Genomic DNA, 144,179 nt, shown 5'->3' on the forward strand with positions numbered 1-144,179 from the left:
CGGTGAAATGGAAGTCTTTGACAGTTAGAGAGAGCTGGGAACTATGTTTTCTCCTCTACAATGTCCCTACGACTTGACTGCTAAAATGAAAATCAGTAATCACGTATGTTGTTTCTAAAACTCTATTTTATCACAGAGGTACCTTTTATTTACTGGCTTGTCACTGTTCCTTGACTTAACTTTCTAAATACTGTCATATTACTTGTGAGCCTACTGCATTGATCACTTTGTACAGTATTATATCACAATAGATCATCAAATTAGCTTTTGAATGATGAGACCTATGCAGTCCCATGTTACAGAGAACTTGGCATTGGCTGGGCAGAGGGCACAAGAGCTTATCTCTTCCCAAAACCTTCCCACTGAGAAAGAGAAAATGGAAGGTAGGTTCTGGAGGATTGTACTGAATACTCCAATGTGAGGAAACTGGAGAAAATATTTTACTATAAGAGATAGCTACTTACTCTATCTCATGGGTGGTGGTCAGGGTGGCAATGATCAGTTACGATTATATTTGCTTCACTCAAAAGGCCAGCAGCTTAAACAAAAGAAAGCACATTTCTCTCTCTCTTGCATAAGCAAAGACAGAAGATAAGAAGTAAGGAGCTTATATAATGTCATCATGAATATTAGATACCCAGTCTCTCTATTTTGTTATTATTCTATAACCATTATGTGGCTTCCACATATGTGGTTCAAAACTGCTTCTTGAATTATCACCACCACATGTACAGTTTAACCATCAGGGAGGAGAAACGAAAAGCAAATATATTCTTCTCTTTAGGAATACTGATTGAACACTCAGGGCATCTGGGTGGCTCAGTTGGTTAAGCATTGGACTCCTGATTTTGGCTCAGGTCATGATCATGGGGCTGCGAATTCGAGCCCTGCATCACACTCTGTGCTAAGTGTGCAGCCTGCTTAAGATTCTCTTTCTTGCTCTGCCCCTACTACCCTCTCCCTTGTTTAAAAAAAAAAAATGAAGAAGAAAAGAAAGAAAAAAACCTCACTGGACACTCACTGCACAATACACATTTGCTTATATGCTGCTACTGGCCAGAACTTAGTCACATGACTTTACCTACCTGCAAGGAATTTTGGGAAATGCACTTTTTATCCTGGGTGGTTCTATATTCAGTTGAAAATAATAATTTCTATTACTAAGTGAAAAATGGCAAATTAATGTTAATAGTTCCAGCTTCAAGAAGTGTTTTCTGTATTGCTTTAGGAACACTTAGGCTGAGGTACCCAACAGTTAGAAGTATCTAGATGAATGAAGGAAAGAAGGTAAACTGATGAACTAGCTAAGGTTCTTTTCTCTATGATGGAGTCGTGTTGTTCCTAGATCCCCCAAAAGTCTTTTGAAGTAACATGGCCAAGGGGAATAAACTCAACAATGACTACCCAGTAGTAGGTCTTCCTGCCAATCTCCAGGTGCATTTCTAAGGACAAGTTGTGTTGCTGTCATCTCTTCTTGCTTTGACTATTTCTGTACTTCTCCTATGCACCGTCTTCTGTTGGCGGTCCAAATGTCCTGAACTCTTTGTTGATAAAAGCTGCCTTTAGTGTTCATTTGAAGTATTTATTACTCCCAATAAATACTCTAGGATGTATAGAACTGAGCAGATGAACTAGAAATAACCTTAGGATATGTAAGAGGTTGGAGTATAATACAGGTGACATGATAAATTAAAAAAAAGAAGATTTATTAAATAACAATTTGATATTCAGTTTAAGAGAATATATAATCAATACAAGAGATTGAATTTAAAAAGTTAAATCCCACCATGTGTTATACATTTAAATAAATTCTAGGTGGAATGAAATGTTAAATGCTAAGAATGAAACCTTAAGAGAGTCAGAAGAAGATATACATCAATTTGGAAAGATTATTCTTATTATTTTTGAGACAGAGAGAGCACACTTACACATTTGGGAGTAAGGAGCAGAGGGAGAGAGAGAGAGAGTCTCAAGCAGGCTCCATGTTCAACGTAGAGACTGTCACTGTGTTCCATCTCACAATGATGAGATCATGACCTGAGCTGGAGTCAAGGGTTAGATGCTTAACCTACTGAGCCACCCAGGAGCCCCTAGAAAGATTACTTTTTAAAAATAACATTAAGAGTAGATGTCTGGTGGAAAAAAAATAAGAATTCCCATATGTACTTCCTTAGAGTGTAAACTGTCACAACTTTTACAGAAGAAAATTTGATAATACACATATAATCATAAAATATTTTAACTCCTTGTCCTAGTAATTGTACTTCTAGAAATGAACCTTAAAGAAATAATCTGAAATATGTGTATTTGTGCCTAGGGGTGCTGTATTAGCATTTCAGTGCTGTACCATGAACTTAGCACTTCAAAGCAACACCTGTTTCCTAACTCTGAGTTCTGTAGATCAGAAGTCTAGCACCAGCTGGCTGGATTCTCTGAAGGATATCACAAGGCTAAAGTCAAGTTGTATGTCATGATGAATTTTGGTCTGGAGACACGGGTGAAGGATGTACTCCCAAGCTCATTCAGCTTGTTGGCAAAATTTGAGTTCCCTGTGGCTATGGTACTATGGTCCTCTTTTCCTTGCCGACCATCTCTGTTCCTAGAGGCCACATTCCTTGCAGTGTGACTCCTTCCAGCAACAGACATTTCCTGTGTCAAATCCCCTTGTACTTTGAATCTCTGACGTCTTCTCTGACTTTTAGTCCCAGATTTAAAGGACTTACGTGATGAAGTCAGGCCCACTGGGATAATCTCCCCATCTTAAGGTCAACTGATAGGGCGCTTTAATGACGTCTGTAAAATTCCTGAACAGCAGTATCAAGATTACTGTTTGAATGACTGGGGCACAGTGTGTACACCCAGGGGCCGAAACTCTTGGAGGCCATCTTAGAGTTCTGCCTACCACATTTTATCCTGGTGTTAGAGTTTGCCCTGAAGAATAGAAATAGCCAACATTTCCAACAAAAATATACTGATTAAAGAAATTATGCTAATCCATATAATGAAAGATTATAGTGCTATACATAATTCTATAGTAAAATACTGATTATAACTTTAAATGAAAACATTTAACTAAGTATTTACAAAGAAAAAGACTGCAAAGAGAAGCAGGTAAACATTGACAATGGATAATGGGGTAAAAGATAATTAAACTTTTCTTTGTTTTCTCCATTCTGTTTTTTTTTTTTTTAAATAATGAGCGTGTATAAATTTGTAATCAGAATAGTTTCTTTGAAAAGCATTTTAACATTTTCATAGGTCATACCATATTTGCTATTTTAGTCTTCTCATCCCAAACCACGCCCCGGGCTGCCATCCAAACTGTCCTCACAATACTCTCACCTCCTCATCTTCAGTTGCCTTAACTTGCAGGTAGGATGTTGCTGCACCTTTCCCCCTCAGCTCAGGCTCAGCTTTGGTAACACTGAAATTTCTTATTACTATCCCCTTCTCCTTGCGCCTCTGGCAGATGATAGTAACTGAGACAGGGGCTCTTTCTTTTGACCTAGACACTCCTTCAGGTTATTTCAGTCAGCTAATGCTTGATTAGTTGGAACTGGCATGAAGGATAAAATCAGCAAAGCCTATAGAATCTGGGGATTATGAGAGTCTAGTCATGCTTGGAGAGCTCATGAGGCAAGCCAGCTGCGTTTCTATTTACACGGAGGAGCAAAGAGCATACTGGAAAGGAGTTCTTCCAAAAGTAAGAGGGGGTCAAGACACAAGAGCTTGATTGCAGGACAAGGGTTGTTGTTAAAGGCGAAGGTGATTTTGAGAGCAGGCTGGTGTTAGCTAGTCAGATTTCTCTTTGCCACAACCTGATGGCTGAGTCATGGGAAGCACAAGAAAACATCCCTTTAAGAATAAGTAGCACTTGGGGCGCCTGGGTGGCTCAGAGGGTTAAAGCCTCTGCCTTCAGCTCAGGTCATGATCTCAGGGTCCTGGGATTAAGCCCCCAATGGGGCTCTTTGCTCAGTGGAGAGCCTGCTTCCCCCTCTCTCTCTGCCTACTTGTGATCTCTCTCTCTCTCTGTCAAATAAAAAAATCTTTAAAAAATGTATATATTAGAAGTGCAAACCCAATTCAGCCCACTGAAATCTACAGATGGGATTTGATTTGTAAACTTCAACTGAGTCCATTTAGAATTCCAAGAACCATTATGTCAAGGATTGTATTTCCCAAGGGTGGATGATCTCCCAGGTTCATCTTCCAATGTGATATTGACATGCCTATATTGCGAGGTTGGGCAGTTCCTTTTTCTACCTTGAACAATAGAATGTGGAGAAAAGTTCCCTGTGTGACTTCTGGGGGCTGCTTATAGAATATAATATGGCTGAGGCACACACCCTTGTGTCCCTTGATGCTGTGTAAGAATCCTGGCCACAATGAAGCCACCATCCTGAGGAGACCATGAGGAGGGGCCACAAAATGAGAGAGAGAGATGCCCGATTTCTTCTAGACCTGTTTGGATCTTCCTAGCCCAGGTCCTAGACATGAGACAGAAGAAATCATCCCACACTCTGGTCTCAGCTGGCACCTGACAGCAGCCTCATGAGACCCCCCCAAGCCAGAAGCATTCCAGCTGCTCCCAAACTCCTAACTGACAGAAGCTGTGAAAGAAATTAATGCTGTTATTTTATGTGCCTAAGTTTAGGGGTGATTTGCTAGAGAGCAGTGTGTTAACTAATGCACACCGGGCAAGATGGTTGCTCTTCATGTTTTATAGACCTGAGGGACCCGAGGCGCTTTAATAGAAGGCAATTCTTTAGAAAACATAAAACTGACGAATACAGCCATTTGTACTTTATTGCACACACATTTATCTTTGGTTTGAGCGCTGTTTTCACTTCCGATATGCTTTTTGCATGTTCCTTTAATGAGAAACCATCTTCTATAGTTCTGTAAAGATGGTTGTGAAGATCCCAATTTACTGAATAATGACGTGCCCTGATTCCTTCTTTAGGGTGACAAGAAAAAGAAGAGGTGCGGGGCACGGGGAGTAGGAGCTGGGGAGGTCTGAGGGAAATGGTGAAAGCTGAACTGGAGAAGACGTATTTCAAGTCCTAACTCATGTGAAGATCGTTCAAATAAATTTATTAGACAAAGCCCTCATAAAGAAAGCAATCTCAGGTGTTTCAAATTCTTCCTCACTCTTCGGCATGGTAATACGTGGAGCAAGTAGTTTGGAAAATACCATATTATACCCATGAGCTAACCAAAAGAGCCCTTGCTCTGTCGAATTACCACCTCCCTCTCTTCAGCCCCCTCTTCCTCCTGAACTGAAACCTCCCTGGTCTGTATTTAACTCCTAAATCAACTGTTTGGACATGTAACTTAATCTCTCTAGCTCTCTTTTTATACAACTATAACACAGGGATAACAAGATCAGCCAGTTTTATTTGCTTAGTTTGTTACCGGGTCAGTAACAATAAGTTACAGAGACTTCAATAAGTTTCTGATATTGTATTATATCTTTTTATATCTGATATCTTATAGCTTATTATATTTTTTGGATTCAAACAGGTGACCGTGGGTTGATGGGGGATGGCTACTCTACGAGATAGGATGGTGTGGGCTCCAGAGTTGTAAAGCCAGAAGGACAACTCCGAGTCTTCTGAGGGCTGACAGCAGAAAGTGACTTGAGTGTCCTGAAAGCTAGCAGAGTGGCCTGTGTCCTCGGGTTTCTTCTTAACCTTAGCACTCTCCTCAGCATTTGCAAGGACGTTCATTTTTGTTCTGTTTGGTGCACAGCAGAGAATCAGGCTCATAATTTTCAGGAACTCCAGGGAGGACTTGCCTTCCAGTGAAAGGCAGAGTGGTGTGGGGTCACTTAAGGCCAATGTTTGTCTTCTTTGTTGAGGAAATTTGAGAATGCCATCCTTGGGGGAAATCAGGTGGAATAAGTTTTTTCATAGGAAAATAACTGGAAGTCCAGAGAAAGAGGGGACACGCACAATTATATATACTTTATATTGTTTAGGAAACTACATACAGCTCTTTTGCAGAGTCCCCCTATGACAGTGGATTTAAACTGTATTTCTCTCTATTATGCTGAAAATAATATAACTGGCAAAAAAAAAAAAAGAAGTGGCTAGTCAGTCAAATCTATTTTGTGGGCTGAAACACAGAAGGAATTTGCAAGAAGTAACTTTACAGAACATTTGATCAAGTATGGCCGTGCAGGCGTGAGTCCCGTGCTTTGGAATCTCAAGTTCTGGGTGGTACCTTGTCTCCGCCCCCGACCAGCTGAGTGACACGAGGGAGTCAAGTTGTTCAAAGCCTTGAGTTTGAATTGCATATAAAGGCAGGCATAAGACTTCCTGAGAAGTACCCGCGGAGGATCACAGGAGCTAAGATGTGAAAACACTTTATAGACTTCAATAGTCAAACAAATGTTAGTCACGATGTTGGCTGTGTTTCAGAATTATGTATCCTTTCTCTCAGACTGCAAGTTCCTTCAGGTAAAACTTTTGAGTTTCCCCTAGTTTATACCATAATCCTTGGCATAACAGATATTCCGACGTTTTTGAGGAAGGAATGCATAAATGAACAAATGAATGAATGAATAATTAATTAACTAATTAGTTGATAATTAACCCATTTGGAAGCTATTATATAACCCTGCTGCCTGAATGGCAGGAAAATTCAGAGGATTCGAAATTAAACTGTGGGCCTCTTTTGGGATAATCATTGCTTAGAAGTTTCTTTTAAAATCAGCACATATGACACCCTGTAGTCAGCTCTGTGGTCCAGGCCCCCTGGGATAGATTTATGACTGTGCACTGTTTCTCCTGATACGTTGCCCTGGACTTTGCTAACGTGCATGTGCAGATTTTAAAAAGTTTACAGAGTAATTTTGTAGGAACTGGGATGTAATGCAAATGTGTGGCATACTTGGAAATATGTCTGTCTCCTTTCCAGTGCTCCCTGTGAAGGATGGCCTGGGAAATTCAGTGTTATGTTTCATAGCAGTGTTTCTTGAAGTATGGCCACTGGACCCATGACATCAGCTTTTCCTGGAAACGTGTTAGAAATATCAGTTCTCAGAATCCACCTTAGATCTACCATATCAGAACCCTGGGTTGGGGCCTGGGAATATGCATTTTTAAGCATCTAATGCATGCTAAATATTGGGATGAGAATATTGAGATTAAGAAGGGAAAAAAGTAGAGAAGAAAAATAGCAATCGTCCTTTAGCTTTTGTGTTAGGTTTTGAAGTGTTTATTTATTTTTTTTTTAAGAGAGAAAGACAGAGGGTGGAAAGGGGGATGGGGAGGGGCAGAGGAAGAGGAAGGAAGAGAATCTTAAGCAGAGTCCCCGCTCAGTGCAGAGCCTGACATGGGACTTGATCTCAGGACTCTTGAGATCAAGACCTAAGCCGAAATCAAGAGTTGGATGCTTAACTGACAGAGCCACCCAGGTGCCCCAGGTTTTAAAGCATTTTAAATTGTTGCCAAATGATCCTGAAAGGATCCCTTCTTTCCAGATTAAGAAAGTAAGTCACAGATACGGTAAAAAACTGACTGTAACATAGGTCAGGATAAGAGGGCTGTGTCTGTCTGTGATGTGTCTCTCATGTCAGGCTTCTGGTGGGGACTGGCTCTCCCATTCTGTAAGCTCATTAGTGCTCACCTGTGGGATGTACTATGTCACCTCTCTTATGCAGCATCCTGGAAGTGCAGAGCAACTAACTGAAATGGGTCACTCTAATGGCGGGAATCTGAGGTCCTGTGGAGGGTTGCTTGAGGAGGCAGATTTGACTTGTTAGGGTTCTTCCCATCACACCATGGACAGAGTCATCTAATTCTAAAGGATGACATGATCTTGTCCTCAGTGAGGTCAGTCCATTGCAACTATTATTAAATCTGTGTTGTCTCCCTGGCAGTGGGAATTGAGCTGGCCCCAAGATTATGAGACTTAGAAAATCTCAGTCAGAAACTTGAGATAGGTCTATGAATCCATTTTACACTGAGCAAAAAGCTGTGGTTTAGCAAATACCCTATTCACAGCTAGGTCATCAAGGGGGTAAAAGGCAGAAGTGATAGAAATGAGGGACTTAATGACCGTTTCTGCTACCAGTGTGGCAAACAGAACTGTTACTTGATAAGAAATTGTGTGCCTCAGTGCCAAATAAAGTAACACACTTTGTTGCAAAAACGGGATCATTTCACTTTGTTCTTTTTCCACGCTTGAGTTCATGCTGCCCCAGTCAAAACATAACAGCACAATGTTCTTAGGCTGCTTTAAACGATAATTGCTCTTGTCTGTTTTCCCTGTAATTGTTTTATTGCCTGCCTCTTCTGTTCCTTACTTACAATATGCCATTGTTTCTGTTTTGAAAGGATACTAAGTACTAAAACCCTAAAGTAATATGTTTGATTTTTCTGTGTAAACTGACAGTACTAATGAAGCCCGGGAGCCTGGTCCCACATGCAGTCTGACTGCATTATTTATTATACTTGGAGGCAACAACTTCAGCCCTCCTCCTGCCTTCTGTTGACCTTTCTCCAACAACCTGCAAGTTACCCATATTTTCACATTTATCCTTACACCTCTACCCTCTCATTGAAAACAGAACCTGAAATTTGCTGGCCTGGAAAGCTTTTTCTAACTAGGGAGAAGACTGAGGAAGTTTTTGTATTTGACTGTTTTTCTTTCTTTCTTTTTTTTTTTTTTTTAAGATTTTATTTATTTATTTGACAGAGAGAGATCACAAGTAGGCAGAGAGGCAGACAGAGAGAGAGGAAGGGAAGCAGGCTCCCCTCTGAGCAGAGAGCCCAATGCAAGGCTCGATCCCAGGATCCCAGGATTATGACCTGAGCTGAAGGCAGAAGCTTTAACCCACTGAGCCACCCAGGCGCCCCTGACTGTTTTTCTAATAGAAAATAACCATCTGAGAGTTCAATGTCATGTCTTGTACATTTCCAGATCTCCCATCTCCTACCATGTCAGGTGTTTAGAAAGGGCAAGATATTATTTCTTGAATTAAGTTTCTCATGACATTAATCACCCAGAAAGAAAAGTGGAAGCAGCTAGAAAGAACAAACTCAGGGTAACGTCACCTCATCTTCTCTCCACCTGGTTGACTTTGGTTCACACAAACACACATATATGCACACGATACATAACACTGTAAACAGCTACAAGGCTGGGACATGAGACATGTATTTGGTAGAAACTGTACTGCATTTTGACTCTCCTTTGTGTGTGTGTCTGTGTGTGTACATACATGTGGACTATGTCCTACAAACAGAGCCCATTTGCACCTTCCACGTGGACTGCACAAATACCATACTACCAAGGAGCACATCTGGCTCTACTGGAAATCTTTAAGTCACTGCGATCTGGGGGAGTCCTGGGGCTACGTCACAACATTCCTATGTCACTGGGAGAAGTTCAAGGACTTCATGAGAAGACAGAATCAGATGTGGGCAATCATAGGAATGTAGTCTCAGTTGAAGATTAAGAGATGGCAGATTGATAGAGCAGACCCAGAAGAAGGAAAGAGATGATTGGGAAAATGGAACAATGAACAAGAGGATGAAACAGATCCCAGATCCAAGACAGAGAGTGTGTGAGTGCCTCCTAGCCTAGACCCTGACCCCATAATTGTATTAGTGAGCTATAAGGCTGCCTTCATTTCATCTGAATGGTCTTGAAATTATTGTCCATTGAAGGGGCAAGGGAGAAAGCTTGGAAATGGAAAGGAATCGAAGACAATAAAAAACCTCTATGGCCCTGGGGAAGGAGTGACTCAGAAGTCCCTTGGGGAAACAGAGTTGCACGTTCCAGAATCCTCCACTTCTCCTCCTTGTTCTCTCCCCTAACCTCTCTGAGAGGCGAATGACAGTCTGGTAGGAGGTAAGGATGGAAGAGTAGTTGAGGCAGTGATTTTATAAAGAAAGTAGAGAGTTAGGGCTAATGATCTACAGTACAGGTTCTAACAGAATAGAACAGGCCAACAAAGAAAGACAGAAGAAAGCTTTACCTTTCCAATTGACAACTGCTTACCATTCCGTATTAGCACTGAGGTAGCAGGTTTCTACATAAGCAAGGAATACAGCAGTCTCCGGGCAGTTTCTAGGAGTGCCAGTTAGGCCTCTTTGCCCAAGTATATTACCCCCTTGAATCCATCACAGCATCTGAAGTTTCACCATTCAAACCACCTGCCTTAGGGCTAAAGCATTATGCCTCAAGTACGGCTTTCCTTGTCTGTTTTTTGCTTTGTTTTGTTACTGTTGCTGTTGTTGTTGTTGTTTTTAAATTTCAGGACCAGCTTGAAGGAAAGCCCAGGAATTTGAAACCACCCCTGTGTGTGCATATATCCCCAGTTCACAGTCTCAGCTGATCTCCTCTCAAGGTGGGTAGGGGGGAGTCTTAAGAGAGCCTGTCTCCAGGCCATGGATGTCAGATGATGAGCTGGAGCTGGAGCCATCTGGCTGGCAGTCACAGAAAGAAGGAGGGAGGCAGAGGTGGGAATATATAGGATGTAACTGTCACATTCTCATGAACTAAATGGCTCTTTTACTAGAACTGGACCAAACCATTTCCCCATCAGCAACCCAGACAACACTGAACATACAACAGCACCATAGCGTCATGGTGGAAATTAATCTCGCAGTTCAGACTGCTATTTCAAGATTTATGGCTTGTATTGGGAGTTCACTTCTTCTTAGACTCAGGTTTTTATCATACCTTCTTGAATCCAATGTTAATTTTTGTTTCTGGACTTTTCCTTTCTGAGATTTCTCTTTATGTTCTTTTTTTTTTTTAATGACTTCGAATTTAACTCATGCACTACAAATTTTGTAACCTTAATTTTTATTCTGGCTTATGGTTCTTTAATGAAGTTGTTAAATAAGATTGCAGTGGTAACATATTAAAGTCCTCTTTGTAACTCAATGTATTTCCATTTCAGAATTCTTTTCCCCCAGTGCTTCAGGCTATCTTTGGTATTCAGGATCCTACTCACAACTGAGCTAATTTGAATTAATTTGATCATTCAGTTACCATGAGCTTTGTGATATGTAACAGCCTAATTCCTCCACCCCATAAAGTGAGAGCCACTGAAGCCTTGAGGAAGTGTTATCCACATAGTTGAAACTGCCTAGGGAGTTCAAGTGCCACAAAACTCCCACCTAATATGGAACAATCAAGTCCGATTGCTCCATTAACTTGACCTGTTGGTTTAATCACTATCACACACAGAATGTTTGTGGATCTTGCCTCAGAGTTGGTAGGCATTGAAGATTTCAGCCCTGCCTGCGACTTGCTGGGATATATCGACACCCTCCCTACTCGTGTCTTCTATTATAACAGGGGTAACATTCCCTTTCCCCCCTTTTTTAATTTAGAGTTTTGAGGAGTCATAGAATTATAAAAGAACTTGATTCTTAGATTAAAGATTAATGGTACGTATTATCTATGACAGGTATGTATAATTCTTGATGTTATTTTTTTAAAATATTCAAATTTAGGAAAGTTTTTAAAAAAATTAATTTATTTGACAGAGAGAGAGAGAGAGAGACAGAGAATGAGCAGGGAGGAGAGGGAGCAGCAAGATCCTCACTGAGAGGGAAGCACAACAACATTGGGCTCTATCCCAAGATTCTGGGATCATCTCTCTGATATGAGGAATTTGAGAAGCAGGGCAGGGGGTGTTGGGGGGTAGGGGAGGAAAAAAATGAAACAAGATGGGATTGGGAAGGGGAAAAAACATAAGAGACTCTTAATCTCACAAAGCAAACTGAGGGTTTCTGGGGGAGTGGGGGATAGGGAGAGGGTGGTTGGGTTATGGACATTGGGGAGGGTATGTGCTATAGTGAGTGCTGTGAAATATGTAAGTCTGATGATTCACAGACCCGTATCCCTGGGGCAAACAATACATTATATATTAATTAAAAAAAAAAAAAGATGCTGGGATCATGACCCGAGCCATGACCCAAGCCAAAGGCAGATGCTTAACAGACTGAGCCACCCAGGCACCCCAGGAACTTGCTGGCAGAGAAACCCACTCTGTTCCTTCTATTTGCTCTCTTGTCAGAGCACCTTGTTACACAACCCCAGAGGGCGCCCTCCTGTGGACAATGATAAGGCCCCCCGCCATTGCTCAGCACACTGCTCTGCTGTCTCTTGAGTTGCTTAGAATTTTTTCTTGTTGATCATTTTCCCCCCATTGTTGCTAGAGATGATATGACTGCCTTGGAAAATAATTCTATGGCCACGTTTTTATTTTAGAAAAAAAAAAAATCATGTAACATAGTTGTTTTTTTCCCCAAGTTGGTTGTCCTTGTCCATTTTTACCTCTTCCTTGATAATTGTATTTATTGTAATTTAGTCATGTATTCTATATTACTCTAGAACTTTTTAAAAAAAGATTTTATTTACTTATTTATTTATTTGACAGAGAGACACAGCAAGAGAGGGAACACAAGCAGGGGGAGTGGAGAGGGAGAAGGAGGCTTCCTGCTGAGAAGAGAGCCCGAAGCAGGGCTCAATCCCAGGACCTAGGGATCATGACCTGAGTGGAAGGCAGATGCTTAACAACTGAGCCACCCAGGCACTCCTACTATAGAACTTTTAGTTCTATTTTTATTTTTATTAAAAGCAATATGAAGTGCAGATTCTCTTCTTTTCCCCACTTCTTTCCTATTGATCAATAAAGATATGTTACTAGTGTTTGTTTCTTTTGAATATTTTATATATTTATTTGAGAGGGAGCAGGAGAGCACAAGCAGTGGGAGCAGCAGAGGAAGAGGGAGAAGCAGACTCTTTCTGATCAGGGAGTCTGACATGGGGCTCAATCTCAGGACCCCGAAATCATGACCTGAGCTGAAGGCAGCTGCTTAATTGAGCTACCCAGACACCTCTAGGTTACCAGTGTTAACGGTATTATTTTCCTTACAACCAGAATGCTATACTGGTATACTTATTCTTTTGGTCACCTTCTCATGGATAATGTGCACAAGTCCCACACCTGACACATCTGACCTTTCTGCTTCTTCATTACATTACATGGGGGTTGAACCTTCATCCTACGGGCAATTTTGATGGTATGTACAAGGTTAATTCATTGGATGGAGCTACTTGAGGCCTCTTTAGTCATGGTTTCTTTTGTAGATTGGTCTGTGGCTAAGAGCTAGAATGGAGAAAACACAAAGTTGAGTAAAGAGAACCTTATCCACTGCTTTTCCGCTTCTGCTAAGCCCTCTTAGCCTGATACAATGGAGAACTCACTTATATGGTTTGAAGAATGAGGCAAAAGGAAGGACAAAACAGATCCCGGTTAGTTATAGCAAACATCAGTTAGCTCCCCGTACCTAAATGCATGATGGCAGGGGAAGAACATAGTTCAAGGTAAGTTAGTTCCCTCTTAAAAATATATGGTTATAAAATACAGTAGTTTCAAGAGCATATAGTTCTTAAGATCTATGTGGTTCTAGATCAAGCAGCTTTACAGGGTTTTCTCACCCTAAATTATTGGACAATATTAATCAGAAGAAAAATTTCTTCTGCTAGAGGAGGGCAAATCATTAGACCTGGTCAGTGGAAATAGAATATGTTATTCTATTCAGTGAACTCGGGAACATGTATATTTTATTTATTTTGAAAGATTTTATTTATTCATGAGAGATAGAGAGAGGGAGGCAGATGCAGAGAGAGAAGCAGGCTCACCACAGAGCAGGGAGCACGATGCAGGACTGATATCTCACATCAGTCCTCATGTAAGCTCTGGACCACCTCTACTCAAAAAATGAATCATTGTGATTATGCATGTAATAGCAGTATGGTCAGTCCCGTGGTTACGTAGGCTCTGGAAATAAGCTAGGGCATTTTGGCTGGGAATTCTGATGTCCCTGATATCTGGAGACTGTATCTAGAGGCCAAAGGCTTATGCCATCTTCCGAACTGGTCCAGAGAATCATGACCAGAGGATGGCCAGAATGAGAGCTCTCTAAATTACGGGGCCTTGGGTGTAAGGTTGGTACCATTTGGTTTGTGAGACTCCAGGCACAGAAGGTTCAAGAGACAAGATTAAGCCTCTCTCAACTGTGCTTTCACCATTTCTGGTTGCTTTGGTTATGAGACCACATGTTAAATGAAGCACATTAGACTAAGTAAAGTCAGATGCAAATAAGGTGAATCATAATCAGGGGAAGAACAATTCACGAATCAACCGATGATTAATAAATGGCATCAAATAATAATGGCATTAACTGATGCCATGCCAGGGAAGGACTTGGGGAGTCGTTTGGAAGGGTGATGAACCATACACAAAGGGTGACATTATCAGGAGCTGAGGTCTCTAGGACTTCGGGGTGCTATGGACAATGTGTTTCCCCTGGATTGGATGGAGCTATAGAAGTAAGCTAGGTGGTTATGTATCCATATTGTATCACTTGTAGAGCCTAATTCTGTAAGTCTTTACATTATGCTCCTAGGATGTTTTTCATATTTGTTTTATCCTTCAGATTCTCCCAACTGTCACTCTATTTCAAGCTCTTATCAACCATTTTTTAAGACCAAGCCTAAAAGGATTGGTTTTATAATACCTTTCTCAGGTAAACTGAACTTGGATCCCTTATACCACGAATTATCAGGACACTCCACCTGGCCTTTGTCAATAACTGTTTTATAATATTTTTGACTATTATCCTTGCTTATTCATCACTTTTGCCCCCCCTAAACCTGGCTGGGAGAGGAGAAGTCACTTGTCCTAACTCCTTGGGGACTGCAGAATAGGTTGGAAGATACTGTAGATCAGAAATTGTGGAAGGAAAAGAAATTTGAAGAAGAGAGATCATAACACTAACAATCTTGCTTCTGTAACCTACACGTAAAATCCTCCAGACTCAAAAATAGAAGAAACCCAAAATGGCAGACACTAAGCAAGGGGAACTCATACAGATCGGGCAGCTTAGAATCCATGGATGCAAGCAGTTAATTTTTACCTATAGTGCATTTCCCATGGACATATTAAGAAGCTATTTCTTTGCAAAGATAGACAGTATTATCACTACTCAGCCACTGCTCAAAAATGTGCTGCTCAGAGCCAGTTCTTATTCAATGGTGCATAGTATACCAACACACGCTGTGGGAAACACAGGAGACATAATTCCCTACTAGATGTTTCTAAAGAGTGGTGTTGTTAAGCTAGTGTGTGTGTGTGTGTGTGTGTGTGTGTGTGTACCATTCCACAGGCGGGGGTGCAAAATAGAGAGGAAGTGTAGGAAGACACATTCCCACTTTATGCCTGAAACTGAGGAAGCCTCCCCTTTTTGTGTTTATACCACAGCCTGAAAGGCTGAATACAATGTAGTGTGTGATATCACTAAGGATTCTGAGCCAGAGACCAGAGGCATCATTGCATGGAGGAACTTGATGTTAGTTAAAGATGACAAAGTACTAAAAGCCTGAGGGACGAACTCCTTTACTCACTCGGAGAGGAGTAGGACAATTCATGGAGGTGTGAAAGCACCATCAATAACTATCTGTTACCCAGCTGAATTAATCTGCATTTAAAACTTAAGGGAGGTGGTCAAAACTGCCTCTGGGAAAACTGAATTTCAGTACCAAAGCTTGTAGTGTCTTCTGCATGTTGGAAAGTAGGATATCCATAAGCATAACGATCTTTGAGGAAAACAGTTCCGGTTTCTACTTAGAGAATAGAGTGAACTTGTGGCACTTTCTGCTTACCAGCCTACAATGTAACCATGAAGAAAAGTTTCCGGCTCCTAATATTTCTGCCGAGACTGCAAACTCTCTCCCTTGCCTTCTAGTCTAGTCTGGGATGGGAGGTAACCTGGTAGGAGATGGAGGGAGGGAGTGAGTTGCTTGGAAGGATAAGAGGCATGTGTCCCTTCAGATAGAACTAACTTGGTTCCCACATGAACTTAGAGAGCCGTCCCTCCCTTTCTTCCTTCCCCTTCCCTTGTATGGCTTATGTTAGTGAGTCGGGTTGAGTTGTCCCCTCAACGTGACGGGTGATGCTATCTTAACTTCTAGGATGGAGCTCCACTGTATACTTGTCCATACTGTTGGCTGGTGCTGTACGATCCTGCCTTGTTTTGGCTACTTCTCTCCCATCAAACTAATATTTGCTACATCCACATGGACGGCCGGAAGTTCATCACTCTACCTCTGACTCCTGACTCCAGCCACTGCCAGTTTTCCCAGCGTACCTCACCTGCCCAACTGACTCTCCATGAAAGAAGTATGCACTTCCAGACTGAGATTTCATTATGTCTTGAGTTGCACTTTCCTGGTTCCAACACCATCACCAGTGGCCAAATGACCTATTATGTCTGGAGCCTGAGCCAACCAAGGTATGATATTTACAGGAAAGTCATACTATGTCCTGCATTTTTAGGATCTGCCTGGCTTGCCATGCCAGGCCCACCTAATGTACCGAAGCATGAATACTCACCCCTACCGTGGCCTCTGTCCTTATTTTATAATTCTAGCTCTGCTCTCCTCTGGGACTTGGTAGATGCTAGCTTTTTATTAAGATCATTCTGACTGTTACTTTAGCCTCCTGGGCCATCCGCTTCCATTATAACTTTTGTCAGTTAGCCCTCCCATGCTGTGTTTGCTGTCTACGGTATAGTTAGAAATTCCTTGTGTTTTTGTGCTTCTCTAACTTCTGGCTTGGGATAGAGAGGAGGGGGTCTTGGAGCAAAACACAACCACCGCAACCCCTTGCTTCAGCAGAGGTCATGAGTAGGGGTAACTTCTAAAGAAAAAGGCAGGGATTGAGCATGTCCCTTAAGCATGTCTAATGCAATTAACTCTAAGAATCTGGTAAAAATTGGTCAATTCAATGGCCATGCATTCATGAGTCAGTACTACTAAAAAAACTGGACTAAGTACAGAAAGTGGCAGAAGTGGTGTTAAATCTTCAGAGACAAGTGATTGAACCTAATCAGGAGTGAGAAGTTGGCAAAGAAATATATGCTAAAGGGAGGTGAGAAATTAATGAAATTTAAAGAGAGTGGAAAATGTGGATAAACTTGATTCGATGACTCAATTCACACTAAAAATATCCTTCAGGAATACATAAGGGCAAGGAAGGCATACAAGTTTATTTGGAAAACTATTTCTAACTACTGAAAAGTATGCCCAGGGTTTGTTCTCTTCTATTAAAATATTATTAAGAAACTAATTAGAGAATTGTAATTATCATTGATTAAGTCCCCTTTACTGAAAGAGCAGGAAAGCATATCCGATATGATTACGTAGAGAAAACTAATGGAGCCAGCTATGGGCAGGCAGATCTGGAGAAGGGCCACATGTACTAAAGCATTGATTCTCCTAGCCTCCTGTGTCCTCCAAGGACAGGATTCCAACTATATATGTCAGAGTGAGTCATCATATTTCCTGAGTCCTTATCTCTGAGCAGCTGGGACCTTGTCTTGGATGCTGTCAGTGGCAGACTGTGGGCCGCCCAGCACAGGGCAAGGGAGGCGTGCCATATAAGAAATGTGTCTGTTAGCTGACAGGCCAGCTAAGGAAGGCAGGAACACATGAGAGTCTAAGTATTCACACAGGAAGTAGCACGTTTGATGGGTAAGAGTGTAGACAGCAGACTGGGGTTTGAGTCCTGACCCCACACTGTCTCATCTCCCAAATCTTCTGTTTCTTCTGCTACAAAATGTGGGAGAGCTCTCCCTACTTCATAGGATAGTCATAGAGCTGTCAATAAGATGCACATGAAATACAGAGCACTGTGACTAACACAACAGGTTTTCAATAAATGGTCATTATTTTTATTCAAAATGAATAAGGGAAAAAGGGAGAAAAATGAAATCTAGGATGGAACACGGCATACCATTATGGAGAGGAAAGTCATTCTCTCTCTTGCTGGTATAAGTTGATAAAGCTTGGTAGGTATACCCTTCTTTATATAAAATGAGTAGAAGAACTGCTAGTATTTGGAGCTAGTGCACTACAACAAAAAGAGAACCAGGTCATTTGGGGAGACCTCAAAATTTTTGCTGTTGGCAAAAAAAATCCTGCGATTTTTCTCTATGTCTATCAAGTGAGCTTACTCCTTGTCTAATGGGTCTCAGAGACCCCTTTGAACTCTCTCTTTGCCTTTCAATGTGAAGGATCACTGCTTTTGCCTCTTTTCCCTCAATCTTTCTAAGAGTCAGTTAGATTCTTCAGAACCACAGCTCAAGGGTAAATTTTAAGCATCTCAATAAATAGATTCCATTGCAATTTTCCCTAGACTGGCCTCTCTCTCCTCATACTTTTCCCTCTACCATGAATTGAAATGTTAGTGCAAAGACTTTCTTTAAATAATATCTTACCCATTTCACTCAAATTTCTTACTGGCACTATTTTGCTCTCGGCATCAGATTCCTGTTTTTGTGTTTGTTTGTTCTTAAGAATCAGATATTCCTGAGCTTTTGGAAGTATTTGTATTTCAGTGAAATTATAAGCAAGCATTGGAATGTGAGTGGAAACATCACAACAGTTTACCTCCCTGCAAAAGTAATCAAGCATGTATCACCTAAAAATAATATTATCCTATATTACAATAATACCATGATCACAGTCAAGGAATTTAACCTTGATAAATAATAGTTACTAATATAATGTTCATATTTAAAATTTCTTAATTGTCCCTAAAATATTCTTCATAGTGTTGTGGGTTTTTTTGGCTCTATATACTGAAGTAATCAAAAATGTCTCATTGCCTTTGTTGTCATAGCATGGGTACTTTAAAAAACTCTCCGGGTAGAAAGGGGAACCCTCCTACATTATTGGTGGGAATGCAAGCTGGTGCAACCATTCTGGAAAACAGCATGGAGGTTCCTCAAAATGTTGAAAATAGAACTACCCTATGACCCAGCAATTACACTGCTGGGTATTTACCCTAAAGATACAAACATAGTGATCCGAAGGGGCACGTGCACCCGAATGTTTATAGCAGCAATGTCTACAATAGCCAAACTATGGAAAGAACCTAGATGTCCATCAACAGACGAATGGATAAAGAAGATGTGGTATATATATACAATGGAATACTATGCAGCCATCAAAAGAAATGAAATCTTGCCATTTGCGACGACGTGGATGGAACTAAAGGGTATCATGCTTAGCAAAATAAGCCAATCAGAGAAAGACAACTATCATATGATCTCCTTGATATGAGGGAGAGGAGATGCAACATGGGGAGTTAAGGGGGTAGGAGAAGAGTAAATGAAACAAGATGAGATTGGGAGGGAGACAAACCATAAGTGACTCTTAATCTCACAAAACAAACTGAGGGTTGATGGGGGGAGGGGGGTTGGGAGAGGGGGGGTGGGGTTATGGATATTGGGGAGGGTATGTGCTATGGTGAGTGCTGTGAAGTGTGTAAACCTGGCGATTCACAGACCTGTACCCCTGGGGATAAAAATATATGTTTATAAAAAATAAAATTAAAAAAAAAAAACAAAACCTCTCCGGGTAGTTCTGATAACCCCTTCTCTTCCCTTTCTACTGAAAGCCAGAGATGAAGAAACCTATTCTTCCCACCCACAAGTACAGCTCTTAGAATTTTATTGTGTGAATCCTATAACTATATAAGATATGTCATACACTGAGTTTTCTTAAAATTGGGAATGCTTCCAGAGGGATTGGGTTATTATGGGAACTTCAAGGCCCAAGTCTTTTGGGGAGAAGATTTCCAAATCAGTAGATCCCAAATAGGCATTCCAACTGGGTTGGGTTGGAAAAGGAGAGTTCTGACATCAATGGGACTGATCTTCTCTTGAAAGTTATTTGTTTTCCTCGGGAGTCAGAATTATTTAGGATTTAGCATCTGTCCCAGGTTATGTAATTGTCAAATAGTTCCCTAAGGATAAATTGGTATTTTCAGTCAAAGATGATAGCCTGACCAATGAAAAGAACCGCAATTAACCAAGATTATCAGCAAAGTTGTAATTATAAAAAGATAAATACTACTATATAATATTAAAAAATCATTATTAATAATGGTTATAGTACCTGTTTCTCTCGTTTAGTCTTTCAGTGACTGTTACTATTTTTCCCATTTCCTCATCATTACAGGTTGTAACAGGAAATCTTTTTTCATGCCTGTTTTAAGGGCTATGAAAGAAATTCTGAACAGCCCAATATTGCTTTAGGGTTTACAAAGTCTCAAAATGAAATCTAATTTTGAGACATTTACAATGTCTCAAAATCATTGCACATGAGATCAACACTGGGCAAGGGAAAAGTAACATGAAGGTATGATTCATATATTTCATCAAGGAAGAGTTAGTTGACTGACAAATTGTTTCTTAAGTGATGCACTTTTTAGAGTGGCTCCAAGAGCTGTCACTTTCTCTATAGTATCCTCTGATATAAAGTGTTAATGTTATATAGAAAGCAGAAGCATCGCTGCCTTCTGCTTTTTTCTCTTCACATGGCCCTCCCTCTAGGATTCATTACTTTTTTCATTATAGGTCTTAACTCAGTTGCTTTCACTTCTAGGGCAGATTCCCTAGAATGAATAGAAGAATAGGGCACTGCTGATTGATTTAGTTTGATATTGACAGTGAGCTCTGAGCTTTTTGAGAGTTAGAGTGAGATTTTCCTGAAACTGAGAGTACTGACCCTGTTGCTGTCCTTCTACCTACAGCATACAGAGATTAGGGAAGAAGCCAAAATGAGGACATACCATCACCCCTCTGCTCTGAGTTTAGGCTGTGTCACCTTAACTCTAGAACATATAAAAAAATGATGACTCTATGGCTCAGTCTTACATGATGGAATTGTAATTTCCTGGTGTGATAGTGTTTACTCTCTTCCTTTCATTTTTCTATATTCTCTTTGCCCCTCCCCCTGCAGTAGTGCCACGAAATTTCAGATAATTTTTCTGGGCAGTACACAGTGGTGAAAAGGTATGCAAAGCCCAGGACAAGTTTTCCTGGGACTGGGAGTGCTGTAGGTTTTGCTTAAAGATTTGGGGGGAAAAGTTAAGAAATTCAATTTGTGATATTATTAAAAGTATTATGTAACATGACAAATAAATATATGTTAATACAATGCAAATCAACTAAATGTTATGTGATTTTTAAAGATAAGAAAAAGACTGCTTAAACTTCTTTTGCTTATAGAAAAACTATCCTTTGCTATTGGGATTCTGTGTTAGCAAAAACTTATAAAAAAAGGTCATGTGAGCTCTAAGGCCCAAACCTAGACAAAAGTCAACTTTGAAATTGCCAAGGAATTGTTTTGGTTAACATGACTAGGTTTTAGGCATATCTAGAAAGGTTTCTTCCAATTTCCCATGTCACAGTTTGGGTTCCTCAGTAAGCAGATTCTGAGGTGGACTGGCTTTCTCTTGCCATATTTCTAACTACAGCCAGATTTTTTCATTTCACGTCCCCAGAGCCAGGGAGCAGAGTGAAAGCCCACAGAACACAGGGCTGCACATCCCCAGGCTGCAGCTGACACAGGTTTTCAGGAAAGGGCTGTGAATGGAAAGAAACGATTGACACCATCAGTCCAGCTAGCCTTCTGAAACCAGCATAGAGCTTTCCAAGGTAACTGCTTTGGACTAAGAAACATTCATCTGGTTATCACAATTCTAACATGCTTGGTCAAATTCAGTTTTACAACTTACATTTCCTTATACCTCTCTGGAATGGCAGTGAATTTAGAGTGATAGAAAAAAGAATCTCCTTTCCAGTTTGAACCCCCCAAATGGTTTCGCAGTAGTTCAGCACTGGTAAGGGGATACCTCAGTTATGCTGTAATAATTTCCCTTTTTAGTTTACTTGGAAGACGGAGAGTTGTGCCTCATTATCCATCGCAGGTCTGCAATGTTCTTTCCCATCATGAATCGCCAAATAGCGTCCAAAGAGACTCGTAAGTCAACATAAACTATTCAGCCTAATGTTCTAGATTCTAGAATATCATTACAGAGTTCAATGTTTCCATCTCCTCATCATTATAGAACAATCAAAATGAGAAAGTGTGAGATGCACCTGAATGCACAAATGAGTCATGTCTGGCTTAATGTGAGCCTCTGCCCCAGCCAGGGCCATTTTAGCTGTTTGTGTTGGGCTCTCAGCCAGCTGTGAGTTACGCCATCTGTTTTTTGGAATCAGGAACAGGGCACCTTTGTGTATCGTGCTTCTTCTGATCCTGGACTGAGACTGCCAGTCTCTATGTTTTTACCACTCTCCGGGCAACACTCCCATGTGTCCTTGAATGATGCTGGTGTTACAGAGTAACACCCCATTGCTGGCTCTGAGTTTTCAGTTCATCCCTTACTCTCTCCTCCAGAATGAGGCCAGCTTGCCAGTTTCATTACTTCCAGTCTTACATCCCAGCGATGGGGCTTGGTTTCTGTTCTTCCCTACCTTATTATCAGACACATTCCCTTGGACAGCCTGTCTCAGCTATGATGCCCCATTATTCTCATTGCTGACCATAGGAGGGCTCCATGACCTGCTCCTCCCTCTTTGGATGGGTTCATTTGATTTTCTGGTCTCCTAGGACAGAACTTGAATTGTCTCATTCTTTTGTGTATTGTTCCCTGTTTCTCAGCCACTGTGGAGGTCAGGATTCTGTCTACTCCTGTGGCCCCCTCCCCACACATTTTGACTGGTCTCCCTTTCACTTTTAGGTTGCTATACGGCAGCAACGATGGGATTTTATGGCTTTACTATGGAAGCTAACGCTCTCATTAAATGAAAAGTTAGCTTATTTCTTAAGATACTCAACAGTAATTAGCATTTGGAGCATGATTGCTTTGGAGCATGATCACAATGTAAAACTACATTGTGTCTCTTTGTCTCAGGTCTTGATTCACAAGACCCTGGTGAAAAGACCAAAATACCCTCTCCCAGTCTCTCATTCTAGTGGCAATGAAGATTGGATTTGGCATGGGAAACTTTCAGTCTTATATGGTTAAAAATCCAGATTCAAAGTAAGATAACTAGACAACTATTCTCTGAGAATCCTGCATATGTTGGATATTAAGTATCTTCCTTTTCCTTCTCTCTGCATGGAGGGAGAGACAGGGGGAAAAAAATGATCAGAACAGTCTTTATATCCATGAAAGGGCTAAGATATTCCCTGGGAAAAAAATTTGCAAATAAAAATAGAAATAAAAGCAATTTCCAATACTAACATATTTGTTAATCTCATTACTACTACCACCACTGGTACCATTTAATAATACTCTATAGGTGCTTTAAACTCATTCCCTCATCAATCTCGGCAAGGGAAGGATTATTATCTTCATTATACATGAGAAAGGAGTCAAGCCTTAGATCAAATAACGTGTCTAAGATCACATAGCTAGAAGGTGACTCAACCAAAGATTGAACCTAGATCTGTTTGATGTTTGATAGAAAAATCATTATTTTAGCCACTACACCAAGATGAATCTCATTAGCTATCATCTTTTCAGAGATTTCATTTGCCAAGCTTTATGTACATAAGTAAAATTAGAGGGAACAAGTTTTCTGGTTCATTGGAAAACTGACTTCAACCTAGATCCTGATTTTCCTTGTTTTGTTGTTTTCTGCTTATATAGATGTTGGCAGTGTCTTTACATATAATAAGCCAAATTGGACAGTGAGCACCTTCAGTGGACGGTACATGTCCCTCATGTCAGCTGCGACTGCTGGAGTTGTTCTCTGTGGCCAAGTAGTTCTGAGAATTACGAGCTGCCATGCGGAACTGGGAGAGCCATTCCAATCTGACTGAAATCTGTTCACTTTCTGCTTTTAGACTTGCTCCTTGTCTTCATGTGACTTCTGAGTGTCTAACTCTAAAGAAATTTTATACTTTGCTTATATGTTGCAGGTGACAACAGCAACTGTTGACTCACTGTATTGACTCCCTGGTCCACCCCTGGGTTGAAGGCAAAGGTGTGGAAAATGACCCAGGCAGCAGGCTTTGATTGTCCCAAGGCTCCCCACACGGAGAATGACATTTACCTTCTCATCGCAGGTTCCTGATTTCTGAGGTTTATTTCCAAGAAGGAAGTAGATGAATAAACCAAGTTCAGACAGTGTAGATAGTATCTTGTTTACTACCTAAAACCAATGTGTTCAGTAGAAGAATCAAGAGAAAGTCCTTATCTTTCTCTGTTTGAATATACAGGCTCAAATGACACTTTTACATATTATATTCTTCTACTTCATTTCATCCTCCTTTTTCTACATCATAAATTCCTTTCCAAACTCTTCCCCAGAGCTTCCTCCAGGAGATTTTATTAGGAATTAACTCTTTGCTTCATTTTATGTAATTTTCCTCTTTTGAATCTGTGGCCCTACATCAAGGGTTCAATTTCTGGGGCAAATGTGAATGGAAACTGTGATGCTTTTTCATCTGAGTCCTTAAATTATTTGGTTTCATTTCTACTATCTAATTAGCTCTTTTCAGTCTTTGGTTAAAAGAATGCAAACCTTTCTACTGCCTTGCATTTTTCTATTCTTCTTTGCCTCTTATATCTTCTCAAGATCTAGTGTGCATGCCCTCTGCTGAATTTACAAATTTAATTTGTTTTCTTTCCACTAGCTTACTTTGATTTCTTTTTCTTCATTCTATGTCATATTCTCCCTTGGATCAATATGTTCCACTCAAGAGGAACCAGTTTCAAAGCTCAGTTTCTCAGTTCAGGAAAAAACAAACAAACAAAAAGCTTTATCATTGACAAACCCTTTCCTCTATGTGACTCCTGTTATATAACTAGAGAAGATTCAGCCCATATATTTAGATTGATCAAAATGAATGGCTTCTCTAGGTCACCTCGTCTTGTTTCCAGAGATCAAAAAAATACCAAAATGGTTTTGGGTGGCTCGGTGGAGACAATACTACAGAGAATAAAATCTCTGTTAGTGATGGGGATGTGTTTTAGTATTCTGCAAGCTGCTGTCATTTAGAAACCGACCAGTAAAAAATAAGGTGTGGCTGGATGGACACGAACTAAATCTGAATTCCAAAATGGGTGTTTAGAAAGGACACTCTTGATAATTTAACTCCCAAGAAACAAAATTTGGGAAAAAATTATATGTGACATGTGATGGATTTCAGAGACCTATTTAGAACCATAGAATCAAGGAGCACGCTAACTGAAGAACTGCTTAGAAAGCATCTATTTCAGCAGTTCATTTTACTGATTAGAAAACTGAAGTTTAGAGACAAGAAATGAGTTTTCCAAAATTACCTACTTAGTGTCAGAGTTCAGACTGGTGTTTCCTGGGTAAAATATTCCTGGTGGGCCTATCTTACCAAGGACTAGATCATAATTATGCTTCTATTTGGAGCTGCCAGAGATGTTTGCTTCAATTCAGTTTAATCAAGTCCATTTTCATTCTACCCTCATGGCTTTTAAGGATTTTGGAAACTCTCAAAGTAATTGAAGTCCCTGTAGCTAAACAGCCAGAAATCCAGAATCTAGACTGACATCTCTTACACAGAACTTGGAGTCATAGAAGGCAAAAATGACTCTTTTTGGTCTCCACTGTTGGAAATGGCCCTTAAGAAAGGAATACGGAATAGAGAACATATATTTTTATGAATTCATCGAAGTATGTGTTAGTCCCTCTGAGAAGATCTTGATTCGAGTGAAAATAGTTTCTTTGAGAGATAATCCCAGGAAGTACAAGTTGGAGAATGAGAATGTGAACCAAAGAAGGATATTTTATCATTGCAGACAAGTAGGGTTCAATGCTGATGGGGACCTCTGAGATGTTCTACAGAATATTCCTCAGAGTTGTTCCAGCCAAAGGTATTTATTCATCAACTCCAATTCCAATATGCCATTGGTTGAGAGTTTCTCCTGTGAGTAGACATTTTACGTATGCACTGGGAAAGGGGTGCACTCTAGTTCCTAAGGCTATAGAAAAAGCTCAGTAAGAGAACTGTGGATGTTTGTAGTAAGAAACCATTGGCATGCATGGGAATGGTGCATATTGAAGGAATGTGAGTGGAGTATGGATATTATCTGTTATAGAGGGGAAATTAACTGTGTTAAGAATGGAGGGTGAAATAATATAAACTCAAGTAGATTAGCCAAATGCATTTGGAGTATGGATATTATCTGTTATAGAGGGGAAATTAACAGTGTTAAGGATGGAGGATGAAATAATATAAACTCAAGTAGATTAGCCAAGTGCATTTTAAGTCACATGGTATTTTCTTCAGGATATGAGTCTGGGTTTAGTGGGTTTTAGTCTATAGGACTGGCTTATTTTACAAACTAAGATATGGTGGATTTTCTATAAAATTTGTTGAGTAATATTAACTTCTTTGGACATTCCCATAAAGGTGTCCCCAAATAATCCTAGCAAACTTTTGGTGAGAACCCTATACAAAGCTTCTTGTTTTAGAAACATATCAGGTCTGGGTAATGAAGGGTCAGAGGAGGTGTGGTTGGGAGCTGAGTGAGGGATATATAAAGATCATGACAAATAAAAGATTGCTTATTCATTTAATAACACTGGATATTATATACTTGAGTTAAAGTTAGTAATAAAATGTTAATAGAAGCCTGGGTGGCTCAGTCGGTTAACCTGCTACCTTCAGCTCAGGTCATGATCCCAGAGTCCTGGGATCGAGTCCCACACTGGGCTCCTTGCTCAGCGGGGAGCCTGCTTCTCCCTCTGCCTCTGCCTGCCACTCTGCCTGCTTGTGCTCCGTCTCTCTCTCTCTTTCTGACAAAGAAAGAAATAAATAAAATCTTTTTTAAAAAAAGTTAAGAGACTGTAAAATCCAACACATATTAACATTTTGAAAAGTACTTGAGTATAGTTAAATATCCCCAAAAGTTATTATTAATATTATTACTATTTTTTTGATGTGAGGATTTGAAGAAATCAAGAATTTAGAGAGGTGGGTGAAGAAATGGTAGCCATGGATAGCTGGATATCCCAACCATGCTAGAAAAGCTATGCAAGTCAACAAAAATAAAAATTAAAAGCATGAAAATCTCACTCTTTAGAATATCTGTAAGTCAGAGTAGGATACACAATTACCAGTGAGTGGAAAAGTAAACACTAATCTCCACTGAAGCTAGTCCTCAACTTCCCCCTCCAAGATTTCCAGAGAGCAAAGTATGGAAAAACTGCAGAAGAGAGAATAGCGAACACAGAGAATCAGGGCCATTCTTCTGGAGAGGTGAGAGTAAGGAAAAAAAAAAAAAGGAAAGAGTTCTTTGGAAACTTTGTAGTGAAAAGTAAAAGAAAGAAGAAGAAAAATTTTTAGAATCTTATAAAATAAATACAAATATAAACTATCATATAGCACACCGTTCTCCTGTTTGCCCCAACACTAAAAAGCCATTTGCATTGTCACACTGACAGGAGACAGTGATATACTACTAGGAATCTTGTAAACCTCCCAAATCATCATCCCTGGTTACTAAATGCAGAAATGCCAGCAGTCTTCATCTACACTAAGAAGAAAATAGGGAATTAGAATAAAAACATTTCACTTGATAAAAATCATCTCTGAAAGGCAACCACAAACCAGAAGAATACTGTCATACAACTCTACTGACCAAGTTAATTCTCAAATATATGGCAATATGAAAAAAAAAAAGGCCTCGAATTACTTTTCTGAGAATAGAAATGTAAAAGAAAAAAAAGAAGAAATGAAGTGAGTATTTCATTCATTCAGGGAAGAAATACAAAAAAAAAGATTAAATTACAAGTTGTCCAATGAATAATAAATTAAGTAAAAATATCAATGGAAAGGAGCAGGACAATGACTGAGAGAATGAAAACAAGATAAAGAAAGAAATAAAAAGCCTCAGAAAGAAGGGGATTGGGATGGAAAACAGATGAAGAAAATCCAACATATGAATAATTGAAGTCCCCAAAGGAGAAAAACAAAACGATGGGACAAAACTAATATTGAAAATAACAATGTAAGGCAATTTTCCAGAAATTAAAAAGGAAACTTGCATCTACATATTAAAAGGGCTCACTGGGTACCTAGGAAAATTACTCTAGATTGATCAAATCGGAGGCATAACCTAATAGAACTTTTGGACATTAATGTTGATAAGTTCCCTGGTGTTTTCAGACAAAAGGATCTAATGACTTAAAAGGGCAAGAGACTCAGAAAAAAAGTAATGAAAAAAGCCGCATATTTAAGAAACTCAGGAAAAGAGTGTGTGACCCAAGGATATTCAGCCAAGATATCTTTCAAATATTAAGATTAGAGAGAAAATCATTTCAAAAATGCAAGAACTCAAGGAATTCTGAGCAAATGCTGAGAAAATACAAAGAAATTACTATATGCGTAGTATTTATAACATAAAGTAAAATGATAGAGGTGAGATCTACTATGTCAGTCATATCAATAAATATGATGAGCTTCATTCATTTATTAAAAGAAAAACTACTTACAAGTGGTCTCAAAAAGCAAAATCTAGGGGCGCCTGAGTGGCTTAGTCATTAAGTGTCTGCCTTCAGCTGGGATCATGATCCTGGGGTCTTGGGATCGAGCCCCACATCGGGCTCCCTGCTCAGCAGAAAGCCTGCTTCTCCCTCTCCTACTCCCCCTGCTTGTGTTCCCTCTCTTGCTGTGTCTCTCTCTGTCAAATAAATAAATAAAATCTAAAAAAAAAAAAAAAAAAAAAGCAAGATGTAACTACTACTTTATAAAAGGGGCACATATGAACCAAGTCATTCAGAAATGCTAAAAATAAAGGGATGAGCCAAAGTAGGAGAAAGGAAGCAATAACAAAGCAGGGATGAAGACACTGATATTACTGCCCAAAATGCATGACCTCAATATAATCACAAGGAAACATCAGATAAACTCAAATCAAGAAAGATTTTTACCAAATAATTGATTTGTACTCTTCAAAATTCTTAAAAAAAAAAAAAAAAGTCAAGGTAGGAAACAAAACAGGAATTGTCCAGATTCAAGGAGACTAAACAGACAAACGGTATTTAATTCAATGTGTGGTACGGGATTAGGGTCTGTACTAGACTTTCTTTTTTTTAATTCTACAGAGAACATTATTGTTGTAATTGGCAAAATATTAACAACGGTTTTAGGTTGCAAAATAACATTTTATCAATGCCAGTTTCCTAATATTGATATTTTTGCTCTGAATATGTAAGTAAATGTCCTTGTTCTTAGGGAGAGCACACTGAAGTAGATAGCGTTAAAATGGCCTCCTGGCTGTAAAACTTACTACCAAAAGTCTCTGAAAAATTATAGTAATTTATGTCTTTGTGTGTGCATGTATGTATGTGTTGAGGTAAATTGTTCAGGGGTTCTTTGCAGTATTCTTGCAACATTCTATAAGTCTGAAATTATTCCAAAATTTAAAAACTACAAAAAATGACTTTCAGAGGATGGACACAGATTAATTAAGGCATTTGCAGCCATTGGAAGCATTTGAGTATATCTTCTGGCAGGCTCTGCTGGGTGAGAAACGTCATTGTTTCTAGGGGAATCCTGTTTTAAAGACGACCTCTGCTCTGATCATTGGGCTATGACTGGCTACAAATGCTATCAGGTTCAAAGAGTTGTGATTTTTAGTGAGAGAGTACATCCACAAATTTCAGCTAGGTGACTCTGCCTTTCCTGGAAAGAATCTTAGATAAAGTGAAATTGGGAATAAAGTCACAGTGAGCAAGGTCCTCTTTGGACAGACATGCTTTGGAGGGTTTTCTGAGAGGCTGATGTTTTGAGTCCCATCTGTTAAATGCAAGCTTTTAAAAAGATCTGAGACATCCTGGGCTTTTCAAAATTAACAAGTACGTTTCTATTGCATCATAGAACTCAGTCTTAATGGTAAACTAAACAAAATCAGAGAAAATGGCCATTGGAAGTAATAGTTTGTAAAACAATGGTTCTTAGGTGGTTTGCTCACTTTGTTACCTAGGGATTCTTTCTCCTTCATTGATTTTGGAGAAAATCAAGGCATTATATGATAAATGCAATTATGTTTATAAGTCTCCATATTCAATAGGAGATAAAGGTCAAGCTATATTAATCATACTTCACACGTTTAGATATGAGGAGGGAAAAGGAATGGGAACAAAGTAGATATTGCATTTTATGGTCTTTTGTTTTATTTGTCTTGAGCCTATAATTGTCACATTTAAAATATTCAGCACTTTTAAAATATGTTGAAAAAAGATTTAAAGATACAGGAAAGTACGGAGGATGGCTTAATGCATATCCATGATTCAGTCACCAAAATTAATAAACATTAAATCTCTTATTTTTGCTGCAGATATCATCTTAACACAAGTCCCATTTCCTTCTTTTCTCCTAAAATGACTACTGTCCTGAATTTAGTATCTGTTCTTCAAGTCCATCTTAATTAAATAAGTTTATCCATAATAATATAAATTTGGGGCATGTGGGTATTCAAAATTTCATAAATTATACCATGTTCACCATAAATTTTCACTAAATATTTGTTTGGGATCTCTTCAGTGACTATATTCAATCTCATTTCATTTTAACTGCTATAGAGTATTATAATGTATCCAATTTCATATGTTTATTTATTTTAATTACAATCAATGTTTCAGTTAGCAGTTTAGGCACCTGCCCCTGGAAGTACATGTGTATGAGTTTCTTTGCAATATATCTAAAAGCAAAGTTGACAGGTTTACTAGATATTGGTACTCTTCAAACAGGGGTTCCTAATCTGTACCTTACATGTTCATATCCTTTGCCTATTTTCCAGGGGTTAAAGAGGTTGTTTTAATTTTGTTTTTCTTATACTGACTTAGAGGATTTTTATTCATGTTTAGGATACTAAACCTTTTTCATATATATGTCAAATATATTCTCGCCATAAATTTAAAAGTTTTAACTTTCATTATGTCTTTTGTTTTATGTAAATTTCAGCCTCGGTTAAGTTTATGTCTAGTTGTGCTGAGATTTTTAAATTGCTATGGCATTGAATTTCTAACTTAACTGGCATAATATGGACGTCTTGGATATTATGATTTTCCATCTTGTTATGCCCGAATAATGGGTCTGTGATTAAAGGAGCGAGACTGATACAAAGCGAAGGTCAAGCAATGCTTTATTTCACACCAAGCATCAAGAATCAAACTGGCCAGCCAGGGCTGCACCTCTTAGACAGAGGGCGACCCCTCCCTGCTTTCCAGACTAACTTTTATAGAGCAAAGGCCATGTGGTTGGGCCTGGCCACACACAGGTGGCTAATTGAATTCACCCCACAGTAGCCATGGAAACTAGCCCATCACCTTGGTAGCTAGGAGACAGTATGCGCCCCAACTGATGGATGTCTCCACCTGGCCTGACCCACCCTTTGAGCTTTGTTACCTGAGGCTGGTTTCCAGGACTTGTTTTTAAGTAAGTCCCCTGGGGGAAGGGGAGCAGGAGCAGTTTAAGGGTTAAACAACAAAGTTATTGTTTAACCTCAATGGAAGCCTCTGGCTAAAATAAAAATATAAAATAGGTCCTTACACATCTAACATCACATATTTATCTATATCTTCATTCATTCAGGTCATCTTTTATGTTCTTCCATAATGAGCTGATTTTGTTGTTTTTTTCATATCATTTGTTAAAGGTATTTCTAATTACATTATATGTTTACTGCTACTATGAATATTTTCCATTATATTTCTTTATTGCTTGTATATATGAATGCTCTCATTTTTAATGGGTAGGTGGAAATCCATTAACTTATTCAGTATTCTCTTATTAGTACTAATCATTCATAGATGCACTTTCACATTCTGTGTAGATAGTATTTTCTAAAAGTATTGTTTCTTTTTCTTTTAACTTTTCAATTATTATGACTCCTATTTCTTTTTCTTCTCTTATTACACCACTTAGGGCTTTTAGTATAATACTGACTTTACTGAGAATGCTCCTGAAGTTTTACCAGTAGAAATGTTATTTTTTACTGCTATATATTATGGATAGACTCATTTTACCAGTCAGACTACTTTCTATGAATAAAGTCTGAATATATTATTTTATAATGAATGAGTGTTGGATTTTATCCCGAGTTTTTTTTTGGGGGGGGAGGCCTTACTTTTGTTTTTGTTTTATGGATTGATATGCATCATGTGCTTTTTTTTCTTTCCAAGGGTGGGCATATGACAGAGGCTGGCCCACTGGGCTAAAGGAAAAACCTGTCAGCCATACTTGGGTGGGTGATTTATTTTGCTTCATTTTTATTTCCTTTGCTGCTGGATTGAAAAAAAAGAAGGATTTGCCCCAGTTTCTACAGGAAGCTATTCTGAGGAATAAGCTAATAGAGAACCCAAGAGTGAACAAAAAGTAACAACATGAATTCTAGCCTTTTAGGTCTTATACTTGAAGCCCATCTTATCTATGTTCTTATTGTTAGGATAACCGATAAAAATTATTAACCTTAATAATTAACCTTAATTATTAACCTTAGTTCTGGTTATCTATCACTTATAGCCCAAAGCGTTAGGGTAGTAGACTTCAATTTTTACTGCTGGTAACATTGAGAGCACAGATCCAGCAAGTCCACTGACAAGGAACAAGAATATCTTTACACTACAATTGAGAAATTCCAGAGTTAAGATCATCTTTTAAAAACTTGTGAAAATGGTTACTTTTTTTTTCAAGATATTTTCTCAAATTCATTACATACTGAAGGAGACTAATTAATGGCCCCCAGTAATGGAGGAAGAAGAGAAGGATCTTTCCTTGAGTCCGATTATTAAGGCATAGACTCTGGAACAACTACCGTTGTGATAGCAGACACGGTACTTGGCGTTTCTGAGCCTCAGTATCCTCTTCTTTAAAAAATAAAGTAATGCATGAAAAGTCCTTGGCAGTGCCTGGCATGTAATAAGCAGCAGTAAATGTTCATGATTATTGCTATTATCAAGAGGAAAAGAATCTTTTTTTTTCTCCCTTAGCCCTCGATATGCAGAGGTTTGAAATACAATGTACTTTTTTTCAAAGCTATTGACTGATTTTTCTTCAGAGTTAAATTCCAGTTAGCCCTGAAACTTTCCAAATGTTGGAAAATCTTTAATAACCCTCTTATGTAAGTACAAAATGAAAATGTCAGTTGGAGGCAAAGAAAGCAAGGACGTAGAATAAAGGTAAAGCAGAAAATTGGAGAGCTATTTGATACCGTCCCTAGCTGGGACAAGTTAGCTGTAACAACCAAATGATAGTGAAAGAGAAATGGAATGATGTCTGATGCCTGGCCATTTCATTTCAGTTAAAGACCATGACTTGGTGATTATGCTGTGTTCAAAATACCGCTAAAATCTGGAAGGTTGCTGCTTTGGGAGAAAAGCATTATTGGAGATTGGTAAAATATAGACCGCAACCGAAAATTATCAAGTTGTTTGGATCAAGGGGTAGTGATTGGGTGAATAGATGTAGGAAATTGCTACATAGAATGCTAAAAGTATAATTACGACTGGGTTCTTGAAAATAAATTAACCAGATGGATGGAAATTTCTTCCTGTGGGAGAGCATCAAGGGAAGTGGGTTTAGCCTAGGAAAAGAAAGAAAATGAAGGGGTGTTTTGAATGCAGAAGTTGCAATGAAGTAGGTGTACCTTCTAGAGTGTAAGAGATATAGACAAAGGAGATTGACCGTAGATGGAAAGCTGAGAGGGAGCAGGGTGCAGTGATGAAGAGGACAGCCTCTAGAGCAAGACCTCTTGCGTCTGTGGTCCTTGTTCACTGCTTATCAGATATGTGACCTAGTAAGTTACATAATTTAGTGCTTCACTTTCCCCCACTTTAAAATGGGAAAATACAACCTCATAAAGGTGCCGAAGGTAGAAAAATAATTATTATGTGTAAATCCCTTAGAACAGTATGTGGTACCTGGTATTTACTATATGTTAGTTAATGTTATCATCATTAGAAACAGATAGATCTGTAATTCCTGTGGTTGTTTTGGACATTTATCTGTGCAGAGGGAAATCAGAACAGATGTTTCAAATCATTAACACTGAACCTGATCTCTTGGAAGCCAGTTTTAAGAATGAGAGAGAGAGAGAGAGAGGCACCTGGGTGTCTCAGTGGGCTAAGCCTTTGCCTTCAGCTCAGGTCCTGATCTCAGGGTCTTGGAATTGAGCCCCACATCAGGCTCTCTGCTCAGCAGGGAGCCTGCTTCCCCTCATCTCTCTGCCTGCTTCTCTGTCTACTTGCTATCTTTCTGTCAAATAAACAAATAAAATCTTTAAAAAACAAAAACAAAAACAAAACAGAGAGAGAGATAGAAAGAGAAAGAAAAGATAGATCATGTAGACAGTGATTGTGGGACGGTGCCCAGGCAAGGAAAAAAATGAACACTGCTAATTGTTTAGGAAGTTTTTAGGACCCCAAAAAAGATGGATAGGGGGCCTTCTCATGTTCCCCCAAAGTGCTCCTCCACTGAGACTCACAGTTGCCTGGACCACACTGTATCATAAAGGTTCTCTCTCTTCCCTCACTAGGCATTGAACCACTTGAGGACAAAGACCGCTTCTCATTCACCAGTGTGTGCTCAGCATCTGAGGTGGTCCTTTATGTGTACCTCATAAAGATTTCATGAAACAACATATCTCCAGGAGTTACAGTTGTGACCTTTTCTGAAAGCTTGCTAAGTATGGAGACAACTTGCTTGAGTCATGCTCCTGCATAAATGTCCATGGCCTTCCCATTGTTTTCAGGATAGAAGATGCTTAGGGGCACCTGGATGGCTCAGTGGGTTAAAGCCTCTGCCTTCAGCTCAGGTCATGATCCCAGGGTCCTGGGACGGAGCCCCACATCAGGCTCTCTGCTCAGCAGGGAGCCTGCTTCCTCCTCTCTCTCTGCCTGCCTCTCTGCCTACCTGTGATCTCTGTCAAATAAATAAATAAAATCTTAAAAAAAAAAAAACAGGATAGAAGATGTTTACCTTCATGTCCCCTCCTTATCGCATGTAAACTTGGCGCTCAGTCACACCTGACTTAACCCCACTTCCACAATGTACCTTGTTCTTATTAATGAACCCACACTTATTTTATTGTTCTTTTGCTCACATTTAAGATATTTCCTTCAAGTTTCTGTGTACATTTAGTGAAACCCTCCCAATCCTCCTTTCCGTCTCCTCTTTCCTTTCTCCAAATCTCCCTTCTACCAACTAATTTCTTCCTCTCCTATTCTTGATGAAGCTTTTTGGAAACAGTTTTCATATTAAATGGTACCTTCTTTTATGTTTCTCTTCTTTACAAGACTAAGAACTCTTAGAAGTCCGAGAGTATGATTTACTTATCTTTGTAACTTTAGAGAGCCTGACATATTGTAGTAGACACATACTAAGCTCCAATTAACATCCTCCTGGCCTCTCCTTTGACTTTAGTTTCCATAGGGCAGTGAGAAGTCTGTGTTAAGTTTCAACTTAATTCGGCTTGAAACCACACCCCATGGGGTTAATGAGGTTAAAACTAGCAGAAAATTTAAAGCTTGTTTTGTTCCTAATGCTTCTTTTCAGACCCAACCAACAAATACACTAGCTGCCCCTACAGAAGCCTGGACTCGAGGTTAACTGATACGGTTCTAGCCTATGAACCAGCATGGCCCTGCATTCCTTAGCCTGAGTCGTCTTAGATCAGGGAAGAGTCTTAGACTATCGACTGGCAGACCAAGATCAAGCCAGATTAAACCAGCTCCAGCTCAGCCATGGAGTCAAAACCTAGGTAGATGAGCTAAGAAGTACTGACCTTTATCTTTGCTTCATTATAATGGTAAAGTCACCCCCCACCCCGCCAGGGGCACAAGCTTCATTAACATAATATATGGACACCTACAGGTAGTTTTCTAAGTGTGCCTGCCCAACGTCATGCCGGCCTTTCCATCCAATGACAAAGCTCCCCTTTCTGATATTCCTCCTAAACCCTAATAAAAAGAACCCATTTACACCTGCTTACGGGCTCATGGCTTTGGAAATTATTCCCTGTGATCTCCGTATTTCCTGCAAGAAGATTACTTTTTGAGACAACTCCAGCTGGTGTAGTCTGTTGGTAACTCACCAAAGAGCAGACTCCCATTAATTGGGTCACAAACTGACAGTTTCTCATCTTGCTTTAAGCCCTGGATTCCTCCTTGACCTTGGACACTGGAAGGCGGTACAGGGTGGAGCTTTCTTCCCCTAGGTATGTGGAGTTTAGCAGAGCAGAATTTAAGCACAGTTAAACTTGCCACACCCTCACAGATTATTGCTTCATCCCTTAGGAGACAACACCCTGAAAGCATTTGATGCTTCTCAGAGACCTCTGGCAGAACTGAGTTGCCACTGCTGGCAGTAACATCCTCCACAAAGGACTCTCACATTCCTAGGCTTTTCTTTTTTCCTTTTCCCTCTCATTACACATCCTTGGTTCCTTGGTTTCCCGGTTCCTCTGTATCGCCTCCAATGATACTCCTTGTAACCAATTCTCTGTCTCAGAGTTTACAAGGGAACTAAGCCAACTCACATTTTAGGGTTTAAATATATTTTTGGAATGAAAGAATAAATGATGGATAAACAAATGAGGTAGCAAATGAAACAAAGTTTTGTACTTGGCACTGCTAGGACTTGTTACATTTTGTATTCTGTTACGTTTTGCTGATTCCAGTGGAGAGAACAGATGCTGGGAATCTACAATCTATTTAAAGCGCTCTAGTATAGGAGTTGCGCCCCTCTTTCTTTGTCTGCCTCATTGAGAGGCCAGGGTGTCTTTCTAAGAACTTCTGAGGCTCACATTTTCTAAACTGGAAGGAGTTTGTTTCTGAAAGGCATTCGAGAATTGAAGCCCCAGGATACGACCGAAATTAGCCTTGGGCCAACAATAGCAGACCAAAGTGAGCACACTTTTCACAGCGTGATTAGAGGAGTTTGCATGTAAGAAGGGCAGGATTACTACATCTGTCCTCCAGGAGAGCTGCTGGGACATTATTTGCCAGCCTGCCCACCACCGAGAATCTATTCTAGTTGACAGCAAATTTCTCCAGTCCGACCCAGACTGGCCTCCTCACCAGAATGCTTTTCTGCAAGAGCCTTTAGCTCCCCAACTGTCTCCTCCTGCTGCCTGAGATTCTTCCTCTCTACTGTCCTTTTACTCTGTTGTGGTCTGTGAAATTTGCCTCCAAATTTAAGATTTTCTTAATTTTCTCTCTCCTTTCAAAAGCGGTCAAAGGGCCCTAGGGTTTGTTGAGAAACACAAAGAAGCATTGTACGTCACCGAAAAGGACAGCTTTTTGTAAACTCCTATTTCCTGTTGCCCTGTAAACCACTAGAATCAGAAACGTTGAGGGCTTGTTCAGTATACAAATCCCTGCCAGGGACCAAGCCCAGCACTACTCCCACAGAATCACTGGAGGGTGGGGACTGGCCACTGGCATTTTTCACAAGATCTTCAAGCGCTTTTAGGCACATTCAGGTTCACGAACCACATTAATTTGTTCCCTTCTACAATCTTTCTAAAATGTTCTCTCCTCTTTTCTCAATGAGAAGGTGAAAAGGACTCACTGAAATGGCTATTTCTGGACAGCTTTTGAGCGAAGCCAGAACCAAAGCAGATTTGCTATGCCGTTTTTCTCATTACATACAAGGTCAAGAAGGTAATGACTCATTTACTTTCTGTGGCAGGTGACCCAAAGGCTTTCTTGTTGTGGCACATTCTGTTGTAGTTGGTTTGTTATTTATTTATATTTCCCCCCTCTCTCAGGAGGGAAACCCAATGGAAAAAAGCAGCAAAGGTGAAAGTCTGCATTGTATTTAGAGACTACTGTCCGTAGAAGGAAGCTCTATGCTAGCTCAGCAATTCATCATGCAATTTACTCACTAGAATCACCTGGAGAGCTTAAAAAATACCAATACCCAAGCCCTCCTCTCTAAAAATTCTGACTCAGTCGGTTTGGTGTAATACCTGTCTATTTTATTTTATTTTTTTTAAAGTTTTTTTTTTTTTTTAATTTATTTGGGGATGAGAGAGAGAAAGAGAGAGAAGGTGCCCACAAGCAGGGGGAGAGGCAGAGGGAGAAGCAGACTCCCCACGGAGCAGGGAGCCCCTTGTGGGGCTTGATCCCAGGTCTTCCAGATCATGACCTGAGCAGAAGGCAGATGCTTAACCAGCTGAGCCACCCAGGCACCTCAGTACCTCTACCTTGTGAGCTTCTAAGTAGACTAGGTAACTACTGTGCGTTTACCAATGGCTTGGGTTTGGGCATCGTTTTGTGTTGGGTGTACAGATATTTTTAGTAGAAAAGATGAGGCTGAATATGCCAGGTTGAAGGGACTGTAAGCGAGGTTGTGGAGGCATGGACATATGGGGAGTATATTCAAGTATATTCAAATTGACTCCGGATTATCACTGGAAAACAATGTACATGGAGATAGAGAGACAGATATATATCCATTCTGATGAAAAATAACTGTCATGAAGTGACATTTGAAAATTATTTTTGAACTTGGGCAGAATGGCAAGGAATATGTAACTTACTAAATTATTTGGTAATAACCATTGCAACAAATTTCTTCTTTTTCAAGTATCAAGTCTTTATCTCCTAATGCAATTTTGTTTTTCCTTTAACTAGACAAAGAAAATTATGTGGTTCATGATATTTTATTTTAGATTTTGGCTACTAGGAAACTCACTGTTAATTTTAGTACTCAACTATAGAAATTCACATCAGACTCCAGATAAAATTTTCTCCTCCACTCTTTGTGTTGTTTTCATTATTTCTTTTTAACCTGTATTTGGATTAACTTAATTAGTAAATGCTTTAACATAGTACTGTATCTATTTCTTTTCAGAAGTAAACAAATTTAACATCAACATCCATCCACCTTTCACCCATATATACCAAAAGTACCAGGGACTATGCAATCCGGCTCCAGGCCCCACTCACTGACCTCATTCCTTGTCACTTTCCCTTTTGTGCTCTCTCCTCTTTCAGTTCCCCAATATACCAAGCTCAATCTCATTTGCTTTCCTTCTGCTTGGATGTTCCGTTCAATGACAATAGTGCTGTCCTTCTCTTCTCCTATCACAGGACACACAGAAAATGGTAACATTTTCACAACATGCTGGAGTGAAGAGAGAAAGCTATGTGCCACTACAGGAGCTGCTCAAGGGATTTGCTGCCCCGGGCTCTGCCCAAAGGCTGAGATGATCAATACGTTATTATAACACACCACCAATGAGATCTTGGAATTGCTGTCTCCTTTATGTTATTTGGGTGTCAATTTAAATGTCACCTCTTGAAGGAAGCTTCACCCCACCATCCCACAAGGGTAGGACCCTCCAGCCATTCCACCATATAACTCAATTTTATCTTCTTCATAGCATTATCAGCACCTGAAATTCTGTCTATCTATCTACCTATCTGCCTGTTTATACTTTGTCCATACTAGTTTCAATATAAAGTCCTTGAATGCATGCTTGTATGCTGTGTTCATCACTATGTACCATAAGCCTAGGGGAAAAAACACTAAGTGCTCAATAAATGTAGCAGACTGATGGGAAAACTGAATGACTGGGCCAGGGTAGTCTGTCGCTCCTGACAAGGCTTCCCCTAGCGTGGCTGGGGAGCATGCTTCATGGAATGAATTAAGGCAGGGACTCTGTCTTTCTAGCCTTAGTGGACGGCATACTGCCTGGCTCAGAGTAAAGAGACAATAAGTGCTTGTTGCATAAATGAATGAAGAGAAGAAGGAAGGAAGGAGGGAAGGTAGAAAAGAGGGAAGGAAGGAAAAAGATGATCAAACACAAACTTCAGCTTCTTTGGTGAGTTTCAAGTTCTTTGGAAAGTATTTTCAGTTGGAGTTGGGCAGTCGTTTAGTCGAAACCCATATACTATAATGTTAGGTGTCTTCTACCTGATGGAGTGAGGCCAATATGAGGCATCAGTTATATGGTGTAGGGCAAATCACTTAACTATGAGGACGTTCGGTTTCCTTTTCTGCAAATTGATTAACTTTGGGTTAGAAGATTTGCAGTCTTACCATTTTATATCAACTGATAGAAAGTCAAAAAGGAGATGCTGAGGAAGTTACCAAACAGATAATTCAGGTACTACTAGTTAGGGTCCTCCAAGGAGCACCAGAGGCCGCTTTTTAAAAACACAATCACTGGGGCACCTGGGTGGCTCAGTGGGTTAAAACCTCTGCCTTCAGCTCAGGTCATGATCCCAGGGTCCTGGGATCGAGCCCCGCATCAGGCTTTCTGCTCAGCAGAGATCCTGCTTCCTTCTCTCTCTGCCTGCCTCTCTGCCTACATGTGATCTCTGTCTGTCAAATAAATAAAATCTTTAAAAATAAAAAAAAATAAAAATAAAAACACAATCACTAAGAATAAGCCAAGCAGCTCTGAGGGCACGTTTTCTGGAGGACTGAACTTTCTCCCTAGGATCTGTATTCTCTCTCTTCTTGCTTAATGCTGAGTAGCACCTTCTCTGTAGGTGGTGACCTTGAATGAATGAGCAACAACAGTCACTAACCAGGTAGCTGTGTGTAGCAGGTAGGTTTTCTAGGGTAGCACACTCTATTTCCTGCTTATGCTCAAGATAAAGAAACAAATAATCAAAAGGCCTTTCCAGGCCTCCATTTGTCTATCTAAAAACTTGAACAGGTCTAGGCTCTTGGGTAGAGTAAATGAAGCAGTGCATGGGAAGGGCCTAGCACAATATCAGGCATACAAGAGACAATTGTGCTGGCTACCACTTTTTATTACATTTTGTAAGTTATGAGCTAGAAGCCAAAATATTTAATCTGAAATACTGGCATTGGAGTCCCATTTCTTTCTACCGAAGACAGAGCTGTTGGCTATGAAGTCCAGAGGAAAAGATCCAGAACTACACATGGTGACAATCATCTTCAAACTGAATGCCTCAGTCTATTAATAAGCCCATCTGTGTTTCCCAAACAATTTGGAAAAGCTGTAAAATCCCAAAATAAGCCGAAACAAGAGATACTCTGTCTGGGGCCAAATTTCAATTTTACATTTCTTACAGAAGAAGATTGATATTATTTCACTTAACATTAAAACTACATCAACACTGTGGTTGGTGACAACCAGATACTAGGGCACAGTTCTCTCCTCTGTAAAAGCAGCAGATACTTTGAACATTTCCATTTTTCGAGGATCCCTGTCTTGTTTGTTTTTGTTTTGTTTCCTATTAAGAGATGCACCTGGGATAAATGACTTCCATTCACAATAAAAATCATCGAAAGGTATAGCTCATACTTAAGAATTCTATTTACTGAATTTTTTGTTTTCGAGGCATAATTGGAAATTAAGAATAAAATTCTTTTAGAAGACAGATATTATTTACTATAAAAGTGGCTGACCTGCTAATAATGAGCTCTAAACAAATTTTTAAAGTATTAGTTCTTGGATAATTTAACCAAGAAATTGCCCTTAATAAAACATTAATGGGGATACCTGGCTGGCTTAGTCAGTAGAATATGTGGCTCTTGATCTCCATGTTGGGCATGGAGACTACTTAAAAAAAAAAAAAATTAAATTAAACATTAACAGCAATTTTTGACTAATTTTAGCTCAAAGAATTCTTTCCTGTCAAATTTTAAGTCATTGAATATCAGCTCAAATAATAAGATTCAGTATAAATTCTCTGTATTTATTTTACATTAAATAAGTTAATATATATAGCTGTCTTTTAAATTGTAAGACAAAAATTCTATTTAATATTTATGCAGATGAATCAACATTTCTTTTTGGAGAATAAACATATTTTGCATAAATGGAAAAGATAAAGGAAGCCCCATATAGAAAAATTTTTGAAAAACTAAGTTTTTTTTTAAACTAACATTTATCAAACACTTACGATATAAGGAGATCTGCTATGTTCTTCAGTTGCATTTTCTTATTTAATCCTGATGTAATCTAATAAGGTGGACATTTTCCTATCTTCTGCTTCTAGTAAATCCTGAAGATCCTGTATTCTAAACTTTCTCCCACTGCAAAATACCAAGGCATCATGGACAAGTTACAGCTAACAGGCAGAGCTGAGCTCTTGAGAAATTAAGGAAAATGTTGAGTGCCCTCAAAAGGATGGGAACAAATAACAGTATAGTAAGCCAGAAATGAAGTTTCACATACCTTGGAGATATCTGCTGATCCCAGCTACATAAACCCTGAAGTTTTAATGTCTTTTCAGTGAATCAGAACAAATCCCAAGGTATATAAAAGGTGGGGGGTGGGTAGGGAGGATGATTTGGAATGGAGACAGTGATATAAAGCTAGAACCCATATAGAGTTTCAGTGAAAACAACATGCCTTTCTGGCTTGATTCCTACACAGGGATAAAGACAACTCTGTTGACAACAGTATATTACTAACTTGTGTGAGGGCTCATAGATGAGTTAGTAGTATACTGTAGTATGTAACAAAAGGAAAAACAAATCTATTAAAATAACTTGGTAAGCATATGTGATATGGTGAGTGCTGTTAAGTGTGTAAGCCTGACAATTCACAGACCTGTACCCCTGGGGAAAATAATACATTATATGTTAATAAAAGTAATTAATAAATAAAAAAATAAAATAACCTGGTACATTTGAAAAATAAAACCCATCTTCTAAAAGTAAAATAATATAGTTGAAATTGAAAACTTAAAGAATTGGTTAAATGGCAGATTAAACACACTGAAGAGAGAATTGAAAGTCTGGAAGATAAACATGAAAAAATTAACCAGAATGCAGTACAGGAGGAAAAATAAAATATATGACAGAACAATGAAGAGACAGGGAAGATAAAAAGAAAATTCTCTTAGTATATTTTGAATCTCAGAAAAAGAAGAAAATGAATAAGGGAAAGGCAATCTTTGTTGAATTAATGGTGAATTAAAGAATCATAATTTAGCAGAGTTAATGAAAATTATAAAACCTTAGTTTTAAGAAGCAAAATAAATCCCAGGAAAACTAGGAAAAAAAAATCCACAGCTACACATACTGAGGCAACCCTGCAGAACACAATAAAAACTAAAAACCAGGGATCTTAAAAGCAGTCAGAGAGAAAAGGAAGTTTGCTTGTACACAAGTGACAACTGACAATAAATTTCTCATCAACCGCAACAATGCAAAGCAGAGAATAGTCCAGTAATATATTCCAGTTCTGAGAAGCATAAAGCTGTCAACCTATAATTTGTGTACTTAGTTAAATGAGGGTGAAATAAAGTCATTTCAGTCAATAAAAAACAAGGAGAGCTTACTGCTAACAGACCTTTACAAAAGAAATTTCTAAAGGATATTTTTAAGGCTGAAGAAAAATAATCCCAGAAGAAATATGTGAGATACAAGAAGGAGGGACAATCAGTCAAGGTAATTGGTAACATATGGACAAACATAAGGAAACACTGTATAGCACAACAGTCACATGTAATTAAGGGAATAACAATCAAAATCATGATACAGCTAATTACTTCACAACAATACCCTGGATGGGGACTATCTGAATTGAAGTATTTAACTGTACTTGTATGGTTGGAGAGGTAGTGAAAAACATGAATAATCTTTACAGTTTAAGTTGTTTACACATGTTAAAATGTTAAGAGGGATGCCTGGGTGGCTCAGTTGGTTAAGTGGCTGCCTTTGGCTCAGGTCATGATCCCAGCATCCTGGGATCGAGTCCCACCCTGGGCTCCGGTCCCACCCTGGGCTCCTTATTCCGAGGGTAGCCTGCTTTTCCCTCTGCCTCTGCTTGCCACTCTGCCTGCCTGTACTCTCTGTCCTCTGACAAATAAATAAATAAAATCTTCAAAAGAAATGTTAAGAAAGATCATTGCTAAAACATGGAACTTCTAATACAATGAGGAAAAAACCAATTTTGGAACTCAGCCAGTAGAATGGAAGGGGCAGAAATGGGTATAAAAGAAGCATAGAAGAGACGGGATGAATTAAAAAAAAAAAAAACACATAAAATTGCATGGCTGAAATAAGTTCTGATATAGGAATAGTCACATTAAATTAAGACTAGATCCTTATGCTAAAACACTAATATTTTCAGATTTAGAAAAAAAAATGATAGTATTTTTACAAGGGACTCACTTAAAACTTGGAAGATTCGAAAGATGAAAGTTAATATATGGAATGAGATATACCAGGCAAATATTTACAAAAAAAAAAAAAACCACCCAAAAAACAAAAAACAAACTGGTACAGACAAGATAGAACTTAAAGCACGGCCACCTGGGTGGTTCAGTCGGTTAGGTCGCTGCCTTGGGCTTAGGTCATGATCCCAGAGTCCTGGGATGGAGTCCAACACTGGGCTCCATGCTCGGCAGGAAGCGTGCTTCTCTCTCTGTCTCTGACTGCTTGGGCTCTCTCTCTGACAAGTAAATAAGTAAAATCTTAAAAAAAAAAAAAAAAAAAAAAGGAAAGAAAAGAACTTAAAGCAACAAACGCTATTTAAAAATAAAGACGGTAAACCATTTAAGTCAGCAGGAAGATATATTAATTCTAACAAGTATGTACCTATTACTATGTCCTGAAAATATATTCATGAAGCCATTAACAGAACTATAAGGAGAAGTTGACAAATCATCATTGTGAGAGATTATCCTATTGTATTGTATATTCTTTTTTTAAAATTTTTTGGTAAAGGTTTTATTTTATTTATTTGACAGAGAGAGACACAGCAAGAAAGGGGACACAAGCAGGGGGAGTGGGAGAGGGAGAAGAAGGCTTCCTGCTGAGTAGAGGGCAGTGCGGGGCTCAATCCCAGGACCCCACGATCATGACCTGAGCTGAAGGCAGATGCTTAAAGACTGAGCCACTCAGGCACGCCTCCTATTTTATATTCTTACTAAGTTTTTTTTTTGTACTAGCAACTTCAACATTTATCAGAAGTTGATAGATCAAGCAGACAAAAATTTGTAAGAATATAGAAACTTTGAAAAATATAATGAACAAGTTAGATTGAACAGATGTGAATAGAGCCACATAGCATGTTTAGATGTTTTGTCAATTATACATGCAATACTTAGGATAATTAATTGTATACTAGGCAATAAAATCAATTTCAAATGTTATTTATTTTTTATTTTTTTTAAAGATTTTATTTATTTGTTTGTCAGAGAGAGAGAGAGAGATCACAAGTAGGCCGAGAGGCAGGCAGAGGCAGAGGGAGAAGCAGGTTTCCTGCCGAGCAAGGAGCCCAATATGGGACTCGATCCCAGGACGCTGGTATCATGACCCGAGCCGAAGGCAGCCGCTTAGCCAACTGAGCCACCCAGGCATCCCTCAATTTCAAATTTTAAAAGAATCAGTGCATTTTACTTCAGATTCTCTGACAGTAAAGTTACAAACCAGTGATAAAAGATAATTAAGAATGACTTCATTTAAGTGGCATTTATTTGTTTGTTTATTTATTTGTTTATTTATTTATTATTTAAATAGGCTCCATGCTCAGCATGTAGCCCAATGTAAGGCCTAAACCATGACCTTTAAATCAAGACCTGAGCTGAGATCAAGAGTCAAATGCTTGACCAACCAAGCCACCCAGGTGCCCCATTTATTTATCATTTTAAATTAGGTTTTAATTTCAATTCCAGCATAGCTAACACACAGTGTTATATGTTTCAGGTGTACAATATAGTGATTCAACACATGTATATATCACCCACTGCTCATCATGACAAGTGCCCTCCTTAATCCCCATCACCTATTTCCCCCATCCCCCCACCTCCCCTCTGGTAACTATCAGTTTGTTCTCTATGGTGAAGAGTCTGTTTCTTTTTTTTTTTTTTTAAGATTTTATTTATTTATTTGACAGAGATCACAAGTAGGCAGAGAAGCAGGCAGAGAGAGAGGAGGAAGCAGGCTCCCTGCTGAGCAGAGAGCCCGAAGCAGGTCTCAATCCTAGGACCCTGAGATCATGACCTGAGCTGAAGGCAGAGGCTTTAACCCACTTGCCGCCCAGGTGCCCCAAGAGTCTGTTTCTTGATTTGTCTCTCTGTGTGTCTCATTTTTTCCCTTTGCTTGTTTGTTTAGTTTCTTAAATTCCACATATGAGTGAAATCATGTGGTATTTATCTTTCTGACTGACTTATTTCGCTTAGCATTATACTCTCTAGCTCCATCCATGTCGATGCAAATGGCCAGATTTCATCGTTTTTTATGGCTGTTATGGCTGAGTAATAGTCCATTGTGTATATATACCACATCTTCTTTATCAATTCATCAACTGAGGGGCACGTGAGCTGCTTCTGTATCTCCACCCTTGTAAATAATGCTACTATAAACATCGGGATGCATGTATCCTTTTGAATTAGTATTCTTGTATCAGTAGTGCAATTGCTGGGTTATAGGGTAGCTCTATTTTTAACTTTTTGCGGAAACTCCATCGTGTTTTCCACAGTGGCTGCACCAGTTTGCATTCCCAATAGTACACAAGGATTCTTTTTTCCTCCACATCCTCGCCAACACCTGATGTTTCTTGTACTGTTGAGTTTAGCCATTCTGACAGGTGTGAGGTGATATCTCATTGTGGTTTTTATTTGCAATTCCCTGATAGTTAAGTGATGATGAGTATCTTTGCATCTGTCTGTTGGTCATATGATTGTCTTCTTTGGGAGAGTATCTATTCATATCTTCTGCACATTTTTAAATTGCATTATTTGTTTTTTGGGTGTTGTGTTTTATAAGTTCTTTATAAATTTTTGATACTAAGCCTTTATCAGATATATCATTTGCAAATATCTTCTCCCATTCTGTAGGTTGCCTTCTGACTTTATTGATTGGCTCCTTTGATGTGTTTTATTTTGATGTAGTTCCCATAGTTTATTTTTCTTTTATTTCCCTTGCCTCAGGAGACATATCTAGAAAGAAGTTGCTGTGGCAGATGTCAAAGAAGTTACTGCCTGTGTTCTCATCTAGGATTTTTATTTAGTTCTTTCATCTGTTTTGCATTTATTTTTGTGTATGGTGTAAGAAAGTAGTCCACTTTGATTCTTTTATAGTAGATAGCCACTTTTCCCAACACCATTTGTTGAAGAGATTTTCCTGTGGGATATTTTTCTGTGCTTATTGAAGACTAATTCACCATAAAATTGTGGGTTTATTTATGGATTTTCTATTCTGTTCCCTTGATGTATGTGTCTATTTTTATGCCAATACCATACTATTTTGATTACGACAGCTTTGTAATTAACTTGAAACCCAGAATTGTGATGGCTCCTGCTTTGCTTTGCTTTTTCAAGTTTGCTTTGGCTATGCAGGTCTTTTATAGTTCTTTATAAACTTTAGGACTTTTTTGGTCCTGGGAAAATGCTATTGGTATTTTGATAGGGATTACATTAAATCTGTAGATTGCTTTGGGTAGTATAGGCATTTTAACAATATTTGTTTATCCAATTCATGAGCATGGAATGTCTTTCCATTTCTTTGTGTGGTCTTCAATTTCTGTCATCAGTTTTCAGAGTACAGGTCTTTCATTGGTTTGATTAGGTTTGCTCCTAGGTGTCTTAGTAGTTTTGGTACAATTGTAAATGGGATTTATTCCTTAATTTCTCTTTCTGCTACTTCATTATTGGTGTATAGAAATGCAACAGATTTCTGTACATTGATTTAGTATCTTGTGACCTTACTGAATTCATTTATCCATTTGGTGGAGTCTTTGGGTTTTCTATGTACAGCATCATGTCATCTGCAAATAGTGAAAATTTTACTTCCTTGTTACTGATTTAGATTCCTTTTATTTCTTTTTGTTGTTTGATTGCTGTGGGTAGGACTTCCAGTAGTATATTGAATGAACGTGGTGAGAGTGGACATCATTGTCTTGTTCCTGACCTTAGGGGAAAAACTCTCAGTTTTTCATTAATGATGATGTTAGCTGTGAGTTTTCCATGGATGACCTTTATGATGTTAAGGTTTTTAAACCTACTTTGTTGAGGTTTTTATCATGAACGCATGTTGTACTTTGTCAAATGCCTTTCTGCATCTGTTGAATGATCATATGGTTCTTATCCTTTCTTTTATGGATGTGATGTATCACAATGATTGATTTGTAAATATGGAACCACCCCGGAGCCCAGGAATAAGTCCCACCGAATTGTGCTGAATGACTTTTTAAATATGTATTGTTGAATTTGGTTTGCTAGTATTTTTTGAAAATTTTTACTTGTATGTTCATCAGTGGTATTAGCCTGTAGTTCTCTTTTTCAGTGTTATGTTTATCCAGTTTTGGTATCAGGGTACTGGGTCCTCTTAGAATGAATTTGGCAGTTTTCTTTTCTTTTCTGTTCTTTGGAATAGTTTGAGAAGAATAGGTATTAACTCTTCTTTAAATGTTTGGTAGAATTCTCCTGTGAAGCCATGTAGTCCTGGACTTTGTTTGTTGGGAATTTTTAGATTACTGATTCGATTTTTTGCTAGTTATCAGACTGTTCAAATATTTTACTTCTTCCTATTTCAATTTTGGTAGTTCATTTGTTTCTGAGAATTAATCCATTTCTTCTAGGTTGTCAAATTCATTGCTATATTATTTTTCATAACCTCTTATGATTATATTTCTGTGGTGTTGGTTATTATTTCTCCTCTCTCATTTGTGATTTTATTTGAGGACTTTTCCTTTTTTTTCTTGATAAGCCCGATCAGAAGTTTATTAATTTTATTGATTTTTTTTTTTTCCAAAAAACAGCTCCTGGCTTCATTGATCTGTGCTATTGGTTTTTTTAGTTTCTATATCGTTATTTCTGCTCTAGTCTTTATTATTTTCTTCCTTCTCCGGGTTTTATGCTTTATTTGTTTTTCTTTTTCTAGCCCCTTTAGGTGTAAAGTTAGGTAATTTATTTGAGATTTTGCTCGCTTCTTGGGGTAGGTTTGTATTGTTATAAACTTTCCTCTTAGAACTGCTTTTGCTGTGTCCCAAAGGTTTTGGACCATTGTGTTTTTATTTTTATTTGTTTTATGTACTTTTTTGTTTCTTCTTTATTTCCTGGTTGACCCACTCATTGTTTAGTAGCGTATAATTTACCCTCCATGTATTTGTGGTCTTTCCAGATTTTTTTCTTACAGTTGAGTTCTAGTTTCATAGTGTTCTGGTTCAAAAAATATGCATGGTATGATTTTGATCTTCTTCTTGAAAATAGTGACTCTATGAACAAGAGGTCCTGGAGTGCCCTACAGAATCTAGTCCTTCAGGAGAGTACACTGTGTGTGCTGCTTATGTCCTGCTGTTGTGTCTGAAGTCACTTGTCCTTTCAGTGTCATCTGTACTGACTCTCAGCCTCTTGTGGGCTGTTGTTGCTCTCTATGATGTTAGTAGGTCCCAGGCAACCCAGCTCTGAGGGGGCATGCCTGCTAGGAAATTTGTGCATGGGGAGGTGCAGCCGTGAAAATTTGTGTTGGGCCACTAGTCCTCTGCTGAGTCCCCTGAAATGTTGTGGCAACTGGGGGCCGTGTGCTGGGGTGGCTGAGAGAACAAGGCTGGACATGGTATGCCATGATGGCTGGCCTGGCTGGGCACAGAATGCAACAGTGGCTGGGAGCTATGCTTTAGCTGGGCAGGGCACATGATGGTAGCTATTAGCTGGGTGGATATCAGAGCAGCTTTAACAAAATTTGCCTTGAGCCCTAGATCATGGCTTTAAGTGTCTGCAGCTCTGCCTCCTGCAGGTGGCTCTGTGTTCATGCTGGGGAGGCAGGGGAAAAAATGGTGCTCAGCTCCCTCATTTTCAAAGAAGTCCCCTAAGATGCTTCCAAATCATATCTGTTTCCTGTTTGCCCTAGGCTTTGTGTAAAATGCCATTTTTATGTTGCTTCTCTGAGCCGGATGCTGTCTTTTCAAGGGCAGTGTCCCTGGCTCAGGAAGTGGTGAATCAGCTGAATTTAAAGCTCCAGTCTTTTAAGTCCCACTGATTTTAAAAACTCACAGAATCCAGCCCCTTTGGGTTTAAAAGCCAAACATTTATGGGGATTAGTGTTCCCTGTGTGAGCTCCCTGGTGTAACGGCCTTTTTCTCTGCCCTCCCCATCAGGCACCTCCCTCTCTCTTGTGGGAAGCCTCCTTCTGTCTTTCCGACCTTCTTAACTGTTCAGATGCAGCTTCTTCTCTATATTTAGTTGTGGAATTTGTTCTGCCAGTCTTTAGATTACTGTCTGGTTTATTGACTTGGATGTGGATGACATCTAGTTTAAAATGTGGGATGGGGTGAGCTCAGGGTTCTCCTATTCTGTCATCTTCCCAAGCGCCTCCCATTTAATTGACATTTAAAAGAATGCTTTAACACTACCCAGTTTAGAAATAATAATGGAAAACAGAAAATAGCTAGACTCAAATAATGACAATAGCATATGTCAAAATTTGTTAGATGTAGCTGAAATGTAACTTCTAAGGAAATATATATTTCTAAATTCCTATGCTAAAAAACACATCATATTTAATGAGCTAATTACAAAACTTATCAGTTATAAAAAGAACAATATTTCCTAAGAAGAAGACAAAACATAATAAAGATAAAAGCAGAAATGAGGCAAATAAAACACAGTCAATGTAGACGAACAACAACAATAAAGGTTGCATCTTTCACAAAACCAGTAAAATAGAATAAATAACATTTGCTGAGATTCATCAAAAATAAATTGGAAAAGTCACACAAATAACATTAAGGTGAAAATAGGATATTTATTGCAGATAGGGAGAAGTTCATTGATTTAAACAACTTTGTAAAAATAAAAACTGTGTGTGATGAGAACTCAGGATTTACTCTCTTAACTTTCTGACATATCACATAGCAGTGTTAATAATCATAGTGTTGTACGTTACATTTCTACCACTTATTTATTTTATAACTGGGGGTTTGTACATTTCATTTTACTTTAGATTTTATTTAAATCTAAGTTAGTTAACATATTGTATATTATTAGTTTTAGGGGTAGAACTTAGTGATTCATCAGTTGCCTATAACACCCAGCGCTCATCACATCAGGTGCCCTCCTTAATGCCCATCACCCAATTACCGCATCTTCCCAGCCAGCTCCCCTCCAGCAACTCTCAGTTTGTTTCCTATAGTTAAGAGTCTCTTATAGTTTGCCTCCTTCTTTGTTTTTATCTTATTTTATTTTTCCTTCCCTTCCCCTATGTTCACTGTTTTGTTTCTTAAATTCCACATATGAGTGAAATCATACGGTATTCTTCTTTCACTGACTGACTGACTTATTGCACTTAGCATAATACCCTCTAGTTCCATTCACATCATTGAAAATGGCAAGATTTGATTTTTTTTGAAGATTTTATTTATTTACTTGACAGAGAGAGATCACAAGTAGGCAGAGAGGCAGGCAGAGAGGGGGGCGGGGAAGCAGACTCCCTATTGAGCAGAGAGACGGATGTGGGACTCGATCCCAGGACCCTGAGATCATGACTTGAGCTGAAGGCAGAGGCTTAACCCACTGAGCCACCCAGGCGCCCAAGAGTTCATTATTTTTGATGGCTGAGTAATATTCCATTTTATAAACATTTTAAAAGAAAACTATAACTAAACATTGATTCTAGAAGTATTAGAAAACCTCCATTATCTTGTAGTCCTAAAGTGATTGCATCAGGAGTTACACATACTCACAAAGAAAAATCAGGCCAAAATATATATATATATTTTTTAATTTATTTATTTGACAGACAGAGATCACAAGTAGGCAGAGAGGCAGGCAGAGAGAGAGAGAGAGAGGGAAGCAGGCTCTCTGCTGAGCAGAGAGCCTGATGCGGGGCTCGATCCCAGGACCCTGAGATCACGACCTGAGCCGAAGGCAGAGGCTTTAACCCACTGAGCCACCCAAGCGCCCCGAGGCCAAAATATTTTTATTGACAAGTTTTACCAAATAGTTTTTATCAGATAATAGAATTCTTATAAAAACTATTTCAAAAAGCACAAAGTGAGGGAATACTCCATACTTCATTTTTATGAGGTTGGTATGACATTTGATTTTAATGTCAGAGTAGGACAGTACAAGAAGGGAAACTTGAAGACAAATCTCACTTGTGGATTTAGATATAAAACCTAAACCAAAATATTAGTGACATAAGTCTAGGAATAAAACTGAAAATAGAACTATTCAAGCTGATGGTATAGCTTTCAGAAACATACCATGTGGTGCAGCATTAGAAATACTGTCTCTAGTATCATGAATGAGCTGAGCATGCTCACTATTACCACATTTCTGAAATATTAAACTGCAGTTCTTGAAAGCTCATTAGGAAACAAAAAGCTAAGTGCAAAATGCTTAAACAGAAAGACACATTGTAATGCTTATGGATTATTTAGTTGTGAACATAGAAACATAAACTATCTACAGATACTTTAAAATTAGGTACACTATAGGTAAACCAATTTAAAAAGTCAACCACATTCTATATACCTGCAACAATTGAAAATACATTTTTAAGACTATACCAGTCACATTAGCTACCACCTATACAAACACAACTACTAAAACAACAAAATAAGGTACCTGGGGGGGAAAAACTGACAAAGGCTGTTCATGCAATTAATTGAGAAAATTAAAATTTTACTGAATGCAAAAAAGAGCCAAATAAATGGATAACAAGATTAACATATAAGATTCAACATCATAAAGATGACTGTTCTTTCCAAATTATCAAAATTCCTAGGAAATTCCACAATAATTTTGTGTAGACATAATGGGGTGGGACGGAAAAGTTGATTCAAAGTTAATATGTAACAATAAAGAGCTATTTCTAGCCAAGAAACTTTTAAGGAGGAATAAAGAGCAGATATTATAAGATATTAAATTTATTTAAAAAATTAAGACACTGTATTTTTTAGAATAGAGATTAACAGACTAATTGAAGAGAACAGAGAGCCCAGCACACTTGTCTGTATGTGAAAGCATGATATATGATGGAGGAGACTCTATAAGATGGAGAAAGAAAGGATTGACCATTGAATAAATGGTATTAAGTAACTAAACTCTTACAGTAAAAATTGAAGCAGATTCCTACCTCATGTGATATACCCGAAAGCCAGATCAAGGTGAATTAATGAATTAAATATGAAACTAGAAAAAATGGTTGATGCTTATCTTTATGACCTCAAGGTAGAAAAAGAGTTTTTTTTTTTTAAGCAAAACACGAAATGCACAGAACAAAACCAGAAATACTCATTTAAATTGAATTGAAACATGTAAATTCATGTAAAATGTAAAATCATAAGACACTTTTAAAAAGTGAAAATCTGAGCCAAGTTTGGGAGAAAATATCTTCAATAATACAAATGACAAAAAAATTAAAAGATTTTATTTATTTATCTGACAGATGGGAGATCACAAGCAGGCAGAGAGGCAGGCAGAGAGAGGGGGAGGTAGGCTCCCCACTGAGCAGAACGCCTGATGCGGGGCTCGATCCCAGGACCCTGGGATCATGACCTGAGCCGAAGGCAGAGCCTTTAACCCAGTGAGCCACCCAGGTGCCCCCAAATGACAAAAAAATTAAAACCTATAATAGATAATGGACTTAAAACAACAGTAAGTTAAAAAAGACAACAACAACCCAGTTTAAAGGTAAGCAAAAACTATGATTCAATCATTCACAGCAAAGAAACATGAAAGAACACTCAACCTTGATGCAGTGATGAAAACATACATACACACTTTTAGTGGTTGTATTAGTTTCCTTGGGCTGCCATAATAAAGTGCCACCAACTGGGTGGCTTAAATCAATAGAAACGTATCATCTCACAATTCCAGATGCTAGCCATCTGAAATGAAAGTGTTGGCACAGCATAAACTCTCTGATGGGGAGATCTGTCTGTTTCTGGTGATTGTCTATGCTCTTTGTCATTACCTGAATTATGGCAGCATAATTCCAGTTTCTGTCTCTGTCTTCACACAGTGTTCTTCCTTGTGTGTCTATGTGTCTTCATGGGATCTCCTCTATTTGTGTCTTTATCCAAATTTCCCTTATTTTATAAGAGTATCAGTCTTGATTAAGGCCCACCCTAATTGTATATGACCTCACCTTAACTTGATTACATCTGCAAAGATCCCATTTCCAAAAAAAGTTCACAGCAACAGACACTGAATCCTTTCGGGTAACACAGTTCAACCCACAACAGTGATTATGCAATTTTGTACAACCAGGCTGAAGAAGAATTAGGCTACATCTAGTAGCATAGAACCCAATAATTCCACTTCTGAATGCTCAGATCCTTGCTATCCTAAGTACAGTCTGTGAATCAGCACGATCAATGTCACCCAGGAGCTTGGTAGAAATGCAAAGTCTTGGGCCTCACCCCAGACCTATGATGTCATAATCTGCATTTAAGCAAGGTCCTTGTATGATTTGTTTGAAAAGTGTTAATCTAGTTTACTCTAAGATAAAAAAAAAAAAAGATGCACATGAATGCTCATTGAAGTACTGCTTATAAAAGCAAATGTTTGGAGAGGCTTTACAGACTCACTAGACAAGAGAATGAATAAATAATTTGTGGCATTATTCATACAATTTAAATCTACACAACGATGAAAATAAATGAACTAGAGGTGCTTGTATCAATGCAGATCAATTTCACAAAGAAAATGTTGAGCAAAGAAAAAGTTGCAAAAGAATGTATAGAGAATGATACCATTTCTGTACTGCTTAGTGACACACAGATGATATACAACTGTTAAGTCATTCATGAGAGTAACAGTTCAAGAGCAAACAGAGGCTTCAATGGAATCACACTATTTTTGTTCTTAAGTATTATAATCTTTAATTATTAATGTATACATATATTAAGTATTTACTATAGTAATCTTTACACTATATTTTTAATACAAGTATTTACTTATATAAGTACTGTAGTAACCTTTACAGTTTATTATTCTTTATATTTTTGGTATATCTTATTTAACGTGTAATAAAATGAAAAAAAAAAACTAAGGAAAAATTCAAGTCTAATAAATGGTAGAGTACTCATTTGAATCCAAAACTGTGGCCCTAAGCCACTATTACCAACTAACATACTATTGCTTCAATAGAGCAGTGTTGTTTTTAAACAAGATTGAAATAATACATTGAATATTGTCTTTAGCTTTATAACAAAAATGTTACTTGCCGAAGCTAATAAAAATGTAGGCATTGCCTTCCAACTATTGTTAGATTAATACAGTAATTAAGTTTTGTTTCCATTTTGTTTGTTTCCATCATTAGATGGAATTTAATTACCAACTATCCTTAGAATAACAGGGAAATATTGAGCTAAAACTCCAAACATTTTTCCCATTTCAACTATGCTTTTATTCTTTCAGAGGTGAGCTCTGAAAATATTGTCAGAAAGAAATCATAGAAGGATTGAGCTCAGGAAAGTACATTTACTAACACCTGCCACTATAATTTCTTACTTATAACAAAAGTACTGACTTCTTAAAAATCACACTTTTATACCTTATACTGGGGCTATGAATTTCAATTATTTATTTTATGCTTTTGAACAAATGGCTAAGCTCCCAGAAAAAGGGCAGATTCCAATCCAAAAGTGATTACTGAACTTCTGTTGACATTTTTTTTTGATCTTTCAGTAACTTCTGATTTAAGTCAGCAAGTTCTAGAATGTAGAGCACACATCTTTATTCACTTATCTTGTACTCAGAATTTCCTAAAGAACTGCAAGCTTCCCAAACACTTTAAGGAATAGGAAGAATGTCACATTCATAGGCATATGTTTTCACAACAAATTCTGACCTGAGAGGGGGATTTTTTTCCAAGCTCTTGCTCTTTCACTAAGCCTACCTAAATCTCTTTCTCTGCATTGCTCAGCAATTGTCAGTAGAGAGAGGATTAATATTTTCACTTTGCATCACTATTACTACTGTTACTGTTTCACCTCTCTTGGGTATTTATTGAGGTCATTTAATCTTTGCAAGTTTATTATCACATTCATTTTACTACTCAGGAAACAAGAGGGTTAATTGACTTGCCCAAGGTCGTGCACCTAGTGAATACATGTTATATTGTGTTCACTCTCCTCTCCATATGCTGTGGTTTCAGCGTGTGTGTTAAATGACCCAAGCCAATCCGAAATGGTTCTCAGGAGCAGAGACAGAGGCTCCACTGTTTGTGCTTTGGTACTGAAAACCACGTGCAGCTCTGGGCCTCTAGGAAGTGCCTGACATGTACAAAGAGCAGTGAAAGAACAATACCGTCTGAGGAAGGGGCATGGTGAGGATTTGCACACCAAAAAAAGTGTGCTCAGGGGACACCTGGGTGGCTCAGTCGGTTACCTGGTTAACCAGTTAACAGTCTGCCTTCAGCTCAAGTCATGATCCCGGGGTCCTGGGATTGAGTCCCACATGGGGTTCCCTGCTCAGCAGGGAGCCTGCTTCTCCCTCTGCCTCTCGCCCTCCTCCCCACTCATGCTTTCTCTCTCTTACAAATAAATAAATAAAACCTTTAAAAAAAAGTGTGCTCAGTTTTACAGGAGAATTCTTTCTCTTGCATTTTAGTTGTATTTTTTTTAATAGATGATAGTTAATTCTCACTGATAATCAGAGGACTACATTATTTTTAAGCAAACACCACTCTTGGAAGTTTATTTTGTTTTCCTAGTGAATTCCAGTAAAGATCTACAGTTCTGGAAGAACTACAATTGCCCTATTGCTTTACTATTTGATGACTGGGGAAAATTAAATTCAGAATGGTATTTTTACCTTAAAAAAAAAATCTCTTCTAGTTTCCATTTGAAAAAAAAATAAAAACTTTTTTTTAAAAGATTTTATTTATTTATTTGACAGACAGAGATCGCAAGTAGGCAGAGAGGCAGGCAGAGGGCGGGGTGAGGGGGAAGTAGGCTCCCCGCCGAGCAGAGAGCCCAATGTGGGGCTCAATCCCAGGACCCTGGGATCATGACCTGAGCCGAAGGCAGAGGCCTAACCCACTGAGCCACCCAGGCGCCCCTAAAAACTTTTTTTAATAAGAGCTTTTAGAAATCACTTTTGTAATCTCCTAAGTGCATTTTCAACTCTTGACTATACATTTCCTCATTAGCAGAAAAATCAGCCATGATTCAGGAATTATGGACAAACATGTCAATGACTGAGAAGCCCTAGCCATTGCTAAGCCTTCAGTTAACGACAGCCCATTCAGACTTTACAGCAAAGATTTTTTTTAGTATATTATCAGCTTAATATCTTTTTATCTTATATTCCTGGTCAAAGAACTACATTGAAATGCAGGACTCGTATCAAATTTCCTGTGAAAATGTTAAAAATCTTTATCTCTCATAAACTATTTTAGAGACATTTCACATGATGGATGGTGTATCATAGTCCAGATCCATAACTGACAAGTTGCATCTAGTAAATTCAAACAAGAAATAAAAGCAGAATGATTGCAAGTTTTGTTTTCAAGCAATGTCATCAATAACATCTGCTTTAAGGCTAGCTTTTCTTCAGGCTAATTTCAGAGGCCTTGTAGAACAAGAGCCTAACTAACCCAGATCTTCGGGCTGCACCATTTTCTTCTTGTGTATCTGGGATTCTGTGTCTCAAAGGGTTGAGCTTAGAAGAATGGCAAAGTGTGAACAAAAAGAAATGCGATATCATTGTGCTTTTAGTATCTGTCATGGTAGTATTAGTTCAACAAAGGTTATATAACCAACTATTGGTCACTTGATGTTTATGGCACCAGAATCAGTGCTGTATATCCTTTTCATATTTCTGTTTTCTTCTTAGTGTTCATAAGAGTGCCTAAACATCTTGTTACACATCTTGAGAAATGAAATGTTTGAAATATTATGTACATTCTTCCTATAGAAGACATGAAGTACTTGAGATTATTTTTCAACTTATAAAAATGCTACATTGTAGAATATTATAGCAGAATAGCAAATGCCAGACCTCATGAATGTAATTAATTCCAGATTTAAATAAATTTAGCTTTCCTGAAAGGAAAAATAAATTTGTAAGTTATTAAACCATATGGGATCCAATAGATGAATACATATTGCCGACAGACATATTTACTGACATATATTTATATGCATGAAGTTAGACAGGGTTCCTATTCAAGGATGTGTTTGATATGTATATATTTATTCTCAAAATTTAAATTTCTTTTTACTTTTATGTTATCAACTCTGTTTCCAAAATTTCATCTTTGGAGAATCCAGATTTTAATTATTTTCCTACTATAATTTCTGGACCCACAACTGTACTTTAATACAGCTATTTAGTTCCGTTTTTGTGAGGATATTTTGAAAGGTGAATCAGTACCTTCACAAATCTTAAAAAGACATCTTCAGAGTCTGTAGCCAGTATTGCCATGTATACTTATCTCTTTCTTTTCAATGCCATGCATCATTATAAATGTCAGGTTCATTATTGTGGAATGCTGAAATGATTGAGTGGGAACTGTGCCCAGCACTGCATTGTAAAACAATCCATCCCCAAACGCATTGCCCTGTACTGTATGCATCAGCCCAATTAGATTTTCTCTGACAGGTTGGTGATTGCTCTTTTGTTTGGTCTTGAAGAATTCAAAGCCATAAAATTCAGCTCATATTTGAACACAGTATCAAGACTATTGCTACCCGAGGTGAATCTGTGCCAGTTAACTAGAGTCATGCCTAGTCATATCTGGTTGTAGGGTTGCATTCTGCACTTTTCCTTCACTTCAGTCATGTAATCAGCATCTATGAGTGAACTTTGTTGTGTTACATGTTTTTTTTTGCTAGTATATTGGGAGTCCCATTCTTTACCTATGTTCAAATGGGATTAAATGTGCCTTTCTTGGTAAAAGAAACAGCTTAGAGCCAACCCATAGTAGTCTACTTATTTTCTATGTTGTCATGCCCATTTGCAAAATCCAGTACTGTTTTCCCCCCATTAGTGAATGTGTGCAATTGTGCGAGTTCTGAAGAGCAGCCTTTGTCAGTACAAAACCAACACAAGTGAAGATGTTTGCCTAGGTCTATTAATACCTCATTCCCAGATATAACTTCTGAATGGCTGTTCTGTGGGCTTGCAAAAAGAGCTAGAGAAGAGAATAGGCTCGATATACAAGATTAAGAGGAAAAGAGGGCAAAAAAGAAATTTTTGAGTGAAGCAGAAGAAGAAATACAAAGTTCAATGTTACTTTTCTTTTAATAACTATTTTCCTTCCATGAAATTATGGGATTGCCTCTGTACCTGCTTAATTTCTGCAAGCCTAGGGTTTCTAGGTGGCTCTCCAAAGCATTTGCCAGAAGGTGGCGATATAAGCCCTTATTGTCTAGAGCTGTCCCAAGTGCTGAAGCTGATATCGGCGCTTAAGAGAAACTGCGGGCCAGAGACCAGGGATTCCACCAAGTTCCCTTAGAGGTTTGCAGGCTCAGGTGAAGAAGAAGCAAAGACCATATAAAATGCCCAGCCTTATTTACAGAATACAGGCAAAAGATTCCCTTCCCTACATTTACTCTCCACAAAGCTATGAAACGTGGCAATATTTATTGATATTAAAAAGGTAATGGTAATGGAAAGACATGTGTATATGTATGTGTATAGAATGCATGCGGAATTGAGCTTTTTCCTTTTACTTTGATACGCAGCTATTTACTGTCCATTGACACGTCCTTTATAATTCCTTTCCACCCTAATTACCCAAGGTTAAAAAAAAAAAAATAAAGCCACAGGCAACATCCTCCCGAAGGGAGTCAGGCTGGACTGTCAGATAATGAAATTTCTGGCTTCTTTAAAAAGCTAAGAACCACTTTGTCTTCTTCCCATCAATTAACAATAATTTACAGACGAACCTAGGACTGTCTACCTCCCCGTTCAGACTCCATGCGGCTCCTTTTCTCATTTTCTATTGCCACTCTGTTGCTGCTAACTCTACTTAATAATTTGATAGAAATATGAAGCAATGGATAGTTAGGATTTTTTTCCCCCTCTCGAGTTTGGCTGGGTGAGAGGCGGAGTTATACGTTGTAATATTGGTCTGACCCTCGGCAGATCCGGTGGAAGCGAATTCTGAATCTCTGCCGACCAAAAGGGGCTAGAACGAAAAGACGCTGATCTAGTGGGAGAGGAGGGCGGGGACCCAGAGGAAAGAGACACTCGGGGTTGGGGAAGTGTTAGGAGGGGAGGGTTAGCGTGGGAGGGAGGGACACTCACAGAGCTGTCGGAGCGACGCAAGGAAGGATAAAGAAAGGGGAGTGAGAAGAAAGAGGGAGATTGAAAGAGAAGGGGGGGAGAGAAGGCTTTCTAGAGAGGAGACTGGAGGAGAGAGTGGGAAAGGGATAGGGAGAGAAGCAGGAAGAGGAGAGTCAGAGTGACCTTAGAGGATGAGGCTTCTCTATTCCAGATACTTCTAAGATTGAAGACTGTTGGCTAGTGGGGAGACTCCGACTCCGGCTCCGGCAGCCAGTTGGGCAGCGGCAAAGTAAAATGGACAGTGAGAAACAGATGTTCCAGCCACCTCTCCAACGCCAAGAGGTCCCGAAGCTCTTCTCTGGCGAACTCCTTTCCCAGCTGGAGTCTCTGAGCCTGCTGGACCAAGGGAGCCCAGGGAGCTCCTGGAAGCTGCTCCTCGGAGATGCCCTCGCCTGAGCAGTAAGAACTTCCTGCTTGAGTCCCTGCATTCCCTCCACCTGAAACTCCCCAGGAGAGAGGGGTGGAAGACCCCAGGGGGAGGGGCGAGGGGGATCCTAACGCAGCACTTTCTCCCCTCCCCCTCCCCCCCCGCCGGGCGCGCAGGCATGGATGTGCTCAACCCGGGACAGGGCAACAACACCACCTTGTCCGAGGGTCCCTTCGGGACACGCGGAAACGCTACTGGCATCTCCGACGTGACCTTCAGCTACCAAGTGATCACCTCACTGCTGCTGGGCACGCTCATTTTCTGCGCGGTGCTGGGCAATGCGTGCGTGGTGGCCGCCATCGCCCTGGAGCGCTCCCTGCAGAATGTGGCCAACTATCTCATCGGCTCTCTGGCTGTCACCGACCTCATGGTGTCGGTGCTGGTGCTGCCCATGGCTGCGCTCTACCAGGTGCTCAACAAATGGACGCTGGGGCAGGTCACCTGTGACCTATTCATCGCCCTCGACGTGCTGTGTTGCACCTCGTCCATCCTGCACCTGTGCGCCATTGCACTGGACAGGTACTGGGCCATCACGGACCCTATTGACTACGTGAACAAGAGGACGCCCCGGCGCGCCGCTGCGCTCATCTCGCTCACTTGGCTCATTGGCTTCCTTATCTCCATCCCGCCCATGCTGGGTTGGCGCACCCCCGAAGACCGCTCCGACCCCGACGCGTGCACGATTAGCAAGGACCACGGCTACACTATCTACTCCACCTTTGGCGCTTTCTACATCCCGCTGCTGCTCATGCTGGTTCTCTACGGGCGCATCTTCCGAGCTGCGCGCTTCCGCATCCGCAAAACAGTCAAGAAGGTGGAGAAGAAGGGAGCGGACACCCGCTTTGGGCTGTCGCCGGATCCGCAGCCCAAGAAGAGCGTAAACGGCGAGCCGGGTAGCAGAGAATGGAGGCAGGGTGTGGAGAACAAGGCAGGGGGGACTCTGTGCACCAATGGCGCGGTGAGGCAGGGTGAGGACGGCGCCGCCCTGGAGGTGATTGAAGTGCACAGGGTGGGCAACTCCAAAGAGCACCTGCCGCTGCCCAGCGAGGCGGGTGCTATCCCTTGCACCCCCGCCTCCTTCGAGAAGAAGAATGAGCGCAACGCCGAGGCCAGGCGCAAGATGGCCCTGGCCCGGGAGAGGAAAACGGTGAAGACGTTGGGCATCATCATGGGCACATTCATCCTTTGCTGGCTGCCCTTCTTCATCGTGGCCCTGGTCCTGCCCTTCTGTGAGAGCAGCTGCCACATGCCCACCCTGCTGGGAGCCATAATCAACTGGCTGGGCTACTCCAACTCTCTGCTCAACCCTGTCATTTACGCCTACTTCAACAAAGACTTCCAAAACGCGTTTAAGAAGATCATCAAGTGCAAGTTCTGCCGCCGATGATGGTGGAGTAGTCGGCGAGTAGGCCCGCCCCAGCCTCTCTGCCTCCTCCAGTCTTCTGGAATCAACACTTCTGATAGCTCGCTAATTTCCTCTCACTTTCTCCGCTGCTTGGGGTCCCCGCTTCCAGACCTCGTCCCTCCACTTCCGTCGCCCAATACCCTGCTCGGAGGGAGTGCGCTTTATGCAAAGAGCCTCAGAGAAAGGTCTGGAGGGGGTGGGAAACTCCCCTTTCCGTGATAAGCGACCTTGGCTCAGTCTTTGGCCTCAGAATCAGTTCTGAACTCTGCACTTGCCTCCTCCCTCTTCCGCACCCCAAATCTTCGCGGCGGAAGTTTAAGCCTAAGCCATTCAAGGCAAAAAAATCACAGAAAAATAAACAGTACACGCAGCCGCCGCGCCCACTAACCGTTCCCACACGATCGCCCCACAGCTAGAACTTGGATTTAAGGTTCAGGAGTTTGCTTCATTCCCGATTTCCAAACCTGCCCCGCCATCCTACCCTAGAAACTCACTTTTCCCCACCAGTTTCATGCCTAGGTTTGCTAGTTGGGAAAAGCTGGAGGGTCTGTTTTTCCCCGTGACTGTGGTGTCCGCCCCCCCGTGTAGACTTGCAGAGTATCTCTTCCGCGCACAGCCCCTGCTCTGTCTTCCTGGACTCCAAACAAGTGACCAGAAGCTGTCTCTTAGAGTGCACTTGTAAGTACAAGCAAGGCTGGGCCAGTGGGGGAGAGTGAGGAGGGAGTGCGGAACGATTTTTATCCGTGCTTGCCTGGCGTCAGCACTCACCAAAGAAACTGACAATCCGTGGAAAGGGAAAACGGACTTTCGGTTTGTATAGGCTCCCCGCGCGTCGGCACGTTCGGGCGCCGAGACTTACCTACCGCGGGCTGTGCGGACCAACCAGGCGTACGTGCTCAGGCCTCCCGGCCGCCTACCAGCCCGGCGCCTCCGCAGCCAGCGGCTTGTGGCGTGCGCTCCCGGCGCGCCCGCAAGAAAGTCTACGGAACTAGAGCCATTCCTCCGCTTACGCCGAGGGACGTGCAGAAGGGCGGATAAACCACTGGGGTTGCCGAAGCCAGAGCTAGCTCCGGCGGGACAAGCTGGACCCGGGAAGCCCAAGAGGGTGGTGGCGGGCGTTTAAGAGGGAGGAGACGTCAGTGCGCGCGGCCCCGGCTGCAGGTGGCGCTCCTCATGGAACCCGAAAGGGCAGTTTCATCCAAAGGATGCAGACTTTCCTCCTAGTTACCCCTGTCCTTTCGGATAGAATAGTTCTGTTAAGCGTGTCCTAACATTACACGGGATTTGTTCTGTAGGAAGTCCAGCACACATAGTTACCAGGACTTTGCTTTCCAAATAGGAATTCCAGGCTTCCAATGAGATGGGTCCCGATAGGCTTTGTGAGGTCTGTGACCTCACAGGGAGTTACTTTAAATAATAGGGCCCCAAAGACTAGTTAGAGGTGCTCTCGCTGAGGAGTTCCTGAGAATCTTGTACAGGGTTATTATGTTTGCTCCTTGGCCTGATGTGAGCCACAGGTCTAAGACAAACCAGTTTCTTGCCATTTGAATATACGGAGCACTCCAAGCTTTCTCCCCCACAAAAGTTACTCTTTCAACCTTGCCACTTCTGCTGAGAAACCAGTTAGAATCTTTACTGCCCCCAGAAGGGAAGTTATTTTGGTGCTCCTTTTGAATGTAAATTTCCATCCACAGGACTGGTATCGAGAGGTTTGTAAGTTAGATGTAGCCTCTAATTTTCTGATGACTAACGGTTGTGTTTTCCAGTAATTGCACAAAGTTATTGATTTTTCTCTTCTCTCCTTTCAACTGGACCTTTTGAATGATTGCGTCGCTGTTTTGAGAACAGTCTTGCAAAAGTTGCCAATGGAATGTTCACTTGTGTTTAGGATTAAGAAGGTGAAAAGACAGCACTATCACTGAAGCCATTTTCTTGTTTGTCAACAGAACAAAGCCTCCATTTGGTATCTTTTTCTCTAACTGAAACAAAGAATAAGCATCATATCCAGTTAAGATATAGTAGAACTCTGGACAGCCAGTGGCTGGTTTGTTCATGCATATATAATGCTGAATAAGGGACTAAGGTAGACTTTTTCAGTCCAAAAATTATTATTTGAAAATTCACTTTCTTTCTTTCTCTCTCTCCCTCTCTTTCTCCTCCTCCTCCTCCTCCTCCTCCTCCTCCTCCTCCTCCTCCTCCTCCTTCTTCTTCTTCTTCTTCTTCTTCTTCTTCTTCTTTTTCTTCTTCTTCTTTTTTGGCTTACAATAATTTCAGTACACCTGTATGGAAAAAATGCACTTTTCTGTGTGTCTTCCTTAATTTTAGAACAAATTATATATGTAAAATAATTCTAGCTCAAAATTTGTTTATCCAAATTATGCCTTGCCCAGCAATTATTATATTCAAAGTCTTGAGTCTTCCATTCATTTGTGTCTCTTACAGAACTGTATGGGAATGGTTTTGGACATTTATCCTTCTTTGGACATTTATTCTTCCTACTTTGGAGGAATTACATGAAAATGAGGAAGGAGCATCCAATTGGGTTATAATTGCCAAGGCAATAGAGAAATTTGGAGAATAAGTGCATAGCAGTCAGCAGCCCCTGATGCTTTTTATTTCTTTTAGTCTTTGTATTAAGACAAAGTATATATATGCATCAAAATTGGCCTTCACTTTTCTCTGTGACAATAAAGGACTTCATTAATGGTAATGCTACAATAAACTGATATCAGTAACACATGCATCTTTATTTTAATCGGAATTACTGTCTACTTGTCTTTATTTGTATTATTTAAAAATTAAAGTTAAAAAATACAATCATCAGGGGAAGATTCTGTTAGACAGATCAGGGATGTGACACTTAGGGAAATAAATTTAGTTTTTAGTACTGAAACTCATTCTAAATGAGTGATTTCTTAAAAAAAAAAAAATCCTGTCTCTGAAAAGAGAAGGTCACATCTCATCACTTAGCCATGAAACCATGAATTTTCCCTGACTGACACCTATGGTTAAGACTTAGACATCTTTCTAATTAATATGGACAGGGTGGAGGACATGCAGAAGAGAAATACAGCCTCTGATGAAAGCAACAAGAAACACAACCACATCTTGTGTTTTTAAAGCAGTGGACAGTCTGATGCCCCTCCTCTGTTTTCCCCACAACTTGCAGCTAGAAGAAAATAGCCTCCCTGGTTTCAAGTAAAGCAAGTCATTGTTTTGGCGTTTGTCACTCAATTAAAAGTGGAGGGGCATTTTCCTTTCTGTCTGGGGCTCAGCTAATAGTGGGGCTCTGTATGGAAGATCTATTACTATGTTAAAATTAATTTTTATGCTCTCTTTTCCCTGGCTGGAATCATCAGCAATGCCTCTTGTTTCCCAGGTTATGTTTGTTAATTCCACTGCTTTCTGGTATCAGAATGATGACTGCAGGGCATGGTGAGCCCAGGTACACCCCACAGGGAACACAGAGGTCAGGGGTATTTCGGCCCCAGAAGAGAGCTCTCTGAAGCGGCAGGCAGCCTTGTACAGACAATGTATGTATATTCATGTTCTCCCAGTAATGAAGACTAAAGACAGGGGATCGGGGAGAAGAAAAGCTGTCTAGAATTTCTCATTTGAAAACTGTTCTATTTATGTGTCCCTCACCTTGAGTAAAAGGATGCCTTTGGAGTAGTTATCTTTTAGATTCTGGGATCTCCTTTCTTGGCCCTTGTTCTCTGCTCTGGCATCTATTCTTCCAAGGGGAGAATGGCTTTTTGTTTTCTGCAGGCCTTCCCAAGTTTCTCTCAACACTCAGACTGAGAAGGAAAATAGTTATCATTCACTTCCAGTGTGACTAACAAGCCTGGATAACAAATTAGGAACCACTGCGTGTCAGGCTCCATTAAATAATGTTGAAATATGCATCTACAAATTAATATAAGATACTTTTGTCACCTTGAAGGAGTTTCCAACCCACTGGGATGTATAAGAACAAGCTACGAAGGCTGAAGGAATACTAATGGTAGAATATTAGTATCATTCCACAGGACAAGTCACAAGAGTTTGGCTGTAAGAATTCAGGGGACAAAGATTGCTGTGAGCTGGAGGTAGGCAGGAAAGTTTAGGTAGGGAACAGCTGCATAAAGCATCTAGGACTGAGCTGTGGACACATGGATGGGGGTGGTATGAAAAGGCAGACATACTTTATGAGATGTCAAAGACAATCTGATCCCTTCTTCTTGTCAAGTGGGAGCATGGGATGAAATTTCTGACTGCATTGTTGAATGCTGGTAGCCTGGGTTGGTTGAGGAGGTGGAGATCTTGGAAAAAGATGCTGGTAGCCTGGGTTGGTTGAGGAGGTGGAGATCTTGGAAAAAGATGCAGGTTCACGGCTTCCAATGTGTTGTATCAGAAAGGTCTGGGAAGAGAAAGAAAAGATGAACCTATAAAGTCAGAGAAATGGCGGTTGGGGTAACTAGATAGGAGAAAGAATGCTTTGACAGAGTAAGGGCACACCATATGAATAGGGAGAGAACCATTAACTATTAAATGCTGACAAAAGACTGATTGGGGGTAGGTATGAGACAGAATAATTCATACTTATGTAATGATTAAGGTTTTGCCAAGTGATTTTCAGACAATACACCCTTTAAATTTGGGGTAACAAATCCTTTCAGAAATGCTAATTAGAGCACCTCAGCCAAAGTAGAAGATTCATATAGCAATGGGTAGGTATAGAAGAGAGTGCTAAAGATCATATGCAGGATCATAATTCCAGGTTAAAAAGCTCGAACTAGAGTTTTAGTCAGTGTAGATCACTAAGAATGAGGACAGAAGTGTTCCGTTTGGAGCTGATTTCAATGATGTGAGTGAAACAATGAAGGCCTGACTGTGGGGTGTCAGCAGAAGGAATGGAAGATGAGTTAGACATCAAAGAAAGATCTGGCAGACCTAGTGTCTGGATATAAGGAGGGAGGGAGTTGAAGATGCTGAGGAAACTTGGAGTTGGGAGCAAATGACAGAAAAGGGGAAATCAAGTGTTACTTCTGCTCTGGGTCTTCTTCTTTTTGTTTTGTTTTGTTTTTAGCTTAATTTGTAAATATAAAAAGGCTTTTGTTCTCTGCTAGGAGAATTTGCAGCCCAGATGGCAGGGGCCTTCTGGGAGAGTATGGATACATGTCACAGCATTTGAACAGTTTGTCATTTGGGAGAGTATGTGAGGAATGATCCTCAGAGAACACTGCTTGGATCAATACCCTGGTTGTTGATACACTTTTATTTTCTCTTCGTGGAACATGCTGTATTTTGGGGAGAGTCACAAATCCAAGGTACTACAGCAGGCTTTCAAGAAGGGTAACCCAACATACCATGATGGGCAGTATGTTAAGGACACATGAAGCCCAGAAGACTGAGTCTGTCCAGTTGACCCAGTGGAGAGCAGAATAATCCACTTTTCTCTTATTTTCTTTTTTTTTTTAAGATGTTATTTATTTGTTAGAGAGAAGGAGAGTACACAAGCAGGGGAAACAGCAGACAGAGGGGGACGTAGGTTTCCTGCTGAGCAAGGAGCTGGTTGTGGGACTCTATCCCAGGACTCTGGAATCATGACCTATGCTGAAGGCTTAATGGATGCTTAATTGATTGAGCCACTCAGGTGTCCCAATCCACTTTCCTCTTCAAGTCCAGTTATCAAGAACCATGGCAGACCTGTTTGATCCTGAAAACAGATATTCCTAGAAAATCTAGATCCAGGAGGCTAGAGTATAAAGTGACTTACTTCTCTTTTCCATCTCACTGTGCTTTGTGGCAGTGGCAGGGATGGGGAAATGAGTTGGGTCCCCAGACACTTCAGTAAATGATCCAGTCATTTCTATGAGGTCTGTCTGTAACATTGCACAAGTGTCCAGCTTTTGGCAAGTTCCGCAGGGCAGATTTCAAGGAGATGTCTTACGTTGGCAATTGGTTGTTCTGATGTGTCTCCCCTGTATTCAAGTTTGAAGAAAGAGGGGGAAACAGGCTGGCTGGGAGGAGGAACATGGAAAGGAAGGAGTAGACCATAGGACTCACCTATCTTACAGGTTGTGTAGCTGTGGAGATGGAGGAGGAAGTGTTTTGAAACTTGGATGAGAAGTGTTTTATGAAATCTGGTATGCTTCACTGTTTCTGGGAATAATTAGGGTGACGTTATGAGAACCAGTAAGAGAGAAAGCAATAGTGAAAGCTGATTGTAACTTGAACAGAACAGTAGAGACAGGACTCCAGTTGCAAATATTCACAATGTGGTTTCTTGCAAGCAGATGTTGCATTGTAAGGATTTACAATGGAGAAGGGGCAGTTTCTGGGACAGCCTCTGGTTCAGGAATAGTGGGCAGATGATTCATTCATTTGTTCAACTAATATTTCAGGACTACCTGTGGGCCAGACACTGTTCTACATGCTTCAAAGACAACAGTGAACCAAGCAGATGAAGTGTCTATGATAGATTATATGTAAAAACACCACAGTTACTGCCCTCCATGTGTGCACTTTTTTTTTTTTTTTTTTTGGCAATGTGACTTTTAGCTTCTCCTACAAAGGTCTGGAGGTTTTCTCGCTGGGCTGGCCTTGTGACTTGCTTTAACTAATAAAACATGCCAGATTGATGTGACCATGCAGCTTATGAGGGCTTGCACTCTTCCACATGCTCCTTCAGAATCCTGCACAACCACCAGGTAAACAAGCCTGGGCTCACTTGCTGGAGACCACCAGAAGGGTCATCCTAGCAAGGGCCCTCATGGATGAGCCAGATCTCAATGACTCAGATGCTGACTACAGATGCAAAAGTGAGCACAGCTAACACCAGAGAAGCCTCCCACCTTCATTTATTACCAAATTGTCAAAGCACAGACTTGTGAACAAAATAGATGGTTGTTATTTTAAGGCACTAAAATTTGAAGGTAATTTGTCATGCTGAAAAGGCTAGCCAGTACAGTCTCATGCCTTAAGAAGTTACATTCCAGAGAAGGAAAGAAAAAATTAACAAAACCACACACACACACACACACTGATATATCAGATGGTGATCAGCATTATGGGAAAAAAGTATATGATATATAGCATGTGCTGAGATGGAGGGAAGAGTGTTCCTATTTTTTAAAATATTTTATTGATTTATTTGACAGAGAAAGAGCGAGTGCACAAGCAGAGGAGCGGCAGGCAGAGGGAGAGGGAAAAGCAGGCTCCCTACTGAGAAAGGAGCCCTATGCAGGGCTCTATCCCAGGAACCTAGGATCATGACCTGAGCTAAAGGCAGACACTCAACTGACTGAGCCACCATGGCACCACTAGTGTTCCTATTTTTTATAGGATGCTCAAGGAAGGGCCCACAGATAAAGTAACATTGCCTTGAGAAAGTTACCAGAGGTGTGAGGTTGAGGGTTGGTGAAAATGAACACTTGAAGAAATAAATCTTAAATCTGATAAAATTTACTATGAAATCTATAAAGGGTAGATTTCCAACAGGAAATTGAAGATTTAAGGATTTGTGTGCTCAAATTCTAGAATTTTCTCAGTTCTTGACAGCAGAATCATTCAGGTTGAAAATATTTGTATTTAGCCTCTTAGGGGTGAGGTCATGGGAAGCCCTGAAAGGGGTCTTACTAAGTGTCATATAGTCCTGTAATCCCCAGACTCTGGCATATACTGTACATAGTGGAAACAAACAAACAAACAAATAAACAAACAAAAAAATTACCTTGGCAAGCCAAGTCATGCTGAATTTAACATCCTACTATGCTACCACTGACATCTTGCTATGTTGTATATTAGTTTTATTTTGAAAACATGTCTATTGAGATATAATTCACATTCTTTTCACTAACCCACTAAAGCATACGATTTGAAGGGGTTTAGTGCATTCACAGAGTTGGGCAGCCATCACTGCAATCCATTTTAGAGTATTTTTATTACTCCCCCAATAAGTGCCAATTTGTTAACAGGTGCTCCTTATTTTCCACTAAACCCAGAGCCCCAGGCAACCACTAATCTACTTTCTGTCTCTATGACTTTGCCCATTATGAACATTTCATATAATATGTAGTCTTTTGTAAAGGGCTTATTTTACTTAGCATAATGTTTTAAAGGTTATCCATGTTGTATTAGGTATATTTATGTATTTTAGGTATTTTTATATATATAAATAAATATATTATATATATATTTTAGGTATATTTATATATAAAATATATGCATATCTATATATAGATATGTTAGGTATATATTTATATTGCCAAATAATATTTAACTTATAGCTCTACTACATTTTATTAATTCATCCATTAATGAACATTTGGGTTGTTTGCACTTTTTGGCTATTATGGATAATGCTGTTGTGAACATTTGTGTACAAATTCCTGCGTGAGAATGTTTTCATAATCTTGGATATAAAGGAAGGAGTAGAATTGCTGAGTCATGTGCCAGCCATATGTTTAACATTTTAAGGAACTTAAAAAATGTTTTCCAAAGTGGCTGCAACTTTCTGCTTTTCTGCATTCCTACCAACTCTGTAAAAGGGTCCCTTCCAATGTCTCCTTGCCAGGACTTGTTATTATCTGTGTTTTGATGGTAGCCATCTTAGTTTGTCGGCGGTGCTCTCTCTTTGCGGTTTTTGTTTGCCTTTCTCTAATAACCATTGATATTGAGCATCTTTTCATGTGCTTATTGACTATTTGTATATCCTATCTAGAGAAATAGCTATTCAAGTTCTTTTCTCACTTTTAAACTCAGGTGGTCTTGTTATTGAGTTGTGGAAGTTTTTTCTATATGCCGGATACTAGACTCTTACCAGAAGATGGTCATGTTGGGAAAGCTCTCAGGCTTTCACTGTTTTGTATGTTGTTCAATATGGGTGTTTCATAGCTGCACTTTATAGGTTGAGGAAATTTCCTTATTTTCCTACTTTGTTGGGTGTTTTATCATAAAGGTGTGTTGGATTTTATCAGATGCTTTTTCTTGATCAATTAAGATGATTATGTGCATTTTTTTGCTTTATTCCATTGATATGGTGTATTACACTAATTTGTTTTCAGGTATGAAACCAACCTTCGATTCTTGGAATAAATCTCACTTAGTCATGATGTATAATTCTTTTTATATATTGCTGGAATGGATTTGCTAGTATTTTTGAGGGTTTTATATCTATATTTATATGGGATATCGGTCTATAGTTTTCTGTTTCTGTTATAGTTCTGTCCAGTTTTGATATCACATTACAAATGTGTAATGATGTCCTATTTATGAACATGCACAGGCTGTTCAAGGTTTAGGAGGGATTGACCATGCATGGAGGTGTTAGAAACATCCTAATGAATTTCAGTTACTGTAAAGGATCTGAGTGGGTCACCACAACTCTAGAAACAACCAGATAATCATTGATGATGTTAACGTTAGTGTTCACGCTTTCTTTTGGTTATAAAAACACCTTATTATGGTTTAATAATGTATCAGAGCACATTTGTGGTCGTTAGTATTTAAAGCCTTTTCTTCCTTAGTACATAGCTAGACTACATTTTCCAATCTTTCTTCTTGTAGGGTGTGACTATCAGGGTGGGTCAGGCTAATATATGTTCAGACTGATATCACCACTTTGAGGATTTGACTGTAAAGAGCTCCCGAATGATCTTCTTTTCTCATTTGGTAGGTAAATGAAGAGGACTCCCTGGTCAGAGAGGAGTATGGGGCCACATGTGTTAAGAGCTTGATCTCTAATTCTCTAGGTAGATCAGTCTTTCCCATTCCCCTCCCCACCAACCAGGGTTTGACTGTGATACTAACAGAAATGAAAGCTGAGTTTAATTTAATTAAACTAAGGTTTTTTTTAGGTTGTTTGTGCAGAAGTCAGTCTGTTCTGGTCAATATATCAAAATAAGATATAAACTATCTCATCAGTGAGGTTGCGCTAGATAAGTGAGGTGACTACCAGCTGCTCTTCATTCTGGTCAAGGTCATGAACCTGCTGAGGAGAGATGAACTAGGCCAAGATGTCACATCTTCCTTGTATATTCTGAACAATACCGGGCAGCCAGGAGGAAGCCTTGTGCCCATCACTGGTGCCTTAGTTCAGAGACTTAGTTTCGCTCTGGCTTTAGTTTTATAGAGTGCGTTCACAATAATGCCCCTGAGCCACGTCTTTGGGTCTTTGGGAAAATTATAAAATAGACACAATTGATTTTCAATGGCTTTTGCTTTCTTTGAGGTCTCCTTTTCTTTCATTATGCTTTCCCCATTAGGCTCTCAAAATCTGCACTACATGTCTCCCTAAGGAAGTTTCTGACTTGCAAATTTTATTTCCCATTCTTTCAATTTTGGATTATGCTAAAGGTTGTGGAGGAATAAGCCAGGCCAGAAGCAGACAGAAAGTTGACTAAGTTGACTGGTAATCATGAGATACAATGATGACTTTCCTTTTATCATTTGGACAATTGAAATGGGGACTATAGAATGAACACCTTGTGATTTGGTGTATTACCATGGGTATAACATATATAACTTGTCCCAAGGGAAATGAAATTATCCGTACCATGCTTTTCCAATGACAGTCTTCCAAGCTCGTGTGTTTACACATGTAAGTAGATAACAATAAGATGACAAATGGCCAAGAAACTTTCCTATATTACCACATGAGATTATTTAAGAATTCTCTAGCATATTTAGATGGCTACTGCAGTAGAATAGCTTAGATGAGTATGATGGAGGAAGGACAGAAACAGTAATGATTAATAACACAGAGCTGCAAAGAAAGCACTGAGAGGCCTGGGAGATGGGCTGAGTGTGAAAAATGGTGTTGGAGAGGAACACACATTGGGAGATGGGGGAAGATTGGAATAGACTAGAAATAGGGAATTGAAGAACAGAAGGTGCTACTTTGGGAGAGAAGAAGCAGCCCTTTGATAAATGTCCAGGATTCAATTTTAGTCTTTTTTTTTTCCAAAGGTTTTGTTCATTATTTGAGAGAGAGATAGAGGAGAGAGAGCGCATGAGTCGGGGGCGGGGAGGCAGAAGGAGAAACAGACTCCCTGCTGAGCAGGGAGCCCAATGAGTGGCTCGACCCTAGGACCCTGGGATCATGACCTGAGCTGAAGGCAGATGCTTACCTGACTGAGCCACTCAGATGTCCTAATTTTAGTCTTAAAAGGAAAGAAAGCAGCTCTGGGGTAAGAGGTGTGGGGACACAGAGAGGTGGTGTAGGCATTGCATGAGGAATGCTAGCTAACATAATAGGCTGTGCTGTCATGAGAGACATAAACATTTCTTTTTCTTTCAGATAAAAGGAGCCCCAAGTATGTCTCTAGAGACTGGGAAAATGGAAGCAACAAAGAAGAAAGATCGAAGGCAGGAAGAACTGAAGATTCTTGTGAATGAGGGGTCACTGAAGGAGCCAAGTCTTAAAGAAGGCAAGAGGTTGAAGGATTGAGCTCTGAGGTGGAGACTTTCTGTGAGACAGGAGATGAAGGGACACATATGAAGAGGTAGAGAGAATCCAGCTTTGGGGAGAAAGGAAGCTATCGTATGAGGATCAACCTGTCAGTGGTTTCATTCGAGAGTTATATGCCACAGGTCATATTGATGCCACAGGTCAGTTGATGCCGCAGGTCAACAGTTAAAATGAAAGCACACTTGTGCTGGAGAATCTGCTACCTGGGAGCCAAATGAAATTGCATGGAATTGGAGGCTGTAAGTGGTACCTGTTGAGAGTAGCCTTGGAGTTTGAGCTGTCTTTACACTAGTCTATATGTGACCTCTTTTTTGGTCCCTTCTGGCCTGGCTTCCTCCTTCACCACCTTTGGCATGGTTTGAAATCAAGAGAATGGGAAATCAAACATAAGGGTCCCTTCTAGGGCTGGCGGTTGCTCTGATATCCTCCACTTCACCATTGCCTCTAAGAATATGTAGAATCCTTCACTATTGAAGCTTTGACAAACAGGAGAGAATTTATGCCTGATAATTTTTTTATTCAAGAAGTAAGATAACAAGTGATATGAGTGAGGGCAATGATGTCAGCAGGGTAAATAAAGTCTAGAGTAGTTAATACAGCTAAAATTATACTAGCGATTTTAGAACAGGAATTCTTAAACTGTCAAGCAGCTCAGTTTTTGAGTTATCTGCTGATACTAGACGTCTGGCTTTGTACTAAACCAGATCCATGCAAATGGCTAACTCCTAGCTTATTTTGTGGTTCTTTCCCAACTCTCCCTGGTTGCTGAACCCTATTGCTCTACCTCTAGGTCTCTCATATATGCTCTTCCTATTTTTTTTTTTTAATTTCCCACATTCCAGTTTTAGGTTTTAGTTCATGCCTTTAATTCATGATTGCATGATTGTTCCAGCTTCCTATGTTACCTTATATTCCATCTTTTTCCTCACTTCTCCTTTTATTCAGTCTTGAGTACCACTATTAAATTAACATCTTATGGCAAAAGATTCCCCATATTTAAGTATACTTCTCACAATATAACCAGTTCCTCCTAACCTCATGCTGAGATTAAATGAGATAATATCTGGAGATATTTAGAATAGCTCTTTTTTTTTTTTTAAAGATTTTACTTATTTATTTGACAGAGATCACAAGTAGGCATAGAGGCAGGCAGAGAGAGAGAGGAGGAAGAAGGTTCCCCACTGAGCAGAGAGCCTGATGCGGGACTCGATCCCAGGACCCTGAGATCATGACCTGAGCCAAAGGCAGAGGCTTAACCCACTGAGCCACCCAGGCACCCAGGAAAACTCTTTTCTATAGTACCTACTTAACAAATGTTAATGGATTTTTACTCAAGGCAAAACATGTGATTGGGTTGTTCATTGTTTTGCAGGTAGAGAATAAGGAGAAAAATTATATCTAATATTAGATTTCATACTCCTGTTTTTTTTTTTAATTGTATGAAACAGAAGACAGTTAAGTAGAAGTCTGATTTATCCAGGTGTTTCTAATGACTTTTTCAAATGTGTGAGGGAGAAGTAAGAGGACATTTACAAACTATTATGATTCATAAAATAGAGCTTTTATTTTAAAGGAATAAGATAATTAAGATTTACGAATGAACTTGTTAACTGGTAAAATACCAGAAAATGAGGCATCTGTCTTCTTTGCTTTTTGTCTTTGCTTTGCCTGACCTTGAATTCTCTTTCTCTCTCTCACCTTCTCTCTCCCTTGCTCCCTAATCTTTGGCTCTAGTGGGGTCAGTAGTGGGGTCAGGGAGCTTTTTATTGCTTTCAGTTCAGGATGGTTTTCACAGTGGACCACACAGTTACCACTCTTTTTTTTTTTTTTTAAGATTTTATTTATTTGACAGAGAAAGATCACAAGTAGGCAGAGAGGCAAGCAGAGAGAGAGAGAGAGAGAGAGAGAGAGGAGGAAGCAGGCTCCCTGCCTAGCAGAGAGCTCGATGCAGGACTCGATCCCAGGACCCTGAGATCATGACCTGAGCTGAAGGCAGAGGCTTAACCCACTGAGCCACCCAGGCAGCCCCACAGTTACCACTCTTAAGCCTCTCCAGAGGAACCAGATGGCTGGTATCCTTGAGCTGCCAAAACAATAGTAATAAAAACCATAAAATGTGAGGAAATGATACCTTTTTCTTTTGTTACATTTCAGCTCTGACAGAGTGTTATCAAATGATAGGGACTTTAAGAACCAGCTGTGAAATTCAGAAAATGTTGAGAGCCTGGACTGCTGTTCTCATTCTTCATTGTTAAATAATTAAGGCTTGATCATCTCAAACACACACACTTGACTGGTGTCATCTGATGACATTACAATTTTTGCTTTAGCAATTTAGGAAGAAGATTAACTTTAAATTGACCTAATTATCTGTTTCTTATTTTGCATTTAAGCTTTGATGATATGACATCTGATCATATTCAAATATTTAATTGGTATGCATTTCTAATATTGTGTTCTTACCTTGGTATTTTTTTGTTGTGTGACTTTTCATGATGTTTGTTTTAACATACCTCTTACCTTCTTAATCATATTTTAAGAACATCTAGTGTGCTAATCATGGGTTTGACACCATCATCACAGATCTTTTTTTATGAACATTTACATATATACACATGTAATTTATTATTTGGCATACTTAAGCATATCTTATAAAGTAGGGTGTACTTTTAACAAAATAATTTTTATGCCCACATGTTAAAAATTGAATCTAAGTCAGTGGTTCTTAACTGGGTGTCATTTGTTTCCTCCCTCCCCTGTGACATTTGGCAATGTCTGGAGAGATTCTTCATTGTTGCCACTGGGGGGATACAATTGGCTTCTAGTGGGTAAGGACCAGAGAAGGTGTTAAACATCCTGCAAAGCACAGTACAGCCCCACAACTAAATATGACTTCAGATATCCATAGTATCCAGATTGAGAAACCTTGATCTAGATGAACGGGTAAATGATCACCTTTTCATGTGTTGGAAAGAAAAAAAAAATTAAGGAAACTGTATGGCCAACTAAGAGGAAAGAAGAGTCCCAGATCAAAAATGTCATAAACTCTAGCTTGTTTTTATAATGCTTATTAACTTTTCTATGAGCTTTTACACTTAGAATGTCATATAAATCTTATTCCAACCCTGGGATGTAGAAATGGAAGAGTTTACAAATAAATATGCCTAGTTGCAAAACAGACACAGGGAATTTAAGTGATTATCTTACATTTACATGACTGATTAGTGATTCCAATTCCCTGTCCACAGAATGTTGACGCCTCTGATACAGAAATATATCTACCAATCTAATGGGAGTGGAATTCAGAGGTGGAGCTTCATGTTCCCCTGAGAAAAACAGACTAGCAGTGCTAGTGCACAAAAAGGCCCATTCTGTCTTTACTTTGCTTTTCCCGTCTCCTCAGTAATATGAAAAATCTCAGTAATATGAAAAACCCAAGAGGAATATGGTTGCCATTCATTCTATTATGAAACACTGAATAATCTCGGATCATCATTTTTAATTAAAAATATTTGTATTGACCTAGAATTTAATTGTTTTAAGTCTAAGTTTATATTTAGCATTCGTCATAATTTCAAGGGAAATAAATCTGAAAGTGATCCTGTAAATTCTCCTAATGTAGCCATGCCGAAACTGAGAAAACTCAATCAATATCGCTTTCCATGTTATTCCTCTGGAAGGCCTCCCTCCTCTTTTGGCTATTGAATAATAAATGCGTTTATCACAGAATGCCATCACTCAAGGTGTAGGATTAAATGAGAAATGGAACTAACATTGCTGCCTGGTAACTGTGGTAATAACCTTGGATCCTAGTGTCTGTGATTTTCAGAATATTTAATCTGGAGGAGAAATCCACTGTCATTTTCATCATAGATTTGCTCCTACCGTGTTATTTTGGTCAGAAACGAATACCTTTAAGCTTGGAAACTGCTAGTATTATAAAATAATACCTTCTGTTTTAGGACTTGAGGTAATTCATTTTAAATTAAATAGAGCTGTCCTCTAAACTGTGTATAAATGCTGACCATCTAGAATAGAGTTTATTGAAATGTTTTCCAACAGTTTGTACAGATCTTTGAAAGTGGTTGTACAGAGAAAAATAACAAAGCCATCCATCCTGCATTATCAGATCCCTCATTTGTCAGTTAAAGTTTTTCTGAAATTTAGGGTCTACAGATTGGAGTAGGATTTGTTCTAAGTACATGTACAAAGTTTCTGCTAGGTATATAACACTGTGGATACACCAGAGAGGCACAGCGTCTTCATAAGTTTTCTGCAGTGAAACATGTGTTAGTTTGGCTATAGACTGGAGTGAATTCTGCAGTGAGTATCCATGGGGAGATGAAGGTGACCTAGCAGCAGAGAGGAAAGTCTTCAGTGATGAGGGCTGTCAATGTCCACATGTACAGGAGAACAATTTCCAGCTTAGTGAGAGGTGGGCAAAATGCTAGAGAAAGGTCAGGGGGTGAGGAAAATCAAGGGGTGAAATGACCCCACACCAGCATTTCCAAGCTATTGATTTAATTGAATGGCTAGAAAGTAAGTTGTGATCAAAACTTCCCAAGTTATCTGCTCAAGGAATGTGTTGAAGATGGAAGGATTTGTTTTTAAGCACTTACCTTCTAACGTTTTTTTTTAAGCCTCGCTAATTTGAGTTACCAGGGAAGCTTCTAAATACAGGTTTTCCCCTGCTATCTGAAAGTACAGCATTCCTATGAAAAGTTTTCTAAGCCAAAATGGCATAAAGTGAAGAAGCAATTATCATTAATTTATATGGAAAAATTTTTGAGCATTCCGGGACCCCCAAAATAACCTCTCAGGCTTTTCTGAGAACTTCGGATATACCTTGCTGACAGAGACACAAAAAAAAATTGAGACAAAGCATGGAAGCTCACAGACACAGTTCCAAGATATGGCAGCTGGATCCTGAGATACTGAGGGGAGTTCCTCGGGAAAGGAGATTAGGGGCGCCACCCCTGCTGTTGAGGTGCATGCTGCCTCTCTAAGGGCTCACTGCAAAACAGGCTGAATTAAATTTCCACTCTGCATTCTTCGTGTGTGTGTGTGTGTGTGTGTGTGTGTGTGTAAAAGTGAAAATCTGCTTCAGATTTCTTTTGGTTGGTGAGACCAGGTCCTAATGTAGGTCTTAAATAAAAGTGAAGTGGTCTGATGCCAAAGTGGGGGATACCCATATATGAATGACTGCATTCCCCCTGGAGATTCTGATTATTGAGTCTTGAGGAAAGCCTGAGAAATTGCTATTACGAAAGTAAACTAAGAAAACCCAATGGGCAATTCTAAAATACAGATACCCAGGAATACAAGAGGTCAGAGAAAAAACTGATGGCACCCAGAAACCTCCTCAGATGTCAAGATGCAGTGTGTGGTTCATGATGACAACTTTATGGGTCTGGGGCTTTAGAGCAGAGTGTATCACATGTGGCATAGCTTCTACCTGTGGGCGAGAATGAGAAAAGGCCAATACAACTTTACTCTTGGTCTCCGCTTATCCCAGGAAGTCTTCTGGAAGCCAGCACAGCAGTGGATAAAGAAGTCACACAGAACTATAAGAATGATTGGCACTGCCCCTAATTCACGAGTGGCTTTCAGAGGATGCCCTTGAAAAGGTATTGTTTGAGGGAACAAGTTAGAACTTAGCAAAAATAGAAAGTATAAATGGGCTAGAAACAAAGTGATCCATATTTCAGATAGCTACATCATACAAAGACATCGTTTTAGATCTTGCAAGAGTTAAAAAGGACTGCCAGAGATGACAAGGTTAACGCTGTCCTCTGGAAACCTGAACAAAACCCTGTCATGGGCAGAACAGGCACTGCTCGTGTCAGGAGAGACATGTGTAACCGCAGCGCAGAAATCACACTTAGAGAAGAAAAAGATGTTTCAAATCCAAGCTTGTGAATGACAAACCACATTCTTGGAGGTGTTCAATGAGGATGATGACCAATCCATGGAATAATCCAAGAACAAACAGGAGATATTAACAAAGAGTGGGAAGATAAGTTGGTGTGTTTTTTGGACAAATACAATTTTGATCTCCTACTGTCCTACATGTGTGGTAACTGTGTCTTTAAAAGCTGTTTAGAGATGTGGACTCACTTAAGTGAAACAAGTTATTTCATTTTTATAGTTCTTTTTTTTTATAGTTCTTTTTTTAATAGGAGTTACATGATTAGACCCTGTCATTTTTTTTAGGAGTTACAAGATTAGACCCTGTTCTGTGTCATGATGGATGTTGATTTTGTTGAAGTACACCTGTCCTTGCTGCCCTATACACCCTAATAAATTTAATGTTACAAGTTGTTTATTGTTTCCCTCACACCTCCAATCTAATTTGTTTAAATGGAAAATGGAAAACTTTAAAGTTGTATGAGCATTTTCTAGTTTCCGATAATTAGCTGAGTTCTCACATTTAATTCTCACCTTTCCTAAATTCCTAATACAACTAATAAAAAAGAGAAAAAAAGAAAAAAATACTCACAAAAATTATATCAGTGAGACTAATGAGCTAAATCTACCATTAGCAGGCTAGATATTTTGAGGAATTACTGAAAGAAGTGGTAGAAATAGTACCAAATCTGAGGGAAATGTCTGCGTGCCTAGAATATAATTAATTCAGCCAGTCAGCCAGCTATTCATCCATCAGCCAACCGTGTGTCCATCTGTCCATCCATCCAACCATCCATCCATCCATCCTTTTTACTCACTTTGTTTAGAAATATTTATTGAGTTCATATAATGTGTCCCACAGTTTTAGGCACTGGAGATCACAGTATTGACACAATCTTTGCTCTAATGGATCTAGTGTGGAAGACACAGTTCACAAGTTAATGAATAAATAAACAAGATCCTTTTATCTATCCTTTATTTTTTAAACAAGACACTTTTAAATACTTATAAACGGCTCTAAAAAACAAAATAGAGTATTGTAATAAGAGGGTTCTTGTGAGGGCCCCTAGCAGTGGTGACAGGGAGCTGTATTTTATTTTATTGTGTCAGGGAAGACCTGTCCAAAGAGATGATGGTTAGAGCTGAGATCTGGGTGGTAGAAATCAGTCAGTCACAGGAAGATCTGGAAGAACAGCACTTTGGGCAGATGCAATGATGAGGGCAAAGGCTAAAAAGAATCAAAGAAGTCCAGTGTGGTTGAAGAAGAGTAAAGGAAGGAGAGAGTCGTTAGGTGTGAGATCAAAGTACAGGCCACTTTTCCTGCAAAGGTAGCAAAGTTTTAGCTTCAGAGCCCCTCATCTGCACTTGCATCAGGCCCCTAAACCTAATTTTGCATTATTTTTCTCAAATCGGGCCCACCAAGTAGCATACATTTTAGGTTCCTCAGAATTAGGATTCACCCTGAGTCAGAGTCCCAGGATCAGCAAGTAAGACCTTGAAAAAAAATTCAAGGACATTTGAATTATTGTTGACACAGGAAGGCTGGGAAGGTTTGGGTATTGTACTGCTGGGACCTGGTCCATGCTGTATATTATAGAAGGATTCCTGTGGCAGCTGTCCAGTAGATGGACTCCATAGGTGGGTAGGAATATAAAGAGAGGCCCTCTAGGAGGTTTGTTGAGAGTTGCCCAGATACCTTAGGAGATGGTGGTTTGGAATAGTGAGGTGGCAGTGGAGATGAAAAGAAGCAAATCTGTGAAAAACTTAACTGAATAGCATTTCTGAAATATATTTGTTCAAGTTCAAGCTGAAGACTTGGGTGGAAAGTAGGCAGTGAATAGAAGTCAAATCTTCATTGCGCTAATGACTTTGAGAAATGCACCAGTGGACAAAACCATGACGTAAAAGGATAATGAGATTAGAAAACAAAACAAAACAAAAACATTCATTATTAGTGAAAGTGTGATGGCAACGAACATTCATACAGTTAATAATATGTAAATTGGTGCAATTTTCCTGAAGACATGAACTTTTTCATGTTTGTGATTTTCAAATCAGTCATTCAACTTTTTAGAAAATTCTTCTGTGGAAATAATCAGACCACTGGTCAAGTATGCCTTTATAGAGTTGTTCATTATAGCAATGTGAATAATACAGAAAAATGGGACAAAGGTTAAATGTTCAATAATTGGGGTTTGGGTGAATTCATTATGGTAATCCATATAATAGAATACTATATAATAACTCAAAATGATGTATAAGCATACATATACTGTGTTTTGAGAAAAGCAAGTTACAAAATATCTGTATATTAAAAATATTTGGGCATATGAATAAGAAAAAGTCTTAAATATATATCTACATGTTAATAATGTTTATCTTTCTGTGGTAGGATTAAAGATGATTTAGCATTTTTTTCTGTCATGAATTTTCATACCTTGCATGATATAAAAATAAAACTGATATAAAAATGAAAAATTTAATCAATGATCAGAATACTTTATTTCTACAGAAAATTCATACTGTGTTTGTTATAACTTTTGAGACGCTGAAGCAAATATGTCTTGTCATGTGGGATGCATTTTATATGTAGCTATAATCCATTAAAAACTTATTTCCATAATATGTTAGCTGTAGAGACAAGATTACACACAGCAAACAATTAAGTGGAATGAAATGAAAAATAACCCCATGTAAGTGGTATAGGTGATATAGTTTGCATGAGAAGCTTAGTAGAGAGAGAATTTAAAGGGATCCAAGGAGTTGGCTCATTGTGCCTTTTGCATGAAGTGAGATGAGCTTGACCTTTAGCGCTGGAGGATTGGCTTCAGCAGATAAGAGAAGGAACTGCTTGGATGCAGAGATTAATGACTTATGAGGGGAGAAGTAAAGCAGTTGGTATAATTAGATTTTGTTGGCATATTAAAAAGAATAAAGTTATAAGATGAGATCTAGGATAAGCTAAGAAGAATTTATAAATTCCATTATGAATCTGTAATTCACAATGGAATAGATGTAAGGAATTTATTGTGGCTTCTTGAACAGTGGGGCAATGAGATATAAATGGCATATTAGTAAGTTTATTTCAAGCAAGCAGAATTAAGTGAGGAAGCTGGTGATGGGAAGCAGTGACTAAACTACTGGCCTGTGCTAGACACAGGTGGCATGGCATAGTGCCATGATTGTGGCTGTAAGACCCCTTAGGGGGAGTCAGCAGTACTTAATACACCAAAGAGGGGAGACCAGAAAGACTCCAGAAAAAGAGATAATGGGAAACCAGCCTGGAGAAAGTGGGAGATGAAGCTTAAAGAGAAAGGATGGTCCTTCCTAAAAGAGATGAGAAGGAATTAAATCCACAGTGGAATTTGCCTGAGTGGCTACATCATTTAGGTTCTGAGTTACTGATGTGGCCCATTAATCCATTATGGCTGCCTGTGAAGACCTTGCTGTGAAAGGACACTTCAACATATGTTTTGTGTTCCTGAGCTAAATAGTGATGTACTCCCCTTTAATTGTCCCTCATTCCATATGCCATGCTTTGGTTATCTGGGCCACAGAATTAGCTACTGATTCTTTGAGATCTGTCCTCAACTTGACCCCCAGTTTTTATGGTCAAGGTTATGTATCAGCCTATAAACCTGGCTGCTGAGGCTGAAGATGCTGTACTCCATTCTGGCTACATGGCCTAACTCACTTGGTGTTATTTCCTTTCTGGTATTTTAAAGCCCACTTTAGAAGCTGGCCCCTGTATATGCAGCAGCAGCCCGGAGTGGCATGGGGAGGCTCTGAAGTAGCCACTTTGGCAGCTGAGCGTACTGGGGTATGAGCCTCCCCTGAGGATCCGGACATTGTCCAGAAGATTGTAGCCACAGGGAAGAAGTGGAAACTCTCCATCAGGCCCTGCAAGTTGCTGCCAAACTCCCCCAGCCACTTATCCATCTGTTCTGCACAGGTGTCCACCATGCACATAACACAGACAAGTAATGGAGGCAGGAGCTTAAGTGACTACTCCTCCTCCGACCCATGGACACCAAGCACCAGCTAGAAGGAACTTCGAATTGGTGTCCCTCCCACTGTCAACATGACAACAACTGCCCAGAAGAAGTCCAAGTGCTGCTCCAACCTTTTCACTGGTGCAACTTACCTAGATCATGGTTGATATATTCAGCCATACATCTCCTCAACCACCTCTCACCAAAATCACTAGGAGGAGGAACACCCAACAGAGGAAAAATTCAGAGACTGTGTCCTCTCCCACAGAACTATTGGATATGGATATAAACAGTATGTCAGAAAGGGAATTCAGGGTAATAATTATCCAGGCAATGGCTAGGTTAGAGAAGACCATTAGTGGCAACATAGAAACTCTAAGGGTGGAAGTGAGGGCTGATTTGGCGGTACTAAAAAATGCTATCAATGAGATCCGATCTAGTCTAAATACTCTAACAGCTAGGGTAGCTGAGGCAGAAGATTGGATTAGTGATCTAGAAGAAAAACTGATATAAGAGAAGGATCAGGAAGAGGCCTAGAACAAACAACTTAGAAGCCATGAAAACAGAATTAGGGAAATAAATGATGCCATGAAATATTCCAATGTCAGAATTATTGGGATCCCTGAGTGGGGTGGGGAGAAAGAGAGAAGACTAGAAGATATAGTTGAAAAATTCTGGATGAAAATTTCCCTAATCTGGGGAATGGAACAGGTGTTCATGTCCTAGAGGCAGAAAGGACACCCCCCAAGATCAATGAATCTAGAAATACCTCCAGACACTTAATTGTGAAATTAACAAATAATTTTAGACAAGAGGTCTTAAGGTCAGCTAGGGGGAAAAGATTCCTTATGTACAGAGGAAGGACCATCAGAATAACATCAGACCTGTCTACAGAAACCTGGCAAGCCAGAAAGGGCTGGCAAGACATATTCAGGGCACTAAATGAGAAAAACATGCAGCCAAGAATACTTCATCCAGCCAGGCTGACATTCAAAATGAATGGAGAGGTAAAGAGCTTCCAAGACTGGCAAGGTTTAAAAGAGTATATGACTACTAAGCCAGCACTACAAGAAATATTAAGGGGGGGGGTGGTTCTATGAAAGAAGGAAGAACCCAAGAGTGACATAGAACAGAAACTTACAGAGACAATCTACAGAAACAAGAACTTCTCAGGAAACATGATGTCAATAAAAACTCCTCTCTCAATAATTACTCTCAATGTGAGTGACCAAAATGCTTCCATAAAATGACACAGGGTTGCAGACTGGATAAAACAACAGGACCCATCCATATGCTGTCTACAAGAGACACATTTGGAACCTAAAGATACATCCAGACTGAAAGTAAAGGGATGGATAACTATGTTTCATGCCAATGGGCCTCAAAAGAAAGCTGGGTTAATGGTGCTCATATCAGATAAATTATATTTTAAGCTAAAACTGTAGTTGGAGATACAGAAGGACACTACATCATTCTTAAAGGGTCTATCCACCAAGAAGATCTAACAATTATAAATATTATGCCCTCAATATGGGAGCAGCCAACTACATAAGCCAACTGTTAATAAAGAGTCATATTGATATGAACACATTAATTGTAGGGGATCCTAACATGCCACTCTCAGTAATGACACATTGGACCAGATGAATCTCTTAGATATATACAGAACATTCCACCCTAAAACAACAAAATACTCATTCTTCCCGAGCTCACATGGAACTTTCTCCAGAATAGACCACATACTGGGTCACAAATCAGGGCTCCACTGATACCAAAAGACTGAGATTATTCCCTGCTTATTCTCAGACCTCAGTGCTTTGAAACTGAAACTCAACCACAAGAAAAAGTTTGGAAGGAATACAAACACTTGGAAGCCAAAGACCACATTGCTTAAGAATGCTTGGATCAACCAGGAAATCAAAGTAGAACTTAACAATTCATGGAAACCAATGAGAATGAAGACACATTGGTCCAAAACCTATGGGATAGGAAAAAAGTGGTCCTAAGAGGGATATACATAGCCATCCAAGCTTCCTTCAAAAAAACCTGAAAAATACTGAATACACCAAATCTCTTTACATCTTGAAGAACTGGAAAATGAACAACAAATTAAGCCAACCCATGCACAAGAAGGGAAATAATTAAATTAGAGCAGAGATCAATGAGTTAGAAACTAGAGATATAGTAGAACACATCAATGAAACTAGAAGCTGGTTCTTTGAAAGAATTAGTAAAATCAATAAACCACTGGCCAGACTAATCAAGAGAAAAGAGAAGAATTAATAAAATTATGAACGAAAGGGGAGAGATCATGACTAACACCAAGGAAATAGAAACAATCATCAGAAATTATTATCAACAGCCATATGCCAATAAGTTAAGCAACCTAGATGAAATGGATGCATTCCTGGAAACCTATAAACTTCCAAGACTGAAACAGGAAGAAATTGATAACCTGAATAGACCAATATCTAGTAACGAGATTGAAGCAGTGATCATAAACCTCCCAAAAAAGAAGAGCCCAGGACCTGATGGATTCCCTGGAGAATTCTACCAACCATTCAAAGAAGAAATAATACCTATTCTCCTGAAGCTGTTTCAAAAATAGAAACAGAAGGAAAACTTCAGACTCTTTCTATGAAGCCAGCATTACCCTGGTCCCCAAACCAGGCAAAGACCCCATCAAAAAGAATTTCAGACTAATATCCCTGATGAATATGGATGCCAAGATTCTCAACAACATCTTAGCTAATAGGATCCAACAGTACATTAAAAAGATTATCCACCATGACGAGGTGGGATTTATCCCTGGGATGCAAGGGTGGTTCAACATTCATAAATCAATCAATGTGATAGAACAAATCAATAAGAGAAAAGAGAAGAACCCCATGGCCCTCTCAATTGATGCAGAAAAAGCATTTGACAAGATACAACAACTGTTCCTGATTAAAACGCTTCAAAGTATAGGGAGAGAGGGAATATTCCTCAACTTCATAAACTCTATCTATGAAAAATCCACAGTGAATATCATTCTCAATGGGAAAAATCTGACAGCCTTCCCTTGAGATCAGGAACACGACAAGGATGCCCACTCTCACCACTCTTGTTCAACATAGTACTAGAAGTTTTAGCAATAGCAATCAGACAACAAAAAGAAATAAAAGGTGTCCAAACTGGCAAAGAAGAAGTCAAACTCTCTCTCTTCACAGATGACATGATACTTTTTATGGAAAACCTAAAAGACTCCACCCCCCCCCCAACTACTAGGAGTCATACAGCAATTCAGTAATGTGACAGGATACAAAATCAATGTACAGAAATCAGTTGCTTTCTTATACACTAAGAACAAAAATATAGAAAGGGAAATTAGAGAATCGATTCCATTTACTATAGCATCAAGAACCATAAGACACCTGGGAATAAACCTAATCAAAGAGGTAAAGGATCTGTACTCGAGGAACTATGGAACACTCATGAAAGAAATTGAAGAAGACACAAAAAGATGGAAAAGCATTCCATGCTCATAGATCGGAAGAATAAACATTGTTAAAATGTCTATATTGACCAGAGCAATCCATACTTTCAATGCCATCCCAATCAAAATTCCATCAGCACTTTTCAAAATGCTGGAACAAACAATCCTAAAATTTGTATGGAATCAGAAAGACCCCAACTTGCTAAGGAAATGTTGAAAAAGAAAAACAAAGCTGGGGGCATTACATTGCCTGATTTGAAGCTTTACGACAAAGCTGTGTTCACCAAGACAGCATGGTACTGGCACAAAAACAGACACATAGACCAGTGGAACAGAGTAGAGAGACCAGATATAGACCTGCAACTCTGTGACCAAATAATCTTCAACAAAGCAGGAAAAAAATATCCAATGGAAAAAACATGGTCTCTTCAATAAATGGTGCTGGGAAAACTGGACAGCTATTTATAGAAGAATGAAACTCAATCATTCTCTTATACCATACACAAAGATAAATGCAAAATGGATAAAAGGCCTCAACATGAGGCAGGAATCTATCAAAATCCTAGAGGAGAACATAGGCAGTAACCTCTTTGACATCAGCCACACCAATTTCTTTCAAGACATGTCTCCTAAGACAAAGGAAACAAAAGCAAAAATGAACTTTTGGTACTTCATCAAGATAAAAAGCTTCTGAACAGCAAAGGAGACAGTCAACAAAACAAAGCGGCAACCCATGGAATGGGAGAAGATATTCTCAAATGACAGTGCAGATAAAGGACTGATATCCAAGATCTATAAAGAACTTCTCAAACTCAACACATACAAAACAGATAATCACGTCAAAAAATGGGCATAAGACCTAAACAGACACTTCTTCAAAGAAGACACACAAATGGCTAACAGACACATGAAAAATTGTTCATTTTCATTAGCCATCAGGTAAATTCAAATCAAAACCACATTGAGATACCACCTTACACCAGTTAGAATGGCCAAAATTAACAAGACAAGAAACAACAAGTGTTGGAGGGGATGTGGAGAAAGAGGAACCCTCTCACACTGTTGGTGAGAATGAAGTTGGTACAGCCACTTTGGAAAACAGTGTGGAAACTCCTTAAGAAATTAAAAATAGAGTTACCCATGACTCTGCAATTGCACTGCTGGGTATTTACCCCAAAGATACAGATGCAGTGAAAAGAAGGGCCATATGTATCCCAATGTTCATAGCAGCAATGGCCACAATCGACAAACTGTGGAAAGAGCCAAGATGTCCTTCAAAAGACGGATGGATAAAGAAGATATCGTTCATACATACCATGGAATATTACTCCTCTGTCAGAAAGGATGAATACCCAACTTTTGTATCAACATGGATGGGACTGGAAGAGATTATGCTGAGTGAAATAAGTCAAGCAAAGAGAGCCAATTATCATGTGGTTTCACTAATTTGGGAGCGTAAGAAATAACATGGAGGACATTAGCAGAAGGAAAGGAAAAGTGAGTTGGGGGAAATCGGAGTGGGAGATGAATCATGAGAGACTGTGGATTCTGAGAAACAAACTGAGGGTTTTGGAAGGGATGGGGTGACGGATGGGTGAGCCTGGTAGTGGGTATTAAGGAGGGCATGTATTTCATGGAACACTGGGCGTGGTGGTGCATAAGCAATGAATCTTAGAACACTGAAAAAATAAAATAAAAAACTCTTTAGATATATAATAATTTTAGATTTCCAGAGAAGTTGCAAAAGTAGTACTGAATTCCCTCATACCTTTCACCCATCTTCCTCTAGTGGTAAAATCCATGTAACTATAGTATCAAAATGAAGAAAATAACATAGGTACCATGCTATTAATTAAACTATAGACTTTATTCTGATTTCGTCAGTATTTCTACTACTTGTTCTTTCTGTTACAGTATCCAATCTGGAGTTCACATTACATTTAGTTGTTCTTTTTCCTAACTTGGCTTCATTCTATGGCAGTTCCCTGATCTTTCTTGATCTTTCATGAGCATATGCTTTTGAAGAAGAGTTATTTTGTCAAATTTCCCTCAATTTAAGTTTGTCTTATGTTTTCCAATGCTTCCATTGAGATTATCCATTTTCTTTTATGAACACCACAGAAATACCATGCCCTTTTCAGTGCAACATGTCAGGGCAAATGCAATGCTGAAATATCTTATTACACACATTTATCATTTATTTATGTTATCGATGTCTCTGTATACGTAAGTTTATACCGACATCTCTGATTCCAGTCCAGCCCCATAGGGTCATCTGAACCTTCCCCTTTTACTTATTTGAAACTTCTTTCTCCATCAGTGAGAAATAAGGCTTTCATGATCTGCATTTACCTATTTTTTCAATTACAGCATATACATAAAGTGTTTTAGAAATTGCTAACGCATATTCACAAGAAACGAATTTACCAGCGAGAGTACTGTTTTCATGTATAGTTCTTTGGCGTTTAGTCTTACAGTATCCAATCAAAATACTATTTTTCATATAACACCCAGTGCTCCATGCAATCCATGCCTTCCTTAATAGCCATCACCAGGCTCACCCTCCCCCACCTCCCTCCCCTCTAAAACCCTCAGTTTGTTTCCTGGAGTCCATAGTCTCTCATGGTTCATCTTCCACATCGAATTCTCCCCCTTCACTTTTCCCTACATCAAAAACTAATGATGTACTGCATGGTGACTAACATAAATAAATATATATTTAAAAAAAATACTAGTTTTCAAAGTTAAATTAGTTTACTTCTTTTTTCCCTAACCCCTTTACTGTAGTTATAGTATTTATTTGTAGTTCAGTTAAGTTCATTTAGTACAATTTATGTTCTATTTTGTGTTCCCTTTATTCCCGGTTCTTTTTTAAATTTACATAAAGAACTTCCTCTTTGTATGTTTTCATAGGTTTGGACATATTTGGAGAACTGCATGTCTACCACCATAATCACAATACGGAATATTTCTATTACCTCAAAAATTCTCTCCTTCTGTTTTTTCACGGTTACATTTCACCCTCTATTCCCAAATCCTTGGCAATTACTGATTGTTGCCTATTCCTATCATTTTGACTTTTCCAGAAAGTCATTCAAATGGGGTCACAACTGTTTGTTTTTGGCTTCGTTCACTTAGCAACATTTATTTAAGATTCATTCATGCTGTTACTTGAACCAGTAATCTGACTTTTTAAATTTCTTAGCAATATTCTAAAGTATTTAAGAACCCCATTTTGTTTCTTTATTCACTGCTGGAAAACATCTGGGTTGCCTACAGTTTTTGACAAGTATGAACACAGCTGATATACATATTCCTTTAGAGGTTTCTGTATGAACACAAGTAGTCATTTCTCTTGGGTAAATGCCTAGGATTGGGATTGCTGGCTAATACGGTAAGTATATGCTGGACTTTATAGGAAACTACCAAATTGATTTTTCAAAGTGTTTACACATTTCACGTTCCCACCAGTAGTGTATAGGAGTTCCAGTTGCTCTGTATCCTCTCAAAACTTGATGTAGTCAAAGTTTTTGCTTGCTCAGCATTCTAAGAAAATGTCTATTCATTTAATATTGTGGTTTAATTTCTATATTACTAATGATTAGAGATGCTGAGCATCTTTTAACATGGTTATTTTTCAACTGGACATTTTCTTTGGCTAATTGTCTGTTCACACTTTTATTCCTTTAAAACAAACTAGGTTGTTTGTTTTGTTATTGTTGAGTTTTGAGAGTTCTTTATATAGAGTGTATGCAAGTCCTTTGTTAGAAATGTGATTTGTAAATACTTTCCCCCAGTCCGTGGCTTCTCTTTTCATATTCTTAACAGCATTTTCTATGAAGTAGGAGTTTATAATTTTGATAAATCCTGATTTATCTTTTGCCTTCCATGGGTTGAACATTTGGAGTCATATTTTTAAATCTTAGCCTACTTCAAAGTCTAAATGATTTTCTCCTATTTTCTGCTAGAATTCTGAGAGTTTCACTTTTTACATTTAGGTCTATGTCCATTTTTTAAAAATTAAAATTTTAATTTCTTTTTATCTGAGTATAGCTGACACAAAATGTTAAATTAGCTTCAGGTGTACAACATAGTGATTAGACAAGTTTATACTTTAGGCTATGTTCACCACAAGTGTAACTACCATCTACAACATTTTTTAAGAAGATTTTATTTATTTATTTATTTATTTATTTATTTATTTATTTATTTTAGGAAGAGAGAGAGAAAGAGCTTGAGCAGGGGGAGGGGCAGAGGGAGAGAATTTCAAGCAGAGTCCATGCTCAGGGCAGAACCTGATGCAGGGCTCTATCTCATGACTCTTCCAAGTTGAAAGCATAACTAACAGCAGCTCTGTAAAGAGTGCAATGATAGACTCTTATATGAGAGTCTGTGTATTTTAAATATCTCTTTAAAAACAAAATTAAAGTGTTTTTTTTGCCCCCCTTGAACATGTTCTTTGAACATCCTGGTTTTTTAGGCATTTTCTCACTTTTTAATTGTAAATCCATGTAATTTGGGCATTTGGTCTCCTCCCTTTTTTCATTTTCCAAGGTTCTTTACCTTCTTTGGTTTCTGGTTTAACCGCCCATCCCTTCTGAAATGATTTTTCATTTCTTAAAATATGGCAATAGTTGAGTCTCTTCTAGAACTGTGTTTGGAATCTTCCATTTGCGCTTTTTGTTTTTTAGCACAGATAAGTTTATGTACATGTCTCATCTTAGCTATGTTCAAACACCCTTCAAACACAGGTCTGGTGTCTTGCACTTTTTCTGTTTCTCCAGAGGTGAGTCCATCGATTTGTATTATGTTAACTTGAGACTCTAAACCCTAACAGCAGGACGATACTTTTTTCTCACTATTCCATCACAGTGACTTTCACACTGCCTGAAACATAGTTGGAACTCAAGAAATATTTTTTGAATAATGAGCAAACAAATAGACTTATTATGAATTTAGTAGAGTGGAGTGACCCTCTGAAAAATTTTGTGCTTTATTTTTCCTTACAGAATCGTCAGGACAGAAGGAAGTGCTTTTTTTTTTTTTTTTTTTTTCCCCCCTCTCCCAGAAATCTGTAGATTGCTAATGCCTGAGTTTTTCTTACTCAGGGAGGGTCTTCCACTTTGATGAGGCTTGTAGATTGAGTGGAACCTTCTGCAAGAAAGCCATTGAGAGGATTTGTGGGGCGTGTTTGTATGTGTTTGTGTTTAAAACAGTACAGGCAATCAGGTCTAATTTTCCTAAAAAGGGAGAAGAACAAACCAGTCGAGGTTTACAGTGTTGAAAGGAGAAAAGGAAAAGGTCTACCTAGGTTTATAACAGAACTCCAACTGGTCTCAAGGGTTAACTTGCTTCAAGCTTATGCACTCCTTGCTTGCTGACCTAAGGCCCTTAGTCTATAGCAGAATTACCCCACTTTCTTTGAGCCACTGGTCTTGAAGAGTGAAGGACTGAATGAAATTTTCCAGAAGATGAGGCCTGACTACATTCTAAAACAGCTGCTGCTGATGCCAGCAAGTCTGTTCATGGTTGTGTCAACATAAGACTAAGCATCTGGGTCCCAACTTCTCCTGCAGGTAATATCCTCTGCCACATATCTTGTCTTTTCCACATATCCACATATCTTGTCTTTTCCCCTTTAAAACCCTCTGGCTTCACTGAGACAGGGAAGATGGTCTTTGGGATGATAGTCCACCATCTTTCCAGGTTGCTGGCTTCCTGAATAAAGCAACATTCATTTCCCACCATCATTTGACTCTTGAGTAATGGTTCTGAGCAGCTGAATCTGAGTTGAGAACCAGTTTTCTATCCAATAACAGGTTTCTCTCCCAGGAGTGAGAGGAAGAAAAGGTTGTAGGCTTCTCTGGAGGTAGAAAGTCCAGAACTCACTTAGTTGCTGTCACTCTGAGGGTCAGGATTCTGAGGAGATGCCTATGAGGATGGAGTTGTGGCCTTAAGGGCAGGCAAAGCCTCCCCATGGCCAAGCTTGGCCTGAAAGTGAGTTTAGATGTCAGGTCATTGCCCGTCAACAAATAGAGCCTGTTGGCTTGGGCCACAGATGGCTCAACAGCTTGGACAGATGGTGAGAGACTACTGCTTCACAGTGGCATCTTGTGGCCCCGAGACCAAATGGCGAGCAGGGCAGCCATAGACTGAGGCTCTTCTCTGCCCAGAAACTGGAAGGTTAGTTTTATTTATCTATTGATCTATCAATCTATAGATGTATATTGGCAGTCCAAGAGAGGGTACAGAGAGCTCAAAATTTTTCATATGTCTTTCTGCCAATTTGAAGGGACAGGGATTTGAACTTATAATTAATCTGAAAAAGTTAAAAGATTGTGATATAACATGTAGCTTGCATGTCCCAGAGCAATTCATCTATTGTGTGTGTGTGTGTGTGTGTGTGTGCGTGCGTGTATTTATTTATTTAATCCTGGTCACATCCTGCTAAGGATAGGAGGTTTTTTACAGATACGTAGAGCATTCTTACCTCATTACCTTCCTGCTGGCAAGAGAAACAGTCTGGCTTCTAGTTCAACTTCCAGTCTAGGAATGTGTAGGTTTCTGGAATCACTCTGAAGTTTTAATGTCTTTACATTATTGTTGAACTTCGTTTTCCTTTTCTCCATAAGGAGCACTATTGGGTGAATATATGCTGGACTGTTTAATGGCACCCACGGCAACATATAATTTTCACTAACAGTGTATGTCCTGGGGGTGTTTTGGGAAGTGTTCTTCCAAACTTAACATTTAACATGAAAAAAAGAAAATCCCACCTTGAAAGCTAGCTTTTGTTTCAGACCAACTGCTTAGCTTAAGTTTAAATCACTTCTTGAAATACATTTCCTTATTGAATGTGTGCAATTATATTTCCGATGTGAAAATGGTGGTATTTGGGTGCATAGTCTTCTGCTTCCATCAAGCTTCTCTTTTTGTCTTTATTCCTTCTTCCTCCCAGTTAAATAAATGAGGTTCTCCGGGCATCGTCCATTATAAAGGAGTTGAAACCAGAGTCTACACCTCCAGCCATTCTGACATGATTCTGGTTACATTGCTTTTCTCCACTAGCCTCTTTGGGTTCATTTCCCACCCCTGCAGCTTCCCCTATGTGTTCTCTTAACCCTTGCCTTGTCTCTGTAAAGAAATAGTCCCTTTATTAATTTGCCTTCAAAATCCCAGCTGGACCTGTCTCTGACTCCTTGCAAGATATGGAGTGCTAAAGCATTAAGCTTTTTCTACAAACACTGGGCTGATGAATTGGGAATATTGACTTTTGGAACAACTCTTGAGTACAGCTCTTTTCAGATTGCTTCCTGGACAGTGAGTAGTAATTTTATAATGACTTTTAAGTATCGACTGGGGTCCTATTTCCAAGAGTAAGTATTACATTGTTTAGCCTGGTTGTCTTTAGCTTAAATAGAGGAAAACTTCAGTGAAAAGGATGTGGATTATAAAAACGGAATCAACCAAGTTGGCATTCTACCTCCAGCTCGTTTTGAAAGTACTACTGGCCCAGTGACTTAACCCTAATTCTTTGTTCTACATCACATTGGGATCTAGACTTGGGCCCGAGGGGATAGCCAACAAGTGATAACTGGTCCATTTTAAGGAGCTGTGGATGACTAGGGTTTGTGCACAGGCAGATCAAACACTGGGCAGCCCGCTGAATAGCAAGCTGATTCCAATTGCTTTCCAGTGCTTTGCAAAGCAACCTGTGCCCTTACCATCTGGTGCCTAAGCTTTGTGAACTGTTACCCATGATGACTGGTTTGGCACCAAGTAGTCCCGAGATATAAGAACAGTGGTGTTTGGTGCTCTAGTCTATAGTACTGCTTTTCTCCTAATAGAATGCCAAATTTAAAAAATGAGGATGAATACGGTGATAGAGATTTGTTTATTAATCTCTCCAATAGTCTTTTGTCTTTCATCTTCCTATAAAAGATAGGGAAAGGAAGGGGTTGAGAATTGGGGACCGTGTCATGTCACACAGCTGGAGAGAGCAGTCTGTGGAGCAGGGGCTCATGTGAGGCCTCAGTTCTGGTAACCTTTGGGAAGAGTATCCACTCTCTCTCCAGAAGCTTTAGATGAAGACTGACTTTCCATGAGATCCAGATAAAGATCCACTGAGAAACTCAATTATTGATTTCTATTTTTACTTGGTAGAAAATAATGTCTTGAATTCACTACTGCTCATGATGTATCAAAAGTTTATGGAGTGTTGCTTGAAGGAATTTCTTCTAGATAGTTTAGAAGGTATTCATGAGTGGTCAGACCAGCTTGTTTGTCCTGCATCCCTGCAGCACCCCCTGCCACAGTACTTTCCCACAGCTGGGTTTTGTTTTTTGCCTTGCGTGTCCATTGACCTGTTTTGAGGGACATTGTGGGAAACAGTCCTTATTTTTGTATTTATTGCAGGGGTGTTGTTGAGAGTCCTCTTATCTACATTTCACACAATCTCCTATGTGAGGACTCAGGGAAGACTGTCTCTCATGACTTAGGTTTAGGAATACAGTTTTCTTTTCCTGAGGAACCCATTTGTTGTTATATTTGATGTACAACAGTGTGTTTAAGGTGTATAACTTACTGATATGAAACCCTTATATTACAGTTTGATTGCCATGGAGGCCTTAACTAACACCTCTTTCACTGAAGTGACATACCAGTTTGCTTTTGTCTTCTTGATACGGTGAATCACATAACTTTTCTCTCTGTTGTTTTGGCTGCTAGAGAGCTCAGAGAATAGGTCTTGATTATCTCTAACAATGGAGTTTTTACTGTAACTTAATTTCTTGGTTTTATCTCTTTTCTTGATTTCATTTTTCTTTTCTCTGGATTATTAGACTCAGGATTTCTTTCTTTTTTATTTTATTTTATGTTTCTTTAAGGCTACCTCAAATTATTTATGCATATAGTAAGTTATAAAAAAATTAAACAAGACGGCAAGGAGTATATTTTTGTTTTTTTTATTACTTTTTTCTGTGAGAATTTTTTATGTACAGAAAGTCTCAAAAAAAGAAGCATATCATTAGCCAAAATGTAATTATTAAAACCATTGATCATTTTACAGAGCAAAAAATGATGTTTAGGTGATACAGTAAAATTGCTCCTCCTCTGCTTAAGCCATTCAAACTGGTTTATGTGATTTGGTCCACACCATATAAGGCAGAATCTTCTAAATGTCTGGCATTCTATCATTCTATTCTATATAGAGAAGTATCATTAATGAGTATTGGGTTAGCTACAAGAAGAGTGACTTTAGATTTCATTTCTCCAGAAAGGGATTCTGTGTTTTTCTTGAGCCCAGCTAGCACCTTGATAATCGTCATTCCGAACTCTAGTTCTGACATATTACCAATGTCTGTATTGGTTAGGTCCCTAGTCATCAGTACTATCTCTTGTTCTTCTTTTTGAGGTCAGTTTTTCTGCCTTGTCATTTTTTCCAGATAAGAATAGATGAATGAGAGAACAAAATACTAAAAGGGTAGAAACAATGCCTGAAAATATATACTAGGGGCACCTGGGTGGCTCAGTGGGCTAAAGCCTCTGCCTTTGGCTCAGGTCATGATCCCAGGGTCCTGGGATTGAGCCCCGTATCAGGCTCTCTGCTTGGTGGGGAGCCTGCTTCCCCCTCTCTCTCTGCCTGCCTCTCTGCCTACTTGTGATCTCTGTCAAATAAATAAATAAATAAAATCTTAAAAAAAAGAAAGAAAATATACACTAACTAAATTGGAAGAAACCTGAAACGGTTGAAGAAAGGAGAAAAAAATGCATATATATCTATATCTATATCTATATCTATATCTATATCTATATCTATATCTATCTATCGTAGAAACAGAGCCACCCTCTTGATTTTGGGTGCATATTGGTCTGTTAGAAGAAACTACCTCCCAAAATTTTAAAGAAAGAAAAACTTATATATATACAAATTAAGGGTAAACATGATGAAGGGATGGAATATGACTGTAAAGATGAAAATTAAAAAAAGATTCTAAAAAAATAATTGATATAAGAAGTAGGTTGAAAAAAGAAAGAAAAAAAGAGGAAAGAATGTGATCAGGCTGGAGACTAGAACAAAGCCATGTGTTAGATTTAGGGTATATTTTGATCTGTTAGAAGAAACTGTATCCCAAAATTTTTTTTAATTAAAAAAAATTTTTTTATAAACATATATTTTTATCCCCAGGGGTACAGGTCTGTGAATCGCCAGGTTTATACCCTTCATAGCACTCACCATAGCACATACCCTCCCCAATGTCCATAACCCCACCCCCCTTCTACCAACCCCTCTCCCTCCAGCAACCCTCAGTTTGTTTTGTGAGATTAAGAGTCACTTATGGTTTGTCTCCCTCCTAATCCCATCATGTTTCATTTATTCTCCTCCTACCCCCTTAACCTCCCATGTTGCATCTCCACTTCCTCATATCAGGGAGATCATATGATAGTTGTCTTGCTCCGATTGACTTATTTCGCTAAGCATGATATCCTCTAGTTCCATCCAAGTCATCGCAAATGGCAAGATTTCATTTTTTTGATGGCTGCATAGTATTCTATTGTGTATATATACTACTTCCTCTTTATCCATTCATCTGTTGATGGACATCTAGGTTCTTTCCTTAGTTTGGCTATTGTAGACATTGCTGCTATAAACATTCGGATGCATGTGCCCCTTCGGATCACTACATTTGTATCCTTAGGGTAAATACCCAGTAGTGCAATTGCTGGGTCATAGTGTAGCTCTATTTTCAACATTTTGAGGAACCTCCATGTTGTTTTCCAGAGTGGTTGCACCAGCTTGCATTCCCACCAACAGTGTAGGAGGGTTCCCCTTTCTCCGCATCCTCGCCAGCATCTGTCATTTCCTGAAATGTTAATTTTAGCCATTCTGACTGGTGTGAGGTGATATCTCATTGTGGTTTTGATTTGTATTTCCCTGATGCCGAGTGATATGGAGCACTTTTTCATGTATCTGTTGGCTATCTGGTTGTCTTCTTTGCTGAAATGTCTGTTCATGTCTTCTGCCCATTTCTTGATTGGATTATTTGTTCTTTGGGTGTTGAGTTTGCTAAGTTCTTTATAGATTTTGGATACTAGCCCTTTATCTGATATGTCGTTTGCAAATATCTTCTCCCATTCTGTCAGTTGTCTTTTGGTTTTGTGAACTGTTTCCTTTGCTGTGCAAAAGCTTTTGATCTTGATGAAGTCCCAGTAGTTCATTTTTGCCCTTGCTTCCCTTGCCTTTGGCAATGTTCCTAGGAAGATGTTGCTGCGGCTGAGGTCGAAGAGGTTGTTGCCTGTGTTCTCCTCAAGGATTTTTATGGATTCCTTTCTCACATTGAGGTCCTTCATCCATTTTGAGTCTATTTCCGTGTGTGGTGTAAGGAAATGGTCCAATTTCATTTTTCTGCATGTGGCTGTCCAATTTTTCCAACACCATTTATTAAAGAGGCTGTCTTTTTTCCATCAGATATTCTTTCCTGCTTTGTCAAAGATGAGTTGACCATAGAGTTGAGGGTCTATTTCTGGGCTTTCTATTCTGTTCCATTGATCTATGTGTCTGTTTTTGTGCCAGTACCATACTGTCTAGATGATGACAGCTTTGTAATAGAGCTTGAAGTCCGGAATTGTGATGCCACCAACTCTGGCTTTCTTTTTCAATATTCCTTTGGCTATTCGAGGTCTTTTCTGGTTCCATATAAATTTTAGGGTTATTTGTTCCATTTCTTTGAAAAAAATGGATGGTACTTTGATAGGAATTGCATTAAATGTGTAGATTGCTTTAGGTAGCATAGACATTTTCACAGTATTTGCTCTTCCAATCCAGGAGCATGGAACATTTTTCCATTTCTTTGTGTCTTCCTCAATTTCTATCATGAGTTCTTTATAGTTTTCTGAGTATAGATTCTTTGCCTCTTTGGTTAGGTTTATTCCTAGGTATCTTATAGTTTTGGGTGCAATTGTAAATGGGATTGACTCCTTAATTTCTCTTTCTTCTGTCTTATTGTTGGTGTAGAGAAATGCAACTGATTTCTGTGCATTGATTTTATATCCTGACACTTTACTGAATTCCTGTACAAGTTCTAGCAGATTTGGAGTGGAGTCTTTTGGGTTTTCCACATATAGTATCATATCATCTGTGAAGAGTGGTAGTTTGACTTCTTCTTTGCCAATTTGGATGCCTTTAATTTCCTTTTGTTGTCTGATTGCTGAGGCTAGGACTTCTAGTACTATGTTGAATAGCAGTGGTGATAATGGACATCCCTGCCCTGTTCCTGACCTTAGAGGAAAAGCTTTCAGTTTTTCTCCATTGAGAATGATATTTGCGGTGGGTTTTTCATAGATGGCTTTGATAATATTGAGGTATGTGCCCTCTATCCCTACACTTTGAAGAGTTTTGATCAGGAAGGGATGCTATACTTTGTCAAATGCCTTTTCAGCATCTATTCAGAGTATCATATGGTTCTTGTTCTTTCTTTTATTAATGTGTTGTATCACATTGATTGATTTGCAGATGTTGAACCAACCTTGCAGCCCTGGAATAAATCCCACTTGGTTCTGGTGAATAATCCTTTTAATGTACTGTTGAATCCTATTGGCTAGTATTTTGGTGAGAATTTTTGCATCTGTGTTCATCAAGGATATTGGTCTGTAGTTCTCTTTTTTTGATGGAATCCTTGTGTGGTTTTGGGATCAAGGTGATGCTGGCCTCATAAAATGAATTTGGGAGTTTTCCTTCCATTTCTATTTTTTGGAACAGTTTCAGGAGAATAGGAATTAATTCTTCTTTAAATGTTTGGTAGAATTCTCCCGGGAAGCCGTCTGGCCCTGAGCTTTTGTTTGTTTGGAGATTTTTTTTTTTTTAAAGATTTTATTTATTTATTTGACAGACAGAGATCACAGGTAGGCAGAGAGGCAGGCAGATAGAGGAAGGGAAGCAGGCTCCCTGCTGAGCAGAAAGCCAGACGCGGGGCTCGATCCCAGGACTCTGGGATCATGACCTGAGCCGAAGGCAGAGGCTTTAACCCACTGAGCCACCCAGGCGCTCCTGTTTGGAGATTTTTGATGACTGTTTCAATCTCCTTACTGGTTATGGCTCTGTTCAGGCTTTCTATTTCTTCCTGGTTCAGCTGTGGTAGTTTATATGTCTCTAGGAATGCATCCATTTCTTCCAGATTGTCAAATTTGTTGGCATAGAGTTGCTCATAGTGTGTTCTTATAATTGTCTATATTTCTTAGGTGTTAGTTGTGATTTCTCCTCTTTCATTCATGATTTTATTTATTTGGGTCCTTTCTCTTTTCTTTTTGATGAGTCTGGCCAGGGGTTTATCAATCTTATTAATTCTTTCAAGGAACCAGCTCCTAGTTTCATTGATTTGTTCTTTTTTTTTTTTTTTTTTTTTTTTTTGTTTCTATTTCATTGATTTCTGCTCTGATCTTTATGATTTCTCTTATCCTGCTGGATTTAGGGTTTCTTTCTTGTTCTTTCTCCAGCTCCTTTAGGTGTAGGGTTAGGTTGTGTACCTGAGACCTTTCTTGTTTCTGGAGAAAGGCTTGTACCGCTATATATTTTCCTCTCAGGACTGCCTTTGTTGTGTCCCACAGATTTTGAACCATTGTGTTTTCATTATCATTTGTTTCCATGAATTTTTTCAGTTCTTCTTTAATTTCCTGGTTGACCCATTCATTCTTTAGAAGGATGCTGTTTAGTCCCCATGTATTTGGGTTCTTTCCAAATCTCCTCTTGTGATTGAGTTCTAGCTTCAGAGCGTTGTGGTCTTAAAATATGCAGGGAATGATCCCAATCTTTTGATACCGGTTGAGACCTGATTTAGGACTGAGGATGTGATCTATTGTGGAGAATGTTCCATGTGCACTAGAGAAGAATGTGTATTCTGTTGCTTTGGGATGAAATGTTCTAAATATATCTGTGATGTCCATCTGATCCAGTGTGCCATTTAAGACCTTTATTTCCTTGTCGATCTTTTGCTTGGATGATCTGTCCATTTCAGTGAGGGGAGTGTTAAAGTCCCCTATGATTATTTTATTATTGTTGATGTGTTTCTTTGATTTTGTTTTTAATTGGTTTATATAGTTGGCTGCTCCCACGTTAGGGGCATAGATACTTAAAATTGCTAGATCTTCTTGTTGGACAGATCCTTTGAGTATGATATAGTGTCCTTCCTCATCTCTTATTATAGTATTTGGCTTAAAATCTAATTAATCTGATAGAAGGATTGCCACTCCTGCTTTCTTCTGATGTCCATTAGCATGGTAAATTCTTTTCCACCCCCTCACTTTAAATCTGGAGGTGTCTTCGGGTTTAAAATGAGTTTCTTGTAGGCAACATATAGATGGGTTTTGTTTTTTTTATCCATTCTGATACCCTGAATGTTAATGGGCTAAATGCCCCAATCAAAAGACACAGGGTAACTATTGAGAGATATGAATTTAGTGCCATTGTATTGCCTGTAAGGTGACTGCTATTGTATATTGTTTCTGTTCCTTTCTGATCTACTACTTTTAGGTTCTCTCTTTGCTTAGAGGACCCCTTTCAATATTTCCTGTAGAGCTGGCTTGGTGTTTGCAAATTCTTTCAGTTTTTGTTTGTCCTGGAAGCTTTTAATCTCTCCTTCTATTTTCAATGATAGCCTAGCTGGATATAGTATTCTTGGCTGCATGTTTTTCTCATTTAGTGCTCTGAATATATCATGTCAGCTCTTTCTGGCCTGCCAGGTCTCTGTGGATAAGTCTGCTGCCAATCTAATATTTTTACCATTGTATGTTACAGACTTCTTTTCCCAGACTGCTTTCAGGATTTTCTCTTTGTCACTAAGACTTGTAAATTTTACTATTAGGTGACGGGGTGTGGACCTATTCTTCTTGATTTTGAGGGGGGTTCTCTGCACTTCCTGGATTTTGATGCTTGTTCCCTTTGCCATAATGGGGAAATTCTCTCCAATAATTCTCTCTAATATACCTTCTGCTCCCCTCTCTCTTTCTTCTTCTTCTGGAATCCCAATTATTCTAATGTTGTTTCATCTTATGGTGTCACTTATCTCTCGAATTCTCCCCTCGTGGTCCAGTAACTGTTTGTCCCTCTTTTGCTCAGCTTCTTTATTCTCTGTCATTTGGTCTTCTATATCGCTAATTCTTTCTTCTGCCTCATTTATCCTAGCAGTGAGAGCCTCCATTTTTGATTGCACCTCATTAATAGCTTTTTTTTTTATTTCAACTTGGTTAGATTTTAGTTCTTTTATTTCTCCAGAAAGGGTTTTTATATCTCCCAAGAGGGTTTCTCTAATATCTTCCATGCCTTTTACGAGCCTGGCTAGAACCTTGAGAATCATCATTCTGAACTCTAGATCTGAGATATTACCAATGTCTCTATTGATTAGGTCCCTAGCCTTCCATACTGCCTCTTGTTCTTTTTTTTGTGGTGAATTTTTCTGCCTTGTCATTTTGTCCAGATAAGAGTATATGAAGGAGCAAGTAAAATCTAAAAGGGTGGCAACAACCCCAGGAAAATATGCTTTAACCAAATCAGAAGAGATCCCAAATTGTGAGGGGGGAGAAAGGGGATAAAAAGAGGTTCAGAAAGAAAAAAAAAAAGAAAAGAAAAGAAAGGAAACAATTAAAAAAAGAAAACGAATAAAGAAAAATATAAAAAAGAAAAAAATATATATGTTTATATTAGATAAACTAGTTAGAAAACGTTAAAAAAGAAAAGGGTAAAGTTAAAAAAATTAGCAGAAGAAGAGAAAAAAAATTGAAAAAGCAAAATAAAAAAATTAAATTAACTACAAGACTAAAGAATCATGGGGTGAAAGCCATGAGTTCCGTGCTTTGCTTTCTCCTCCTCTGGAATTCCACTGCTCTCCTTGGTATTGAAACTGCACTCCTTGGTAGGTGAACTTGGTCCTGGCTGGATTTCTTGTTGATCTTCTCGGGGAGGGGCCTGTTGTAGTGATTCTCAAGTGTCTTTGCCCCAGGCGGAATTGCACTGCCCTTACCAGGGGCCGGGCTGAGTAATCCGCTCGGGTTTGCTTTCGGGAGCTTTTCCTCCCTGAGTGCTTTCCATAGAGTTCCGGAGGACGGGAATGAAAATGGCAGCCTCCTGGTCTCCGGCCCAGAGGAGCAGAGAGTTCGGGGCCCCACTCCTCAGTGCGCCCTCAGAGAACAGCACCCAATTACTCCCGTCTGCCTGGCCTCCGGCCGCGCTCCGAGCTCACCAAGTTGCGACTGGTTCAAGGTAACCCCGAGCTTAGAGCTCACTTCTCGGCTCTGTCTCTGTAGCCGGCTTCCCCGTTCTAATACCTGCAAGCTCTGCGACACTCAGACACCCCCGATCCTTCTGTGACCCTGCGGGACCTGAGGCCATGCTGACCTGGCGTGGGCTTCACCCCGGTTTAGCCTCTGGAGCGATGTCCCTCAGCAGAACAGACTTTTAAAAGTCCTATTTTGCGCTCTGTTGCTCCGCCGCTTGCCGGGAGCCGGCCCCTCCCCCCGCGATCTATCTTCCCGTCACTTTGGATTCACTTCTCTGCCAGTCCTATCTTTCAGAAAGTGGTTGATTTTTGGTTTCTAGAATTGCTTTTCTTCTTCTCTTCGATCTCCCATTGGATTTGTAGGTGTTTGCAATCTTTAGATAAGCTATCTAGCTGATCTCCTGCTACCTGAAGTAGTCTCAGCCTGCTACTTCTCCACCATCTTGACTCCTCTCCCATCCCAAAATTTTAGAGAGAAAAACCTATATGTATACAAAAATAAGTTTAAATACAATGAAGGGATAAGGTATGAATATGAAAATAAAAAAAGATTTTTTTAAAAGATTTTATTTATTTATTTGACACACAGAGAGAGAAATCATAAGTAGGCAGAGAGGCAGGCGAGGGGGCGGGGGGAAGCAGGCTCTCCGCTGAGCAGAGAGCCTGATGTGGGACTTGATCCCAGGACCCTGAGATCATGACCTGAGCTGAAGGCAGAGGCTTAACCCACTGAGCCACCCAGGCACCCTAAAAAAGATTTTTTAAAAAAGGTATTGATAAGATAAAATAGTTAAAAAAAAGTTTAAAATAGGAAAAAGAAAAAATTTCTAAAACTAGAATAAGGAAAAAATTTTAAAAATTTTAACTTTGAAAGACTAAAGGACTAAGGGGAAAAAGCCATGAATTCTATGTGTGGCATTCTCCTAGCTCTGAAGTTCTACAGTTCTCATTTATCAGTAAACTTGGTCTTTGCTGGATGTTCTTGCTGATCTTCTGGGCATGGGGCCTGTTGCAGTGATTCTCAAATGTCTTTGCCCGAGGCAGAATTGTGCTGCCCTTGCCAGGGGCCGGGCTATGTAATGTGCTCGGGTTTGCTCTCGGAGCTTTTGTTCCCTGAACGCTTTCCGTAGAGCTCTGGAGGACGGGAATGAAAATGGCGGCCTCCCAGTCACCGGCCGGAGGAACCGAGAGCTCGGTCCCCACTCCTCAGTGCGCCCTCGGAGAAAAGCAGTCAGTCTCTCCCATCTCCCTGGTCTCCGGCCACGCTCTGAGCTCACCCGGCCTATGACCAAGTGTTTCTGTCTCAGGCGCACGGCTCCGTTTGGAATCTCCAAACCCAGCCGATTTCTGCAGCACGCTCCTGCATGAGTCTCGCGGATCTGCTGTTTGTTGTGTCTCTGTCCGAAGAGCAGTGGCCCGACTCTGCATTGGATCACTGGTTTAGGTAATCCGAGCTGAGAGCCCTCTCTTCTGCTCGTCTCTGTAGTCAGCTTCCCATCTCTGATACCTGACAGCTCTGCCACACTCAGGCCCTCCTTGTCTTTCTGTGACCCTGAGGGCCCTGAGACCACATTGGCTCCATGAGGGCTCTACCCCCACTTAGCCTCTGGAGTGACATCCCTCAGTAGAACAGACTTCTGGAAGTTCCGATTTTGTGCTCCGCTGCTCCACTGCTGCCTGGGAACCAGGCCTTACCTCTCACAGTCTCTCTTCGCAGATTCACTTCTCTGCACATCCTCTCTTCCAGAAAGTGGTCATTTTTATGTTCCTAGAATTGCTGCTCTTCTTTTCTTCGATCTCCTTTTGAGTTTGTAGGTGTTCAGAATGGTTTGATAACTATCTGGCTGAACTCCTGGGATGCATGATATTAGGTCTCCTACTTCTCTGCCATCTTGCTCCTCCCTCTCTGGTTGATTCATTTATTTTGTTATTCATTTGTTTCACACCTTCATGTGAAATATGCAAGTTTTCAGATTTTAAATTCCAATGGAGTGCCACAAAGGCTATACCCACAAGGCTAAAGAGAAACAGTTACTCCTTCAAGGAAGAAAAAAACTGGACTTCCATTCCCCTACAGCAGCATTTCCATACCTATGGTGTCTATGTTTCACATGCATGAGAGAAAGATTAGCAACACTTCTTTCACTTCCTTTTCCCTCTGTGGACCCGTCTCATTATTTGTTCTCACAAACATCTGCTCTACTCAGGGCTATAAAATATGACTTGAATACCAAACCTAATGATGCTTTCATCCTGTCTAGATCCAAAATGGTTGGGTGAACCAAAAAAATAATTAGAGAAGAATATCAAACCTAAGAGGCATGAAATTTATATGACATGGTCATATGAAGAATATGCTGTAGCCTGCACCATAATAAATTGTTGAGCACTGTTATTTATTTGTTTATTAGGATTGTAAAGCATTTTTATCATGACTCCCTGCCTATGTTGCAGTTCTAAACTACAGAGAACATTTTGAGTTCCAGCAAATACATATTGTAAAAAGTTAATACAAGTGGAGTCTAGCATTAGGAAATAGGAGTCTTTAAAGGAAACTGCTACTTGAATTGTTGCTATAGCCTTAGCTACTTTCTATTTTGCTCCAGTGATGGGGAGGGGGCAGATTTCAGGGTCTGCAGCATGAGGTCATGCACAGAGATATGCTGCACCTAGTTCTTGGTCTCCCCAACACCAAATGCTCTGGATCTGAAAATGTTGGAAGATAATACTAATGAAGTAGGTGGGAGGTAGAGAGGTATATGAATACTTAGAAATTTTGGCCACATCTGTGGATCTTCACCATGGCTGAGCTTGAGAGTTATATGTGGAGCTGTCTTTAACTTATCAGTATTATTATTTTTAAATGGCTTAGTGGCATTATCCTGAATATTCAAGTTTAGTAGGTTTGGAAAGGGTCTGAGTGTTTGTGTGTTTATGAAGTTCCTTAAAAAATCGTGTTTATTTGAGGCTGGAAACCACTGGTCCTACTAGTAACTGACATGACAATTGAGTATGTCATTTGACTTTTTCCCTTTCTGACTTAATTCTTACATACATGTTCTGAATGTTAGCTCGGAACTTGAACGTATCCACTCTTACTTCACAGCTTGGAACTGTATTACCACCAGAACTAGAATAAGAAGGCACAGATTCCTGGCTCCTCAGTCTCAGTAATTTGAATATTATTTGAATAGAACATGTAACTTGCCATGTCTATGATAGTGTAGGTGGTGGTTGTGGATACTTCTGATTGAACCAGAGGTGAGAGGTTACAGAGGCCAGTATTCAGTGCTTTAAAATTAATATGCCCCATACATGTTGGTCTCAAGCACTGTGAATTTCCTCTGTGCTGCCCTGTCCCAGTTACTCCCCTGGTAACCCGTCAGTCCTTCTCAGTCCAACCAGGAGAAGGTTAAATTTGACATCACCAGGAGTTTCTAGAACATCTGATTATTCCTGTGGTGGATGTCTATGTTTGATTGTTTAAAGTTACTTCTGATTATGCCTCTCGGTGTGGGACACTCTTGGATGAGTAGAAGTTCAGCAGAGCAAATTTGGGAACTAAATCAAGATTTGGGGCTTTCTTGATTAGAAGCTTTCTTTGGCTTACATTTTTGCAGAAGTGAACCTGTGAGAACAGGTCTTATGACAGCTGAATAAGTTCTTGAGCAAGAGACATGGAAAGAAATAAACAGAAGGGCTTAGGAATGTGTGCTATCTGAAACACGTCTATGATTTTCATACTAAAATTTTAACTGTTCTTTCCCAGAGACCATTAATAACAAACATATCCATTTTTCAGTGAATTGTCTCAGGGTCTTTCAAGTGTTAATATTCCATTTGGGCATTTACAATTACGTTCTGAAAGGTGTTCTGTACATCATTTTGAGATGGATTGGATTCCCCAATTCTAACATCTTCAGAGTCACAGAGTCCCTGAGGAAGGCAAAAACCTAAGAGAATGCAGGGATGAAAATGTTTGGTCTTTGCTGCGAGCTTTTGGTCCTGAGTTCTGGGAAACTCGGCTAGAATCTTTAGAAAACCTAGGAATCTCCTTGTCCTCTTTTCCTGAGATGTATGGTAGAGCACAGTCTGAGTAGGCAACTCCTTAACTCTTTTTCCTGAGTATTACCTAGGTAGCTCTTAGTGCCCTAGGTGATGATTAAGGAGAGGGAGGAGCGCTCTCCCTTCTGAGAAGGAGGAAACCTGAGTTTGTCTCACTGAATCAGTGACATGGCAAGAGAAAGAATCCAAAGCAGATGAATTAAAAATGTGGGAACTCTAAGCTACAGAAATAAAAAGAGGAATGCTGTTTTCCACAACCTCAGAAAAAAAGTGATTCTTTCTATTAAATCCTCAGAGCATTTCTGAGCTAGTTAATTTCCTGACCTTGGTTCTGGCCCATTCTGGGAAGGAAGTAGAGGGAAGCAGGCTTGAACTGGCTCCTAGGGCCAATATGAAGTCTCAGGCTGTTTGTACCTAAAGAGGAATACACCATTGCCACCTTCTTTACTAGACTGCCTTCCTCCCTCACTCCCCTAAAAAATGTTAATATAATCTTATTTTTGGAATTTTTCTGTCTATGATGCCCATGTACAAAACAAATCAGCCTTGGGAAATTAATATTAGAGGGTTCATATTGGGAAATATGAATGGCTTAAATGTTAAGTACCAAGTGCTTTATGTATAATTTTTAATTTGAATATTAAATTATTAATATAATTTATTATATAACCCCCATGAAAGAGGTAATACTAATGTCACTGAGATGCAGCATGACACAGTGCTTAGAAATATGGATTTTGGAGCTGACCTTCCTGAGTTTGAATTCTGGCTGTGTTGTTTATTACACTAGCTATGTGAGGTCAGGTGTATTTCCTAAGCTTTTTGTGCCTGCTTTTCTCATCTGTAAAGTGGGAATAAAAAGAATGGTGTCTGTTTTAAGGATTCACTGAGTTAATATCTGAATACCTAAAACTCTCAGAACACTGTGTGGAATGTAATAGACATATGGTAAAAGTTAGCAATTATTTTGTTCTTTTTCAGATGAAGAAACAGGCTTGGGGAGGTGGTATAATCTGTCTAGGACCATAAGATGGCCAGTTCCACACAGGGTTCTAAGAGCCCAAAGATCTCTAAGAGTGCAGTCTGGCCATTGCAGTCACAGTAAAAAGGGCCAGGGACTTTGGTCAAGGTAAACACACAGATAATTTTCTGTCTCCAGCTGTGATGCTTATCCTTTGCCATGCCGCCCTTTGGCCCCAAGAGGTTGACGGGTATGAACTGCATCCTTGGAGTCACTTTTCTTCTAGTTCTGTCAATGGGGAGCCCTAGTAGACTATCAGAAGGTAGGGGAACAGTGCAGTAGAGGGTTTTTTTTTTTTTTTCTTGATTTCCTGCCCACTTCCCTGCTTTAGGCTGGCTGCATCCCCTTGGTATATTAATAGTGGTAGATAACAGGCTTGTCTAAAACAAGGCATGTGGCATCTCAGCTTTTGGAAGGGCTAGTTTTTTGTTCTTTTTTTTTTTTTAAGATTTTTAATGTATTTGACAGAGAGAGATCACAAGTAGGCAGAAAGGCAGGCAGAGAGAGAGGGGAGGAAGCAGGGGCAGAGAGCCTGATGCGGGGCTCGATCCCAGGACCCTGGGATCATGACCTGAGCCGAAGGCAGAGGCTTTAACCCACTGAGCCACCCAGGTGCACCCTAGTTTTTTGTTCTTTTATAGCTGTGAGAATATCGAAGGAATGGTGACACTTCAGCAAAGGTGACAACGGAGCAAGGAACAGACTCCCAGGGGAGGAACAGCTTGCAGGTCTTATTCTAAGACCTCTCTTACATGTTCGTGTTTCCCTCCTAACTGGGAAGAAATGTAACTCCTGGGTCTCAGCCTCTGTTAGTCATCAACTCTGGCCCTTCTCTGTATGCCTGACATGGAGTAGGGTAGGGAGTCGTGTTATTTTTCCTTAGGATGGAAGAATTTGTCATTTGACCTGGGTTCCCACAGTTCCCCTCTATGGATTTCAGATGAACTTCTGCCTCACCCTGAGTTTGGAGAACAACACAGGGTGCATCATCTATAGCAAGGGTCTTGAACTGATTTATAGAGTCCCTTTCAAAGACATCACTGATCCAGAACGCTTATGGGGAAAGGGGTTTGCTCATTATAGTGGGAACTTGCTGATATTTTTTATTCTTGGTCAATTTAGATGGATTGATACAAGGTTTATTAGAGCTGGTGGATTAATTTGCTTTACTGTGAAGAAGATGTATTTCTGACGGGGCCTTCTCTGAGCTAATGCATATGAATGGTTTATGCTGCTGGCAATTGATCAATCATCCTTCATTTGGAAACTTCCAGTTTGAGGGGAAAATGAATATAATCTAAATGACCAAATTAGGATCAAAGCCTTGAAAAATGAAACGAGATAATTTAAAACTTTTCCTGCTGTGACATTAGCAAATGAGCACTTAGCACCCAGAATGAGGATCAGATCAAGTGCTTTACCGAAAGGTGGTCTCAGCTAAGATACTTCATATTTGAGTTCAGTTGCCCATTTCTGAAAGGTGACAACAATATTGATAATGTTTTTCTTCCTTTCCTGAAAAGTTGAGAACTCAGAAAAAAATAAAACCATCATTTATTGAATGTCTGCTGTCTAGGCCTTCTATGGAATGGTAGGGAAAAAAATATATTTACAGCTTTCTGGGATTTGCTTTGTCATCTGTAAAATGGAAACATTGGACTCAATAAAAAATTCTTTTTTTTTTTTTAGAGATTTTATTTATTTATTTGACAGACAGAGATCACAGATACGCAGAGACTCAGGCAGAGAGAAAGGAAGGGAAGCAGCCTCCCTCCCTGCTGAGCAAAGAGCCCGATGTGGGGCTCAATCACAGGACCCTGGGATCAGGACCAGAGCCAAACGCAGAGGCTTTAACCTACTGAACCACCCAGGCGCCCCTCAACAAAAAATTCTATCAAGGTCTAAATTTGATGAAAATTATAGCTACTTGTTGGGGTGCCTGAATGACTCAGTGGGTTAAGTCTCTGCCTTTGGCTCAGGTCATGATCTCAAGGTCCTGGGATTGAGCCCCTCATCAGGTTCTCTGTTCAGCAGGGAGCCTGATTCCCCCTCTCTCTTTGCCTGCCTCTCTGCCTACTTGTGATCTCTTTCTCTCTCTCTGTCAAATAAAAAAAAGTCTTTAAAAATTATAGCTACTTGCTAAGTACTTATTAGATGCAGGCACTATGATAAGCATTTTCTGTATATTGTCTCATTTAATTGTCACAACTACGCTCGCTGGGAAGGCTGTACTTTTTTTTTTTTTTTTTTTTTTTAAACATGCATTTTGAAACTGAGGAAGTTAAAACTTAGGAACTTAGAGTAACTTGCCCAAGGATGAATGAGAGCCAGGAGAACATAAACTCTCTGACTTCAGTTACTACCTTATACTTCCTCTTGACAGTCTATCCTTTACCAGGTTGTTGCATTTGCCTTAAAGAATGCATTTGATCTATTCCCAGAGAGCTATCTACCACTCTTCATTTTTAAAATACTTTTTAGCCAACTCCATTACCTCTAACCAGTGATGGAGGACTTTTGAGTTACTGCTTATCTAATTAATCTAGACCAGGGTTTCTTCACCTCAGCCCTACTGACATTTTGGTCTGGATATTTCTTTTTGTGAGAAGTTTCTGTGTGCATTGTGAGCTGTTTGGAGCCACTCTTGGCCTCCCTCACTTGTTGCCAACAGCAGCACTCAAATTGTGACAACTATAAATGTCTCTGGCTACCTCCTCTGGAGGCAAAGTTGCTCCCAGTCAAGAACCACTAATCTAGACCATGACTGTGGCTTGGCAAGATTTTTGTTGGTTGGTTGGTTGGTTGCTTGTTTTCTTGGTATTAAGTGACTTTAAACACTTCATGATGATGAGGGGCCCCAGCTGGCCATGAGTTTGTGGTTGTAGGAATCTCTTGTTTTCATATTGTTGTGATTTGCCTTACTTGGAACACATACAGTATGGAATGAGATGGAGATACTATCAGCTTCTCATGTTCTTTTATGAATTCTGTACATTAGCCTATGAGCTATCTTATAAAGAAGTTGTATGGTTAGCAGTCAGGGTGCAGGTGTGGAGAGAGGTGCCCAGGCTCTGAGGTACAGCACTAGTGCTACTCAGCAAAGCACTTAGCTTCTTGGGGCCTCAATTTCATTACTTGCTAACTGAGGAAATTGGGCCAGATGATCTCCCAGGTCCCTGACTGCTTTAATAACTGATGATTTTATATCCAAATGCTGAATAACTCCTGGAAAATTGATTCTTTCTGAGAATATTGTAGTTTGTGACAGTGTGACTGCTTCTTTACTTGTAATGCAGCAATAAATGCCACCCTCTCACAGCACATTCTTGGATTTTTTTTTATATCCTTTCCACATATAAATCTTCACTATTACCAGTGAGAGCCTGGGTGTCAGCTGCAGAGAAGTCTGACCTAAAGAAATCAGGCAATTTTCTTATTGGGCTACAGCTGGCCTAATAGGATGAAAGAATCCTGCCCCAAACCAGCTTTGTGTTTGTACTGCCCAAATTGTCTCCAGGCAGACCCCAATTCTGTGAAAAAACAAACCCAATTCTGTGAAAAAACAAACCCAATATATTGGCTTCCCTTCAAGCACCCAGTTAGAGATGTTCTCATTTGTACCATTTCCCCACCACAAAGATGTGAAGAAGGCAGCAACAGAGGTTGGAATACACTACAGAGATTCTGTCATATGGCCATGGAGTTCCAGGGGTTAGAGATTCTATTGAAAAATTTGTTTTTGAGACAGAAGGCTACATGGTGGCCGCAAGACTATCATGGGAATGATGGTTTGTAGTTATGCAGTGTGGAGGTCTGGTGAGCAGCCAACACTTCCTACAGCACAGGTTTCTGGTAGCTGCTACAGGGGAGGGGAAGTGCTTGTGGGCACCACAGGAAGAAAGACCATGACAGAGAGAGCCATTAGTGAAGCTAGTGGCATACTAGTGTGTCTTTGGCACACTTTGGCACACTTTGTCAAAGACCTTGTAGTGGCTCATAAAGGTATCTCAAAATCTCATGCTCAAAATTCCCCAAACTCAAATTACTGTGTACTTCCTTCTATACTATTCCTTTCTTCTGCGTGCTTCTCATAGTAAACAGCACTATCTTCCTCCAGGCTGCGTCAGTTAGGGTGAACTCGCTCAAGCCAAGGTGAATTTCTTAATGTTTCCTTTCTTTTCCTTTCCCTACACAAAATATATTAACAAAGTCCTATCAACGTGTCCTGTCAATTTCTTTCCAAGTGGCTTACTTCTACCCATCTTCCCAAGAATACTTAGTCCAGCCCACCAGCTGCTTGCTTGAGCTACCTCCCTCAACTCCTAACAACTCCCCAGACCAACAGTTTTTCATTCCCTTTTGTCATCTGGACTCTATACCCACACCATAGTGATTGCCCCCAGACTCCAAATGATCACGATATTGTCAGGCTTAAAATACTGTATCAACTTCCCATTGCCCACAGGCCTCCTATAATGGCTTTTAAGGTCCATCATAACCTGGCCTTGCTTATTACCCCTGATGTCATCTCTTAGCACTCCCTACCTTGTTCTCTGTGCTCCAGTCATACTGAAATGATTTCAGTTCTTTTATCACATGCTGTTCTTTCTTATTTCTGAGCACTTTTCCATATTGTTCTTCCTGCCTCAGACACTATAAATGAATGCTAGCTGTTTGTGATCAGGGAGGTAGAAATATTCAGTCATGGGAAATAAAATGCTATTAGTGAAGCATTTTCTAACAGGTCATTTATCTTCTGGAAATTTTGGGTTGAGAGCATAAAAGTCCTGTGGTTTAATTTCTAAAACTTATACCTCTAGACCTTTTATTAATTTTCTTTTTCCATCTCTCTAATCCACACATACAAAAACAAAGGAATGCCCTTGTAAATATGGGATTTTAGTTTCTCTGTTGATAATCAAGTTAAAGAAAGATTCTGAAGGAGAAAGACCTTCTCTAAACATTGCCAGTTTATACCATCTATATGTAGGGTAAATTTTTGTGCTTATATTAATGGAAAATGTTATGCAGTGTGTAAAAATTAAAGACTAGAATCAAGTTAGAGAAAAAAGAGCAAAGCTTAGTGATGTGGCAGGTAAAAGGAATGAGGATTAAGGTGTGAGTACAAAAATCCTGTGAAAACGAGGTTTTCAAAAGAGAGTTAAATCATGCACTACTAGAATTGGAAGAAATCCTCATTTTGTTGATGAAGAAATGGAAGCCCAGAGAGGTTCGATATACTGGTCATCATCACACAGCAAATTAGTGGTGAAATTATTAGAATGCCATTGTGGCCAGCAGAACGGGGATTTCTTAAAACATTTTAGATCCTCCCTATCAGGTTTTTCTTTGACAGTGGAGAGATGATGTATTTGTATTCTATCATTAATAGGGAATGGCAGAGAGTGCTAGGGATATGTCATTTAGGAGTAATGACTTCTTATCACAGGGATCAATAGCAGCACAGAAGCATCGGGATCGAGCTCCGCTAAGCTGCTATTGCCGGAGGGCTGTCATCTGTGCTTTATTGGAGAGAGGATATGCACCCCATGTCAGGCTGATTTGGTGCTTAATGTCAATAGGAAATGTGGAAAGAAATTAAAGTGTAGCTCTGAGCTGGATGGTTAAGGCCACCAGGGCAGAAAGTAGAGGAAGTAACTGCGATACAACCATCAATTTCTTTAGTTCTGAGATAATTATGGTGTCAGAGATGGCTTTGGCATGAAGGACTCAGGCTTTCTCACTGGCATGGGAAAAGGAATTATGTTTTCATAGGCCTGAGACCCTATCCAGAAGCCTGGGAGTAGAGTGGGAAATAACCATGGTTGCCTTGAACTCACGACTTAACAAGTAGATTGACTGGTTGATTGATTTTAAAAGATTTTATTTATTTATTTGACAGAGAGAGAGAGAGAGAGAGAGGGAGGGAGTACAAGTAGGGGGAGCAGCAGGGAGAGGGAGAAGCAGGGAGTCCAATGTGGGGCTTGGTCCTAGGACCCTGGGATCATGACCTGAGCCAAAGGCAGAGGCTTTAACCCACTGAGCCACCCAGGTGCCCCTAGAAAATGAATTCTTGACAAGTAAATCACATCTGTCCTCATTGCTTGGTTGAGAGATCCTGTAAGAACCCTTCATTATCCAATCCATCCTTATTCCCCCTCCCATCTTGGTATTCCCAAGAGAATAATACCAAGGTCACTCACAACCCTGGTGGCTAGATCTTTCCAGGCCAAAAAAGTCAGGTCTCTTGTACCAAGCCTTTGGAGTGTACCAGGCATGTCCCATTTGACTCATGGCCCTGCTCACTAACCTTCTTTTACATTGAATATGGTTCTATTATGTGCCACTTCTTAGTTATCCGAACACCAGCAGTGGTCTGAGCTTGTTGTTTGTCTTCCTGCATGTGCTCTGTGTCCTCCATCTATCCTTGCAGTGGTTGAAATGCCCTCTTTGAGCCAGGGAGGCTGGTTGGTCATCATCAACACTCTGCCCACCAAGTATGACCGCCATGCTGCCTGGCATATGCGTGGCTACATAGATGAGTCATGATCCTGTTAATGAAGCACAGGCCAGACACCCCTACCTAGGGCAACCCCTACACGCTGGAGAGGGCATTGCCACCCATGCTGTACCTCCTGTCCTCAAGCTCAAGCCCAAAGAGGAACCCCCAACCCAGCTCAATGGGCCCAGGACCTGCCAACCCCAAGCAGGAACCCAGAGCTGAGCTCCATGCCCAGCACAATGGCTCCAGGCCTGCCAGCTTCTAAAGGGAGTGGCTTCACCACTGTGTCCCCTTTACAGTGGTAAAGGTGGAGCTAGTTCCCAGCTGACCAGGATGCCTGGGGATGGCAGGGCTTTTTGTAGAAATAATGGATTCATTTTTTCTCACCAATCTCATTTTTTCTTACTTGTATCTCTTCAGTGGGGAGACCTCAGGGTTCCTGGGAGCCAGTCTCCAGGCCCTAGGTCAGACTTGCTCTCTGTGTGTGTCCCTTTGCTTCTAGGGGGTCTCTAGTGGGGACCTCAGGAGAAACATACCTGACTAGACCCTGACCTTGGGTTGACACCTGGTTACCTGCTCCTCTCCCATTTTCCAGATCCTGACTCAGGATGTTCTGGGGAGGTGGTGGCCAACCCCTCCAAAAGTTTTCAGGCTAAACAGAATCTAACTCCCTCTGCCTTCTGGGACACTCCCCGCCCCGCCCCTGCAACCCTAGCATCTGTAAAACCATCTTCACAGACTATCTAGGAGTCAGGGGTGTCAGAACCACTATTCAGGAACCAAACTTCATGATGGGACAGAGATTAAAGGTTTGCACTATCTTTGGGAGTAGAGGGAGAAAGAGGCAAGTTCACCTGGCTTCCTCTAGGCTTCCAGAAAAGTCTTTAATGCAATGAAAGCAAACTGCTTACATCTGGTGGTGGGAGGTGGAGTGGGGGTGGGGAGCCCTGCCGTATTTCTAAGTAGGAAAATAAACATCCTTCATCTTGGGCATCACTTGGCAGACCTTGTTTCTTCCCCACTGCTAGAGTGGGCCACTTCCTACTAGTCACTGAATTTCAGAAGGAGAGGGGTGGATGGCAACAGATACAGGGGAAATGGTTGTAGTTCTCCATTGAATTGAAGTGGGTCATGTGGGATCCAGTGTCTTATCTTCTCTTTGAATACTTTCTGTCGTCAAGATTAGTTCCTTTATTCATTACAACTAAGTTCATGAGATACAGAACATATTTTTGAGAAATCTTTTGAGTTATGCCTGCTTATACAACTGTACAGACAGAAAAACAGCACCAACTTGGTGTCAGAAGGACTATGAACATTAAGGAAGAGTCAGAGATGTTGGCTGGAGTAAGGAGCAAATAACCAGGCTGTTGACCAGATCCTGAGAACTTCCTCCTCCCTGATAGGTGGGTGGTCATAATGAAGGAAGAAAAATACTTAGGAAAGACAGTGACATGGTAGACATATAGGGATGGTTCATGTAAAACAGGTGTGACTGGTAAGGGCAGAATGAGGCATAAGCAGAGAGTCTAGGAGTATGCCCCATCTCTAAAAACTGCCAGGCATGGCATTTGATAAGATACTCATCTTTGACCCACCCCTTTATTGGATATTATTAATCAAAGCTGCTGATACCCTCAGGAAAATGAACATTATGGGACAAAAAAAAAAAGGCTATCTGAACAACACAATTGTAAATAGCGGAAGATTTATACGATCTGAAGAGAAACCAGAGTATGAACAACACAATTGTAAATGAAAGTTATTTGATAATCACATAGCTTATATAACATTGAGATTATATAATAAACATAGTGAATATTCCAGAAAATATAAAAGATAAGTAAAGTAAAACAGAAACAAACATTTGTAAGGATGAGCCAAGAGGAATTGCAAAGGGTGACAAATATAATGATAAAAATAAAAACACCTTAGACACAATAAATAGCAGAATGAATATAACCCAGCAACCTTCTGAGAAAACATCTGGGAGGAATTAAGAAATAGAATATATGAAAGAAATACTAAGAGAATAGAAGAGAGCTTGAGAGATCTCACAGAGTTTAAAACAGGAAAGGTAAAGAAAAAGCCACACCTGAATACACTATTCACTTAAATATTAAAAATTAAGAACACAAAATTTATTATAAGTTTCCAGAAGGACAGTATAGGCTACCTATTAAAAAAATAAGATTAGCTTGTCATCTGACTTCTCAACAGTGACCATAAAATACCATAGAGTAGGGGGGCACCTGTGTGGCTTAGTTGTTAAGTGTCTTCAGCTCAGGTCATGATTCCAGGGTATGGGGATCGAGCCCCGCATCAGGCTCCCTGCTCCTCGAGAAGCCCTCTTCACCCTCTGCCACTCCCCCTGCTTGTCTTCCCTCTTTCACTGTGTGTCTCTCTCTCTGTCAAATAAATAAATAAAATCTTTTTTTTCAAAAATTTTATTTATTTATTTGACAGACAGAGATCACAAGTAGGCAGAGAGGCAGGCAGAGAGAGAGGAGGAAGCAGGTTCCCTGCCGAGCAGAGAGCCGGATTCCGGAACTCGATTCCAGGACCCTGGGATCATGACCTGAGCCAAAGGCAGAGGCTTTAACCCACTGAGCCACCCAGGTGCCCCAGTGAAATCTTTTATTAAAAAGAGTACCATAAAGTAGGGGCACCTAGGTGACTCAGTCAGTTAAGTGTCCAACTCTTGGTTTCAGCTTGGTTCGTAATCTTAGGACCCTGGGATCAAGACCTGTGTTTGGCTCTGTGCTCAGCCTGGATTCTGCTTGGGATTCTCTTCTCCCTCTGCAACTCATCCCATGTTCTCTCTCTCTCTCTCTCTCTCTCAAATAAAGAAAAACAATCTTAAAAATAAAAAATACCACAGAGTAAAATTTTAATCTTATTTCATTTTCTTTTCCTTTTTTTTTTTTTTTAAAGATTTTATTTATTTAGTTGACAGAAAGAGGTCACAAGTAGGCAGAGAGGCAGGCAGAGAGAGACGGGGGAAGCAGGCTCCACGCCGAGCAGAGAGCCAGATACGGGGCTCGATTCCAGGACCCCGGGATCATGACCTGAGCCAAAGGCAGAGGCTTTAACCCACTGAGCCACCCAGGTGCCCCTCATTTTATTTTATTTTCAAGATTTTATTTATTTGACAGAGAGAGAGCACACAGAGAGAGCACAAGCAGAGAGAGCAGCAGGCAGAGGGAGAAGGAGAAGCAGGCTCCCTGATGAGCAGGGAGCCTGAGGCGGGGCTTGATCCCAGGACCCTGAGATCATAACCTGAGCCGAAGGCAGACACTTAACCAACTGAGTTGCCCAGGCACCCAAGAGTAAACATTTTAAAATGTTGAAGAAAAGCGACTTTGAAACTAGAATTTTATATCTCACAAAGGTATTGTTAAAATATGATGGCACAATATTTACAGGTATGTAATACCTCAAAATATCTACAATGAAAAATAAGTTCTCTGGAAACATTTGGAGGAAGAATTTTAGCAAGGATCTAGAAGGATCTAGGAGATATATGAAAGTAAGTTGGTATATTTGGTTATCTAATTAAGCAAGGAAGCCACTTAAAGCATCAGCACTTCCACTTCTAGGTATTTATTCAAGAGAAATAAAAACATATTTCACCATAAGACTTATGCTTAAGTTTTCATAGCAGCATTATTCATAATAGCTAAAAATATAATACAAGTTCATCAAATGGGTAAATAATTTGTTGTATTCACAGAATGGAATTCTGCTCAGCAATTAAAAGAGGCAACTGCTGTTACATTCTACAACATGGATGAATCTCAAAACCATTATGCCAAGCCAAAGAAGCCAAGCATATGGTACACTTCATCATTTCATTTAAGTAACACTCTAGAAGGGAAAAAAAAAATCAAATATATGATGATATAAAGTCGACCAGTGATTGTCTTGGGTTGAGTGTAGGTGTGTCTCTATCTGTGTACTTACAGTTAGAGTAAGTTTCCCCCTTGAGTGTCCTATATTCATACATCTTGGATTCAAAGAATAAATGGAAAATACAGAGAAAATAGCCCTTACTCAAATGAAAATAATTTTCAAAATGTTCTAGAGTTTTGAAAGTCACACTGGTAGGGTTTTGAAAGATAGTTCCATTTCCATTTGTTAGGAATAATTTTGAGCTCATGCTTTAAAATAGAGTTTTTCCTGGATAGTGGTATTAAAAGGCTAGATGAGGATGCCATTAAAGCCTGTCCTTAAGTTTTCTGGGGGTTGATCTCCCATTGGTTCCTCTATAACCTAATTCTCCCATTTATAGCAGCAAGTACTAAATTACTACAAATCACACCCTTCTGTGCAAATGGAGCCATTCAGAAAAAGATGTTAATAAACAGCACACTCAAGCAAAAATGTCAAGAGAGGACGTTAGGAAACAAAACAAAATATCAGTTCCCAGTGGAAGGAAGAGCTCTAACTAAAAACTGTTTAATCTTGTCTCACTTAGTTGACTAATATACCCAAAGAGTAGTTAGCTAAAAAGACATGAATTCTAACATCATCTCAGTATCTTGGTATATGGTCCAAATTGGAGGTGAAACTTTTAAAATTTAAGAGCAATAAATTGAAAGGTTAAAATCACTAACAGTTTGGATTTTAAAAATCATTAATAATTACAACTGTACCTTTGGGTCCTCCATGACACAGATATATAAACAATATCAGACTGGCAGATTTATTGAGGGAAACAGCTCTGAAAGATAGAGAAGGAACAGGAGGAAACACCTAAGAGTCTTCAGACCACAGTTTTTAAGTCTGACACAACAGTTAAAGGAGGGAGAGAAGGAAAAGGTTTGGGTAGGAAGAGCTTTAGCCTATACATCTTGGAGGAACTTGTGGTCAATGGAATCTCTGAGCAAAAATCGCCTGTTAGCAGAGCCTTGGGTTGGTCAGATATGGTTTAGCTTTGGTACTCTCCTGGGCTTAGTCATTGGCTGGCAGGAGCCTAGAGGGAGTGGGACTTTAGTGTGAATGCTGCCTTGGATCCATGGATCCAAATCTGTGGCTGCTGGAGGCTGTCAATTACCTGTAACTCATCCTAGAAGGCTCTTTTGAAAGATCTGAGTGGTGCACCCCATGGCTACACATAATGCCCCAGACATTTAAAACTGGCTATTGTACATACTTCAGGAAATACTCTCAGTCAAAATCAAAGTCTGTGAAGAAACTCTTGTTAAGTCACATGGTGTGAATAGAGAGGCAGAATTTTTGTGAAGAGCCAATCAAAGAAATTTATATATTACAGAATAACATCTTTAGGAACTCGACCAGAAAACAGGGACGTGCTCAGGTATGGCGTGCTGTCTCTAGGAAAAACATGTTTAATCTAGTATAGGTGATGGAGATTCACTCAACATCTCCTCACTGTCTTGCTTGATTGTTGTTATCAAAAACCTTGAGGTTTAAATGCCATGCTAGGCAGTGGGTGTGGTCTATGAAAATGCAGTGATGTCTTTGGCATCGGCTTTTACTATTAGCTGACTAAGAACATGAAGGAAAGTGAGAATACCAGTTTGTGAAAACCTAATTAAGACAGAAGAGGATAAGAATTTATGATTATCATCATTAAGGACGTAAGGGTTGTTATCCCCCTCTCTAAAATTTGATGTCATCAGAAAGTACAGTAATTCTTAGAGATGTGAAAGCATCCATCAATTTGTTTACTGTGAGATACTATGAAGCCTTGATCGTTGTCTTTAATGGATTTCAACTTTTTGTCGGTATAAAGGAAAATTCTTTTTACTACCTTGCCTCCTTGTTGAGAATGTTAATCCATATATTTCCCTGCAACTGTCAGCTGTACAGCTAATTAAAGGGAGGCAATGGAGCAAAAGCCCTAGGATTGGAATCCACAAAACCAAACCAAACCAAACTGACTTTAATTCCTGATCCCTCATTACCACCCACAGTAGCATATTAAAATAGTGTTGATAAAACCCGCCTCACTTGATTGTTTTGCAGATTGAATGCAGTCATTTATATATGAATGTCGTGGCACGAGGTGGACATACAATATAGGACTTTGTTCTGTCAGTGGAGGAACAGGTGTGTTAGCCCTTGTCTTTAGATGCTGTTTCCTTGACTGTGATATTCCTCTTTTCCATTGGCTACTAAACAGTATTGGGTTGCTCCCAAAGGGGTGCAGGCCTGTGTCTGGGGTGATCAGGTAGCAAAACTGAGATGGGAAGCACTCTGAAGAAAGTCACAGAGAAGGTCTTGGGGAGTCCAACTTGGTGTATGTTGGACTAAAAATTCTGCTTATGAATAAAAATAAGAACCAAATTGTTAGGAAATAGGAGTTTGGCTTCCCATGAAAACATTCATTTTACACATGGAACAGCTTTCTAACTATATAATGAAGGATATTATGTCAAATCTGAAATCATTCTTCCTTAGTTAATGGTAGGAGAATATGCTTCTGTAATTTATTTTTGTGTTCTTTGGTGTGTCTAGCAGTTATATTGATTTGAGGTATACTGCACTTTAATTTCTTTCTGTTTAATAGAAGGAAGGAAAACATAGGTACAATAAACCACAAAATTTGTACTTATAAATATAAATATGAACTCCTAATTTTGGATTATGTCAACTAATGGCTTCTATACTACAACATTTTCTCTGTGCTTGGAAATCTCAGTATTTTGCTTTCTGTTATCTCATCTGCTTCTAGGATGAAGAGGGTTGCTGCAGGGAATGGCCAGCAATTCCTGTACAGACTGATGAAAGTTTACTCCAAACTTTGCTGTGAAAGAGAGAAGGTAAGGGGGTCTTTGCTCAGAAATGAAGACCTTTTGCTCTTCTTTGCTCCCACTTTTATTGGTTCTTCAGAATAATCACAAATCCTTATTATTGTTTCTCACGCACGGGATGTGTGACAAGGGATCTTACTGAAACTGGGAGGATCTGTTTATGGGAAAGATACTATATGATAATCTTCATGTTCTATGGGTTCTGCTAAACATCCTAAGGGACAATGCACACATCTCTTAGGTCACATGCTGGCTCTTTGGGCTAAGAAAGCTTCAGGGAAGGCAACTCCCCTGGGCATTCTGAAGGCAGAGTAGTCACGCAGGCCTGGGCATTCCAAAGGCCTGTGCCCTTCTCTGAAACCTTCCCTTGCCCCCGGGGGCCTCCTAGTTACATTTTAGCAAACCAGGTATTACAGCTGAGTTCAAGCTCTACATTAACCCCAACAGATTGCCTCAGAGGGGAAGAGTTTCCCATCACAGGGACACTAAATGATGGAGATTTTGAAGGGAGGAAATCAAGCAAGAGGTGGGTGGTTGGATTAAATGAAACCCGAGCCCTTCATCTCAAATTGTCAGTCATATTAGAAAACCTACTTATGGTCATCAGAATATGCCTCACTTCTGGCTCTTCCCAGCTAACCGTGCTTCCATCTTTCTAAACCTTTCTTCGAATGAAGCCTAGCAAATATTTATTAAATACCTGTTTTGTGCAAAACTATATAATAGCCACTTGGGGAGAGTCAAAATTAACTGTAGTGCAGAAATAATATAAAACTTTGTATGTTTTCAAATTTTTCAAAACTTTTACAATGGAAAGTAGAAAATATACAAGAAGCACTGTTTGCAAAAACAAAGCGAGTAAAGTATACAGAATACAGTTCCTGCCCTTGAAGAGCTTACGTTTAAAGAGAGGTGGGCATTTAAGATGCTTCCTTAGAGTTTGGGAGGCTTGGGTCATTTCAACTGCTTCAAAAGCTCTCTAGCAATTCCGTGTATTACAAAAACTTATAATGCATATATATTTTATGCATCATTTTGGAATAAGTGATACTTAAAGTGATGTACTAAATGCCAAATGAATCAATTAAAATTACTTTTATCCTTTATATAGAAAATAAGCTTGTATTTACTACTATGTACTGAACTGACTTACTGCTATGTACTAAACACTGTAAGGATGAAGAATTTTTTTAAGGCACAATTTGTAGATCATAGGAAATCAATTTATATTCATCCCAGTCTCCTACATTTTCTATGGTGCAGCAAATATTTCCAGTTAGAATAATGACTGTGAATCCATGAAACTTACACAGAAAGATTAAGGACATTCATTAGGAAAGGCAAGATGTTTGACCGTAACAAAATTGGAAGTTCTTCTAAAATAATAGGTAAAGGGAATGGGTTTTACATTTAAAACTTAGTTTACTCAAAGTTAAATGTACTGGAGCACTTTTCCCTTTAGCATTTGGAAAAATGTTGTTACAATAAATATTTTTGTTTTATTTATATCTACCCCCCATATGCGCATCTACATGTAGTGTTAGCAACTGGAAGTCCACGTACGACTTATAGTGACTAGTATGAAGCTTTGCAAATAGCAAATATAGTTCACTAAATGAACATTTTGTTTGCCCCTGTAATTCTTGTATATATTGGATTATCAGCCTTTTATTGAATCATACTTCACTAATTTTTTCAGCATTTGTTGAGTACATGCTGCACACTGGCATGTCAATAATGATGCTAGTTTGTCTGTAATAAGTGAAGTTGTAAGAGTGGTCATTAGTAATGTTTACAAATATTTGGGGTTGTCAACTTTTTTGGAACATGGCAGGATCTCCCTTGTTTATCTCCTTTAATGGGAGGAGTAGCCATGCCATTTGTTTTGGCCAATGAAATGTGAGCAGAAATGTCATGTGTCACTTTCAGGTGACAGTTTTAAGATCCTAAATATGATTTGTGACACTGTCTTTCCAGGACAGAAGTGATCATGGAGGTGAGCATTGGAATGGACACCGCATCAGTTCTGAGTCCCTGAATGTTAACAGGAACAGAGCTATCCCGCCATCCCATGTTGGATATAAACTGTGATTCTCCAGTAAACTTGCTTGTAAGAAGCCTCTAACATTCTTTTGGTTATTGATTGTTATAGGATAACTTAGCCTATTTCATACTGAAATTGGTACTAGTCATGCGGTATCAAGAGAGAAGGTCTGACTACATGGCATTGACTTAAGGACAGGGCAGTGGAGGAATTGTTATTGGAGGCTTGAAGGGTAAGTTTTGGGTGCAAAACATTTGGTAAAACTCTTGTCTATGATAATTTGGAAGGTGGATCATATATCCAATGATTTTATAGTTCTAGGAAAAGAGGCTGGAAATAGAACATTCATAGTTTGGTTATTGTTGGCTGCATTTATCAGGGTACTGCAAGAAACCTGTGAGCTTAAAAAAGATCAGGCTGGCTTTCTGTCTTTTGCAATAAAAAAAGGAAATACAACTAAAGTAATTCAGGGACTTTCAGGTATGGACCCTGAAATTTTTCATAACCCCAACCAATAAAACATACAAATGAAAAGGACTTTGAACAACAAAGACTGACTGAAAGCACCTTAGGCAAGAATTAAATCAAAGGTTTAGCTGTCACAACCATTGTTTAAGCCTCTGAATGGCTTAAGGTATTTTAGAACAAAGGTTCAGTTAAGGTTGTATGACCTAAAAATTCCTTTCAAAAAGACAAAATTGCTCAAGGAAGAGACATGAAAGGTATGACTCTCTCTGAAGTTGAATTGACCCAAGTCTCCAGCAATTAATTAGAGAGGGAAAGAAGGAACAAAACAAGGGAAAGAGAAAATAAACGCACATTTAAGAAGTTTGTCTGAACTGTAGGTGTGGCTAGTGACGCGTGGATCTGATTTGAATCACATTGATAAGAAGTGCTTAATATTTGATGTCAGAAAAGTTGCTAATCTAGACTAAAAGTCATCAACCATCTACAGGCAGGAAGAGTCTAGTAAAGCTGTTGTCACCCGAGAGACTTTATCTGATGTTTATTTCAGCTACAACCAAGGAGGACAGAGGAGGAGAAACACCCCCAAGAGTGGAGTCCACAGACCCCAGAGAACAATAAACCCTGTCAGGATTGGGGCCCATCCAGAAGTGTTCCTTAACTCTGGGTTGAGGAGTTTTCAAAAATATCTGCCTAGGGGGAGTTTGGGAAACACATTGGAAATACTTGTCTTTGAAAAATCCATTCTCTTTGTTTCTGAATGGAAGTGCTTGTTGAGGTTTTCCTGTCCCCTTTTCCACTACTGCATATTACAGTGGGATAGGGAAATTGTCTTCTATGTTTCTAGATGACAAGGAGCCACATGTGGATCTGGTATAAAACCGTACCACCATAGATCCTCCATTTTGAACTTGAGGCTAGTTTTGGATTGCATTTTTGGATTGTCTCCTTTGGTGGGAAGAACTGACATGTATAACTTCTTGGCACAGGCTGTATAGACTAATGTGTGATTTTTTACATTCTTCTCCCACTGCTGCCATGATTGGAGAAGCAACCATAAAATTAAGCTTTAGTTAGCTTGTTCTTCGAATTTTTTGGACTAAATTGTGTTCCCCTTTTCCTCAAAACCTTACGTTGATACCCTAACCCCCCACTGTGGCCATGCTTGAAGAATGAAATGAATTAAGGTTAAATGAGGTCGTTAGAGTGGGCTGTGATGTGATAGGATTCATGTTCTTAGGAGAGACACCAGAGCACTCTCCACCAAGTGAAGGCATAGTGAGAGGGTGGCCATCTGTGAGCCAGAAAGAAAGCTCTCACCACAACCAGACAGTGCTGGCACTGTGATCTCAGATTTCCAGCCTCCAGAAGTGTGAGAAAATGAGTTTCTGTTGTTCAAGCCACCTGGTCTGTGGTATTTTGTTATGGCAGCCTGAGCTGACTGACACTCTTGAGTGAATACAATAAGCAAAACTTCCCACCACCCCGTATTGGATCTATGTTATAAAAGTGAAATAAAGAAAAAATTAAAAAAAAAGAGTGAAATAAACCTGTTGTGACAGGCCGTTAAGATCCATATCCAACTAAGTTTTTGACATCTCTGTGTGGGTACCTCACAAGCAGCTAAGAGCTAAAATATGCAAAGCTGAAAACTTGACTTCACCCCCATACCTTCTTATTCTCATTTTTCCCCTACATTTGTTAATAAGAGAACAACCCACCTAGTAGCTCATAGTAGAAGCCTAGGAGCATTCTTAATTCCTTGTTCTCCCTTGCTAACCATATTAAATCCATTGGCAATTTCTATTGGATCTGCTTCCTAAAAATATCTTGAATTTACACAGGTTTCTTAATCTCCACAGCTCTCATCTTAGAACATCACCAGTATTTCTTGTATGGACTACTAGAGTAACATGCTAATTGGTTTTTCCACTACTATTCCTACCTTCTTCCAGTATATTCTCCACAAGAAAGGAGCAAATCTTTGCAAAACAGAAGAAACAATCACTCTCATGACTAAAGACCTTCAATGACTTCCCATTATACTTAAAAAAAGATAATTAAATATGAACTACATCTACTACTTCTACTTCCTCTCCTGTTTCTCTCCTTTTTGTCCACTCCAATCCATCATAGCTTTCTTTTATCGATTCCTTGAACATGCCCAGATCTTATTAGTCTCAAAAAAAACTTTTGATTATAAATTATGATAAATTAAGATCAACATTAATAAGAGTAGCAATAACTAATATTTTTTAAAGATTTATTTTAGAGTGAAAAGGAGTGGGGGAGGGGCAAATGGAGAGGGAGGGAGAGAACCTCAAGCAGACTCCCCACTGAGCGTGGGATCTGATGTGGGGTTTGACCTGACATCCTGGAGATCATGACTTGAGCCAAAACCAAGAGTTGAATGCTTCACTGAGTGTGCTACCCAGGCACCCCTACTTTTGAATGCTTACTATGTACAACTCACTGTCCTCAGCATTATACATATATTAATACTTTTAGTACTTGGAGTGAAATACAGACTGTTACTAGGTCTGTTGTATGAATGAGGAAACCAAGGCACAAAGAGAAGCCAGTAACTGTTGGATACAGGATTTTAATTCAAGTGACCTCTTCCTGTGCATAAGGTTACTTTCCTTCTTAAAGAGTGCTCTCCCTCCTTGGTGTTCTCCTTTCCTTCATGTTTCAGCCAGTTGACTTCTCTTACCATTTAATCCCCCAAGCTTAAGTGTCACCATCTGAGGAAGATCATTGTATCTAAGCAGCCCTATTTCTCCACCTCATTTTCTTCCATCTCAAGATTCTGTTTCCTTCATAATGCATATCAGCATATGTAATTATATGTTTATTGTTTATTTCTTTATTGTACAGCTCAAAGGTTGGCAAACTTTTTCACTTAAGGGCCAGATAATAGATATTTTTGATGTTTTGAGTTGTTGGATCTTCCCTGGGGGTGGTCAATTTAGTTATTCTAGAAAATGGGCATGGCTGTGTTCTAACAAAACTTTGTTTACAAAAAGAGATAGTGGGCCAGGTTTAACCCATGGACTATGCCAACCTCTGACTCTTGCCAACCCTCCATTATACTGTATATGCTATTAATTTCAGAAATCTTGACTACTTTCTTTATCAAGCATCCGCAGTGGCCAACATAGAACCTGAAATGAATGGCAGTACAGCATTTCACTATCCTTTTTTAAAGGGCAACATTGTCTCACTTCTACACTCACAAAATCGACATTAACATTTCATCTTATTTTATTTTATTTTATTTTTTTTTAAAGATTTTTTTTTTTATTTATTCATGGACAGAGAGAGATCACAAGTAGGCAGAGCAGCAGGCAGAGAGAGAGGAGGAAGCAGGCTCCCCGCTGAGCAGAGAGCCCGACATGGGACTTGATCCCAGGACCCTGAGATCATGACCTGAGCCGAAGGCAGAGGCCCAACCCTCTGAGCCACCCAGGCGTCCCATTTCATCTTATTTTAACTTAGAAACAATGTGACTTATCAATATGAAGAGGGGGGCATGGAGCAGTTTATAGAAAAAGGAAGGCGAGAAAGAGCCCTAGAAAATTCATCAAGATGTCGTGTCAACATCTCCTCTTATCTACATTAAAAAAGAAGTTGCATTAGTCATTAACAGCTGAATCTTTTCTTCTGAAGAGAATTGAAGTGGATTCCCTTATGACTGCATATTTTGTTTTGTTTTGTTTGTTTTATTAGAACTCTTTCTAGCCTAGAGATTTTCCTTTTATCTGGCATATATTCAGTTTTGGACAAGTGAAAATCAATGACTCATTTTGCACCTTGGAGGGACAGGGTGGTAGACACATCTGGGTAGGGTGGTAGGATTTAGAGTATGGATGAGTTCTCTGAAGAAGCAGAGTACAATGGAATGTGTTTAATAACATCATGTTCTAATCCTTCCTTGTCATCTTTCAGCTGATATGTCACTAATGGATTTGCTGGATAATCTTCCACTTCCTATGGTAAAGACGTTCTAAGAATGCATGACCTCTGTTGGCAGTTTTTTATGTCTTATGTTAATATAAATCTGCTTTTAAATATCCAGACACCATGGAAGGGCAACTAGAGAGCTAGAAACAATTCCACGTTCATTAATCTTGTACATTTAAAGCATTGTTTTTTGAGGGTTTTATTTGTTTGTTTGTTTGGTTTTTTTTTTTAAAGAGAATTGTTTGACTTGAAAAACTTGGCAAAAGTTTAATCATGATATAAAGAAACTACCATGTGAAAGGGTTTAAGGGTAAATGGGAAGTATCTTTCATAATAATCCCCAGCATTTTGTAACTGAAACACATTTCTGATTGTCTCAGTTGGAAAAATCTTTCCCCCCATTTTCTTAAAAATGGTTTAACTTATATATTCTTAATTTACAAGTGGGTAAAGTTAACTTTATTTAGGTAACTTTGTAAACTCCTTCTGTCTCAGATGAAATTAAGCCAGAGTGACAAATTAGGTGTTGATACTGGGATGTTGATATCTGGGATAATCTCTTAGATCGATATGTGAGGAAAATAAGGAACAGATTACTCCCCTAACCTCCAAGGCAGATTCTGGCTTGGCAAACATCTTAGCTCATTTGGGGTGCTATAACAAAATATTGTAGCCTGAGCGGCTTATAAACAACAAAATCTACGTTTCATAGTTCTGGAGGCCGGAAAGTCCAAGACCAAGGCACCAACAGATTCTGTGTGTGGCAGACTCTTGCTTTCTGGTTCATAAATAGCCTTCTTGCTCCCCTCACCTGGAGGAAAAAGCTAGATCTCCAAGATCTCCTTTATATGGCACCAGTCCCCATTTTGAGGGCTCTGCCTCCTGACTTAATTACCTCCCAAAGGCCCCACCTCCCAGTACCATAATGATGAAGTCAGGATTTCAACATAATGCGCTTGGGGAAAGTGGTGAGACGGTATGTGCACTTCAAAGAGTCTTGCCTTGAAAGATGAGCTATTCTGAGTTTTTGCTGATAAAAAATCAGGAGAAAAAAGTGAAGGAGAAGAACCACATAAGATGAACTTGCAAGATTAGTTTGGGGGAGAGTAGGAGAGTCGGCTGAAGGGGAAGCAAAGTATTTATGGGACCTGGGTGGGTAAAGAAGGGAAGAAGCGGTTTTAAAAGCATAGGTCTGATCACTGTAGATCTGTAATTTTTTTTTAAAGATTGTATTTATTTATTTGACAGACAGAGATCACAAGTTGGCAGAGAGGGAGGCAGAGAAAGAGGGGGAAGCAGGCTCCCTGCTGCTAGATCCCAGGACCCTGAGATCATGACCCGAGCTGAAGGCAGAGGCCCAACCCACTGAACCACCCAGGCGCCCCAGATCTGTAATATTTTTAAGAAATCACAAGTAAAATATTGGGTTATTTTAAAGCTATTTTCTGCTTGCTGGAACTTTCTCTCTGAGCAATATGCTGTTCTGTGTCATGATATAGTGTGCACGAATGCCGTAAGCATTGCAGATCTGTAAGCTTTGTAAGCATTACCTTCATAAGTTTTAAGGCCACCTCCTCTTCTTTCATCCTTCCCATCATCTATGTTGGATGCTACATTCATGACAGGATACAACCATTGTCCTTTTGGACACATTCCAGAAGTGTTCTAGGTATATTTCATTTTGATCCCTATCCATAGTCAAAAAATTCTGATGTAATCTGGAAAACAGAATGGCAAAAAAAAAAAAAAAAAAAAAAAGCTTTCATTTATGGGAAAACTGTACAAATTGTAAAACTATGTTTGACACAATTCTTCACTTTATGTAGTGGATTTCAGATGGAGTGATGTTTTTAAGTTTCTGATATTTTTTTTGTCTTTCTGAGTGAAAATATTTGGTTCATAAAATCTAGACTATACATTGGATATTACTGTAAATACTGATTGAGAAAATACTTGTAACATATGCCGAGGAACTGTAATATTGATCATAGGTTGAATTCAAATAGCTTTAGAAATATTGTGAATGGCTTTCTTGTGATTTCTTTATCAAGACCCTCTCTCTCACTTTCCTTATTTTCCTCTTAGAAGGCTTCCTTTTATACTAAAGGGAATTACTCAAAAGCAACAATAAACAATGTTGCCAGTTAGACTCAAAGGCAGCAACAAACAATGGATGTGGAACCAGGAGCCATTACCATTGGTTTGATGGATATCAGCAATAATTGTCTAGGTCAGAAAGGAACTTAGTGTGCAGACACAACATGTTCAGTTCAGTCCTGGTGGATCTTGTAGTTTTCAAGCCCCCACCTCATTACATTAGAGTGGAATAGGCATTAGAGCCTGTCAATAAAATCACTAAAAAATTGAAGAGTTTAAACACTTGCAGCAGGAAATATAACCCTTGCCAACTTTCATCTCTGTATGAAACATAATGGAGGAAAGTGACACTAGCCATTGAGTTTAGCACCAGTTTCTTCCGAGTTGCAAATTAAAAAGCCATGTTTCTAGCATATTCTGTATTGGTCAGACACTTGTAAGAGATACTCTGTCCAAATTGTGGCTGACATACAGAAGGTTATAGAGAGGTTTCTCAATGGAGAAATGAAGATGTCTCAAATGCTTTTCTGATTCTGACATTATGTAGATCTCAGAGATGGTGAGAATTACTTATGTGTTAGGCAAGAAGTCTTTGATTTAGATGTATTTTCCAAATGAAAAACTAAGACGCAATAGCTCCAAGGTCTTTGATGCCTTTTTCAGGTGATGCAAGATCTAAGAGATACTTTACATGGCAAAAACTTAAAACTGGTAATTGAGAGGGACTGTGGAAAAGAGTTTCTGAAATTAGAATTCATCTAGGTAATTCAGGGGATATGATAAATGCGCCTGTCTGAAGCAGTACTGTATTCTATTTGTACTGTACTGGAGTGATCTGTCTGTACTGAGTGAAAGATTGTGCCTGGAGGCTCAAATATTTCTCACGAGTCAAATGCCATAACTACTCTTTCTGCCTAAAGAACCTGAAATTTCCACTTGTTGACTCATGGATGCACTAGCAGGGGCTCTTTTTCTTCTAAGGTCTTATTCAAAGTTGTGCACATTAGAGAACTTTCCTGGGGCTTTTCCCTTTGGCCCAGTTTAGAATACCAGATGAGCTGATCCAACCTTAGTTCCTGAAGGGGCGGGGACAAGTACAGAAGAGAACAGCAGGGAGGAAAGAAGCTGAGGAGCCACAAGTCCATCTGTAGGTGGATATTATTACCATAGCTGTCTAGACCAGGGAGAGTAGCCATAGTCCTTGGCACCTAAGAGACTTTGGGGGACTCCAGGAATAATAAGGATGTTGGTGGTGCCTGAAGAACAGGGTAGTTGACAAGGTGAGGTGAGACAGAAGTCCTTAAATTTAGGCTTGAGGTAGTTAAGAAGGGCCTCACAAGGCAATGATCAAATTTATGTTTTAGATACATAATTCTGATTAGCAGAGTTGTGGGGGGTGGACCAGCTAGGGAGGGCCTTAGATCATTTGTGGCGGGGCGGGGGGGGGGATTCATGTGAGAGGGCCTGAACAAAGTCAATGTTAGTGGAGATGGAAAAGATAGATTTTCTTCAAGTTTTGAGGGAGAAATAACAAGGATCAGATGGGCAATATGGTTTCAACAACTGTAGTTTTCTCTAACAAGTTGGACAATATAGGGAGAAGGACACAGTATGCAAGCACAGACATTTACAAAATATAGTTTCTACTTCAACTATAGTTTCCACTTCAGGCTAAGATGGAAAAAGAAATCACCCAAGAACAGAAAAATGGTTTGGCTCTTTGTAGACCAGTGGTTCTTAACTTTAGAGAGCATCAGACTAACCTGGAGGCTTATTAAAACACAGATTATTAGGCTCCATCTGCAGAATTTCTGATCCAGTGAGTGTAGGGTGGGATCTGAGGATCCACATTTTAAACTAGTGTCAAGGTGATGCTGCTGCCACTTCTCTGGGGGGACTGCACTTTAAGAACCACTATCCTAGATCACTCTTAAATAGAAATTTTCGATACATCCCTTCCAGCAGAGGTGATAGATCATGATCTGTAGTGACTGAGGGAGTTAGAAAAATAAGTGGATGGAACTTATTCCCATTTGCCCAATACATTTTTCCCCAGGACCTTTTAAGTTAGCCTAGATCATAAGTTATTTTAGATTGTATGGCTTGGTCGTGTTTTTGTAAGATCACCCTTAATTTCTTCCTATCTAAATCCCAAGGCATTGGCCTCTGTGTTTCTCAAGGAGTAAAATCATTTAATCTTTGCCTTGTAAATTATCAGGCGACATTTTCAAGCCATAGATTTCAGCAGTAATTTCATAAATCTATGTCTGGAACATTTATAATCATAAGTATTTAAAACGATAAGGTTTATCTAATATCAGCAGCTTTTGTCACACCTATCATTGTAGGTCACAAGCCCAGAAATATAGTATTCCCATTGAAATGTGGTTCCTTTTCTCTTAATATTCACTGTAGGACAAATAAAATTTTTAAAACGTGGTGTCTTCCGTGGAGTTGAGAAAAGAACCAAGAGAAATATGGAAGTAATGATAGTGTTAACAATGGAGCAGATTTCATGACTGAAAAGCATTAATTCCCTTAATACCTGTTTCAGGGGAAGTAAGATAGAAGAAACATGCATGTGTGTGTTCCCTTAAACAATCAGAGATACTTGAGGATGAGAGAAAAGAAACTTACTAGGAAATGGACTAATAGTGTTGGCAAAGAGATTTGTTATGGAGGCTGCTATAACTAGAACAATAAGACGAGCTTGAACTTGGGACCTGGGATGTTTCTTTTTTTTTTTTTTATAATTTTATTTTTTATAAACATATATATATATATATTTTTTCCCCCAGGGGTACAGGTCTGTGAATCTCCACGTTTACAAACTTCACAGCACTCACCATAGCACATACCCTACCCAATGTCCATAACCCCCCCCCAACCCCCCTCTGCCCAGCAACCCTCAGTTTGTTTTGTGAGATTAAGAGTCACTTATGGTTTGTCTCCCTCCCAATCCCAACTTGTTTCATTTACTCTTCTCCTACCACATTAACCCCCCATGTTGCATCTCCTCTCCCTCATATCAGGGAGATCATATGATAGTTGTCTTTCTCCGATTGACTTATTTCGCTAAGCATGATACCCTCTAGTTCCATCCATGTTGTTGCAAATGGCAAGATTTCATTTCTTTTGATGGCTGCATAGTATTCCATTGTATATATATATACCACATCTTCTTTATCCATTCGTCTGTTGATGGACATCTAGGTTCTTTCCATAGTTTGGCTATTGTAGACATTGCTGCTATAAACATTCGGGTGCACGTGCCCCTTCGGATCACTACGTTTGTATCTTTAGGGTAAATACCCAGCAGTGCAATTGCTGGGTCATAGGGTAGTTCTATTTTCAACATTTTGAGGAACCTCCATGCTGTTTTCCAGAGTGGTTGCACCAGCTTGCATTCCCACCAACAATGTAGGAGGGTTCCCCTCTCTCCGCATCCTCGCCAGCATCTGTCATTTCCGGACTTGTTAATTTTAGCCATTCTGACTGGTGTGAGGTGGTATCTCATTGTGGTTTTGATTTGTATTTCCCTGATGCCGAGTGATATGGAGCACTTTTTCATGTGTCTGTTGGCCATCTGGATGTCTTCTTTGCAGAAATGTCTGTTCATGTCTTCTGCCCATTTCTTGATGGGATTATTTGTTCTTTGGGTGTTGAGTTTGCTAAGTTCTTTATAGATTCTGGACACTAGCCCTTTATCTGATATGTCGTTTGCAAATATCTTCTCCCATTCTGTCAGTTGTCTTTTGGTTTTGTTAACTGTTTCCTTTGCTGTGCAAAAGCTTTTGATCTTGATAAAATCCCAATAGTTCATTTTTGCCCTTGCTTCCCTTGCCTTTGGCGATGTTCCTAGGAAGATGTTGCTGCGGCTGAGGTCGAAGAGGTTGCTGCCTGTGTTCTCCTCAAGGATGTTGATGGATTCCTTTCTCACATTGACGTCCTTCATCCATTTTGAGTCTATTTTCGTGTGTGGTGTAAGGAAATGATCCAATTTCATTTTTCTGCATGTGGCTGTCCAATTTTCCCAACACCATTTATTGAAGAGGCTGTCTTTTTTCCATTGGACATTCTTTCCTGCTTTGTCGAAGATTAGTTGACCATAGAGTTGAGGGTCTATTTCTGGGCTCTCTATTCTGTTCCATTGATCTATGTGTCTGTTTTTGTGCCAGTACCATGCTGTCTTGATGATGACAGCTTTGTAATAGAGCTTGAAGTCCGGAATTGTGATGCCACCAACTCTGGCTTTCTTTTTCAATATTCCTTTGGCTATTCGCGGTCTTTTCTGGTTCCATATAAATTTTAGGATTATTTGTTCCATTTCTTTGAAAAAAATGGATGGTACTTTGATAGGAATTGCATTAAATGTGTAGATTGCTTTAGGTAGCATAGACATTTTCACAATATTTATTCTTCCAATCCAGGAGCATGGAACATTTTTCCATTTCTTTGTGTCTTCCTCAATTTCTTTCATGAGTACTTTATAGTTTTCTGTGTATAGATTCTTAGTCTCTTTGGTTAGGTTTATTCCTAGGTATCTTATAGTTTTGGGTGCAATTGTAAATGGGATGGACTCCTTAATTTCTCTTTCTTCTGTCTTATTGTTGGTGTAGAGAAATGCGACTGATTTCTGTGCATTGATTTTATATCCTGACACATTACTGAATTCCTGTACAAGTTCTAGCAGTTTTGGAGTGGAGTCTTTTGGGTTTTCCACATATAGTATCATATCATCTGCGAAGAGTGATAGTTTGACTTCTTCTTTGCCGATTTGGATGCCTTTAATTTCTTTTTGTTGTCTGATTGCTGAGGCTAGGACTTCTAGTACTATGTTGAATAGCAGTGGTGATAACGGACATCCCTGCCGTGTTCCTGACCTTAGCGGAAAAGCTTTCAGTTTTTCTCCATTGAGAATGATATTTGCGATGGGTTTTTCATAGATGGCTTTGATAATATTGAGGTATGTGCCCTCTATCCCTACACTTTGAAGAGTTTTGATCAGGAAGGGATGCTGTACTTTGTCAAATGCTTTTTCAGCATCTATGGAGAGTATCATATGGTTCCTGTTTTTTCTTTTATTAATGTGTTGTATCACATTGATTGATTTGCGGATGTTGAACCAACCTTGCAGCCCTGGAATAAATCCCACTTGGTCGTGGTGAATAATCCTTTTAATGTACTGTTGAATCCTATTGGCTAGTATTTTGGTGAGAATTTTTGCATCTGTGTTCATCAAGGATATTGGTCTGTAGTTCTCTTTTTTGATGGGATCCTTGTCTGGTTTGGGGATCAAGGTGAGGCTGGCCTCATAAAATGAGTTTGGAAGTTTTCCTTCCATTTCTATTTTTTGGAACAGTCTCAGGAGAATAGGAATTAGTTCTTCTTTAAATGTTTGGTAGAATTCCCCCGGGAAGCCGTCTGGCCCTGGGCTTTTGTTTGTTTGGAGATTTTTGATGACTGTTTCAATCTCCTTACTGGTTATGGGTCTGTTCAGGCTTTCTATTTCTTCCAGGTTCAGTTGTGGTAGTTTATATGTCTCTAGGAATGCATCCATTTCTTCCAGATTGTCAAATTTGTTGGCATAGAGTTGCTCATAATATGTTCTTATAATTGTCTGTATTTCTTTGGTGTTAGTTGTGATCTCTCCTCTTTCATTCATGATTTTATTTATTTGGGTCCTTTCTCTTCTCTTTTTGATAAGTCTGGCCAGGGGCTTATCAATCTTATTAATTCTTTCAAAGAACCAGCTCCTAGTTTCGTTGATTTGTTCTATTGTTTTTTTGGTTTCTATTTCATTGATTTCTGCTCTGATCTTTATGATTTCTCTTCTCCTGCTGGGTTTAGGGTTTCTTTCTTGTTCTTTCTCCAGCTCCTTTAGGTGTAGGGTTAGGTTGTGTACCTGAGACCTTTCTTGTTTCTGGAGAAAGGCTTGTACCGCTATATATTTTCCTCTCAGGACTGCCTTTGTTGTGTCCCACAGATTTTGAACCATTGTGTTTTCATTATCATTTGTTTCCATGAATTTTTTCAGTTCTTCTTTAATTTCCTGGTTGACCCATTCATTCTTTAGAAGGATGCTGTTTAGTCCCCATGTATTTGGGTTCTTTCCAAATCTCCTCTTGTGATTGAGTTCTAGCTTCAGAGCGTTGTGGTCTTAAAATATGCAGGGAATGATCCCAATTTTTTGATAACAGTTAAGACCTGATTTAGAACCAAGGATGTGATCTATTCTGGAGAATGTTCCATGTGCACTAGAGAAGAATGTGTATTCTGTTGCTTTGGGATGAAATGTTCTGAATATATCTGTGATGTCCATCTGGTCCAGTGTGTCATTTAAGGCCTTTATTTCCTTGTTGATCTTTTGCTTGGATTATCTGTCCATTTCAGTGAGGGGAGTGTTAAAGTCCCCTACTATTATTGTATGATTGTCGATGTGTTTCTTTGATTTTGTTATTAATTGGTTTATATAGTTGGCTGCTCCCACGTTAGGGGCATAGATATTTACAATTGTTAGATCTTCTTGTTGGACAGATCCTTTGAGTATGATATAGTGTCCATCTTCATCTCTTATTATAGTCTTTGGTTTAAAATCTAAGTGATCTGATATAAGGATTGCCACTCCTGCTTTCTTCTGATGTCCATTAGCATGGTAAATTCTTTTCCACCCCCTCACTTTAAATCTGAAAGTGTCTTCGGGTTTAAAATGAGTTTCTTGTAGGCAACATATAGATGGGTTTTGTTTTTTTATCCATTCTGATACCCTGTGTCTTTTGATTGGGGCATTTAGCCCATTAACATTCAGGGTAACTATTGAGAGATATGAATTTAGTGCCATTGTATTGCCTGTAAGGTGACTGCTATTGTATATTGTTTCTGTTCCTTTCTGATCTACTACTTTTAGGTTCTCTCTTTGCTTAGAGGACCCCTTTCAATATTTCCTGTAGAGCTGGCTTGGTGTTTGCAAATTCTTTCAGTTTTTGTTTGTCCTGGAAGCTTTTAATCTCTCCTTCTATTTTCAATGATAGCCTAGCTGGATATAGTATTCTTGGCTGCATGTTTTTCTCGTTTAGTACTCTGAATATATCATGCCAGCTCTTTCTGGCCTGCCAGGTCTCTGTGGATAAGTCTGCTGCCAATCTAATATTTTTACCATTGTATGTTACAGACTTCTTCTCCCGGGCTGCTTTCAGGATTTTCTCTTTGTCACTAAGACTTGTAAATTTGACTATTAGGTGACGGGGTGTGGACCTATTCTTATTGATTTTGAGTGGGGTTCTCTGAACCTCCTGGATTTTGATGTTTGTTCCCTTTGCCATATTGGGGAAATTCTCTCCAATAATTCTCTCCAATATACCTTCTGCTCCCCTCTCTCTTTCTTCTTCTTCTGGAATCCCAATTATTCTAATGTTGTTTCGTCTTATGGTGTCACTTATCTCTCGAATTCTGCCCTCGTGGTCCAGTAGTTGTTTGTCCCTCTTTTGTTCAGCTTCCTTATTCTCTGTCATTTGGTCTTCTATATCGCTAATTCTTTCTTCTGCCTCATTTATCCTAGCAGTGAGAGCCTCCATTTTTGATTGCACCTCATTAATAGCTTTTTTTATTTCAACTTGATTAGATTTTAGTTCTTTTATTTCTCCAGAAAGGGCTTTTATATCTCCCAAGAGGGTTTCTCTAATATCTTCCATGCCTTTTTCGAGCCCAGCTAGAACCTTGAGAATCGTCATTCTGAACTCTAAATCTGACATATTACCAATGTCTGTATTGATTAGGTCCTTAGCCTTTGGTACTGCCTCTTGTTCTTTTTTTTGTGGTGAATTTTTCCGCCTTGTCATTTTGTCCAGATAAGAGTATATGAAGGAGTAAGTAAAATACTAAAAGGGTGGCAACAACCCCAGGAAAATATGCTTTAGCCAAATCAGAAGAGATCCCAAATCGTGAGGGGGCGGGGGGAAGGGGATAAAAAGAGGTTCAGAAAGAAAAAAAAAAAATAAAATAAAAAAGAAAAAAGAAACAAATAAAAAAAAGAAAACCAATAATGAAAAAAATATAAAAAGGAAAAAATATATATATATTGGATAAACTAGTTAAAAAACGTTAAAAAAGAAAAGGGTAAAAGTTTAAAAAAATTTAGCAGAAGAAGAGAAAAAAATTGAAAAAGAAAAAAAAATTAAATTAACTGCAAGGCTAAAGAATCATGGGGAGAAAGCCATGAGTTCCGTGCTTTGCTTTCTCCTCCTCTGGAATTCCGCTGCTCTCCTTGGTATTGAAACCGCACTCCTCGTAAGTGAACTTGGTCCTGGCTGGGTTTCTTGATGATCTTCTGGGGGAGGGGCCTGTTGTAGTGATTTTCAAGTGTCTTTGCCCCAGGCGGAGTCGCACCGCCCTTACCAGGGGCTGGGCTGAGTAATCCGCTCGGGTTTGCTTTCGGGAGCTTTTGTTCCCTGAGCGCTTTCCGTAGAGTCCGGAGGACGGGAAGGAAGATGGCGGCCTCCCAGTCTCCGGCCCGGAGGAGCCGAGAGCTAGGGGTCCCACTCCTCAGTGCGCCCTCAGGGAACAGCGTCCAATTACTCCCGTCACCCTGGCCTCCGGCCGTGCTCCGAGCTCACCGAGCCTGCGACCGGTTCAAGGTAAGCCCGAGCTGTGAGCTCACTCCTCGGCTCCGTCTCTGTAGCCGGCTTCCCTGTTCTAATACCTGCGAGCTCTGCGACACTCAGACACCCCGATCCTTCTGTGACCCTGCGGGACCTGAGGCCACACTGGCCCCGCGTGGGCTTCACCCCAGTTAAGCCTCTGGAGCGATGTCCCTCAGCGGAACAGACTTTTAAAAGTCCCGATTTTGTGCTCCGTTGCTCCGCCGCTTGCCGGGAGCCGGCCCCTCCCCCCGGGGTCTGTCTTCCCGTCCCTTTGGATTCACTTCTCCGCCAGTCCTACCTTTCAGCAAGTGGTTGATTTTCTGTTTCTAGAATTGCTGTTCTTCTTCTCTTCGATCTCCCGTTGGATTTGTAGGTGTTTGCAATCTTTAGATAAGCTATCTAGCTGATCTCCCGCAACCTGAAGTAGTCTCAGCTGCTACTTCTCCGCCATCTTGACTCCTCCGGGACCTGGGATGTTTCTTATGTGGAAGGAATCTGTGTTGCTTGGGGATGCAAATATGTCATACATTTCTTCCCTTGTGAATTGTACTAATAAAAGGCATGGCATTTCTGAAAATCTTGCATTTTCATATTTTCCTTCGGACCTGGATTAACTTTTTCAACTCTCTTCCTAGCTTTTGAGTTTTTGTTTTCCCACTAGCTGACCATCTCCATGATGGTCCGTCTCTTCCAACACTCACATTTCCTTCTTGCCTCTGACTCCTCTGAGCTTCATGGAAACAATGCAACCCACTTTAAGACCTGGTTCTTCAGTCCTCATTGAGATGTATTTTCCACTTACTTGTTAGAGGAATTAGCCTTGTGGGAAGAATGATTGAAAAAAGCTTTTAAAACACTTGCTCCTTTACAATTGCTTAGAAAAGTTCCAATTTTGTGACTCCTGGCTTTCCATCCAAGTACTCCAGCAGAGAGCCATGCCTAGGAAGTGCTCAGTAAGAATAGCTGATCTGTCATCGTCCCTCAAATACGCCTTCCATTGAGCCGGAAGGATTTGCTGGTACATGAAATAGAATTGTCACAACTAGGTAATAAGAGCTATTCAGTGGGTTTGGTTACCATAGCAGTCAGTTTGCCACAGAAGCATTCCTATAAATTTAGACCCTAACCTCCATACTCTAGGGAAACGGTTTCTCAATCGAAGAATATAGGCTGTTGAATAAAAATATGCTTAACAATGCTTGTCTTGATGTAATTGTTCTTTAGGTCAGCAATTTCTTTGTCTACGGACAAAAGCTCTGGCCTCTCTCTTTTCCAAAATGTACATATGCATGGGATGTAAAATTGTTTACAATTTTGTGAAGCTTGGAGATCACAGGTAAGAAGCCTCTGGTAACCTTCTTGGATGTCTGAATAACATTTATCATCCTTTGAAATTCCAAGGTTTTTAAATAGAAGGTACCTATTTGTGTATTGTCTCCTGTGTCTCATAAAAATGAGAGAAATAAACGTTTATATTTTGCCCTAATTTTTTTTAATTAAAAAAATGAAAGCTAGGGCAACTTCCATTATGTTGTGAAGGAACTGGTTTAATCTTAAACCATGATTTTCATTTCTTGTAAGAGTTCCCTGGAAAAACTTAAAATAGAAACAAAGTGTATATACGTGTATTTTCCCATTCGGCAAATTTGTTACAGAACCCAAGTCATTCATCAGTCTGTCACAGAGTCAATAGAATCCTTCTGGTAGAGAGTCTTGCCTGTAGGTGTTCTGTGTAATTCTCGGAATAAAGGATTAGTTGAACCCAGAGGAGCTAATGTTGGTCACATGGTGAGTCAGAGCATTTCTGACATGTGCCTCTCCTCTCTAAGGTTCACGTCTTCCCAGTCAGATCATGTGAATTCTTCTTAATTTCCCATTGATCATATTCTCCAGTAGATCATACAGAGCTGATTACATTCTCCCTTTATTATTTTCTGGGGCCTTTCTGTATCACAGTGCTGATTTTAATATCAGCTGCACACTGGAATCACCTGGGGAGCTTTAAAAACTATTCATTCTTGGATGTTTTTCACCCCTAGAGATCTTGATTAATTAGTCTGAGGTGCAATCTTAATATTGGGATTTTTTTCATTCAGTATTTTTTAATAGCTTTATTGAGGTCTAATTGACATACAATGGATAGTATACACTTATGTGTACAGTTTGATAAGCTTGACATATGTAGGTTTTCATATGAGTGGGATAATACAATTTGTCCTTATTGTCTGGCTGTGTTCACTCAGCGTAATTATGTTTAGATTTGTATATATTATTTATTGCATATGTCAATTATTCATTTCTTTGTATTGCAAATTAGTATCCCATTGCACAAATATAGCACAAAGTGTTTATCCTTTTATCTGTTGATATGTCTTTGAGATGTTGCCAGTTTGGGGCTATTACATATTAAAAAAATGCTATGAACATTCAGGTATAAGACTGTGTGGACATATACTTTCATTTCTCTAGGAGTGGGATGGCTAGATCATATAATAGGTGTATGTTTATCCTCTTTTTTTTTTTTTTTTTAAGAACTACTTTCCAAAAGTGGTTGGACTATTTTGCATTTCTACCAGCAGGATAAGAGATGTCTAGTTCTTATGCATCCTTGCAAACACTTTATAGGATTAGTCTTTTTCTTTTTCTCTTTAACTGTAGCTGTTTTAATAAGAGTGTAGTGGGATCTCACAGTGCTTTAAATTTGCAATTTTCTAATGGTTAGCAGTTTTGAGGGGGTTCTCACATGCTAACCTGCCATTTGTATATATTCTGTGGAGAAATATTTGTTTATATGTGCACATTTTTTAGATTGTTTGCTTTCTTTTCTTTGAGTGTGAGAGTTCTTTATGTCTTTTATCAGATGTATGATTTTCCAATATTTTCTCCAATCTGAATTGACTCATAATAAGTTCTTGTTGAAGAGTACAAGTGTTCAACTTTGAGAGGTTAATTTTTTCATTTAGGGATCATGCTTTGACATTATATCTAAGAAATAACTGCTTAGCACAAGAATACAAAGATTTTTCCCACTAAACTGTTTCTGAACCTTTGTCAAAAACTGTTTGTCTATATATATCTATTTTTGTATTCTCTATTATTCTCCATTGATCTATTTTTCTACCTTTATATCAGTATCACATTTCTTAGATTCCCAAAACTTAATTATAAGTCTTAAAATCAGGTAGTCAATTATTGCGCCAACGTTTCTATTTTAGATCCTTTTTCTCTAAGTTGTTTTGCTATTCTAGGTCCTTTTATTTATATATGAATTTCAGCATGAGCTGCTAAATTCTACAGAAACCCCACTGGAATTCTGATTTTGATCACCTCATTATCACTGGGTGATTCGTTAAAATCCTTTATTTCTACATCTCCACTGCTCTGACACCACCCCTTTCCTGATGGGCATGGGGTGGAAATCCGGACCCCCAAATGACCTGCAGTGATCCTGCCTGGGGAGCGATCTTGTTACTGCCTCGCAGGGATCAAGTCCACCTTAGAAAGCTGGAGTAAAATGGTTCTCTTGTAAAAGTTTTAGGTCTCCTTAGGCTGCCTCTTTCTTGGTCCTTTGGCTAGAGAGATGACACTCCTTTTTTTTTTTTTTTTTTGATGGATGCCTTACTGTTTTTTTTCTGTGCCCTTTGGCAATTGCCACTAGCCTCTTTCTTTCTTTCTTTCTTTCTTTCTTTCTTTCTTTCTTTCTTTCTTTCTCCTTCCTTCCTTCCTTCCTTCCTTCCTTCTAAGATTTTGTTTATTCATTTTGAGAGACAGAGAGAGCACAAGCAGGGGGAAAGGGAGAGGGAGAAGCAGGCTCCCCACTGAGCAAGGAGACCCATGTGGGATTCCATCCCAGGACCCTGAGATCATGACCTTAGCCCAAAGGCAGCCGCCTAACTGACTGAGCCACCCAGGTGTCCTTAGATATCTATCTTAAATAAAAATATCCATCTGGTCATACACTAGTTATATTTTTATTTTTAAAATTATATATATATATATATTTTAGTACATATTGAAATAAGCGTATAACTATTACAAGAAAAACTGGTCTGTGTCTCAGCCAAAATCCTTTCTAGAATCTTGGGGCTCTGTAGTCCACACTTTAGAGCATGAAGGGCTCTGATGGACTATTATTGCAGGCATAGATCTAATCCTGGGTCAAAGGGTCGAGAAGGCTCTTTCTTGCAATTGCAAGGTTAAAAAAAGTTTTGGCTAAAAGGCTACATTTCTCTTCTCCAGGATGATAGCTTTCTCCATGTCCCAGGTGATCCTAGACTAGCCTTTCAGTGAGCCTTGTTATTAATCCAGGGTTAGGCTTTACAAAAAAATTGTCTCATTAAATAGAAACTTACTTCTTGTTATTGGACCAGCTCAGCGTGATCCAAGACTTAGAGAAGACAAACTTATCTCTTAGTACAATACATCAAGACTTTTTTTTTTTTTTAAAGGTAGCTAACTATAGTTTAGTTGCTATATATACTTGCAAATATGTTGTAAAGTCCTGATTTGTACTTCCAGCAATTTGAAGAAGAATTTAGATTTTCCCCAGTGATGAGTCCATCGGATGATGGGAAAAAAGATCCCATCTAGGGAAATAAGCTTTATTATGCATGCTGAAATGATGGCAATGGAATCGAATAAAAACCCAAATTTGATCCACAAAAGAAACTTGGCTCATCTGGAAAAAATGCAAACCTTTACAAAAGAATCCTCTAATGACCCTATCACTGAGCAGGGGAACTGTTGCAGGAGAATGGCACAGCAATGGGATTGCTTGTCCATTTAGAGGAGCACCGTCTCATGGACTTATATGCAGAGAACACCCTTCTGAAGAAACCCATGTCACATCTGTTCTCTGCTGGGAGACTGTAATTGGTGACTAATTGCATGCAAGGTGTTTTCTCTCTCCTGTGATCTTTCTATGCTGGTCACTGGTCTTTTCCTGCCAGGGGTTACAACAGGGCACATTTAGGCAGAAAGTGTTTTTCCTTTATAGACACAAAGTGCTCTCCTGGCATCTCGAAATGTCTCTCATTTGTAATATGAAGTGAATTGCTTTATGATGGAAGTATTTGGAAAGGAGAGGGAAGCACTTTTAGACCAACTTTTAGTAACAGAAAATTGGCCACCTTCTTGGCTATGGATATCACCATCTATACGTGGATTGCTGTGGCCAGAGTATCCGAGGGCCTTCGTTTTCCTGTCCTACTGTACAAATAGTCAATATCAAACATTGAAGCAGAAGCTGAAGGCCAACAGGGCCTGTTTGGGCCTTAAGGAGGAGGGTTAGCAGATGGAGGAGGGTCAGTAAAGTATCCTTCAGACTGAGAAGACTTGGAGACCTAGAAAGGATGTAAACCCCTCCACCCCATTTACACAGAGTTTTTTTTCAGGGTTACTTAGTGACGGGAGGATGGGGCAATAAACCATCTAGGCACTATAGAGCTATTGACCCCTTATTGTCCACCAAACCTGGACATGGCTTGTATAGAGCGAGGGGCATTGTGGCAAGGTCAGCGGGTAGTTATCTAAAGTGGAGCCTTCTGTATACCATTTTAGACAAGCTCAGAACAAGCCTTCCATGCTCCTGTGGCATATAGTAACCTCCATGGACCCCGA

The 144,179-nt window shown here is 39.5% G+C and overlaps 1 protein-coding gene across 1 annotated transcript; it reads left to right on the forward strand.

Moving 5' to 3' along the window:
- Positions 1-60,104: 60,104 nt before the first annotated feature.
- On the forward strand, positions 60,105-62,238 carry HTR1A (5-hydroxytryptamine receptor 1A). Its single transcript, XM_032849809.1, has 2 exons — positions 60,105-60,461; positions 60,606-62,238. Exon 2 carries the CDS (start codon positions 60,608-60,610, stop codon positions 61,874-61,876), a length of 1,269 nt encoding a protein of 422 aa, XP_032705700.1. The 5' UTR covers positions 60,105-60,461; positions 60,606-60,607; the 3' UTR covers positions 61,877-62,238.
- Positions 62,239-144,179: the final 81,941 nt, after the last annotated feature.

This window comes from Lontra canadensis, unplaced genomic scaffold (assembly GCF_010015895.1).
Source record: "Lontra canadensis isolate GAN:19392208 unplaced genomic scaffold, GSC_riverotter_1.0 scaffold4, whole genome shotgun sequence".
Classification (NCBI taxonomy): Eukaryota; Metazoa; Chordata; class Mammalia; order Carnivora; family Mustelidae; genus Lontra; species Lontra canadensis.

Bases quoted from the DNA above. Each gene is read 5' to 3' on its own strand.
- HTR1A (XM_032849809.1), top strand. From the start codon at position 60,608: ATGGATGTGCTCAACCCGGGACAGGGCAACAACACCACCTTGTCCGAG.